This window comes from Hyalella azteca, unplaced genomic scaffold (genome assembly GCF_000764305.2).
Source record: "Hyalella azteca isolate HAZT.00-mixed unplaced genomic scaffold, Hazt_2.0.2 contig5366, whole genome shotgun sequence".
Classification (NCBI taxonomy): Eukaryota; Metazoa; Arthropoda; class Malacostraca; order Amphipoda; family Hyalellidae; genus Hyalella; species Hyalella azteca.
In genome coordinates this window covers 479222-623400 of record NW_025935560.1, presented here as the reverse complement: position 1 = coordinate 623400, position 144179 = coordinate 479222, and the positions used below count along the sequence as shown (strand labels likewise).

The 144179-nt window shown below is 38.2% G+C and overlaps 10 protein-coding genes and 2 non-coding genes across 14 annotated transcripts; 6 read left to right on the top strand and 6 right to left on the bottom strand.

The window, feature by feature from the left end:
• Positions 1-2414: 2414 nt before the first annotated feature.
• LOC125177867 (acanthoscurrin-2-like) lies at positions 2415-4931 on the bottom strand. 2 transcript variants are annotated; one of them, XM_047880397.1, is made up of 5 exons: positions 4867-4931; positions 3611-3671; positions 3016-3345; positions 2853-2916; positions 2415-2528 (listed from the first exon to the last, which is right to left on the bottom strand). In XM_047880397.1, exons 1-4 carry the CDS (start codon positions 4867-4869, stop codon positions 2858-2860), a joined length of 453 nt encoding a protein of 150 aa, XP_047736353.1. In that variant the 5' UTR covers positions 4870-4931; the 3' UTR covers positions 2415-2528; positions 2853-2857. The 2 variants fall into 2 exon arrangements, with proteins under 2 accessions (XP_047736353.1, XP_047736352.1); XM_047880396.1 differs by having other exon boundaries at positions 2853-3345.
• Positions 4932-9222: 4291 nt separating this feature from the next.
• LOC108681172 (glycine-rich cell wall structural protein 1-like) lies at positions 9223-11561 on the bottom strand. The gene is made up of 3 exons (XM_018170176.2): positions 11496-11561; positions 11132-11189; positions 9223-10441 (listed from the first exon to the last, which is right to left on the bottom strand). The coding sequence occupies exons 1-3, from the start codon at positions 11496-11498 to the stop codon at positions 9642-9644; spliced, it is 861 nt and encodes a 286-aa protein (XP_018025665.1). The 5' UTR covers positions 11499-11561; the 3' UTR covers positions 9223-9641.
• A 15543-nt stretch (positions 11562-27104) lies between these two features.
• LOC108681179 (kynurenine 3-monooxygenase) lies at positions 27105-37344 on the bottom strand. Its single transcript, XM_047880389.1, has 11 exons — positions 36281-37344; positions 35897-35966; positions 35446-35636; positions 34840-34976; positions 34295-34466; positions 33678-33836; positions 31502-31594; positions 30794-30883; positions 30170-30310; positions 29318-29479; positions 27105-28935 (listed from the first exon to the last, which is right to left on the bottom strand). The coding sequence occupies exons 1-11, from the start codon at positions 36335-36337 to the stop codon at positions 28774-28776; spliced, it is 1434 nt and encodes a 477-aa protein (XP_047736345.1). The 5' UTR covers positions 36338-37344; the 3' UTR covers positions 27105-28773.
• A 942-nt stretch (positions 37345-38286) lies between these two features.
• Positions 38287-62841, top strand: LOC108681163 (protein ELYS). Its single transcript, XM_018170164.2, has 32 exons — positions 38287-38444; positions 42390-42652; positions 43452-43607; positions 43826-43973; positions 44623-44760; positions 45103-45283; positions 47584-47717; positions 47964-48075; positions 48438-48607; positions 48982-49109; positions 49399-49597; positions 49880-50070; positions 50287-50467; positions 50776-50919; positions 51318-51501; positions 51815-52057; positions 52323-52434; positions 52943-53035; positions 53305-53488; positions 54079-54223; positions 54398-54518; positions 55993-56147; positions 56464-56514; positions 56663-56740; positions 57006-57153; positions 57370-57475; positions 57713-58079; positions 58274-61046; positions 61220-61328; positions 61565-61786; positions 61914-62099; positions 62529-62841. Exons 2-32 carry the CDS (start codon positions 42395-42397, stop codon positions 62600-62602), a joined length of 7491 nt encoding a protein of 2496 aa, XP_018025653.1. The 5' UTR covers positions 38287-38444; positions 42390-42394; the 3' UTR covers positions 62603-62841.
• Positions 62842-63625: 784 nt separating this feature from the next.
• Positions 63626-63697, bottom strand: Trnad-guc. Its single transcript has one exon. It is a non-coding gene; the product is annotated as a tRNA-Asp (tRNA).
• Positions 63698-64164: 467 nt separating this feature from the next.
• On the bottom strand, positions 64165-64235 carry Trnag-gcc. Its single transcript has one exon. It is a non-coding gene; the product is annotated as a tRNA-Gly (tRNA).
• Positions 64236-74354: 10119 nt separating this feature from the next.
• On the top strand, positions 74355-75938 carry LOC108681164. The gene has a single exon (XM_018170165.2). The coding sequence runs from the start codon at positions 74481-74483 to the stop codon at positions 75807-75809; it is 1329 nt and encodes a 442-aa protein (XP_018025654.1). The 5' UTR covers positions 74355-74480; the 3' UTR covers positions 75810-75938.
• An 8064-nt stretch (positions 75939-84002) lies between these two features.
• Positions 84003-87627, top strand: LOC108681149 (isatin hydrolase-like). The gene is made up of 6 exons (XM_018170145.2): positions 84003-84246; positions 84566-84687; positions 84914-85055; positions 85305-85369; positions 86440-86618; positions 87077-87627. The coding sequence occupies exons 1-6, from the start codon at positions 84092-84094 to the stop codon at positions 87248-87250; spliced, it is 837 nt and encodes a 278-aa protein (XP_018025634.1). The 5' UTR covers positions 84003-84091; the 3' UTR covers positions 87251-87627.
• Positions 87628-89895: 2268 nt separating this feature from the next.
• LOC108681170 (isatin hydrolase) lies at positions 89896-95522 on the top strand. The gene is given in 7 exon segments (XM_018170173.2): positions 89896-90113; positions 91485-91606; positions 91928-92069; positions 92241-92305; positions 92523-92596; positions 92599-92706; positions 93149-95522. Coding segments are annotated over 7 exon segments (816 nt in total). The 5' UTR covers positions 89896-89961; the 3' UTR covers positions 93302-95522.
• On the bottom strand, positions 91410-95182 carry LOC108681171 (transcription initiation factor TFIID subunit 13). Its single transcript, XM_018170175.2, has 4 exons — positions 95013-95182; positions 94572-94757; positions 93997-94213; positions 91410-93331 (listed from the first exon to the last, which is right to left on the bottom strand). Exons 1-3 carry the CDS (start codon positions 95040-95042, stop codon positions 94037-94039), a joined length of 393 nt encoding a protein of 130 aa, XP_018025664.1. The 5' UTR covers positions 95043-95182; the 3' UTR covers positions 91410-93331; positions 93997-94036.
• Positions 95523-109607: 14085 nt separating the features above from the next.
• Positions 109608-119358, top strand: LOC108681180 (cyclin-D-binding Myb-like transcription factor 1). Of its 2 annotated transcripts, XM_047880390.1 has the most exons (10): positions 109608-109860; positions 110303-110485; positions 112124-112236; positions 113499-113592; positions 114645-114779; positions 115131-115312; positions 115556-115707; positions 116640-116806; positions 117022-117043; positions 117480-119358. In XM_047880390.1, exons 1-10 carry the CDS (start codon positions 109774-109776, stop codon positions 118196-118198), a joined length of 1854 nt encoding a protein of 617 aa, XP_047736346.1. In that variant the 5' UTR covers positions 109608-109773; the 3' UTR covers positions 118199-119358. The 2 variants fall into 2 exon arrangements, with proteins under 2 accessions (XP_047736346.1, XP_018025673.1); XM_018170184.2 differs by lacking the exon at positions 117022-117043 and having other exon boundaries at positions 116640-116828.
• Positions 119359-121339: 1981 nt separating this feature from the next.
• Positions 121340-134566, top strand: LOC108681140. Its single transcript, XM_047880393.1, has 15 exons — positions 121340-121584; positions 122665-122794; positions 124380-124427; positions 125776-125969; positions 126874-126997; positions 127262-127420; positions 128563-128570; positions 128761-128874; positions 129749-129909; positions 130567-130772; positions 131104-131220; positions 131612-131732; positions 133018-133234; positions 133580-133752; positions 134089-134566. The coding sequence occupies exons 2-15, from the start codon at positions 122670-122672 to the stop codon at positions 134185-134187; spliced, it is 1866 nt and encodes a 621-aa protein (XP_047736349.1). The 5' UTR covers positions 121340-121584; positions 122665-122669; the 3' UTR covers positions 134188-134566.
• Positions 134567-144179: the final 9613 nt, after the last annotated feature.

Genomic DNA, 144179 nt, shown 5'->3' with positions numbered 1-144179 from the left:
TTTTAGAGGTTTTGTTTTGAATATCATATGCTTTGAAGCTTTGGGGTTGAAAGAATTTGTGCGATTTATTGAGAGAAGCTTTTGTCAGACGAAGGTTTTTTGTGGCAATTAATCGTGCACCTCAAAAAAAGGTTAACTATGAAGTGGTTGTGAGGTCGCGTGCGAAGAGAAGCAGGTTATCAAGACCAAACCGTGACACTATATAGGGACTGCCTGCTGTAACGTGGAGTAGCAAATTGACCCCACTTAGTTGCCTGACTTTGATACAAGAACTTTCTTATATTAAATTTGGAGTATCTTTTTCACATTTCCATTATTTCTAGGAACTTTTGAAGCATTTATTAAATTTCTGTGCCACTCAGTTGACTCCGACAGCCAACATTCATGAAAATAAATCCAGACAAAGCACACAGAGACCGCGCTGTGTTACGGAGCTCATGTCCGGCGGTGGGAGAAATGACGTGGTCTTATTTAACAGAATATGTCAAGCTCTTCATCGCCCGCCGTTGGTTTACTTCGCAATCATCTTATTGACATGATGAGTTTGTTATTTTACAAATTCATCTTGTTAACATTGATTTGTTGATGGCTTCGCGATAGACAGAGTTGGATCACAAAGTTCGCTCGAGTTCGTATCATGAATCGATCGGAAGATAATTATAATTTTGGGAGTTAGCAATCCAAGAAAAGAATTTTGATCGGTGTAGTTGTTAACTAAATTGGTAAACGCAATAAAGTTCTTCAAAATTATTATGTCATCAACGCATTTGCAGTATTAACTTATATTCTAAGTAAATATTACTAAAATAGGTACTAATATTAATATTAAGTCTATGATTTGAAATTGTTAAGGTAACACAGGATTCAATTTTTTTAAATTTGTATACTCTGGTATTTTTCGTTTTTACTTTACATATTATTCAGTCCTGCCTTCGAATCAACTATGTCAAGGTGCGTCTTAACTTGGTTTGAGGCTAGAACCTTTATTTATCATTTAGTGATTATTTCATTGTGTTATTTTTTCTCTAATATATTCTGCATGGATACATTAATCAGTTAATGTGAGAGAAGTGTTTGTTCATACTTTGACTTGTGCTCATTAATTTGTTACTTAACGTTATTTATTTTATATTGTCTTCCTGTAAGAGAGTGCAGATTTGAGGACTTGCGGATACAAGTGAGCAGAGAAAACCAAGTCGTATTTTCTTAAGCTATTTTCTTTACTTTTAAATTCCTGGTAAATTTGAGACTTAAGCAGCCAAGTGATTTTAATACTTAAGTCGTCTTTTGTTAAGTAGTTATTGGCCATTTAGCTCTTACCAGTGGGTCAATTTATATTTTCCAAACTGAAAATTTCGTCTAATTCCTACTGTATTTTCAAAATCTTTTTTGGAGCAATTTATGGAATTGAATAGTTTCGTGAAACAGCTGTCCGTTCTTAACTAGCTAAGTTTTATTTCTGCATTCGGAATCACAAATAGACATGCGTCCGTCGTTTTAATTTTAATGAAAAAGTGATTTTTACCTTGAAGAGAAGGAGCCACGTCGGCTTAAACTAAAATGCTTGATGGATTTCGATGAATCTTCCATGACTCGCTTTACACGAAAGCGGTAAAGCAAGCACTCCCACATTTCCGAAATTTTAAGAGTGATAGGCAAAATTCCATTGTAAATCTAATTACTGACAATCGTTGCTATAGGGTCAAATTCTCATCCTGAATGGATTGAAAACAAAATTTGTATTGTAGAGACATCGTATTCATACTTACTTGTTGCTCTAGCGTCATCTCCGCATTGCTTTTACTAACAGTTCTGATATTCAGTTCGTACACTAGTTTCAAAATCTCTTGTTTATAGTACGATTTTTGTTACTTAATTAGTTAATCAGTAAAAGTGAAATTTTCGTTCTGTGTTCTTCATAGAAAAACATTTATTTTAGAAAATTTTATTTTCTTATCTTAGCGAAGAATTAATTAATTAAAATCTTCAGCGTCACGAAATAAATTGCTTGAATCCATAAAAAAACAGTTTTACTGTTTGAAATCATCCTAAAGCATTCTTAAACCAGTTGTTATGTTGTTTGTATACACGAGCAGAGCATCTGCAATTCTACCTGCACTGTTATGTTTAACTGTTCTAGAGTGAGTTTCAATTTCCATGATAACTCTATGAGCCTCAACAGCGCATTGAACCTCAGCTGCTCCATGCATCAGATGGACAAATTAGTTGAAAATTTTCGGAGCTTTACCAACTGCAAGACTTAATTACATTTCCTTCCATTTCATTTATTAGCAGCTATTAATGAACTTTTTCATCCGATGCAAATCTATAAAGAGGCTCTAATATTCAAAAAAAAGTGAATTGGATTTAAACCACACAATCATTTGTTCATTTTATTTTCATATTTATTGTTCTTATAGTTCTTAGATGTTTTTTAATGACTTTTTTCTATTAAGTCGATCATAAATATCTTGCGGTAGCGTCGACGCGGCTGCACGCGATGACTTTAGCAGCCCGTCTCTCCTGCACTGAAAGTGGAAAAATCAAAATGGTCAATAATATGGAAATTATTATATTCTAAAACAAAAATCAAAAGTATTTTTAATGTTTAAGCACAAAAAGTTAAGATATTTTTTATAGCCGTTTCAAAACAGTCTGAACAACATCGTAAAATGTCAGTAAAATTAAGTTAATAACCGATACTGCACGTTCTCAATAGTTAGAGAGTTAAAAAACATCAAATGAGTGAAAAAATGGAAAAATAAATCGATCTTCATAGAAAGTCAAAAATATTCATATTGAGAATAACAGTCGTTTCAGAAAGTTTGCTAAATGCCACAGGATCTACTCACAGTTATTAATGATGGAATCCGCCGCCAAATCCCTTTCCACCACCAAATCCACCTCCAAATCCGCCTCCTCCGAATCCTTTGCCACCGCCGAATCCACCTCCACCGAATCCTTTTCCACCGCCAAACCCACCACCTCCAAATCCTTTGCCACCTCCGAATCCACCTCCTCCGAATCCTTTGCCACCACCGAATCCACCTCCTCCGAATCCTTTGCCACCGCCGAATCCACCTCCACCGAATCCTTTTCCACCGCCAAACCCACCACCTCCAAATCCTTTGCCACCTCCGAATCCACCTCCTCCGAATCCTTTGCCACCACCGAATCCACCTCCTCCGAATCCTTTGCCCCCACCGAATCCACCTCCTCCGAATCCTTTGCCACCAACGAATCCGCCTCCTCCGAATCCTTTGCCACCACCGAATCCACCTCCTCCGAATCCTTTGCCACCAACAAATCCGCCTCCTCCGAATCCTTTTCCGCCTCCAAATCCACCTGTTAAATTAACTTTGGATTAAATCGGGTTGGGGAATTGCACTAGAACTGCATGGATGCCGGACGCTCGTCATCGTGCGCCGTGCACATCTTCTACAGCTCCGTGAGCTCCAAACAAAAATTAACTATCTCGTAAAACGCATATAACACGTCTATCACGCCTTACGCTTATAATTTTAATTATATAATTAAAAGCACTTATAACGTATTCAGCTGCATCCAGATTATTATTCAGTGAATAAGGAGTTTTAATAATGTCGCTCACCCCCAGCGGCGACAGCAGCCACGAAGATGGCCACCAATGCGAAGAAGAAAGTTAGTCGTGTCTGTAAAAAAAAAGTATTAATATTATTAAAAATAATGGAAACCGTGCAACTCTAGTCGCACTGCTGTTTGTCCAGTGATTATCTTTCAGCGTTGGTTCTAGATCGTCTGTTTCGCCTAAATAAATTATTTGAAACATTAGAATTCTCTCGCTTGTTTTTTCTCGTAAAGTTGTCTTTTTTTTTTTTTCATATGGATTTCTCAAATTATTATTAAATCCCGATTACCGACAGTGACGATCGGATTATGGTTTGTTCAGATTATTTCTTGAATTTTCATGCACTAATGTCGAACTGCGAATAAATATCATAACAAAACATGAGCGTGGAACTTTGTGTTAAAAATAGTTTGGAATAACATTAAAATAGTAGTATAAAGAGAACTGGCTCTGTATAACTTCTCAAATTTTGTTTTCATGCACTCGTCACCATTTCTCATATATTACTGGACTCTAAAAGATTCTCATGTCATCATATTAAACGGGACGCTGCGAGATCATAATACACGGGACTCAATTAAAAACCTCGCGAATTTTTGCATTATTTTCAAACAAAAGAAAGTTATTGAAGGAATCTTTTGGGAACTCTAAGTGACCTTTCTATATCAGGGGAGAAAATTTTCCATTTTTATTTGAAGAAAACATCCTGTAAGGGCATTTTGGTTCGCATTTCATTGTAATGTTGCATTTCGTTTTAAGGTAATTCTTTTTAAAGTAAAAGCGAAGTACGCATAATGAATTGTCATTGTTGAAATACAATATGATTGTGCAGAAATTGAAAATATAAATCACTTTTTGTAGGTATGAGTTGACTTTTTCACTACTGATTTTGCAAATATATAGTATAAAAAATGTTTTAATGTAATGAACAACATTGTAATTGTACGCTATGAATATGTATTTTAGTACAAGGCCATTCGAATTTTAGGTAGAAAACTTAAAACAGTTGAATGACTATAAAATTGAATGTTATATAATCCCGTCAATTGATTTAATCAAAGAACTATATTTCCTCGTCAACGCAATGAATTTCCCAAAAATTAAGTTATTGCGGTTATTCTTCGATTATACGACGCTGCATTTTTGGTTCAGGAAGCACACATTAGACAAGTAGAAAACTTTATAATTACCGGAAAATTTAATAACTGCTGATGTAATATTATATATGCAGCTGAATATACAGGACGCGGCCAACTCACCATGATGTGTGGACGAGGTCTGCTCACTGACTTGCCGTGAGCGCCGTGGCTGCTTTAAAGCTCTGCTCACGACCGTGGCCTTCACGATTTATCCGTAATACGGAAGAATATAACGGGTTAATCATGCACCATGCATTTCCTGCTGATCAACATCATGAAAATAAGTGGCTCCAAACGGACCATGAGGCGGGGTCATAGGATACCATGCAGTGCTTGCATATTCCGATACTTGCTTCCGCGAGCTGTAACACTTCACATGTATAGTTCGTTTCACTGAACATATTTGGAATGAAAGTTGGAATGTTCATAATCAGGGATACATTAGGTTTAATTTTCTACCACAAACTGAAATAATTACCAAGCCTGCAAGCATCCGAAATAAACAGCATTTGATCAGTTTAAGGCTGATTACCTAGATTCAAAATATAGCAAAATATATTAATATAAAAACATTATTCCTATTGTCTTTTTGTACCGGGTATTGATCAACTCTATACTAATGAATAGATCTTGTGTTGCTGCATAACTAACACTTCTTTGAGTTGCCGATTTTCAGAAACTTTCCTGCGTCTGTTATAATTGGCCACACAGGCCACATCAGGCCTACACTTCAACGCCGAGATCACTATGTTATAACAGCGTTGAGTTGTGCCTATACAATTATTCTGCCCTTTTCCTTTGACACGGCCCATTTCCTATTCCATTTCCTGTTCTGTGGCTTTTTTCATCTAGTACTATGCTGAAGAAGCGAGCATTTCATAAATAAACAAATTCAAGCTTCGGTGATATTTGAATATTATTTGTTGATGCGAGCCATCTTGCCTAATGTAGTCAGTCAGATCCTTTGTTTTCATTCATATACACTTGGGTTATGAATATTATTTGTATTTTTGTAATGCTTTGATTGGAACTGAAGATTAATTTAAAAAATAAAATCTTTTTATATGCAGCTGCTTCATACGTATGAGTATTAATGTTAACCTATGTCACTATGTGGAAGCTTCTAATTTGGTTCGTTCGTTCCAATCAACTTCACTTCGTGAACCATAATATATTAATCAGTCGAAACCTGTGAAACTTTTTTCACGTAAGTTGAAGCAGTAGCGTATATTTTTTGCCTAATGCTACATTATCGCCCTCCCAATTTCAAAAGTTTGATTTACTTGAATCGTTTTCTACTTTGTTTTAGTGAGCAACGAATTCTCGAGTCCCCCCTCGCGTAAAAAGAAAGTCGGGAATCCCAAAAGACCCAGGTCATACCGAAAAGCAGTGCGCTGTAATTTAAGGAAAGCGTTTTTACGCTAGAACTTCTCTAATTTAAAGCCGGCATGTATACAATAATGATCACAGCTAGCGGCATATTTTTTGTGAAATTTGATCAGGAAGGTTATTTATTTCAACCATCATGTATCTCGTAGTTCGTTTAATATAGTGGCTGGTTGTAGGTTCAAATAATTACCGTACGTTATGCATTTGTGTCAGCTCATCGCTATTTTTATTGGCGGGAACATTGGCTAATATCTAAGTTTGTGTCTAAAGTTTTTTCGTCAGTCGATCTAAAGTCGATCCAATTTACAAGGCTTCTTGAAATCGCGGAACAAAATAAATTAAATATATTTCAAATGACAAACGTAAAAAAACCTATTCTGCAGGGCTCATTTAGATTATGTCGCTTTAAACGTCTTCATTTTGCATGTTATTTTACAATGTATTAAAAAAGACTTGGCTATGAAGTATCGTTGGCACGTTCGAGTTAATTCATTGCTGTCCGCTTCGAAGATTAAAAATAAAACCATAATATTTCATTGCGCCAGTAATTAATTGATCGTTTATTGTTCCTTCTCTACTGATTCGCCTGATTTTCTTATTCATTTACCTTGATTATTAATTCAGGTTTTTCAATGAGTACGATAATGTCTATATTTGAATATATCAAAACACGATTTGAATAAAGTGTGAACTCTCATATGGAGGCAACACCTATTTACAATTGATAATAATTTTGAGACAAGAAAGATTGTGGAAGTTAATATGTTTTAATCTCTGGATTTTCGATTTCGTTGATGAAAATTTCAGTAGAGTGGAGTCTTCAATGTGTGTCGTTGTTCATTCGTATTTACGATTCAGTGTTGCGTATTTCGTATTGTAATGTTGAGGTGAAAGGTTAATTCGCTATCCATTTCATAATTTTCCTGATACAAGAACATAGTTTTGTCCTGTCTGAAATCTTATTGTAACGCGAAATATCTATGGCATTCGATTCACCATCTTTCTAAGCCGTAATATTCCGTTATCTTCGAAAGACATGCGGTTACGTTATCGGTTTAAAACAGACGATTTTGTTATTTGTGTAAGACATATGGTGTCTTGACGAGATATTTCCAAAAATTAAATAATTTTCCATGACTATTTTTCTGTACAACATCGCATTAAGAATGAATCACGAAATATCTGCAACTTATGTATTTTTGCTTTTAATAGTAATGAACGAATGGAACCATCAACGGCAATAACTTCTCTGAATGAACGCGGGAGAAAAGCGCTTAGTGAGCGCTTTAAAACTGAAATTTCTGAATATTTAACCATCGATACCGTGAGCAGTCGTTTAGTTCTGCCGCTCCTAAAACAAAATGATTATTAGTGTCCGATATCGATGAGACTTCCTGGAATCATGTTTTGCATTAAAAAAGGGATAAAATGCGCTATTAAATTCTATTAAATTGATTAAGGGCAAAGAAATGGTCGAGTGATAAAATAAGTTTTATTTACAAAATTTTCCTGCAATTTCGGAATTATGCCGCAAAATGTGTGACTACAACACCGAACAAATTAAATTTCCAAATTCCATTCCAGTAGCGTGATTCCTTATTTTTTAGGATATTTTAGTCACTCTGTTTAGTGTAGGTGGCAAGCAAGTGCATCCTGCATCTGTTGGCTCAAATAAGGTCAGATATACGGTACACGCTCAACATTAACTACGGGACACGGGAGCGGGGAAACCTGCCTAAAAACGTCTTGGAGACGGAGGACGACAAAAGCGGCGCATCAGCGTGACCGTGGACGGCGACGTATTAAACTTGTCATAAGGTGCGCGGTAATGGATCACCAGACGCCTTACGAGCCAAGGAGGACGACAGAAGCGGCACATCAGCGTGACCGTGGACGGCGACGTATTAAACTTGTCACAAGGTGAGTGGCAATGGATCACAGGACGCTTACGAGCCAAGGAGGACGACAGAAGCGGCACATCAGCGTGACCGTGGACGACGACGTCCTTAACTTGTCATAAGGTGAGTGGCAATGGATCACCAGACGCCTTACGAGCAGGCTCGACTCTGCCGTACCTCATACATGACCTCAGCAGCTGATAGCGCCGCGCCTCAATCTGGCCTGTACGGGTCCACTCTCAATGTGATCGTCTGAGCAAAATACCTCAATGTGTCGTTAAATTTTCAACATATGGAATTATAATTTGATATTTCCTTCTTTGCTTTTACTCTACATGGCTACAGGTAATTAGATCACATTTTACATTTGTCATATGTAATCCTTCGTTTCTATTGCACATAGATGGATGGAAGTGTGGAAGATGCCCGGGCGCAGTCTAGACCGGTCTGGAGTCTTGTAAGGCTAATTCAATATACATACTCAGTGTCTGTACTCCAGTTCATTTACCTCAAAAATTATAAGGAAAATTTTGAATTTCTTTTCTAACAACCAGTAAAAGTGTGAATGAAAAATGTAGTTATTTCTTTCATTAACTGCAGCGTATGGTACGATCGATATACTTTCGTCCACATATGTTTTCATAATTTTTCAGCATGTCGTGGTGCAAATTAATATTTTGTACAAGCGTTGATGAGGGCCGCCTGATATGACTTAGGCATTCTGCCTTAATAGTCTTGGACATGCTGCGCTATAGCCAATAGAATAAAAATGTTGTTTAGTATGTTGCAGTATATTTTGTCACATATTCGAAGGATAAGATAGTAATTTAAATTCTTAGTTCTTTCTGGCCGAAAATGTTATGCAAACGTTATAACTAAATGGTCAAGTGGTTAAAATATTCACAACAATGATTGATGTGCAACAAATGCCAAAGATATTTTCAGAAGTAAAAATAAGAAATATAATGACCAAATTTTGAATTCAAACTTTCGCGTAGAAAAATCTTATTTTCGGAGATAATTTTATATTTTTTTAGATAGATAAAATTATTTTCGGAGAAAAATCTATTCTGAGATAATATTATAATCCTAGAAGCAAACAACATTGAAATAACGTCAATTTCAAGCTGATTCCGTTAACACGACTATATCAATCAACGTTATTTAGAGGTCAAATGAAAATAGTTCATTTAAATTAACTGTTACATTTTATTTGATAACATCTTGTCACAATGAATTACAGATGGGCCAATGATAGTCTCTCATTTAAGCTCTCATTCAGGCTTATAAACAACTCTTGATGATGAAGCTATTAAACAAAACTATAAACGTAAACATGAATTTCAGTCATTCAAATTCAGCTATTCAGCGATAAGCACATTCAGCGATTGTGTATTGCATCAATGTAAATGTGACCGAAATTTTATAATTGGAAATTTCTAATTGTACTTTAATGAGCTGTTAACACTCGTTACAAAATCTTAGATTTACAAAATTCTTGAAAGACTTGAAATTTTGCCGCGATTTCAACGACTGGTTATCTGTCAGACGACACAAAGTGCAGCGCAGGGTAAAATGTTGCATTTTTCCTATAAAAACTTGCAATTATTAGTGGTGGATGCCACCGCTAAATCCTTTGCCGCCACCAAATCCACCAGAACTGAATCCGCCACCGTGACCTTTTCCACCTCCGAATCCACCTCCACCGAATCCACCGCTGCTGAATCCACCGCCATGACCCTTTCCGCCTCCGAATCCACCTCCACCGAATCCGCCGCTGCTGAATCCACCGCCATGACCCTTTCCGCCTCCGAATCCACCACCGCCGAATCCTCCGCTGCTGAATCCACCGCCATGACCCTTTCCGCCTCCGAATCCACCGCTGCTGAATCCACCGCCATGACCCTTTCCGCCTCCGAATCCACCGCTGCTGAATCCACCGCCATGACCTTTTCCGCCTCCGAATCCACCGCCGCCGAATCCACCGCTGCTGAATCCACCGCCATGACCTTTTCCGCCTCCAAATCCACCGCTGCTGAATCCACCGCCATGACCTTTTCCGCCTCCGAATCCACCACCGCCGAATCCACCGCTGCTGAATCCACCGCCATGGCCCTTCCCACCTCCGAATCCACCATCATGACCCTTTACTCCTCCGAATCCACCGCTGCTGAATCCACCACCGTGACCCTTTCCACCGCCGAATCCACCAGAGCTTATTACAGCTCCATGGCCCTTTCCACCTCCGAATCCGCCGCCGCCAAATCCACCGCTACTAAATCCACCGCCATGGCCCTTTCCTCCACCGAACCCACCGCCACCAAATCCTCCACTACTAAATCCACCGCCATGGCCCTTTCCACCACCAAATCCACCGCCACCGAATCCTCCACCCCCGTGGTGTCCACCTGCACATGGATTAAAGGATTTGAAGTTTGCGATGTTGTGTTCCGACGTACGTTGCTACGCTCATAAGATTATTTTATTGAGGATTTGCTGTTGACATCAGCTTTAATTTCCATGGGCTTGAATTCCCTTACGCACAAAATGATATTAATGTAAAAAAATGCCTGCAACACAAAATTCCGGCATAATTTACTGGGATTATTAGCTTTTTTATTAGGATTATCATCCTATTTACTAGGATTATCAGTTTATTTACTAGGATTATCATTATTTAATTGGATTATCAGCTTATGTACTAGGATTACCAGCTTATTTACTAGGATTATCAGCTTATGTACTAGGATCACCAGCTTATTTACTAGGATTATCAGCTTATTTACTAGGATCATCAGCTTATTTACTTGTATTATCACTTTATTTACTAGAATTATCATTATGTACTAGGATCATCAGCTTATTTACTAGGATTATTAGCTTATTTACTAGGATCATCAGCTTATTTACTTGTATTATCACTTTATTTACTAGAATTATCATTATGTACTAGGATCATCAGCTTATTTACTAGGATTATTAGCTTATTTACTAGGATCATCAGCTTATTTACTTGTATTATCAGTTTATTTACTAGGATTATCATTATGTACTAGGATTGTCAGCTTATTCACTAGGATTATCAGCTTGACACTCACCGTCCGCTGCAACCGCAGCCACGAACGTCGCCACCAGAGCCAATAAATTCATCCGCGTCTGTAACAAAACACGGTATGTATTATCAGTTATTTTTTAATCGGGTAATTGTTCAATCATCTTTAGAAATTCTATTAATGTTTTTTAGAATTTTTACTGTATTTTTATATTACTGTAATTCAAGTTACTGTATTTTCAACATGCAAAAAGCTATGCTTTCATGACTAAATTTGGATGATGCGGTTTTTAGTTCTATATTTTAATTTGCACTGATATTATTAATTTCGAAGTGAAATTGGAAGTCGCATCGCCATATTAAAATAGTGCACAATATCAGCCAGGAGTGCAAGACTCAGCCAAACTCACCATGTCGTGTGGATGAGTCTCACTCACTGACTTGCCGTGAGCGCCGTGGCTGCTTTAAAGCTCTGCTCACGACCGCGGCCTTCACCAGGTATCCGTGATACGTGAACACTCACCAGGTTTCTCTGGCAACGAAACTTCAGATCAACATGGCAATAAAAGACTGCCTTCTTGCGATGATGCAGGGTCATGGCAGACTGTGAGTGCGCGGTGAAAATACTCAGACTCGCTTTCTGAAGCTGCTTTTCTGTTGAGAATAACATGAAGAAGCAAGAAATGATATCATAAAGAAAATATAGAATTTTTTCTGCGCTAGGATTTTTTTAATATTTAGAAATGGGTGTGTAAAACAGTTTTATACAAAAATTTTTTAACAAATGTATTTTTGCTATATCGAAACTAATTACGTTGGCAAATAGACTTGAATTGTTCAAAAATCTTTAATAAGAAATACTTTTCATCGTTTTATTTATAGCGTTCAATTTCTTTTAAATAATATTTTATCACAAGCATCATTTTTACGCCTAACATTTTAACTTATTATCATTATCGTCTAACCTCGGGAGAACTTCAATGATGATGAGAGAGACGTGAAAGCATAGAGCAAAATAATTGGGACCCACTCGAATTAAGTGCGCTTTCCGCACGAATATCTCGGGAACTTAGCCAGAACTCATTTAGCAATCAAGTTTAAACTCATTTGGAACCCATTTCATTTTGTACAGAATATAAAGAAATTATAAATTTTCAAGTTGAATTACTTTATTTGCACAATTGTGTTATTGAAAACTTTCACTAATAAGTAATATTTTCCATTTATTTCGGTTTCGGATACTTCAGGTAATGAAGTTTATCAATTTTATTGGACCATGTAATATTACTTATAAGTGTTATTAGTAATGATAAGAGAGCTTGATAATTTGTCAATTTTTATTCATTTTGAAAATTTCTAAGAAAAACTTGTTGTTTGACCTTGGCAACACTTCAGTCGACGTTTTCCCAAAGAAAAATGTTTTTTTTTTAATTCCAGGGACCCTATTTTAATTAATAGGATTTTCACTATCAATAAAAATTTGATTTAGTTCTCAAAAGCCCAATTTTACCCAAGAAAGTTTTCAATTTCTCGTTTTATAGCTGACAGTCAACTTAGCCCTCAAAATTGAAGCATCCTTTATTTCAATATCACATCAAGACAACACCATTTTAGTTTTTTAGAGTTGAATCCTGTCAGTCAAGCCATAAAATTATTATGGCTTGACTGATTATGCAACCCTGTTATGATATTTATAAATGGGGTCCATGTTATTAATTGAATATGTTAGGAAACTTTACTAGCTTCTAACTCAACAGTCCTTAACCTCTTCTTTAAACGTTTCCTCACACCTGGCTGAAATACAGGTTAAGTTATTGTTTCCCTTACTGGTTTCCTTTCTAGTGGTATACGAAAAATAGAAGAATTCATAATTTGTTATTTTTAAATTGATAAAAATGCGTAATGCCTTGTATAAGTTAACCTGGCACCTGTCTTCACACGCCACCCGCCTGGTCACAGCAGCCCATTGGTAAATGCAATCAGTCTCTCTACTTAAAGCGCTGATTATTAGCGTGTTAAGGAATATAATTAGCAGCAATACTACACACAGGTTGCTAATTTGAAATGTTAGCGGTGAGCGGCGACCATATATACGCTAACTATATAAGAGTGATATACTCTATATCAAAAATTTTGGGGTTCACGTCTCTATTTATTTTCATTGTTTCGAATTCCACTTCTCATAGTTGATGCTTATTTACTGTATATTATTGATGCTTTACCATGTTATGTTGATGTTTTACCAGATATTTTATTCGCCAAATAATGTATTGATTTTTAATGACTGTATAAAACTACTACCGTGGCGGCGTTAATGTAATTAGTTACGCAACACGATAAAGGCGCTGCTGTCTGCCTCTCTTTTCTCTCTCCCTGAGCCTCACTTGCCTCTCCTCCACCTCCCTGAGCCTCACCTGCCTCTCCTCCTCTCCCTCTCCCTAAACTACGCCTGTCTCTCCTGTTCCTTCCCTCAGCCACACCTGCCTCTCTTCACCCCACCCCAGGGCCCCCCCCTGACATTGACACTGAGAGGCTTTCCCTCAGCGGCTTTCCCTCGCGCGGGCTTGACAGCGGCGAGGTCTCAGTTTCAGCGTCGGTGATGTCACAGGAATAGCTGACCTTCACGTGAGAAAGTTACATTGCGCTACTCATGTCAAGTTTCACTCAGTGAACTTTTAACTGTTGAGGTGTTCAACACAATTAGAATTCGGATTCTTTAGATTGATTAACTTTAATAACCGCGATTAGAATTTTGTTATGAAAACAAATAAATTTAATTAGTGAAAAACGTTTGGCTGGGCTACTTTTTGCTCATTGTTCTCTCGTGTTTTTATGAATTTTAAGAAGGATTCTGCAATACTTTTTTTACTGTAATTTTGCGTATTTGGGAAAATAAAATATCTGAATAGAGCAGCGAAATTTTGTTCGAAGGCAATAAAGACGAAAGAAGTGTCCCTCTCAAATTCTGTTGGGCCTCCTGCCATACAAATAAAATATTGCTCCCGTATGCGTGTCGCAAGTTCTCGTTTCCGTGATGATACGCGTAATTGAATCAGTATATTTATTTCCCTATGTCAATAGATTCGTTTACTTTGCTACCTCATTGGAGTAAATAAAGTCTCGAACGCGGTAAAGCCATTTATTTTGTTATCTTCATAGCCGTTTATTTATCTATCGCCTTCTATCTTATTTGAGTTAGTTCTCGAGCTAAATTTGTAAAGAGAAACAAGCATTAGCAGGTGCTGTTCTAGATTGCATCTGCTTGAGATGCTCGAGATTGCACCTACTTGATATTGCACCTGCTCGAGATTGCATCTGCTCTAAATGGCACCTACGTGATATTGCACCGGGCTCGAGATTGCATCTGCGCTAGATAGCACCTGCTCGAGATTGCACCTGCTCGATATTGCTTCTACTCGATATTGCTTGCACCTGCTCGAGATTGCATCTGCTTGATGTAATGGTATAGACTCCAGTTCTAAAGAATATTTAGTAATCGAAATTGTTAAAATAAAGAAAAAAAAATATATTATTTTTTGTAATACTCAATTATTCAGATTTTTATTCATAGCAAATTAGTTGATTCATAATTAGTAGGTTCCTATTTATGTGTAATCGGTAATTTTATGGTGTTCTGCACCGGTGTGCGATGATTATCGCGTCATTTATAGGTTTGTGAAAGAGGAGGGATACGAGCGGGAGAAGCCAGATAGCACCGGACAAGAGACGAATGAGGCAACCGTTTTTCACGCGAATTTCCACCAATTCCTTGGTCACTTTTCTTCTGGATGACTAGATCATCCGTAAAGGCCTAAGATCAGTTATAACGCCGTGTTACTGAATTGATCAATCATAAGGATTGCCTTGCTACGAACCAAAAATGCAACTCGTGTAAAGACAGACGGTGCTGAAGTGTCCTGTGATGACGTGAATTATTTCTTTGTGAATCCTTCGTGCTGAATTACGAATTGAATCAACTCTATGTAAGATTGCACCTCTTTGAATATTAAGAGAGCTTAATAGACTTAATTGGCCGCGGTGCTGATTCTGTTGAATCCCCATCACCCGTAACGGTCCCGGCTCATCAAATGAAATCATCGCGATTGTTGGCAGAGTGGAATATTTACTTGAAAATTTGTCATTGAAAGAAAACCGCATCTATACCTATTTGTCATTGTATGATTTAGCGGCTAGCATCTGAACCACTCTGGAGACGTCAAGATAACCCCTGTAAGTTAAATAGAGCAGTGAGACAATTGCTGTATTATAAAGACAATTGCTGCAGGGTGTGGATCTTCCTTGTGATTGAATAGAACGATTATTGTTATTTATTATATCGAAATAATTATCTTTAATTGCAATAAATGTTTATTTACTGAGGCTTTACAATAACCTTTGGTTTCAGCGTATTTTATTCATGATTATGATTTCATAACTTGCACCATGATCACCTGCAGCCAGGCTGGTGTTAGATTATCTCGCCAACGCAATGTATAGTAGACTAACGATCATGGTCAGTACATGCTAGTGGTTCCCCGCAACATCGAGATCACACCTGCTCGAGATTGCACCTGCTCGAGATTGCATCTGCTCGAGATCACACCTGCTCGAGATTGCACCTGATCGAGATTGCATCTGCTCGAGATCACACCTGCTCGAGATTGCACCTGCTCGAGGTTGCACCTGCTCGATATTGCACCTGCTCGAGATTGCACCTGCTCGAGATCACACCTGCACGAGATTGCACCTCTGCTCGAGATCACACCTGCTCGAGATTGCACCTGCTCGAGGTTGCACCTGCTCGATATTGCACCTGCTCGAGATTGCACCTGCTCGAGATCACACCTGCACGAGATTGCACCTGCTCGAGGTTGCATCTGCTCGATATTGCACCTGCTCGAGATTGCACCTGCTCGAGATCACACCTGCTCGAGATTGCACCTGCTCGAGATTGCACTTGCTCGATATTGCACTTGCTCGATATTGCACCTGCTCGAGATTGCACCTGCTCGATATTGCACCTGCTCGAGATTCTCCTAAAAGTTTCCTGACCCGAAATGAAGGTCAGCCTTACTTTCGCAAATTTACTCGCTTTACCAAGATAGCCTTGCTTATATAAAAGTGCAACGGGATTTTCAGATATCATTGATCATTTAGCCCCAAGTAAAACCGGGGCTAAATGCCTCTTCGACCATTTTGGGCCTCAACAACCAGTTATAAAAAAATATTTGCAAGTCAGACCTAAATAAATAAGTGAAACGACTCGTGTATGCATAACCTCCGACTAAAATGTTAATATGGGCCTATATAAAGACGCTTACAATAAATCTAATTATTTGTTGGCATTGCAACTCTTATGAAAATGTATTCATCTAGTACGCGAGTACTAGATTAATATATTAAACGACAAATACATAGACAAATATAACATAGAACAACACATACATATTAATTATTTATTGAATTAATACATAGACAAATAAAGGACGTGAAGTGCTGTCTGTTAAGGCAGGAAACAGAATTATGAAAGAATGCTGCAGCGCACGGACCGCGACCTTGTCTGGTGAGGTGAACAGCAGTGCAGTAATACGAAGCAAGACGCTGCACGGTGTGCGGGTCATCGGGAATGTAGTCCTGCCGATTAAGTGCGTGCATAGTCTGAAATAAATTTTTTTTATTACATAATAACGGGAAAAATACTCAATTGTGATCTTTTTGATAAAGGACTCTATAGAAGATTTATCAACATATATACTTCTTTTCGCGCAATTTATTAGTCGAGCAAACATTTCAATATGATTTCGAGGTGAGTAGAGGTCGATTTATTTCGTATTTCGTTTCGACTTCCCAGCAGTTAGTGACCGTTAGATTGGAACGATGTTCGGCCATGCAGCGCATTCATAAGCCAATTCTAAATCATGTAGTAACCTGCATGATAAAGCGAACGATGATCACTTTTATTTAGAGTGGAAAAAACTTATTCAGCAGCAAATCTTCTGAAAGAGAGGCAAAGAGATAATATGACACCCTAGGGACCATCAAATGTTTATACGAGAATTTGATGGAATAGAACTTGGAATAGAATAAAGAATTTATTTTGTCACGTGATCTTCAACTCCACATTTTAAACCAATTTGGTCTTAAACGTGTTTTATGCTCACATGGGTAACTTTTTTGGAAATGCCTGATGCCTTGCAGAAAATCACAGCATAATAACTTATTTCAAGGGCGTTCTTTACTTGGTCAGTTTGCAGACACTCCATGTCGCTCCTGCTGTGTTTGCTTGCGGAAACAACTTAGGGTCGCAAGTAACAATTATGTTCCAGGTAATCGTGCATGAGCGTGACAAGGTGTGCTCGCGCACTTGCATGGACATGTATCTTAAATTATATTCGAACTTTTTGTCTCCGCAAAACGTTGCTCAGCCAGGATTCTCAACATGTTCTCCTTCTAAATGCGGAAATGCTTACTTGGCTTCAATAAATTAATTGAAACATTATATTATACATGTATTTTATATTATTAAAAATGAAAAAAAAAATTCCTTATACAATCGTTAAACAAATTCATTAATATTACTCAAATTAACTGTAGAATAACACCAATGTTTTAATTTTTCATGACCAAAAATACTCCCCAAATTCTCATAAAGATGCAGCTATTATTTTCAGTTACATTATTTTTACATTCGCTTTGACAATTCCTTGCTTTTTTAATGGCAGGGAGCGCGTACGCGTATCACGCCGTGTAAATGTAATAATGTAAGTAACATGTCAGAGCATCAGAACATTACAAGCATCCGGTCGACACAATTGAATAGCTATCATGAATAGACAGCATACATGGGAAATATTCCACGATAGTTGTAAGGAACTTACCCTCGTGTCGTGATGCAGATTGAAGCAACATATTACAATTAAATGCAGTCTCGCTTCCTTGTTACACTGAATGGTAATGAGGATAAAATTTGAATGAGAAATTTGCTGTCTACGAAGATTGCTCATCGTGAGAAAATTTGCGGTAGAGATTTCGCACATTGAATGCTGAAGGAAAACAATGTAAGGTCATGGATTCATTCAGCCATTACAATGCAACGGACCTTGAAATTCATGGTGCAATAAAAGGTGCAGTTCTCTACGTAATCTTGTTTATAAGTGCAATCAATTCACGAACACCACAATTACTCTGCATTAAAGCAGTTTTACACTAAACCGAATGACGGGCGAAATTTGTTGTAATCATGACATTAAAATTATTCCTTTTGTTCGTTACTTCATTTTTAGATTTGAATTGATTTCTACGTATCATTTCGGGAGCTGATCAGCTTCAGTTTAACTGTAGTGAAAATTTTCTCAAAAATTTTCAAGATTGTGAGTTATTGTGGATGACATGCCGAAGCACGAAGAGAATTTCTTCAACATTTTCTAAATTATTAATTATTGGGAATTACCAAATCATGGATTCGCACGAATTTTATTTACATTTCTTTGTCGATACTCTTCCGCAAAAACTTGAGTTGCCAAGATATGGTTTAAAATCTAAATGACGCCGTTACTATACCCTTTATCATTTGATTTAATACTGAACCGAAAATTTTAAATATTATAATTCTCATTTCATCCTATAAACCTGCTTCGACGCGTAATGAGGACTTGTAAGGCTTCCTGGAGTTTTTACGCATCTTGTCACCCAACTACATCTGGGGACTACGTCAAGCTGACCTGATACATAATATATAGAGCCTGAATTCTCTGCTATGAAGAAATTAAACTCTATTTACAACCAATTTGACTGTGATTGTACAAATCCCTCAATGTTTTTCATCTCAGTACTGAGCATTGAGTTTACTTTCTTGATTGCTGTACGAAGAAATATAGCACTCCCTGCTCCGGCAGCTTTCTTTCCCTGGAAACATAGCAAATATATAAAGGCAACTAACGAAGCATATGTTGTTCGAGAAATTTTCAGAAGTTTTAAATTGTTTTCCCAATAGTGCTAGCGTGTGGTTGAGTGCACCAAAACCTTTTACAGTTCCTCGTCTGAATGTGCCCCAAGAAGAATGTCCGGTTTTTGCTCAATTTGCAGGTGCAGTAAGAATATTGTGGCCGAGAAAGCGCAAGAGATTTTACCAGCTTTGCCAAACAAAATAACTTTTACCTCAGAAGTGATGTATTACTCGCTACTCTGCATTAAAATGTTTTCCAAGTATTACCATAAAACTTGTCAATATTTTCTTTTATGATCTCTTTTCAATAAATCTACGGACCTAGCATAACCTCCTGCAAACAATCTTACTCTTTTCTTCCAGCTTGGCTCAGAAATGTTTCATATAAACCTTATGAGTCTGACAGCTATAGATTCTGCCACCTCAGGCTCCGACTGGATGAGCTGCCTATTATGTGGACGCTCGACACAATCACTTTCAAGCAGAAAGGCTCAGATTTCAACGGACCACTTTTTCCTGATGTATGAGCCTACAGCGTAACTAGAAATACAAGTATTGAACGTACCCTTTTCACTTCAACGAAATCGTTAAAAACCTTACTTCTGGTCAATAATTACAGGAGGTAATTATACGACTCAATTAGAAAAGTTTCATGGATTTTTATACTTGATCTGTAATTCATGGAATTTTATGGTTTTTAGGGAATGATTGTTTATAACAAATGTTTGCTTCACCAGGACAGGAGTGATACATTCCAGATATGTTCAGTTTCGTATTCGAAATGGTTTACAAGTACATCCAACAGGCGTAACCAAACGGTGAAGAATTCCGACGAAGGCCAGTTGCATTCTTTAGATTAATTTAGTTTGATTCTACTTACACGATTTCATTTTCGAATTATTTGATCCATGCAGCTATATCGGGCCATTTATTTCCCGCGAGACTCGACGCAAATTTTGTAAGTTTATATGAATTCAAAAGACTGTTGACAACAAATTATTATAAGTCCTCACACGAAATTTAATTAGAATCTTTTGAATTTGACATACTTTTGTTTCAAATTATCTTTCTAAAATTTAGGGCCTTTGCATTAAGGTCGGTCAGGAGCTTGCCTATATTGCAATTTGATCTCACATATAACCGGCTAAAATTTAAATTTTACCACAATCCATTATTTTTTGCCTATATGTTCTAGAGGAGTTTGTATTTCAAGGCTACGTACGCAACTTTTAATGTAGCGCAACCAGACGATGCAACTTGAATAGACGAGACGACCACGCCTTCGTGCGCCGCCGTTCCAACCTCACGCACTCCTCGCATATAAATTGTGAGCTAAAGCTACGTAAATAACATCAAAATTAATATATGAACATAACACTGCAGTGAACATATGCACATAACACTGCAGTGAACATATGCACATAACAACACTTCAGTGAAAATATTAACATAACACTGCAGTGAACATATGAACATAACACTGCAGTGAACATATGCACATAACACTTCAGTGAAAATATTAACATAACACTGCAGTGAACATATGCACATAACACTGCAGTGAACATACGAACATAACACTTCAGTGAACATATGCACATAACACTTCAGTGAACATACGAACATAACACTTCAGTGAACATATGCACATAACACCGTAGTAAAATCTGTTTACAGTATACGGTCCATTTACACGTAACCCGCCGCACACACAAGTCGTCAAGTTTCTCTAAGTTCAAGGATGACTCGAGAAATTTAAACGAGTATTCTGAAAAGATTGCCTAAGATTAAAATAGTTTCGCTGTATGATTAATTACGACCTTAAATCCTTCCAGGACAGCACATATGTTCCAAAATACTTAATCATTCTAAATTATTTAGGATGATGTGACTTTAAAATACTCTTACGCAATAATTTTGTTCGCAATTAAATCTGTTTAATAAATCTTGGAATTTTGTGGCTATATCATGAGTCGAATTTTAAAACTGAATCAATTTAGCGTATGATTCTTGATGAGTATCGGGCAAAGCATTAATTAAAATTCATGATAATTTAGGCCACGATGTTTTATCAATGCCTAAATTCATTGTCTGAATTACTTCAGTTTAACGTATATTCGCTTCAGAATTTTTTTCATAAACGATTTTTCGTTCACGTCGTAATAGAATCAGTGTCGGTCAAAACAGAAGATATAAAATAATGAAAATGTTAATATAAAATTAATATTGCCTTTTCACTAGTTATGACTATATAGTGAATAAAATCATTTATTCGGAACATGTGTCACGATAATAAAGCAGTTGTACGCAATAAAATGAATTAAAGTATTTCCTTCTCTTAACACCAGGGCACCAATAAAGCTAAAGCTAACGATGCTAACAAAACCTAATACATAAAATGTGACTTTGAAAAGAAATAATTCAATAACCACGATCGTCAATAATCCAGCGACTTCGATCACCGCGTTTTCAAGAAGTGATCCCTGCGATTTTTTATTGTTCTCTTCGAAGTGATTTTTAATTTTTTCGCCCGTTATGTTTCACCATTTAATGTTGTTTTTTCTTTGCCTACAACCAGTCCCTATGTTTTGAGAAATGAGATGAGCTTTATTGATCGCTTCATTGTAACGTAGTGGAAGTACCATGGTATAGTCGCGCCAGCTGCGAGTATTCCGGATACACAATGAAATACAGCTGGAGGTGGACGGGTTGAGTGCAAGTCATTTATTTCAATTATCAGTGAGGTAGGATTTACAATCAATCATTTATTTATTGAGTGTGAGCTTCTCATTGTTTGAAGCAACAGGTGAAGCTTATTCACTGCACCTGACGATCCTTATTTTGAGAAAAACATTCGCTCAAAAACTCAGCTTTAGTTTTCTTATCCTCCAAGCACCAAGACTGTGGAACACCAAATGCAATTCGATTAGTAACAATGTTCTACATTATTAATAGTGTTCTACATTATTATTAATATTCAACTTACTGCATTGTAGTTAGCGAAACCCGTGGCGCTCATATAAAGCTTTATTCAACTAGAATGCAACATCCTGGAACAAAATAAAAAGGACAAACGGCAACCTCAAGGGAATATATTCATATGTGAATGTCTTACACATATAGACACTAATTATATATACAGGATATTTTTAAAGAGATTAGTTCTAGATCTTAGTCGTACAATTGAGGCGAGCGGTTTCTAATAAGTACGAAGTAACGTGCTAGCATAACTATATAGTACGGAATGCTATGTATACATGAGCACTACAACAGAAACTTCACGACATAGATTATCGGAAGTTGTGAATCAGCGAAAAATCAAGTCAATTGTATTGTAGTTAATTATTCTTTAAATATATCGATTTCCTGAAAATTCTGTTTCGATTTAGGGCATTCCTAAATTATGAAAAGTCACTTTTTATATAGTGTATGGAGGTCTAACATTAGTATTATTTATGAATGTAATTAAATTTATGAACTGCAATAGATCATAAAACAGCTAATTTTTCCTTTGCATGTGCAAAAATTGACAGGTTGGAGTCGCAAGCTTGATAATATTTCAATAAAATGTTCAATTACAATCTGAACGGTTCAGGATCAACGTCGAGAACAACACCTTCCGAAACATTCCGCGCATAAAAAAAATGAAATGTTTCTACGGTAACACACAAATAAGAAATTTGATTACACAACTTTTCAACGACACGATTTTTGAATTTTTCAAACAATGAAGTCGGGTTGGCAATGTACATCAGCTGGAATAAATGTAAAGTATAGACCACATGCCCTCGACATGCATGCACTGCTTTTTTCAATCATTTAACCTGGTGTAGAAATATCCTGTTTAGGTTCGTCGCGATCGAGGGGCCACTTTCACAAGATTCTTGCGTTACAAAAAGTCATTAGTTGCCTCAACATTTGGAATCCTCGTCTCACCTGATAGTTTTACTCATTTGTTGTTTTCTATAGCGACACTGGTATTTTTCCGTCACGTTTAAACGACTCACTGATTTTTCTACGATACAGTCTAGAAGCATTATCTATGCCTTCAAAAATGGTCATGTTCACGAGCATCCCATTTTGATTTTGTGAATTTGAGTTTTGTAGCCATCGCTCAACTACACTTTCGATTTCAACTTTAATTTTAAAATTTCGAATAATGGAAAATGAGAATGAAAATTATTGTTTTGCTAGTGCAACTTTCCTTTGCTGCATTCTAACATCTAAATGAACCTAATAACTTTAGCAGCTTGAATTGCATAAAAATTCAGCAAGTAAGACGTACTTAGTTAAAGCAACAACTGATCGAGCAACAACTGATCGAGCAAATTCAGTATGAAGAATTGTAGTTATAATGATAATTTTTAAAGAGATCACTGACATATAATTTTTATGACTGTCAATAAATTTATCATTCGCTTGTACAACAAGGCTTCCGGCGGTGCATATTCATGACACAAGTAAATATAAAATTGCACTCCAGAATTTTCCAACACCAATGTTTCCCCCCTCATGGTACTGAGCAGGTAACCTCAGACGGGGTCAGCTTCTTCCCTCCAATAACGGATGTCACCTTCCTCGTGCGATCGGCAGCTCCGAGAAATACGGAGAGCAGCAGCAAGAGGTTAAGGTTGCCAGTAATTATGATGTTAAAAAAGTTTCACGTCTCATAATCGCGCAACCTTCAATGATGCGATTGGCTTCTTTGAATATAAGCGTCTCCATTGTAACTCTTAACAATTTAAAGTAATTTTCACCTTGAACTCAGCTTGATAACTCATGGGAATCACAATCAATTATTGTTGTTATGCCCAGGGCCGTGCGATACCTTTAATAATTATTGATCCAACAACCTCGTAACGAAAGTGAAATTATTCTATTTCTTCATTAATGTTAAGCTAAATAAAATCACCTGCATGGTGATCCTACTACCTTTATTCTTTACAATGACTCGACAGCTTTTAGCGCAAAAACCACAAGTCAGGACCGGTTTGATAGTTGATCTCGACTCGTAGGTCACCAATGAACTGTGGCCGCAACCGTCATCACACGACCTGTGATCCATCCAACTTCGCGCAAAGTTCTTACCAATCTTATACGATTGTGTATCTTGACTACAGTAATTGTTACGCAACATAATGTTATACTTCATTTGTTCAATATCATATCAGGAATGCGACCGCAATCCATGAGCCCTGATAAGAAAAATGTAATAATTACGAATATACGCGAATACTTGTGTTATATTTATTTTGGGCACAAATACTATCTAGACTCATTCGTTTTCTGCTTTCATTCTTACACAAAAATTACAAGATATCTTAAAAGGTCAACGGTTTCCTCTGCTTAATATAGGCTTGCGCAATGACCTTCTTCCATCGTGTGCAGGTGATGTTTTGGAATTCATGTTGCTAGGATGGGATTCATTGTGTTGACGCTCATTGAATGTTGAAAATAATGATTCCATATGAAGGACCGGCTACTCAACATCTCATTACTATTCGCTCAAAAATGTATTCGCAGCGAGCAGATTATGGATGAAGAAAAAACTACCAATCAAATGTAGTCTTTTGTGCCCAGGTTACTGAACCTTGCATGTGCGTTGTTTCTATCGACTTTCTGAAAAGGTCAGAGTCCCAATTGTCCGAAAATGGTTTATTCCATTTTTTTTATGTATTACAACAGAGGTCAGTTACTTTTCTTGCATGAGGTGGAAGTAAAAAAAACCAGTTGTTGACGCAAGTCATGATTTGGAAACGTTGTTTGATCGATAAAAATATCTGAAAATTATTCATTTAAGAGTAAGTAATTCAATCATCAATAATTAAATTAATCAACAATTATAAATTAATTTTCTTAGGATCGATAGGATAACAATTAGTCAAGAACTATTTACGAAAACAGCTTTTAATTTTCTGATGAACACAAAAATCTTCCATTTGTGATAATATAATTAACAAAAAGACATTAAACATTGCTTATTTTCTTACTATGATTTTATTACAGTTCGTCCTTCATAAGTTGCTAACAAATAACAAAGTATCAAGTGAATACATACATATTAACATATCATAGTTCCTGGTAGAATTATTTTGAACGCCGCTTATTAATCCAAGACTGCAAGCTTAAGCTGCCGCAAAACGCCCTCAAGTGCGGCGGAAGCAAGCCAATTTGCCAAGCCCAAGGCGGAACAAGCACATTATTTGACTAGTTTTTGTACGTAACAAAAGCTGGAAAGACCAAAATAATAGTGACGGATTTGCTCAGTCATTCCGGTTACCCGCTAGAGTGCGATCCGGGGAACTTCTTAATGCCGTGATTTGCCACATGTCACACCCAAGAATCAAGCCTTGACCTTTGAAAACTGAAAGTGTATTAAACCACGTGTGTCTGTTAAGAGTGTATTAGTGTTATATTCATAATGTGCTTTAATTACAGTTTGTTATTTATATATATGCATTGTGTTAGATTGTATTATTCCACGTGTATTTGCCCCTAGACCAGTTTCAAGATTGACCTCAAGATTCGATCTCTTAATGTAAAGTTATTCACAAATAAACAAACGATAAGCGATCGCAAACCTAGGCATTGAAGGTTATGTTTTTATTCTCATTGCAGTTCTTTCTCTATAGTTAGAATATTGGACCAGTTTTTATTTCTGCATCGTTTTAAAGATCACCAGACATGCACCGCTGCCCGGGCTTGCCATGAAAGTGCCGAGTCATCGTAGGTCTTGCGGAAGCCGAGCACGGCGCGGGAAAACGAGGCGCCGAATAGGATCGGGTGCAAGCAGGCGCGTTATTTCAGTTAATTACAGGCAGGTGGCTTCAGGTCCCAGCAGTCATGTTACTTTAGGTCCTAGCAGACATGTCATTTCAGGTCCAAGCATGCTATTTCAGGTCCTAGCAGACAACGTTGCTCCAAGTCAGAGCTGGCACGTTATTTCAGCTCCTAGCACGCACTTTGCTTCAAGTCCAATTATTCCAATTATTATTATTATTATTTGCTTCATTATTTATTATTATTATTTGCTTCCAATTATTATTATTTGCTTCAGGTCAGGCCCTTTATTCCAGGTCCCAGGAAGCAGGTCCTAGCAATCACGTTATTCCGGGTAGCAAGCAAGTTTTTCGTGTTGCGCAGCGGACATTACGCACAACTCATTACCGTAAATCATGAAAATTTTTGGATGAAAACTCTTCCATGAGGGCCAGCGTTGCGTCTGACTAACGGTCAAATCCACATTTTTTCATCGGTCTGAGGATAATCGTGACGGCAGACTTGAACTCATGAACCCGAAAGGAAATGTTCGACTTTTGCCATCATTATGTTTGTTTCACGAATGAATAAAACCAAAGATCAAATCTAAAATATACCTATCTGAAGTGTCTTGACTCGCTCTCAATGCTGAAAACATAAAGAAATGTGATAATGATTGGTTTGTTTTCGTAGGTATTAGCTATTATTGAAAATGAACTCTTTGTATGGTAGAAAAATGTCACTCTGGGCCCCCATGACGATACGATGAGGACTTCTTTACTACAATCCTCCGTTCACTAGAACTGGTCCAGTCAAACCACTTTCCCTTCAGCAGTTGCATGGAAGCAAGAATCTACAGAGGCTAATCCTGGAAATTTAGTTATCTCACCTGCTAGCTATAGACGTATGGTATATCTAAATAATTGGGATAATTAGTAGTAAAACTATTGTTTGGTATTACCTACGTGCCGTTGCATCGACCTATAACGAAAGAGGTTATATACGCTATGGTTTTCTACGAGAGATCCTTATTGAGCACAAATTTAAGCCTTCCGATTAATGTAACTTATCACCATTCATTATTTTATATGAGCTAAAAATATTGTGGAAATTATGAATTTACGTAAACAGATATGTGCTCGAGCCTAATATTCAACTTGAGGGCCTTGGTACGGTATTATTTACATACAATCCATTTGTATAATTTTTTTGGTATTCAAGTTCAGGATGAACGACATATATGTGACGCGATTGAGAAGATATAATGTAGGGAAGCTTTGTTGGAATGAAAATGTGTTAAGAACTATTGTCAAGGCATGATTAAAACGAATGTATTATGAATGAACATAGAGTAACAAATGTTGAATATAACCTCATCGAGTGCACCAAGGACAATTCACCATTAAGTCAAATAACTATTTAGAGCAGCAAAAATCTATTAGGTGGTTTTGGATATAGAGGAAGTCCAGATTAAATTCGACATTCAATTAGGTAGTTTTTCATATTGCAACAGTGGTCACAAAAAAGTGTACTCATTCAACCAGGAAGGGTAATTCTTACCATTACCAGCATGACTCGTATAAATGGCAAGAAGTCCTAAATGATATTAAGGAAGTACATAAAAGACTCTAAATGATTAGGAACTCGCACGATCGCTTCCACACCCTGGCGCGAGTTTCACTTCATGTACGGACGACAAAATTGGGATATTGGAATCGGGTAGCAAATTGAAACTCTCAATATCTTTAATTTATATTTAGCGGGTAAATAAGCATAATCTTTCTTGCCAAACTAACTGGATAAGTACTTTAATTTTATCTCTATGTGTCCATTAATCTATTCCAGCAGTGAACAAATAAGTCGCGCAAGAAACAATTGTACGCGGGATTCAATTCAAGCTTCCCCAAGACTTGGGATTCAACAAATTTGATAAAAACGAAGGACCCGGTAAAACCATCCATGTACTTTCTTCATGATTCGGGCCCTTGCTAAAATATTTTAGTCTACAAATTAAATCATAAAATATTTGCAATTAATAAGTAACGGGGCTCAATGCAATATTATTTCCCTTTCTAACTGGAATTGTTCTAACCTTTTATCTCTCAAACAACGGTAGTTGAATTCAACAAAATCATGAATTACTAGATGATTTTATTTACTGAACGCCAGATACGTGAATGATCCACATACACTTTAACAACAGCAATAGAGTACGCATTCAAAATGAGTCAATAAACGACGTTGTCTAGAAATGTTTCACTGCTAAGTGCTCATAATTTGTTATTAGTAAAACTGCACACCAACAACAGCCCACACAAAATAATCCCCATCTACTGACATTAAATACTAAAATTATAGGTAAGACATCGTAATTCAGCTTTCAAATATTAGAGAATATATTTATTAGCATAATAAAATATCATATAGATTGTATAACTGGATTTAATACTTTAATACCGAAACTAAATTTAATTCAATCATGTAATTGCAAGCTAGAATGTATCTATAGGTATCGGTAAAAGCAAAAGGATAGAAATCCTGAAACCCGTTGTACGCTAAGTGAGCTATAGAGTTGCCATTATTACTCAATACATGAGAAATAAATTCAAAATTGAAGCTCGTGTCTCGAATATAATTTTTGCAGGATACTTCTATTAAGTACATCCTGATCGCAGCACTACTTCAGAACGTCATCCTTTCAGTATTTAATTATACGGCGATCGATTTGAAAATTGTTTTTTACTACATGAATTCATCGAGAGAGTTTATCCTGTGATACCATTGGATGAATTAATCGAAAGAATTCATTCAGTTATACCACTGAATGAAGAAATCGACCCCAAGTTAATTCGGTTATTCGAATAGATGAATACAACGAGAATTCACTGACTCATTCTATTGTGGATGAATAAATCGAGTGAGCTAATTAAATTTGCAGACTTTCCTTTTCTTTACCAACGTTCAGTACAACACTAGGAAGTAGTTCACGAAGAAAAATGACCCAAAGTTTTGTTAAGAACTGAGAGCGCTTGAGATGCCGCTGTGAAGAGAGTGTCCAGAGGCTGGCTCGGCTGGTTACGTCGGATGACAACCGCAACTACACCAGCTGTGGTACCAACTGCAGCCACGCTCGCCAAACGTAGCACCTGGCATTGAAATTACAAATCTATGATTTAATTTCTAAATAAAAGTTAGAGAGAGATGGTGCGGATTAATTGACGTTTATTAAATACAAGTATAAGCTTTGACATGTTCGCGACCTTTTAATATTTTAAAGCGCATTACTCAATAGAAAATCCAAATTTTTCAAGCAATATGTCATGGAAAATCACGATTATGTTTCGAAATATTTTTATTAATCAACGAAATTGCAAAAACACTAATACAAAAAATTCAATTAGTCATTTCTTCATAATAATTGAAGAATATTCTTTAAAAAATTAATAACCTTCAGCATAATTGAAAAATATTCTTTAAAAATTAATAACTGCGGATTCGGAAGTTGAAGAGCAATGCTTGGAATGTTACCTTATCCTGCCAACGCTTCTTGAGGATGCAGCTGTGGTAAGGTTCCCTGGAGAAGGTGACCATGGTGTAGAGAGGCACCCATGAGCGAGGGAACACAACATTCAGAGCGTTGTCGATTTTTTTCCGGATCAGGAAGAGTCGTGAATTGACCAAGTCCCGCATCTACAGGAATGCGTAAGGATATAAAACAATTAAACGCGAGGTAAATATAAATTAATCGGAAATTAAATGGAATCCAAACAAATGAAAGACGTGACGCTACAGATCGTATCTGCTACGTATCGAATATAGGTAATAGAACTCAGTGACACCTATTACAATTAACGCCAGTTATTAGTCTCGAAAAAATGAATTTAAAATAATTGAATCTTAAATCGAAAGAATTTTAATTTGTGCGCGTAACTCACCAAAATTTACGCTTAATGCAAAATAAATTTCTCGAAATTTTTTTTAAATTATAAGTGTGACGCGTTGGAGTTTTAAACTTTTAAGACAGTTACACTATAGATGATTTAAGTTACACTAGTCACTAGAGTGACTAGAATTTATTGAGTCACTCATTTTAACAAATTAACAATTTTTTTAGAGAACCAAGCCAATCAGCGGCTCTTTTTTTTTATTTAGTGAGAGACTCGAGAGATGAATAGATGCTTTTGGAAAAGAGCGCGTGTGACTCATTCAAAAAAGCAAATGATCATTTCTAGAAGAGAACAAATGTAATTTCATAAGTACTGTGTGTGAGGAGCTGGTATAAAGAGGACTTAATCGCAGACACAGATGCTAGTGCTGCGTCAAAAAATAAATTAAACAAGTAATTAATTGTTTAAAATGAAATTATTGACAGATCATTACCTCGACATAATTGTACATGGCGAGGTCGACGATGGCTTCAGCGTCAGGGTTGCGCTTGACGCTGTAAGCAGGCAGGGCAGCGTTGAGGTCCTCGCTGTGTTGAGTCAGAATCTCGTCTAGCACCAGGCAGTCCTCCATGCCCTGTGTACCAACCATTCTTTCATTAGGAACTGCAGAGCCAACTTATCCAGCATATACAACAAAACTTAAGAATACAATTATATGTCCAGTTATGCGGAAATGACAGTTTTTCGATGGAAATTTTTTTGATAAAGCTCTCAATACCGTTTGCATATTCGATTAAGACTAACACTATTCCTACGGTGAATTTCATTGACTATTAGGAAAGATTGTTACTTAAATTTGATACTGTTTAAACCACTGAATTACGCTAAGAAGAATAGTGCACATATTTGCTAATGAAATCTATATATTATGTAACATCCGCAATAGAGAGAAAACGTCAACTAGCTATATGTGATAAGCTATGTAACATCATTACTATAGTATAGGAAGCAATATGGGTATGCAATAAGCTATGTAACATCATTACTATAGTATGGGAAGCAGTATGGACATGCAACAATCCTTGCAATATCAGTATAGAGTGCAGGCATCACTCACGCAGTTCATTCCCTGGCCATAGAAAGGCACCATGGCGTGCGCCGCGTCTCCCAAGATGACGCAGGATCCCCCCACGTGGTAAGGAGAGCACTGGTGCCGCAAAGTCAAATATTTTTTAAGTTGCAGAAAATTTTAACGAACAATATTTGAAGTTGTTAAGCATGGTCTGCAAACCGTCGACAAAATTCTGAAATTCTGTAACTAAGATAATATTGTTCCGAGAACATTATGATAGAAATTCAATTAACGAGGCATTTGTCGTATTGAATTATTCAGAATAATATTAGACGAGGATATTATTACACTGAAGGATATCTCAAGTGGCAACGTGACTATCAAGAATGGTTTTAGTTTTTCTCAAGATCGCTCAAAAGTCATTAAAGAGATTTAAAAACAATGACTAAGTTTTAGAAAGATCACATTCTTCATGTCATTAGTACAATATTTTTATCTGAGATACCTGTTTAATTCAAATTTGTGTAACAGTTGCATTTGTGAAGGTAAGCTTGCCGAGTTTAATAATTAGCCATGATTTGAGATGCAATAATATGTCTGTGATTGCTTACTGTCCTTCCCTTGGATATTGCATAGATCGGCATCCATCACAGCACTTCAGTACGGACAAAACAGCAACACTGTTCCTTTTAAATTGGTGCTGAAACAATATAGAATTTCTTGTATAAGGTATACAAAATGAAAGGGGCTCACCTTAACTGTGATCATGGGTAGGGCTTTGTTCGCGAAGAAGTCCTTGATGAGTTTTTCTCTTCCGATCAAGGGGATGGAATCGGGATAGTACCGCTGAAAAATAAAATAACGTTACTAAATAACATAACAAAACATAGTGATGTCGGCGCTGAAAATGTAGGCCTGATGTGGCCTGTCGCCGATTCTTTTCCTTTTCGTGCCTTGTTCATAGATCTAAACTCGTGTCATTTGACCGGATCTTTTCATGACTGGCGATAGTTTGAAGTAGCTACTAGACTTCCACCGGGTTCGATAAGGAGTTAGGCATTTCAAATCTGAGCATATATTTTTCCATAGCTTTATCTAGTCTGTTCTTGAACGCGTTCATACTTGGAGCGCCAACGATGTCATTGGGGAGGCTGTTCCACATGTCGGTGATTCGAAGCGAGAAGAAATTTTGTCGCGTGGAGAAGTTGCAGCGCAGTTTTTTTAGCTTATAGCCGTGGCCTCTGGTGTTGGTTCTCGTTTTGAGTTTAAATATTAAATCTTATGCTAAATTATTTCCAGGTTACGATAGCAAGGACAAATATCTTTCAAGCTGTTTCATCAACTATGAAAACTACCAGTATGGAACCTACTCCAACATAAAATTATATTTTTTGTTTGTTTTTGTTTTTTGGCAATTAATAGCGGTTCCTACAAAACGCTGTCGCCGATTTTTAACGTTCATTTAACATTCACAGCGTTTGCGGTCTCGAATCCGCAACTCACTGCCACAATTCTGCTTTGCTTAACTGCTTGGCCTCCTTGCCGATTCTGACCAGAAACTGGCGCACGGAGCTGGGATCGAACCCGCGCCTCTCTGCTCCAATCCTGGTACTCTGAACTTCATACCACTGGGCCACCCTCCCCTAAAATTGCAAATCAATTAGCTCGAAATTATTATATTTATAACCCCGAGCTAAGACGCAACGGTAGTAACACCTTTCTATCTATCCTCATATACGTCTAAAATGTCAATAAAAATTGGACATACAGTATGACCAATTTTTATTGGAGTAGCTATGTCACACACTCCAATATCAATGCCGGGGCGTCAGTTAAGGAAGAGCTAAGCGCCCAGAAGATATACAGAATGTGAACGAACGTTTAATTCCCCAATCAGCTAACATATTTATATAGTACAGCACATTCAGCTAACAACATCTTTAGTACAGTACAATAGCAACAGACAGACGGTACTGTATGTTTACAATACTAACAATATAGAGGCAACATGATACTTAATTCGTGCCTTTGAATCTTTGTACAAATGAGTAATTTTAATGAATTAACCGGATCTAAGAGCCCCCTAAATAGATCCCCTAAAATAGGCCTATAATGACGCAACTGTTTCAATGTTTTTAACTTAATTATGAATGTTTTCTTTTCATTTGATATAATTTCGGCTATAGAAATTCAAAAGTTGATCATTTTTAAAGGGAATAACAGCAATGATAAAAATTTTTTTTTTTTCACTTTTCGAGGATCCATCTAGGATATTATTACTGCTACATAGTAAGCGAATTGGAGAATTTATTTCTGAATTAAGAAGACTTTTTACTGCTCCTTCGCTATAAAATCCAGATTTGCGCCCCCAACGAAACGTGTGTGTGGAGGTTGATTATGTATAGGCGTTCATTCCTCAGTAGCGATATTATAGGATCCTGTTTCCAGGAGTCCTTCCTGGGGAATTTGTCCCAGAGTTTGACGGCTATCAGACAAGCCTGACTTTAGGCCTGAACTGTGCTCCGCAGAGGATAATTTTCATCTTATCTCAACAACAATCATTACTAAGCACTCCTTCTATAATCGCCAAGCTTTCGACCAGTTTCTGTCACACTACAGCGGATATAAACAATTTGACCTCTTTTGGTAGCCTGACTTTTTTACGGCATTCGTAAGATTTGCGCCAATTATTTTTCAATAGCTGCGAAGAACAATTTTTTCAAATAAATTTTGTGAACAGCATTAGTTAACAAAAAGCATTAAACTAAACTATATATATTCAACTAAACTAACTATTACTAAACTATATCAGGTTTTGATTAGTTACAACCAGTCAAAACAATACGATTATCCAATATATAGTGTTCCCAGTATTTTAGAATAACCCGTAAATTAACAGTGCATAAAACCGGCCAGATTTTGAAATTACCGTAAAAAATTCAATGAGTTTAGCAGGGGAGTTGAGCGAGTCGAAAATAGGGAAGGGCATGAAGAGCGTCACCGTCCAGGACCGGTCTTGATTCGGCAGAGCGATCATCATGAAGTTCCCTCGTGGCCAGATGTGCAGGTAGTTTGCCGGCATGGCGAACTGAAAGATTAGCAGATAAAGCACTTAGAATATTGAAGGCTAGTTTATAGGATAGTCAATATTGTTTAACTTTCACTTGGTGCGCGGAGTTGATGGATAACTCGTAACTGCGATTGTAAGTTTGAGCGCAAAAAGAAGAAAATCAGTCCCAAAATGTATGTTACTATGAACTAAATTTTGGCGTTCCATGACATAGTGATCAGAAAAGTATATTACAATAGTCATTCAGGATAAACTGAGTCTATATTTAGAAACAATTACGGCGTGATGCAAGTTGCATCATTGAAAATGTATATTATCATTGCCAAATGAACCCGAAACTGAAATTCGACACTGGGACTCGGGAATTGAGTTCACATGAATCGTTGAACAAGAATGTTTCATGTAATCATATATCCACTTCTAATATGATCGAACAAAATAATATCACTTGACAGCTGCCTGTCTATTTATTGGACCTCTCCATTAGAGTTTGGTGGAATACAGAGCTCCATGTAGCCGTGCGGTATGTACTGCTGAGAGTAGTTAAATTGCGGCCTCTTGAGCATCTCCTTCCGCACTGCGGAGTACGCGCCATCGCATCCGATGATGAGGTCCGCCGTTACTTCTGTCCTTTCTTTCGAGCTGGGACTACAAAGAATGGTTTATGTAGTAATATTTAAAGTGATTACAACGCTGAATAGGCCAAATCTGCCCTGTCGCCAATTACAAGCATCGCAGAATTCTTACAGGTTGCTGGGATTCGAAACCACAAATCAAAGCTACAATCTTGTTACCCTGAACTTTAACCACTGGGCCAACCTTCCACGTTGTGGGTAGTGCTTGTCTGAGAACCTTCAAACTAAAAATCAAAATACTCTCAGTAAAATTTTGGTGCATTTCATTTCTGTCAATTTTGATTGATATGTCATTTAAGAGACTAAGTGCTGATTCATTTAAGAGACTATACGAGACATTAAAAAACTTGTGCTTGATGAAAGCCCAGAAATAATTTGGATCTTACTTTGTAAAAATCATGCGTCTTTCATCCAAGTTGATGGACGTGAGCTGGTGTTCGAAATGGCACGTGACATTGGGAAAAGATTCCGCTTTCGTCAGCAAGACTTCATTAACGAATCGACGACCCACGGAGTAAATGCACTGTGAAATAAATGGGTGGTTCAAAACGCAATTGATGACACATTTTCACGCTATTTACATTTATTAAGTTGATTTGTTCAAATAATACAATAGTTTGATAGAGTTAAATTATCCCCAGGATCTAGTTATTTAAGGATTTTTCAAGCAAAATTTCGTTTATCCATGATTGATAATTTTTATAGCGCTAAATTCATTCAACTATAATCAGTCTTCTCATTTAATATGATGTATACCCATATTAAAGTCATCCATACAACAGAATAGTTTTATCACAGCCCATTTAGCTCACCCTCACATCACTAACACTACAAGATCACCTGAAACCTTGTCCTCACCTTAAAACGTCAGTTCATTTAATAATAACTTATTGTACTAAATTATTGACAATTTTTTGCTCATGCCGTTTGACTGAAAAAGTGTTCTGTCCATTTGAGGGGATACTTTGTGTATATCCTCCTTGTCGGCTCACCTGACCATCTTTGTTGTAGGGGATGGGGTTCATGGTTCCGTCAGTTCCATGGATCATTCGAGCCTTCATGGGGATGGCGTGCCTTTCGATTATGTCGCCTTCAACTCCGACTTTCCTGAGGGCGGAGCGACCTCGCACGGACATTGCTAGGTTGATACTCCGTCCTGGGACGTGTTCCAGCGTGCGGATATCTAAAGACATGTTCAAAAAAATAATCATGAAAAATGATTGCTCATTTTTTTAATCCTCTTTCGTAAATTTTTTCATTCCAGCGTTTAATTCTTAGATATTAACAACGAATTTGTTTTATAAAAGTTACGACAAAACGACTGTTATAACTTAATTTATCCGTTAGTTTTGACATAAAATTATTTCTGCAATCCAAAAAAAAAAAATTAAAGTAAATCTCGCTAGATTCCAAGCCTCGTTATATCAAGCAACATCTTTCCACCTTTTCTGAATTCGTAGAGGTTGACTTTATAACCGCGTTGAGCCATCACGCAAGCCTCCAATGCACCGACCTGTAAAAAATGCGCTGTTAATACACCCGGAGCTCAATAAATCCAGTGCTTACAGAAGAACACGGAGTAAAATTATTCATTTTCTGGTATCTGAGCTTAGAACGGGAATATATTTTTCACGGATCATGTTCAAAGAATGTTTTATAATAATAATAATAATAATAATAATATTGATAATAATAATAATAATAATAATAATAATAATAGCTGTTTCAGCGTTTAGTACGCCGTAGGCCTGTCGCCGATTCTTAACAGCTGCCCAACCATTGGTTAGTTTTGTTTGTGTTTTAATTTGGCATTCAGCCATCACTCACCAGTCCTGCACCGACGACTGCAACCGTCTTATTCTGCGTTCCGCTTCCCACAACCATCTTGAGGTTGTACTTTCTATCACTTTTCCTACAAAAGAAGAGATAATTTCGAATGCTCTAGCCGAAAAATTTATAAAGTTGTACTAAGCTCTGAATTTACAATTTCCAGTGACCGAACCTACAAAGAGAGTAAAATATCACCCCTCGCCGACAAGCTTTCCCCCGACACTGGTAAGGCCTCTCGTGGCCGTGATCAGCAGCTCCTCGACTCACATTACCTGTTCTAAGGCATCCTTGAACGCAACCTAGACTCGGCATCGTTAAGCCTCGAGCTAAAACATCCGCGCAGTTTTTTCAGTAAACAATATTCTAATTGGGGAGAATTACAACTTTGATTGACATATTCAAAGACGGATCTTGTGAATAGTTACAGAAAAGATTTGTACATTTAGTTTTATTCGGCCCTGGAGCAAGATATATTATATACAGCCATGAGCTTGCCTCAGTCGTACGATGGTATGGAAACTGGTAGCTGGACTACCATAACCTTGCCTTACCCGTAGTAGCCTCAAGGGTCTGCTGGAACTTTTGAAATCTAAGAATATCTGCATTTTATGCAATTTGCAATCACTTTTAGTCGAATTTTCTTATTGTTCTTCAACGGCATGGACTGAAACTTTCCAGTTACGATTGCTCGCAAGGAAAAACTGAATGATTCTTGCTGAAAAGTTTGACTTGATTGCTCTCAAATATGGCATTCACGATACTGTTGTTAAACAAAGCGTTATAGTTGGTCAAATGACACGTTCTAATAACTTTATATTATAATGTGCAAAAAATTTCGCTTTTACTGTCATAATTCGGTTTCCAGCACTTAAATTTGGGACACGACTTGGCTTTGAGGCTGGAGGAAAAACTATATTTCATGTCAAATTCAAGAATAAATCTGATTACAATTGAATTCATTGTTCTGCATGGTATGTACCACGTAAACTTTATAGTTTATCGATGGCAAGAAGAACTGAGAACGCAGTCCGAGACAGCCTTGCCCAAAATCAACTCGACACAACTACAGCAGTGAAGCGACTGGAATGAGCTGGTGCGCATAACCCGAGCTTTGTTCAGTAGTTAGGGAGATATTTTAAGCGCATCGTTGCTGGTGCTAAAGCATAGTGCTTGGCCGAAGAGTTGTCCAAATGATGTCTCCATAGATTCGCAGTCAGGTGAGCCTATTAAGAGGTTTCCTCCTTGAGATAATTGAAGCAAATATGCAGGTTCCCCTCAACCCTCATTATTTATTCTAGACTTGTAGTTTTCTAAAGAAATTTTAGCATCTGGGATCAGTTAAACTGGCATGAACTATCTTCAGTTCAACTGTAAATGATTTGAACTTTAGAAGATTTTCAGTCGCATTTGTTTCATTAGGGATTTTTCAGCCATCAAATTCTACCTTCATCCTACTGAAACAAAATACATGCTCCAACATTCACATCGTTTTTTTTATTATCCTGCCTTGATTAGTACCCGAATTTATGATGAATCTCGCAAAACGACCGTTCATGTCGTTTTGATAAATGAATTTTCAAAACGACATGAACGTTTTCGACATGAAAAATGAATTTTCAAAATGGACCCAAAAGGGTCCATTTCATGGCTAACTAATAATTTAATGACTAGTACATTGACTTTTCTTCCAATTAATTTTTTTAAGAAGAAACCATTTGCATCAAATGAAATATTTGAGACTTTTTAGTACTATCCTATGTATTTTTACGCTTGTAATACATGAAAATCATAAAAGTTTTTATCAAAACTTAACAATTTCATATTCTCATTTAGAATTCTAATTTAAGATTTAATTTTCTGTTTATAAATGTTTGCACATATTACATGTCAAGACAACACAAAAATTAACATCCCCAACATTAAACAGAATTGTTAATCCCAAGTGTGTTTGTAAGTTTTTAATAACTTGCCTTTCAGGTACGCAAATAACATCTTGCCTCAGAACTACGTTAGCGACGTGCCGCTCGGCGGTATATTTCCGCTGGTTGAAATTATGGGTACTAGTCAATTTTGAAAAGTCTGTATTTTACTCAAATTTTATTCGCAAAGTACCCTAAGTTTTCTTTTTTTCTGAAAATACCGGTTACATTCTGGAGTTTGGGTAAGGGTTTAACTAGTTTTAATCAGTATTTGTGTCAACCTAAAACCAGTATTTGTGTCCTAAAAGGCTGAATTATTGTCCTTTACACTTCACTATTTCATATGTGCTTGTATAATTTATTAGCCCACCTTCAAGTTCTGGCATCGTACCTATTTACGAAATTATTCGGTTAGAATATTGAATTTCTCTGAAGTAGGAGAGATGCTGAGAGATAATAATATTCTATTTAGGTACTAGGACTAGAACACTAGACTAGTCACTAGTCACTAGGTACTCCACTGAGTACTGAGTACTGACTAGGCCTACTGTTTGTCTGTCTCTACTGAGTAGTGAGTGACAGAGTGAGTACAGAGCATGGTGGCAGGGAATTATTGTGAGTACTTATTGGTCCGCCGTCGTGCGGCGGTCTTAACCCTTTGCAAGGCCCCATGCTGTTGGCCCTTGGGCCCCTCTTGCAAGTTGTAATGGTCTTAACTCAACAGTTCAACCCCATCCCCATGGTCTCATCACAACTCCCTTTAGAAATATGTGGAGTTTCGAAATTGATAGTAATAAATCAATAAATATTTGAACTAGGAAATTCCTTAGTTACTTACGTTGGTGACGTAAGTAATTAATTACAATGACGTAAAAAATTACAATGACATTGGTTAAGCCCATAGTGGCAAAGCAGAGAGTTTTTTAGACTCTGCCTCAAGTTCATTTTTGAGTCCTATAAGTAGACCAGCAAAGTATCATGGATACAAGCATTATCATACATAAGAAATTGGTTTAAATCTTGAGTAAATGAGGAAATTAAAAATGAACTGATTCTAAAAAATCTCTGGTTTGCCACTATGGTTAAGCCTCAGCCATGATTCTAGCTTTGCTAAGTCCTTACACTCTTACCTTGTAATTCATGATGTTAGAACTTCGATATTCAAATGTTGAATATCTGTCAAGTGTCAATATCACAATCAAAATTATTTCACAATCAGAAATATGTTATAATATCACAATCGAAAATATTATTCACAAATAACCATCCATTTCAATGCCAAACTGGATTCCCATCTTCACGCTAGCCATATGTTTACTGTTTACATACGTCACAAACGGTGACGTATGTCGTCCCACGGTGACGTCACACACAAGAACACGTGGAGACAAAAAAAAAGCAATATTTTGCTGCACCACAAACAAATAAATGTAAATAATTGGTAATAGAAAAGTTTTTCTGGAACATTTTGAGAGACTGTGCCTAAGCAGAATACGATATTAATAAATTATTAGTGAAGATACTAACAATAAAGTAGTTCATTTGATGGCCGCTGCTAGCGCTGGCATCTGAATACGGGCGTGCCACCTTTGTTTAGAATTCGAACAATTCAATAGGGTAAACGCGGTATATTCCGACACTTTAAGGACGCATCGAGAAATGAAAAACTATAAAAAAAAAACCGTATGCGTTACGTAAGTTCTGTTGCCTTAACATGACTCTCAATTGTCTCAAAACACTTCACTACGCGTCAGCAACGATGAAACGTCACAAAATGTTGCCATATTTATTAAAAAGCCTTTAGAATGGAAACCTACCAAATCCCTATATTCCGTCACTTTGTGTGGCAACATCCGATACGTGGTGAGTCGTATTGCGTCAGCGCTTCAAATCCCGCCCACGGCCAGTGTCAGCTCAGCTGACGAACCGCCCCTTTCTTCAGAAGCAAGAAAGCTTTTGCCGGGTAAGGTTGTGTTACATGATCGGTCCTCGGTCCGTAAAGAAGTGTCGATCGGTTCAAAATGACATAAGACCGGGTTCTTTTGAATAACCTATAGAATTGCACCATGGTACAGAGTACTGAGTGCCGAGTGGTGAGTGCTGACCTAAGTCTGTAATGTGTACATTTTACACATCACTCAAGTTCAGTGTTGACTCCTAATTTGTAGTTTTAAAATAAGTTATAACATAAGTGTTTTATGTTTGATTAGCTATGATATTACAATTGCATAAGTTAAAAACTTGAAACTAAATAAAAGTTGAAAGAGACTAGCCTACTACTGGCTACTGCTACCAGCCTACTAGGTACTAGGTAGGCTATAATTCATATGTGATGTGTAGCCTAGAGCTAGACTGCCTAGTGTAGGTTAAGTTGTGACTGGTGAAACTAGAAGTAAGAGTACTACGTATTTCATAAATTTACAAGAAAATTTTTAAGTTGTTGAAAATTTAATATGTTGAAAATTTATCTCTGTTAAAGTTTACTGGGATAAAATTCACAATTCAGAAGCTTATTTGGAATGTTTGGTAGAAGTTTCCTGAAATTGCTGGTACCTAGAAACAATTATGTAATAGCTTATTTTCAAAAATTACAGGCAAAAATAGGCCATAGCCTATTTCTTATGTTTCACTGAAGAAATAGGAGAGATGGGCTGACTCTGATTTATGGGTGGCTTCTGCCCAATTCTTTAGCTAGGTTAAGAAATGATAATATATCAATGCATGCTCTGTGATGGGATGCAAATATCAATTGGCTATAAATATAATCTATAAGTATTACAATAGAATGTCATCATGGCAAAATTGATTCATTTAAACCTATACAATTAATACCAGAAATAGGATCTCAGATTTTCAGGCAGATGGAAAAGTCATTTGAAGTTCAATGGTTGTACATATTAAAATATAGCGAATACTACTATTGAAAATCAAACTATTAATCCAATATAAAAACAAGAAATCCAAAAACTTATTAATTAATAACAATAAGTTGTCCAAAAAATGAAATAAAATATTAATTCTCCATGTCCAGGAAAGCAATTTACTGTAAAAATTTTCCTATAATGAATTAAGAAAGAAAATAGTTGACTTCTTTCTGTTGCAGACTACTACCTACATTAAGTTCAGGAATAGGACATAATGCTGCTGTCTCAGACAAACTGGAAAAATGGATAGAAGCCAAATGTGTAGATGGACCATTTATCCATTCCTATAATCTTTGCATAATTACTTGAAATTTTTTTAATGACATGCATTTTTGTTTGAAAATTTTAGAAATCACTCATGAAGTGATTATTTGTATTGGTCATAGCAGGCATGGAATATGTCTACTTTGCAAGTCACAACTGAATTTTTTGAGATGTGGTTTTATGGATTTGCCAGCCCTGATTCCATTTCTTTGAGCCGTGAATTCCATATTCCGGCCATGAAAAGCCATTAACAAGCCGTGAGCGTATTTGCAAAGTCTTTGCACGTGTTACCCCAAATCTCTAATTTTACCCTTAAACAGACAAATGGCAAAACTAACATTTGGTTTCACTTAAGTGTCAACTGAACACATGATAATGCAGTCTGACCACTCTGACGTGACCTACAGCTATGTGATCTTCAAGCAAATGTTTTGCATTGACTTGTTGTTCTTACAATTTGCAGGATATTCTGTCGGGAACATTGAAGTACTGGTAATGCGGATTGTGCCATCATTGTGGAAGTTGAAAGTTTTATGAACTGACAGTGACAGGTTTGCAACGTCACAAACCGTGATTTTTCAATCTAACAAAAATACATGCATTAGAGCTGCGAGATTTCATATCTACTGAAATACATTATTGTTAACAAAAGTGCTTGATGAAGCCAAAATGATTTTAAGTTAATATCAATCTTCTAACTACTGGATTTGTTACAGCTGTAAGATTGTTTCTGAAATCATTCTTTGGCTCTAATGTGTGTGAATTAAATCTCTTTTTTCTAGTATTCTATTGATGTTATTTTGTACCTATGTTGATCATAATTTCAGTACTTAATTCTTTGATCTTTGATAAATTTACCATTGTCAATGCTATTTGTACCTAGTGGCTTGGATCTGCAAAGTCCCATCAGTCAGGAAAGGGTTAATGCTTTCTTATTCGTTTTTATTTCTACTCCCTAATTATTTTCCTGATGTGTAAAAAAAAATCTAATTTTTTCAGAAATTATGGCTGAGGAACTGAGTCTGGTTTTGTCAGCTGAAGCAAGTCATCATACTTCTTTACCAGCAATCCCAAACATAATATCAGAGGCATGTCCACCCACATACTCCCTGCAGCCCAGTGTCTTGGGAGGCTATTTGAGCAGTGGAAGTCAGCTGGTATGGAGAGCATTTGGCCCTACAGTAGAGGTGCTCAACTCGTCTAATGGGACACGAGTTGCAGCATGGACTTTTGGGGCCATTTTAAGAAGCATGGAAGCTAAGGTGTGTTTATTTTTTCTCAAACAATGATAAAACATATACATAATCCAGCTGAACCATATTTGCCCAGGGATACTACAAATTTTTTTCAAAAGGTATTTGGTGGCTTTATTTTGTGAGTCAAGATTTTGTGTTTCAAGATATGACTCAACTACTATCAATTCTTGGTTTGATCAACAATTTTTGGGCTGTGTTGATCATGCTGATTAATGCTGAATGTTTTTTCTTCCACTAGTCAAAATTGCTTGCAAGCTCTGTGCTGCTTACACCTGTGATAAAATGGGTTATGTAATGTCTCTGGAAATTCCACTTTATTCCTATTCCTTTTGCATTCCCATATTGTCCAGACAACATTATTTTTGCTAAAAATTCATAATTCTGAGCATTTTCCTGTCTTTTTCAACTTTTAAAATTTCTGCTGCACTTGTATTCCTTTCGGTTTGGAATTAAATCCTTACTTTGAAGCATATTTGTATGTATCCTTTTCTTTATTTGCATGTCCAAATTTGATAACTTTTCAGTCATCACTATTGTCTATTACAGGGGTCTCCAAAACTTTTTAATGTGTGGGCCACATTTCCCATATTTATCAACTGAATGCCACCAGTCAGCAGGCCCCAGCTTTGAATAATTCTGCGAAGCCATTCATACAATAATTATGTATTCATTTCACGATTTCATCTAGCAGGCTGGATAAAATTATGTGGCAGGCTGGATGTGGCCCATGGGCCAGAGTTTGGAGACCCCTGGTCTAGGACAAAAGGATCTTATAATTGTTGTAAAGTATTTGCCATGTCAACAGGTCTTGAGTGTTTGTGGGGTTGGTCAGGCACCTGGAGTCATCTCTCACATTGTGTGTGGTGTGGACAGAGGACCAGAAGCATCACCCAGAGGTCTGGCTGCTGTTCTGTCTCTCAATTCCTCAAAAATTGTCCGGGCTTTTTTGTTTCCCAATGCGGTGAGCTATAATTCTAGTTTGAGGTTTGTTCTTGCTCAAATTTTGATCAAGGATTTTTTGTGTCATTTGCATGGTGAAGGTTATGTCTATCTTTAATGACAGTAGAATTACTCTCAATCTTGTGATTTATTCTATTTTGGTGGATTACTATTAATTTTATGTAGTAGTATTTTCTGGAAATAATGTTTGTGTACTAATTAAGCCCATTTATGTTTCAGGTGGTTCAAGTGTGCCCTATCACTGGTGGTACAGCGTGGGTTGATGCATGTACATTGCACCCAAGTTTGCGGCACTGCAGTCCACTTGTAGTCATTGCAACTAATCAGCCATCTTTACATTTACTTGATCTAGCTCTTGATGTATCAGGTTAGTTGCTTAAATTATCATAAGTTATGTACCTATACAAGTACTAATCTCACTTGTTTGCCTGAATCGCAAATTAACAAGAAATTAATAAGCTAAGAAAATTTCACAAAAGTTCATAGTATCTTTATGGAAAACATTTCAGAGTCCAGCTCCATCATCAGTTCATCTCCATCATCAAGATTCTAGAATGCAGATAAAATCACAAGTTGGTATAATTGAAATTCAAGGAACTACAATTAAAACCTAAATTTAGAAACAAAAGACAAAATACAAGAAAAAAGACAAAACCTATTCATTCACACTCTCAAGTGAATGGGAGCTAATTGCTGAATTCTAACTGGCCTCTGTTTAAAAATGCAGAAGGATTCTAAACAGCGAAGATATAAAGTACCGGAAGGGAAAGCTAACATCTTGTCACTATCAGATATAGGGGATATCATGAACACGCACAGTTGAATGAGGAGGGCGCGATAGTAACTGCCCAGTCCTACAATTCCTGTCCTTATGCTCTGCAACCCTAGAATAAAAATTGTGTGACATAAAGTTCTGTATATGTTCACATTTTATTTCATTGTTCTTCTTATAATTTAATTTATTTATTTATTTGTTGCGTCAAATTAACCATAGCTTGGTTTTTTATATTGTTCAGCTGAAATAGGCAAGTCTGATGAAGTGAATCCTGCCAGCCTGGTCAGTCTTCCACTTACTTCCTGCTCATCTACATCGGTGCTCCAGCACCGCCTCTCAGCTCTCAGAGAAAGATTGCACTTTTCCACCACAATATTGGGTCAGGCTTTATGACAGTTTCAGTCAGTTGTCCTTGCATACATTAATATAACTATCGTCAGTGTTATTGTACTTGGAGGCCTGTTATCTAAAAGTTACTGTCAATCTAGGCTCTATGTATATATGCAAAAAAAGTATCTAGTTTTACTATACAGGAAAGAAGGCAGCCTTGTTCTATGATATCTGCTGTTATATTTTGAGTAACTTGGAAAACAAAGTGGGGAAATCTCCATAATTCACATCCCATCTATAATCATTTTTTCTTCTCTCCTTATAATATATTTAGAATTTCTTTTCTGGCAATGGAAATGTCTGATATTTGTTCTGTTTCCCCTCACCACAGAAGGTAGTGTCAGTAGCAGCAGATTCTCGCTCTTGGGTCCAAATGATGCAGTTCTGTGTCAGCTCCCAGTGGAGGCCGTCGCGGTCACCTCATTGCTCTACATCCCGCAGATTGCTTCTCTTGCTGTTGGCTACAATTTTGGTGCCTTCCAGCTCTACAATATTCGCAGCATGGCTATCGAGTGAGACCCCTGTTGCATGTGTTAAGGGTTGTCTGTGACATTTTTAGCAGGGTTGGCGATTTTTTTGATTTTTTTTTTTAAATAAAAAAAATCAAAAATTGATGATTTTTTTTTATTTTTTCGTGATTTTTTTGATTTATTTGATTTTTTTGATTTTTTCAACTTTTTTGTCTTTTTGAAGAATTATTTTTTATGTTGCAATTAGCCTACTAACAATAACAGTATATGGATCATAATGGATGGCTAAAAAGGGCACTTATTGCCTTCAATAATGGCCAACAGGCCAAGGTGGAGTTTACCACTTAGGGATTTTTGGGTAAACAATTATTGGTAAGTCTATTCATTAGCTTTGTAAAGTTTGTATGGAGCAAGGTAATGAGCTAAATATTGACCATTTAACTGGCTTCAATATACAAAAACACTTCAGGAATGCAGATCTCCTAAACATTGAAAAGTCACATAACAGATAGGTAGCTGATAGCACAGTGCACAGCACTATCAATAGATCTACTAGTTTTATGTCCTCTAAATCTACCAGACTCTCCCCTCTATACACACCAAAGAGTAGTGACTGAGTGACTGACTGCACTGTTCCCATTTAATTCAGACCAATAAACCAATACTGAATATAAACTGAACGATAACCAAACAAACCTCATATGACTTGAAACGAGACTTAAGTTGTGAGAAAAGCTAACACTGTTTGAAATAAATATGTGTAGAATTCAAATATTTTATATCCATTCACTGCATTCAATTATTTTATATATAGTGTTGTAATTGTAATTGTTTTGTTTCGAGTTTTAAATTCACATATTTAAAGATTGAAATTAAATATTTTAAATAGAATACTCGTATTAGGGTGAAAAATCTTTCTAATTGCCTAAAAGGTCAATACAATCTCAACCTCTCAATATACAGGGTGGGGCAGAACCGATTGAGCAGTTTTGAGGTAAAATAAAAGAGCAATGGAGGTACATAAAGAAGAAAATTTATTTTCCTAGAGGTTAGCAATTAGCATAACATACCATTTAGAATACTTATGTTTTGAAAACAATATCTTGAAGATGGGGGCTGTTAGCTGCAACACGGAGTTGTTCTCGGAGGAGGGAGTAACCATGACAATGAATTCCGATCGCTATGCTGCAATGTTGCAAAATTTATTGCAGCCCATGATGGAAAACATTGTTGAAAATGAAGCATTGGGAGATGTGTGGTTCCAGCAGGATGGGGCTACAGCTCACACAGCTCGAATGTCACTCAATGTTTTGAAACGCGTGTTTCCCGGAGGTCTGGTGTCTGAGGGGTGATTTACAGTGGCCTGCAAGGTCACCTGATTTGAGCATTTGCGATTTCTTTCTTTGGGGACATCTAAAAGAAAGGGTGTTCAGAAGTCGCCCTCAACTCTACCACAGCTAAGGGAACAGATTATTGCAGCAGAGGTTATGGCCATACCTCGCCATATGTGTGAACGTGCTGTAAGAAACTTTCGAGAACAACTCCAACAGTGTGATGCAGCTAACAAACCCCATCTTCCTGATATTGTTTTCAAAACATGTATTTTAAATGGTATGTTATGCTAATCATGAGGAAAATAAACTTTCTTCTTTATGTACCTCCATTACTCTTATTTCGCCTCAAAACTGTTAAATCAGTTCTGTCCCACCCAGTATAAGCTAGCTAATACATTTAAATTGTATATTGTAATCAATATATAACAAATAGTCAAATAGTTAAACTACTTATAGCCTTATAAGAAATAGCTAAGCGCTAGCTACGTACAATGTATTGCACTCTTGATGCCTCTGTACCAAAAAAAATTCCATTTATTGGAACCTAATACCCACTAAAGGCAACAAGTTTATATACCAATTTGTCATTCATAGTACATTTATACTAAACCATGAATAACAATACCTCAATATAAATTAAAGACTGCCACTCAACATTTTTAAATATGTGAAAAAATCAAATAAATCGAAAAAATAAAAAAAAATCATGATTTTTTTATAAAAAAATCAAGTGATTTAATCACATGATTTAATCACATGATTTAATCATTTTGATTTAATCATTGCCAACCCTGATTTTTAGTATTAAAATTATCATGGTGCATTATTATGAATGTGAGAATATTTTGAAGAAATCTTTGCCGGTCCTCAAGTCGATGTGCTACTGGTCTCTATATTTCTACTTTACTCAATTGTAACTGTAAAAATGTTGGAAAAGCTAGCTGCAGTGGGTGTAATTTTTTCATTTCTATCTCAAAATTGCATCTGATAATTTTTTATTTCTTGCAGTTGCACGAGCCCATATGAAGAAGGTGTTCCTGGTGTAATATCGTTTGCCTACCAAGAACCTGAGAATGACCCACGCAACTGTGTATACTTATGGCTTTGCCGCAGCAATGCCCCTTCAGATTTCCAGTCATCAGGTAAATGCGTTTATCTCACCTTCTTGTTCTCTGGTCACGTATATTGTGGCTCTGTCTTGGCGTTTTTTCATGATGTTATTTAATTTGTACAGTAATTTTCTATCAAAACTATAAAATTAAATAAATACCTATAAATACCTAGTCAGAAGTTACTTTCTTGAAGAAATGATGTGCAAGATATGTATACACGGCTCCTGTAAGAACCGCTTTTTTATTTCTTTTTAAAAACAAGATTACATGTTGCAGAGAGCGGGGATGGCGGTGCCGTGTGCACCCTGTACTCGATGACCTATGAGAAGCGCGAGTGGATCGAAGGGCATGGCCTGAGCTACCAAGGACTGTCTTCTATATCTCCGAGGTAAGACTCCCTTATTTTCCTTGAATGACCCGATTTCTCATTCAGAGACTTTATTTCCTTTCATTTTTTTATGATCAATGCATCAGAAAGCTGACAGTGAATTTGTGTTTTATTCCTTTCAAGTTTTCATATAGATGTGTGCTGTTGTATAGGTATATTTGTGATTATATTAAATCATCTATCAAATCTTGTTTTCTTTGTTTAAATTCTCGTTTATTCATTTACATTCTCTAAGTAATAATAGTTATAGTAAAGAACTTTAATTAACGTTCTATATTTTTTGGAAGTTCGTGCCTTTTTTGGTATACTGGCTTCATCGTACTAAGGGATTTTATAGTGTGATTCAAAGCTTGAATTTGTAGGTTTGAGTTTGAAGCGGACGGCAGCCCCAGCTGTTGGGGCAGTCCGGAGGGCGGCGGGGCCACGGTGCTGTTCACGTGCCACACTATCACTCGACCCACGCCTCCCTCCACACCTCCCCCTCTAGCCAACTGCCCCCCCTCTCTCCTCCTCAGCGCTACTGATGAGGAAGGTAACTGTGCTTAGATGCTTTTAATTTAAGCTTATGAGGTATATATTCCAATGCTTTTAATTTGAGCTTATGAGGTATATATTCCAATGCTTTTAATTTAAGCTTATGAGGTATATATTCCAATGCTTTTAATTTGAGCTTATGAGGTATATATTCCAATGTTTTTAATTTAAGCTTATGAGGTATATATTCTTAACTGTGCAAATTATAAGTACGTTTAATGCAAGAAAAATCTTGTTAGGTGTAGAAGATGGAAAGACATTGATATCTTTCTTTTAGCTATCGTTTTATTAATATTTATTTTGACGAATAGGCTCAGGAACTTAGTTGGTGGAACTGAACAGATTTGCACGCGAAACTCTATTTAATTCCAGGTAGCAGCAGTCTTGTGAGTGACCTGAGCCTGTGCTTGTTTGGCTGGTACAGCCGGACTAGCAACGAGCGCGGTCGCTCATCCATTCAGCATTATGTTGCTCTTTTTGATATTAATCAATGGTACCAAGTAAGTGTTGAGTAATATCAATATATCAATTGGAAAAAAAGCAATTTATATTGAAATGAAATCTAAATTAATTTTGCTCTGGAATTAATACTAATAGGCCGGTTTTTAACTCTATTGTTATAAGTTTTTATTTGTGCTACAACCCCGATTCTTTGGTCATGTTTAATTGGGACACAGTTTTAGCGTAATCAAATTTGTTATAAATATAATGATATAACGATATAATGGTATAAACATGGCTTCAATCTTCTCATTTGCCTTGGAACTAATTGGACTGGTGTTTTTATAGGCCCAAATGCCAGGCTCTGCTCGTCTGACGACCGGCAAGATGTGTCCGTACATGAGCTTCCATCGCCTGGACCGAGTGCCGTGCGGGACAAACGAGCGAGTGCTCGCTGCCGCGCCCCTCACTACGAGCAACATCGTCAGGCACATGGCGCCTTCTGGCTCATCTGAGCGAGATTGGTACCCCGCTTCACTTTCGTATGGTGGGTCAAGTTTTATGTGATTCATAATTGTTTGATTTTGTATTTTGTGTAGGGATCTAAAAGTATTATCAAAGAAGTTCTTCGCGTCGTCACGGTCCCGTTTCTATTACACGAACGCATTTTGTCAGTATTCAAAGAGATATTGTCTTCGGTGGGTTTAAGATACTCAAACGGTAATTTGATGGGTGCTGCATTATTATATACAAAAAAATATTATATTTACTATCGTGTCTAAATATGTACATGCGGATAAATTAGTCTTCAACAATGATATCCTGGCAGGCGTTGGAGTGCTGAGCAGCAGTGGTTGTGCGTGGTATCAGTGCCGCAGTTCCCAGCGAGCTTGTCTGCGCTGGTTGCTGGCTCAGGGCCCCGCTGCTGTGCTTATGTGTCCTCAAGATGCCGTCGCCAGGTGCTCCTTTGCTGGTCTCAGCGGTGAACACGACTTCTTGTCCCCAAGACTGGACTCAAAGGTTCAGAATGGGCTATTTTACACACAAGTGTTTTGACTAATTTTTCTTATTCTTGCAGTGCATCAGAATCTTCGGTTAGTTTTGTAGTAGTATCAGCATTGCAAATAAAATTGTTTCTATTGGCTACTGACGAGTGAGGTTGTTGAGGCCATAAATCGTAACATAATTGTTGATCATTGCATCGATATTTCTTATCTGATATGCTTGCTTCTTCAGAAAAGTGAGAGGGAGATCGTGCTGGACACCTGTCTGTCCCAACACCTGCTGTCTGTGCTGAGCGAGTGTGTGTCGGAGTTCAGTGAGGGAAGGTTTGCTGGCATGGGCTGCACTCTTCCTTCCTTCTTGCACTGGGCCTGGAGCAAAGTTACCGATACAAAAGCTGATACGGATGCCCTATGTGAGTTCTCTGACAAATATTTTTTTGCATATTCAACCAAATAGTGATTTTTTATAAACAGTAAGAGTGTCTGCTTGGAGGAGTCTTTGCTCCTTTTCCATTGCCCTGTTTTTTTATAATTTTGCTCCTTCAAAGCAAATGCATTCAAACATGTTATCATTTTAACTAACTGTTGCACTGCAGGTTTTTACATATCTTTAATACTCACAGTGAAATTTGCATTACTCTGTTGATGTGTGTCATGGTTGATATGTGCCATGGTTATATTGTTGTCTTAGTTTCTGTTCAACATGTAATTTATTTTTCAGTGCTGCGTCTGTTTAGTTGTGGTGATGCTCAGCTAACGCCTGAGCAGCTGCAGCGACTGCACCACAACCTCAACGTGCTGGGCTCACTCCGCACCTTGCTCGCCCTCTGCGCCCAGCACACGCCCATCACCACCAAGCATGCAGGTCTGCAATCCCCATATTACAATTTATTCCTCTTGTTCTATGAATTATGAACTTCTGTATTACAGTTGAAGCTTCTAAATTGTAGTGAGGCTTACATTAGTTAGCTGGCTTCTTCATTTTCAAAAGTTTTATAGAATTATTATCGTGGTAATATTAAATGCTTAATTCCGTTGATTAATAATTCATCACCCCAGATGGAATGGAGTCCAATTTTACATTTTTGATCAAGATAAAATGAATTTTAAACCTGCGTTTTCATTTATTGTAAGAACAATCTAAAATTATATACTTTTATATATATACCAAGCTCCTCAATTTATTTGATCTTCATCACAAGGAAGTATTGAGAATGTTTCACACTTTGAAGTTTATTCAAACATGATTTTGTGTTTTTGCAGGCGGTGGCCGTGGTGAGGTATCAGCATATTCAACTGTGGTGACGCTGCTGCATCAACACCTCACAGTGACTCTATGGTTCCAGCACTGTCAGCTCCTGCCTGAGGTTGACCCTAGTCTGGCCATGGAGGACTCCTCAGCTGTGCCTTATCCTGCTTTAAACCTGGCACAAATTTACCAGAACAGGTTGGTCTATTAGTATTGTAGTTAGATTTCTACGAATGCAAAAGCAAAGAAAACGCCATGTAAGTCTACTTTGCTTTCAAGAAAAACGTTTTGGTTGCGAGCTCCATCATTATTATCATTGAAGATGTGATTTTAGTTGCAATTTTATCTGCTTTTAAATTTTTGGTGAACTTGCGATTTAAAGAGACTAATGGTATGAGAACTTGTTGAGTATTCTTGAAGGAATGAATTTATAGGCACCCTCTTGTTTCCATAGTTGATGATTAATTGCAATTATCATTTCTAAACATTTAAAATTTATATTTGATTTCAGGCGGCAAGAAATTCGTGAGCTCAGCCCCAACCTGGAAGGAACTGACCTCCTCATGATTGATCTTCTCATCGAAGAACTCGGGGTGAAGAACATGAACGAATGGGGGGAAGGATGCCCTGTTTACCCACCCCAGTCACTGCAGGCCCTGCTTGATTTATATCTCCTCGCTGACGTTGATCTCTCACTCAAGCACAGGATTGTCCAGTATCTATTCCTTGACCTCTCCAGCATTCTGTCAGACGGGTGGGTTTGCATACACAGTTGCTTGACTTCTTGAAAATGTACATTTTTAACTCTCTTAAAACGCGTGACCCATTTGGATTGGGAATCCAAGTCCTTGAATCCCTTATTCAAATGTTGAAAGATTTATGTTATCATTAATTTATCATAGATATCACATGCTCTCGATTTAAAAAAATTTGACATCTTTATTGCTGACTAACATTTCGTGCGTGCTGACGTCATAATTTACTTTATTTAATAACAATTGCTGACATGGTGTCTCCAGATTTTCAAGTGCTGTAGAGCAGCTAATCAAATTTCCAGCAAGCGCCAAGTTATCTCCGTCTATCATCAAACTCACGCAGGCATTTTGGCTTCTTGATCAGAAAGACTTCCAGGTGAGGAAAATGCTTGGAATTTAACTATATGTCCTGGTCCCACCGCCGTATCTTTCCGTAGCTGCTAGAGAGCATATGAAACATTTCAGGTTTGTGCATATTTTGCAACACAATAGAATTACTTTAACATCGAAATAACAAAGTCGTAGCATACAAATAAAATGGTTGCTTTTTAGCACATTTTCTCATTTATGGAAAAAAATGCACTATATTGCTCGCCATGTCCGTCCGTCTGTCCGCCCGTGACTTCACGTTTTCTTCGACGAGAAAATGCGCTCTCTGTCACTCACTGCAGTGAGTACTGAGTTATATTTTTTTACATTTGCTCCCGCGTAATCGGTAAGAATCGTTATCTCCAGAATCTCCAGTCGTAAGATCATGCATCATCCGCTATCAATACACGCCATCTGTAAAATTTAAACGTTATTTCGAAAAAGGCTAAATGATAATTCGAGTTGATGCGCGAAAATTTGTTGGTCTTTGTTTAAACACTAAGTGCATATTGCAGAGCGCTGTGGACCTCTTCTTAGACCCTCTGGTGGTGCGCACTGACATCACGACTGCCCAGCACCGACGTATTATACGGGCTCTGCTATGCCAGGTTCTTGTTTGTTACTGCTGCTGGTACCTCAGAACTTATGACACAAAGAACTGCTTTGGTCTAGAGTAAATTGTTATGTGTTAATATATTGATTACTCAATCATTGTAATTACGGATTACAAGTGCTCTACGTTGAATACTGTGAACCAAAGTTGAGGCCATGCTAAATAATTCGAGTTGGTTCCTTATTCCTTAAAGTATAAAATTCTATGGGTGTGTGTAGGATCTTGATGAATCTGAGCATAATTATGTATTACATTGGTATTCAGAATGAAGCCTACCTGGCGCTACGATACTATGAAGGCCGCAAGCCACCACATCAGGAGCTGGAAGACGTACAACTTCAATTGTCCGTGCTGCTCGCCAATGGACGTGTTAGAGAAGCGTTCCACTACCAGCGTAACCACGCTACAGTTGCTAACCATTTGAAGCTACTGCTCCATCTCTTGCAAGGTTACTTAATATCTTATTATTAGTGCTTTATTTCCATTACTTATTTGTTTGTTGTTCTCTTTGATTCCTACTCTACTGTAGTCGGGTATCAATAGCCTAAAAGATAATCTTTCTGTATAAAGAATCTTCGCTTCATTTGCCAGCAGTTGCTTCCAATTTCCTAGCTTATTTGTGAAAATTAGTTGAATCGATTCGCAACTCTAGAAAATCTTACCTTAAAAGTTAGCAGTGAATCGCGCATGTAGAATTTAATGATAGTTGTTTACCAGTAAGCATCCCCTTACACACCCAACCCCCGACCCCACGTCCAATTTCCCATTTGCCTTTTTCCCTCTTTGCGTAAAATCAAGTTCCATAAATATGACATGGTAATGGTAATTTTAGCAGTTGCTGCGAAATACAGAAATCTACGTAATCCCTTACGTAAATCGATTGCTCACAATGCATCGATAGTCTTGCCGATATTCAATACCGTGTCGTGGATACAAAGCAATGACCAGTGCTGAGGAGTGCGCCACTTGGTGCAGTGATCTCTATAGGAAGCGCCGCTTTCTCAGTTTATTATTTTTTTTTCAAAATTTAATCAACAGGTTGCGAATTCTATGGACTCCTGCACGAGTTACTACAGCTGCCTCTTTCGGCTGCCGAGGAAAATGCTTTTTTGGACTTCCTCCGCGACTCAGAGCAGCCCCTGGCCAAGCACATCCTCACAGTAGCCTGCCTAAGAAACTTCAGGTGAGTTATTGCTCTAATTTGACTGAAATATCGAAACTGGTTTAGAACAACGTTGAATAATAATTTCTTTCTACTTTTGACATTTAGTGCCAAAATTTTATTCGATATTTTTTTTACATGTATGAACAGCTAGTATCTCTTTAATTGTCATGGTATGTCTCTAAATGGGTATAGATACAATGATGCTGGCTCAATTGGTCTGGCTGAAGACAAGCAGAAGCAGGCCGCTCGTACAGCGTTGTTACATTGTTACTCGGCTCATCTGCAGCCCAACATAGTCCCAACTGCAATGAAGGTAAATAATTTTAATTTTACGTTACTAGATATATACCTTGAATCTCAGAGTTAAACTTTATTCGCCATCTAGTCCGCATGATTAGGTTATAGAAATTTAAACGCTTCAAGATTTGTTTCATTGTTATAATTTTATTATTGATCGGCAATTGCTTTAATTTAGTCAGGATTGCGTCCGTTGCGTCTTGGGCTTTACTAGGTGTATTTGCTTTTATAAGTTCTCACATGAAATAGGTTACGGCTAAAATCGTACAGAGAGAAGGTTACAATGAAACACTGGTGCGTTGAATATTAAACTAGTAAATTTAAGTTTACATCATGCGCTGACAAAAATCTCTAGTACAGGAAAAGGGGTAATCTCTACCCAATCAAAGTTGAGAATCGATCAGTTTACATATCTAAAATCTCCCTATTTTTGCCAGAAATGTTGACCTGTTGCAGTTTCATTGAATAGGGCACTGTCGTAAACTACCGTATCGCAGACGCGCATTCCCGCTGTCCGCGGTCGTTATCTCTCCATAGCCGTCGTGTCTCGCTGATATTGATGTCTTACGGTCAGTCTGGCCGTAGGTTGTTTTATAACGACCATACTTCTGAATCGTGGCGTAGTCTCCATCGTCGATGATGTTTCTCCAAGCTTATTGTCGTGCTTCTGCTGTTGGAGATCGTGACCGTACAGCTACTGACGACAACTGTGACCGCGTTGTGTTGATAACAGTACCGATGATAATTGTTTGCTCAGTGCTCAAAAATTAAGTCTTGCCGGCGTTATGATCGTTGGACGTCTTGTCTCTCGCGTCGTCTCACGGCTAAGTCACAGCCGTTGCAATGATGACCGTACAAATGTGGTGAAATCATGGCCGTTAGTCATGGATTTTTGACGAGGTCATATCTGAGTCGTAGTGGTATGAGTGACTCGAAGTCTCGCGGGGCCGTTATTTCTCGATCCGTCAGACTACGGACCCGTCACCAACGTCTGCGGAGGTGTTAGTTTAGTGGCCACATGTTTACTAGCGCTTCAGCTATTTAGCTATCTCGCACCGGAAGTCATGTTGAACATCACCAAAGAGGTGGAAGGTCTCAATTGTCCTTATATAGGCAGACATCGCGCACACTTAAGCCCAGTAAGGGACGCCACGACAGTTTCAAGTTCCACAAAGAATAAGCACTTTCGATACCGCCAGGCGTTCCAAAAATGTAAACAAACCCTCTGTTTCACGGTCTTGAGAACAATCGCGTCTTGTACAAGTTTTACAGCGTTTTGACCTACATTCCTGTATCCTTCCATTGCAGATTTGCAGTTCCATTTAATACACATTCCCTCTAACTTCCATAACTCAAGTTGTTAATTAATTCGCCCGCAAACTATGTTCCATACAGTATAACATAACTTGAGTCAGAATTACCGACACTCAAATCATGCGTTTGTGTGCAAATGCATTTGAACTGGTTTCTAAAATAAATTACTCCCTCAGGAGCATCATAATCGGTACGAGTACAGCGCCAAACAGCCCTTGTCAGCTTGCCTACGTCAAGCAGCTCTCAGTCCCGTCACGAAGGCAAAGAGCTTCCGCGACCGTCTCGCTTTTGCCCAGGACAAGTTACCCACTGAGCCTTTCACTCCATTCAGGTTTGCATCATAGCCTGAACATTTCATTATTCTCTTAAGTCTCATTCATTAAGTGTATTTGCTCAAGGTGCCGCATTTTCTGATATTTCCTATAGCTTGGTAACAAAAGTTGTTTTACTCTTTCACATCGAACTTTTTTAACATCCTGATGCAGAAGCGTCTGTATTCGGACTCTTTAGACTCTTCTTTGGGGATTGACACAATATTAATTTTTCTGATTTAAAACACCAATTCGTTGGTTCATCTCCTATTCTGCCTATGGTTTTGATGTATTATTCAACAATCGAGTGTTGAATGTGGTTTCCTGTTTTGACAGATCGCGGCTACAGCGTCAGGAAAAACGCACCGTGAATGATCTCTCGAAAAGGTATGCAGTATTTGTGCTGGATCACATATCTTGTTTTCCTGATAACGACTGAATTAAAAATTTGCATGTGATTCCTCAAAAATGTTACTATAGTGTTTGAATGTTATATATTATTTTTAAAATATAACACTTCCATTCTTCGTCACAGTGAGTGTTCTTTGCTGTTTCCGAGCCGTGTGCTGGAAAAGAGCCGAGCTGCAGACTCGACGGCTTCAGCCTCGACCAGGTATATTGTACGACTATAATGGTTTGGAGTGGTTTTGCTTTCATTTGTTAAATAAATCATATTTTTAAAATTAATTTCACCGCTCCTCCCCATAAGTTTTGTATTGATGAAATCTTTTGCATAATGTTAAAACATTGCAATTTATCTTTGAATTAATAAAAACCATTGACCAGTGTTGAATTTTTGCCTGGGCCGATTTTTATCGGCAAGATTATCAATTTCATCAATTATGTGAAGGAATCTCCATTCTATTCACGTCTCGCAGGGGATCAATTCTTGCGAATGTTTCGGCCCACATCACCGGGCTCTTGAGCACCCCGCCAGCGCCTCGACGGGCACGTCCCTCATTTCTCAGCCGAGCGCCATCAGTAAATGGCAGCACCGCCGCCTCCACCCCGCAGTCTATCCTCAAGGTCTGATTCATGTTCACGTTCTACTATTTTCCAGGATGAACTATTACATTTTCAATAATATTTGCCAAGATGAACTATTGAATTTTCAATAATTCATAGCTGCAAGAACTTTATATACATCTTTTGTTCTTTCGGGGCATTACTACGAATACAATCAAACTCGTGGTCGTTATGTGTTTTTTATACCAAATATTTTATTATAGTAATTTGTTGCAGGTCCGCTCTTTGTTGAAACGCCCTATGAGTCCATGCAGCTCGAGTGGAGACTTGTCTGTACCTCCACCTCCTCGATCCTCTACCCGGCCCGTTGTTCATAGCAAAGGTTTAATGCCTTATTTTTAGTCCAATGAAATGATAATCTCTTCGATAAATTTTTATTTGCTGTAAATTGATTGAAGTTGCCTTTTATAACCTGATTTATTTTTATATTTAGTGCCGCATTCTAATTCTAGAAGCAAAGACTGTTGACGAAATTTATAATTCTTGTTTATCAGTCTCACATCCTTTAATAATAAAAAATGACAACTACCTACTGATGAAGGGGGTTCCAAATGAGCAGTATTGCTAGAAGAAGACGGGGAAGCATCGGACTCGTCGTGCCTCACACCAAAGCAATTAAGGTTTGCGTTGCCTTCGCCACCTCCACAAGAGACCAGCAGTGAGGCACCAACCCGTGACGATGTGACAGGCTTAACCAAAATTGCTTCTGACTTGGAGAAAAATGGTGAAGACTCTGATGACATTAGTGACTTAGATGTTCAGCTGGAGCCTTACATCAACAAACGCGCATCCATGGACAAGACAACAGCTCTTTATGAAGAGCAGGAGTCTTGGGAACTCATTGGAGACCAGTCGCTGCCTACTGAAATGCCGCCCTCGTTTACTGGAGTGCTGCAACGCGTGTCAGCAGACGAAACAGTCAACAGGTTAAGCCCTGTCTTCTTTTGTAAACATTTCATGATTATTGGCATCGATAGAACTTTAGCTGCTAATATTGATCTCCTGAGTCAGCACAGGCTTTGGATAATAAATATTTTCTTTATAATTCTAGTTTTAATTAGTTAAGCAACAGAAATTACAACATATATACCTCGCCTAATCAGGATTTTCTTGCTTTCAGATCTCAGGTAGAATTGGACTCCAAAAGAAAGGAGGAGCTAGACAAATGTCCAGTCGATGAGGACGAAGATTCGGTTTTGAGCGGCATAAATGAACATTTCTTCAGTTTTGAAAGTGAAGAACAAGATGAATCACAAGCTGGCTGTCATGAACAAGAAACCGATGTGTTGAAACATGGAAACGTTGATCAGCACCGAGCAGAATATGAAGTAAAGGATAATACACAGACCGACTTCAATTGCGAACAAAATGACAACGAAAAATTGATAGCGCAAAAAAGTTGTGAACCGTTTGTGACATCAGGCTATCAAGAAGAAGAAACGCGAGGCAATGAACCTGTGGAATTGAGAGCCCCGCGAAAAGAATTAGATGATACCACCATCGGTGACGAAATTGTTGACACATGTGCTGAGGAAGTGAGTAGCGTTAATCAGTGGCTAAACGAACCTTGTGACACCGTTCCCATTTTGTCAAGTGCGACACACAATTCCTGTCGCTTTCTGGTGGAAGAACAAAGTAGCCAAGATGCGACAAGGTTTCAAATTGAAGGTAAAAACACGAATTTTTCTTCATCTTCTCATAAAATTTCTACCTCATCGCATGTGCTCTCACTCAATGAAATTACTGCAGAAGAAGTTGAGTCCTGCCTGCTAGAAAATGCAACCACTTCTACCGGCGCCTTTTCTGTAGTAGAATCAACAACTCGGAGCGTGAATGAAGTTCTCGTAAGCTCCAAGCGTCGCAGAAGATCAAGTTCTTCGGAGTCTGAAGGCCAGGAAGTAGTGGAGAAGCCGCCTTCCAAAACTGCTAAATTTTCTAATGAGACAAGACAGTTTACGTCTGTTGTTGAACGCGAGACGATACAATCATTACATTTTTCTGATGATGAAAATGATTCGAATGATGACGAACCTAACGTGGAAGACAAGGACGCTCACGATGTAATCATGTCTCAAAATAATAATGCAGCCCCAGAACAAATCGTACTTTCTCCTGCATCGATCCATGATTCTGAAGGTCTATCTAGCTCAACAGCAAGTAAGAAAGAAAACTCTACTCGCAGAGGTGTGGCCGACGAGTCGCACTTACATTTTACTGAGATTCCACTAACACGGAGCCAGTCTCCGATCTCCTGCAAAGTAAATCTTCTTCCTGAGACGCAACCGTTTCCCGTTACTAAAGTCCAAGAAGGATCTAAAGAGGTCATAAATGCTCTCCATCTTTCCAGTTCTGATGAAAGTTCAGATGATACTGATTCAGCGGAACCAATCCGAGAAATCTTGAAGAAAAAATCAAATGATACAATTGTCTCGGTTGAACAGCCTTTGCATGACAAGGAATCGAGCTCGGACACGGTAGTTCAGGTCAGTGAAAATAGTAAGGACGAATATGAACATATAAAGGATGCTCATTCTCTTGAATCTTCAGACAACGCATTACTTAAAGAACAAAATCACACATCTGTTCCTCTTTTGACGTCTGATGATCGCGCAGTCGAAAATACATCCGAGTCACTCTCGAAAGTGGAACCATCTGAAGCCTCTATCAGAACGCCTCGTAAAGTCGAAAAGATGCTGGTAGGCATCAATCCTTCGAACATTATCAATACCTCTTATGCAACGCCACTAAGACGAAGGCGTCGTAGTGACGCAGACGCTTCTCTTATTCTGGATCCTCCGAGTGGTTTTACCGACTCGGTTAGTCTTCGCAGCCCCAGTCGTCGGTATGGTGCTGAGTCTCCTCTCATTGCCAAAGATGGGAACCGAATGCAAGGGTTGAAAACAACCGTGCCTCCAATGCTCGACTTGTCATCCTATGATAAGACCGATTTGGAACCTATTTTCAAAAACACAGACGGCGAGGAAAATATTGTTGAAGTCGATTGCTCAATTCCCTGTATAACTACATCTGATGCCTCGGCTCTCCACACAAGTGATGGGTCAGAAGAAAAGAAATCTGACGGTGAAATTAAAAAGGCAGATAGCTCTGCAGTCGACTCAAAAATAATCGATAAAATTGTGGGCTCGTTGGATGAAGACTCGGAGCTTGCAGTTCGCAAGTCTCCGGCACGTCGAGGTAGACGCTCTAGTATCGATGGCGTGACTGATCTACTCTCTCCAGCTACACCTTTGCGCCGAAGTTCACGACGTTCGGTTACTCCCTCCAAGTTTGGAACGCCTGTGCTTGAAAGTGTACCCGAGGTATCAGAGAAAAAGACACCGGTTAAGAGAATTCTTAAGAAATCGCATTCCACCATCTCGGATGACGCAGATAAATCTATAACGAGTATCTTTAGTGACCAACCTTCTTCCGATGTGGATGAAGCAATCAATACTCCACTAAACGGACGCAGAGGACGAAGAAAAAGTATTGATAGTGGAACGCCAATCGCAAGTCCTGCTGCAACGCCATCCACTCCTGTACGTAGGAGCCGCCGAGTCAGCGCTACTATCCCTGATCCTCTTCAAGTTATAGCTGAAGAGATCGCTGAGAATATTCAAGATGAAACAGCAACGGCTACGCCCTCTAAAACTCTGATCAAAAGTCAAAGGAAAAGTAGGCGTTCCATGGCAGTGCCAGATTTGCAGCCTATACCTGAAGATGAGAAACTAGCAACTGTATTTTCACTTGCTGCTAAAACTACACAGTCTACGCAGAAAATGACATCAGACACCGGAGCTTCAGTGTCGAAAAATGTTGATCTTTCTGTGGAGAATTCATCTATGAAACCTATCAAGATGCTGAGTCTGGGAAATGATTATGAAATTGAAACGGTGAGTTTATCTGTGCGAATATTTTGCGCATCAAAAATATTCCAGTCAAGTGTGTTGTTAGCTATTCATATGCCTTATTTTGATTAATAATTGGCAACATTTATTGAGGTTCTACGTTTTAAAATTTCAAGGTAAACCAACGGAAGAGGTAATTTGAAATTGAAATGTCGCAGGGAATTGAGGAGAAAGTTCGAGGGCGACGCCGGAGCAGTTCGAGCCGCAGAACGAGCAGAGAAGCGCCTTTCGGGCGCGGCATCATCGCTATGACACTGCACAGCACGGGTGATTCGGTGTTATCAATAATAGATCACTGTCTTGAATAATTCTTCCAAGTTACTTTATAAAACTAACTGACTTGGGTACTCATTTCTGAAGACAGCCGCTAGTAGCATTTATTCCAGCTCTTGATCTCGGCAAAACTTGAGAGCCGCGTCTACTTAAGTGTCATCCAAATGATGTAAGGACGACTTTAGTGTACCACATTTCTCAACTATTGATATGAAATGTTTTTTTTACAGACACAAGTGAAGACGAGAATCCGATACCTGTTAGACAGCGCAGGCGTTCGAAGTGGTCATCTGAACTGTCTGCAAACAGCAGCATCATCTCCATACCTAAGAAACCTTCGTCTGACTCAGAAGAGGAGGATGAAAGCATCGAGGAGCATCCTGAAGAATTAGGAGTGGACGATATCCCCATCGAAGATATTATTCCTAATGAAGAAGAGCCCTCAGAAGAAGGTAAAACGCTCCTTTTAAATTCCGAACAAAATTCGTTACTCTTTTATTCATTTACTTGCAAGAAACGTGTATCATTCGCTAAATTACTGATATTGATTTTCTGCGCAATATTTTATTTGATGAGCAGTACCGGCAAAGGGTACCAAATTACGGAACCTGCGTCACTGGAGTCCGGTTCAGTCGAGTGCGGACGAACTAAGGAAGCCGTCAACGTCTCGGCGCCGCTCTTCGGCAATGAGCGTCGGCGGCAGCAGCTTGAGGGTCGGGCTCAAGAGGTCGCGGGAGTCCTTCAAACTCGTGTCGTCCGAACCAGGTAACTTAATTAAATTGTGTGAAGACTCTGAACCGAGTACGCAATCAAAGGTGACTGCCTTACATGCATTAGTTTTGTGAAATCCTTTATTTCTTCTACTTCTTTATAAAAGATGGTGGATTCGCGGTAAATGGTTCAATTGAACCTAATTGCCACCTAATTACGTCGCTGATTACAAAAATGAACGATATGTTATGTTGACTGAATTGAACCAAAACTCGTTCGTAACTTTTACAGTATAATCATCTTTGTTATCTAATGAACAAATGGAACACAATACAGTGCATTTTCCACCTCTGTGCACATATCTCTGAGGAACCGCTATTTACTGCAGTGACTACGTAGTGGCAACGTGTGTTCTAAATGTTATATATGTCGGGTTTACTTGCTGGATTGTGACACTACCTTCAAGTTTTTTTTTTTCAACAGAAATTGAAAAGGAAGACCAGGCCCCTGCTGTCATGAACTCCAAGAAGAAGCGCAAAAGCGGTGCCAACAATTAGCTAGCGTCATTGTCCTAAAAATCATCGTGGACGACCAAGTGTAACTAAGTATTTTGCCCAACTTATTGTAAATGGATTTGTTTCCGTTGATCACCATCTAACCTGAAATTAATACGTGGGTCGAGTATCGAACCAAAAAGTAATTTGCTTTCCCAGTCATTTCCATCGATCTTGATTGCGTTATCTAAATGTACACAGCTGTTTTAGGGATAGGGCTTCAATATATTTGACTTTAATAATGTCGTTCAATTCTTATCCTTACAAACTCAGTTTGTTGACTACTCTCCTGTAGGCTGAAGAAATTACGGAACGGGATTGAAGAGTGACACTAAGGAAATTAGACGATTTAGGTTGATTCTTTACTTAGGAATGATCACATAGTAGTCAAATTTGCGCTCCGTAATGCCAGTTTGACCTAGTGAATTGCCAAATGAATGGGAAGTAGAAAAAAAATCATAATGATAGCACAATATTTTTCCGATCTAAAGTCTATAGGTTGGAAAAAAATGCCAAAATTCCAGTTCCAGTTGTTCATGGTACCCACTTGATACATCTATGATCTGCTACCTATCCATTTCTAGAATTTTGGTAGCATTTGAAATTTTGTAGCGCCGGCCGCAAGTTTCATAAGCTTGCATTCTCTGAAACATCGGTCCCAAGAGTCTTTCACAGGTTCCTGACAGCGGTTCTCAGAGGTGCAAATTAGTTTCCAGACACTTCTATTCTCGCTTCGCTCGTGTGGAAGGCTGCGAAGTTTAGGGCAATTGTTTCGCTCCTCTTGCTGATCATTATTTCTGCTTCGTTTCTACAGCACGCTACTTTTTCCGCCCATGGATAAACGCTTGATGCTCGAGGCATTCCCCTTCCTCCTACGATTTGTCATTCACTAGATTGTTTTCAACAATTCAAACTTGAAAAAACTGCATGTTATCGGTGTGAAAGAATAGGATCGAAAGGCTGAATAAGTTTGCGGTGAAAATTACGTTTTAGTCCATCAGTACCCGATTAAACACAAAACAAGTTCTCCCCGGCGGGGAATCGAACCCCGGTCTCCCGCGTGACAGGCGGGGATACTCACCACTATACTACCGAGGAGTACCATCATGAGTTTTCAATTTACAATCCAGTTTTCACGAATTTCTTATCTTTAGTAGTTTAGTAGAAGGACGCGAACAAGCAGTTATGATTAACTTTCGAATGATTCCAGTATAGAACTAAAAATTGATTCTCGGTCATGAAATTACAGTACTAGTTGAACCACATGCATCTCGACTAATTCTCAAAAATTGCATTGCTCGAGAAAGTAACGCAATTTACCTTAAGGAATAGCAGATGGCATTTGTTTTAATTAAATAATGAAGGAATTAACGCAATTGCCTGGAGAAGTACTCAACATTAAAGAAATAAAATGATGACCGAGTGCAAGAAGCTGAACACCAAAAGAAGAATTTGTGCACAGTGTACCAATTATAAGTTACTTTTCTTCCACTTCTCTTTCAGTTTAATTAGCCATTGCCAGCATAGAATTTCTTTATATATGACTGTTGTTCCAATAAAACATTTGCATCGGCCGGGAATTGAACCCGGGCCTCCCGCGTGGCAGGCGAGAATTCTACCACTGAACCACCGATGCTTGCGTTTCTAATAAGACTTTGATTTGAACAGTAATTTAATGCACTAACAATCCAATTAATTCCGCATTGCATGGTTCACAGAACTAGTCTATCAACAAATATATACCTACACGAATGCATAGGAATATATCTTAACACTGCTTATAATAACTGCATTACACAACTGCATAACATGATGAAGTGAATGACTATCCTTAGGAAGGAATTTCGACAGCTAAGTAGCACATAACTTAACACATATAACTTGATTTAAAACTCGGAGATGTAGTCAACGGGTAGAAAGGCAGCGTTGGCGCATGCCTCAGTTGAGTCTCCGGACACAAGAGGAAAAGGGTGGGCGTCGGGAGACGGGCGGGCGAGAATCGAGATGAAGCACAGCAGTGCTTTGCTAGCAGCGGAAGGGGGTGGTTATGTCTCAACTCCCACAGTTGAGGCGGCGCCGAGTACACCGTAAATGAAATAAAATTAATCCTGGGCACCAAATTTTTATCACGTATACTACAAAACAGCTTCTGCAGGATATAATTATGGCCTGAAACGACAGAACATATAATAAAATATTGCGCTGAGCAAGCTCTAATTGAATCCAATTACATTTATTGCCACGATCCTCGAGTTGGAATGCGTAGTAAGCTTTTAAAACATCAAACCTAAGAACTGTAGGGAAAAAAACGAAATACTAATAAATAAACGTGATGCACTATTTGTTAACCCACAAAAAGTTGAGTCGCCCGTGAAGGGAAAGTCCAATTACACCGACAGCCGATAATGCGGATGGCAACGACACATCGGCAAACTATTCCTGGACACCGCGACAGAATTTTCGTCAAACATTACGAACATTTCTGCTTGACAGCCTGCGCTTAATGTGACAAGGGAAAACACCAATCGAGATGATTATAGTCAGTAATATCATAGCCTCATAGGCAATCATAGATGTTATGCAACATGATTGCATGAATATACGAATACGTTTAAAATAATCCAGATAAATACTGCTGGATGTGCACAAAACTTTTTGTAGTAACATTCGCAAGTTGCTTGCATTTCCAGCCAAATTCACAACAAAAGCTCAGACGGCACAACCGAAAGAAATACTTTTAAGTAAGTAAGTACTTATCTTCACTTACTTTTAAGTAAGTGAAGATAAGTAAACTGCCAAATATTATACAGGAATCATATCAAATCGAACGAATAACTTCGCACTAGAGACATGAAAAAGATCGTTAGTACCAGTCAAAAATGTTTTTATTCAAGTTCACATTTTTGCAATCCAATTGACATGTTGGGAACATGGCAAGAATGTTCAAGGTTGCGCAGTGGTAAGGTCGAGCGGGCCGAGCTAAGCAGACGACTGACTGGCTCGGAGGCTCTCAGATAAAAATTCAGCACCACTATCACAAGTTCATTGATGATTCAAATTAGGACCTCACTTCTCCCATTGAAATGAGAAGCCAAATTAAAATAAATTTGCCGCGGAGAATCCTCGTGTATGTTCGATGTCATTGTAAATGACGACCCAGCGAGCAGCGGTAGGGTCAAAATTAATGTGCGAGTCTTAACGAGGCAAAATAATTACTTTGTCCGTTCGATAAATAAGTTTTCGGCTTTAAGCTGCACACGAGCTTGCATGTTAAATTCAACTTTACCTATCTCTAACATGAGAATGGGAACCCCACAGTGAAAACACTGAGAAGTGATAAGTAGCCCACCGAAAAGATAAGCTACCTAAAGCGATAAAATTATATTCTGAAAAGGTGAAAGTAATACTCAATTTATACTATACGGACTAAAACCACGTTAGCACCTAATTACTGACATAGCAAGTAAGTTTAAATTAGTCCAGCAAGCTTCAGCTTAACTGATGACGACGGTGTCTGTGCTTTATACTTGTTAACCTATGATTGATGTAAATGGGTGCAAATTTTCAGTCACACTAGTTTGCATGTCAGCTAACTTTAGGCCGCTTTTTCCGACTTTCCAGTAAATTTAGTACGACCGGTCAATAAAGAAAATAACATTATAACATATCGAATTGAACTGTCAAACGTAAGTATTTAAAATAATTCTAAAATTTCTGGGTATTTATAGAGATTGGACAGCGTTCACAAAATATCATACTATACGGGAGTTATTTGTCAAGTTGAAATTACAACACAATATCGATGACCCTTTTAGAAATGGGATTATATTTCTTTCAATAGTCAAGACTTACAAGAACATTCATATAATCCAGAAACAACTACAAAAATTTGATAGTATAAGTAAATTGACTATGTATTTTTAATTTTGATTTCAATATTTTTAACAGTCAAATTTAGGCAAACGCACATTACTATAGCTGAAAAAATGTCTTTTTGAGTAAATTAGCCATGTATCGTTTTAATTAAGAAACGAAAAAATTTTGCACGATCAGCTTGGCAAAAATAAAACAAATCGGATTGCCAACCTAATCTAATTAAGGAATGCAGAAGTCAGTTGTTATATAGTACACAAATGGCCTTAGCGTAGCAATACAAAATAAATTTATAAACCGAAAAAACAGTTTGTCATTTTATGAGGCTCGGTGGAATTGGAATTCAAGCGACGACATTCCATTTGAAATCCATGGTTGTAGAACTGCAGTAAATTCTAGAAATCGAATGAATCGGAACAATTTCATGACATTCATATCATGTGCAATAAAACATATTGGTAGGGGGCAAACACCGGCTTATCACTGGCAGAGACTAATGCTTATCAGCAATATTTATGTGCGTAAAGTTTCGAAGCAGAGACAGAACAAATAAAGAATCTATAAACGATGTAAAGAGCAAACAAAATGATGTATCAGCGATGACGCAAAGGGGTGTTGAAAGGTAAAATAACGTTCCTGCGTTGGAAGGTAGAATAACGGTGCTGCTTTGGAAGGTAGAATAACGTTCCTGTGTTAGAAAGTAAAAAAACTTTACGGTGTTGGGAGGTAGAATAACGTTCTTGTGTTGGAAGGTAGAATAACCTTCCTGCGTTAAAAGATAGAATAACGTTCCTGCGTTGGAAGGTAGAATTACGTTCCGGTGTTGGAAGGTAGAATAGCGTTCCAGCGTTGGGAAGTAGAATAACGTTCCAGCGTTGGAAGGTAGAATAACGTTCCTGCGTTGGAAGGTAGAATTACGTTTCTGCGTAGGAAGGTAGAATTACGTTCCTGCGTATGGAAGGTAGAATTACGTTCCTGCGTAGGAAGGTAGAATTACGTTCCGGTGTTGGAAGGTAGAATAGGGTTCCAGCGTTGGGAAGTAGAATAACGTTCCAGCGTTGGAAGGTAGAATAACGTTCCTGCGTTGGAAGGTAGAATTACGTTCCGATGTTGGAAGGTAGAATAACGTTCCTGCGTTGGAAGGTAGAATTACGTTCCGGTGTTTGAAGGTAGAATAACGTTCCGGTGTTGGGAGGTAGAATAACGTTCCGGTGTTGGGAGGTAGAACAACGCTCTTGTGTTGGAAGGTAGAATAGCATGTGTTAACGCATGTCACGATCAATGACAACGTTTTATCATCCGTGTCACAAAGTAGCCAGAACGTCTTTCCGTCATAGTACAACGTTGATTATAAAATAAATATAAAAGTACTAAGTCCAGTAACTAAAGCTTCTCCCTTAAACAATGCCATCGGAACGAAAGCATGAGCAACGAGAGCTACGGGGCAGAGGGAGCTCCACTATAGATTGATTTAGCACAGGACCCCCTGACTGCGGCGGGGTCTGCTCTACCGCCACCCACTTCCTCTGCCTGCACTCCTAATCTAATCTCATGCACCTACATAAGCAAAAAGCATCAATATCGTCTCATTACAGTTTAATTCAATTTATTTGCATCAATGATTCATACGAATTAAATTTAATTACTTAAAACCAGGAAGAAGTTATAGGATGTCGCATATTTCCAAGTCACCGGTTTATTTGCGACCTGATTAGTCATGTGTAAAACTTCAACATTCATTTTTCCCTTACATGAGCAAATCAACTTGAGTCGTAACGATTTGTAAGCCAATCAAATCAATGGATTGACCCCTTTGTGTTTGGCTTTTGCAGGCGACAAAAGCAAAAATCCAAGTGTGGCATCAATCAAATAAATGCAAGTTAACGGCAGAACTAAAGACGTTAATTAACAGGCTTACATGACAAACGATTGCAGAAATTCAACTGAATATTTCAGAAGCACTACCTAGTAAAAACCTCAAAATGCAGTTAAAATGAAATTAAAATGAAGTGAAATGAAATAACTTGAAATCTAACACTTTGATACACGACAAACGTCTGTGTGTAATCACTTTGTGATAGAAAAATCAACTCAAATGCAAAACTGACGCTAGATTTGCTGCCTACGTGACAGCAATTCCCTGTTTCAAGCCGCCACCAGAGGCGAGGGAGGAGAGGGAGGCATTGGTGAAAGGACATGGAGCAACTTCCACACAATCGTCGTCTTCATTGTGGATTGTTTCGCTCAATAGCTCTTCTTTGCTAACACGTATCGGACACAAAAAATTGTCGTTACAAATGAAAAAGAGAGAATATTTTGATAGGTACAATGCAGTGGCGGAATACACGCTAATTCAAAGTAATCTGGTGCTTAATAAGTGAAATGCAATGTTTATTTAACATATAATTGCAGAGGATGACTGAATGACTAAACTGAATGGCTAAAAAACATATAATTGCAGAGGATGACTGAATGACTAAACTGAATGGCTGAAATTGCAAGCAAAAAATAAATTACTCGTCATATGTACGAAATAGACACATTAAGACACACCGGCTTTTCAAACATGAGCATTCTAGACACATTAAGACACACCGGCTTTTCAAACATGAACATTCGGTCAAAACTGTTATGTTGACAGGAGTCGATGCCGTGCACCACTCAGGTTGGTTGATTATACGTACATATGTATACCTCGTAACAAATTTCCAGCTCGGAAGTGACTTCCAGTTTGTTTTTTTGCGTTTTTTTTAGGGTTTCCTTGAAAAAATATCATTATAACTTTTCCTACATAATATTCTCATTTATAGCATTGGAATCAAAATTTAGAGATATCCAAAGGTTATATTTTGTACTAAGCCAACTTTTAGAATAATAATTATTCAATCAATCGCAAGTGGAAACTTGCGAACAAATACAAATGAATACATTATTTAGTTGCCACCAATACGGCAACGCTTTGAGCCAAATCTCCCATTATCACGGCAGATAATTGTCATTCATAAACATTCAGTAGTCAGTACATTATCCAAGTTGCCAACATGCTTGAGTTGATAATGCTGAGGTAACAAAACATCTGAGGTAGGTACTAGTGAGATAAGCAGTTTCGAAATTAACAAGTCTTCATCTTGATTATAATAATTGAACTTTATGATCTCATCGTCAAAGAGCTAATCGTGAGATTTGACACACTGCGCTCGTACCACAACGCAGAGGAGGCAGCACGCAACGCAGTTGCAGTTGGCAGTTCCATTTGAGGTTGGTGAGTAGAGCGACCGGTCCACGATATCGTACTCAACCGATGCTTCGTACGGCTGACACAGCACTGCCCGAGAACCAAGGTTATGGAGAAACTTTTCCACAACTATATACGATGTACGGGGCCTTGTCAGTTAAATCTTGGGTGGTAATCGAGAAGTTCCATTGAGCCATTAAAATTTTACAAGGATAACATTATTTTATACGTAAATAATACTTATGCTACATTCGTACCAGACTTGAATTTACATTGAAAAGGAACGTCACCTCACACGAAACGTTCACTTGACACATGAAACTTGCAGTTGAGGACAAATGGCTAGTGTGACAAAATAATAAAAGTATAAAATAGGATCGAGCTTGAAAGCGGGCTCGGTTAAAACGTAACTGCACCCTCTCCAGAGTAGTGCTAACCAACGCCCACCCACAAGAGAAACGGGCTATATTCCTATATACCGTATAAATCATATGCAAAGTTAGCACCTAATTTAGAGAACAGTATTCAAACAATAAAGATTGAATGTCAAGTTTTGCTATCAGAATCTTTGCAATTTATTTCTCTTCAGTCATTTAAAAAATAATAGATTAACTTGTCCCCTACATCTCAGACGAGAAAGCATTCGATTATCAGAAGTTTTCTCAAATGTTGGGAGCATTCCGATAACTAAATAATCTATATAATCGATTGATCAGGTGCGAACAATATGGGAACATTGTCCAGGAGTCCTTCAAATTAAATTTTTGTTTTATGAAACATGGGAAAACTGTAGGATCATATTATAATTTTTTGTCAATAAGCGAAGCGTGCGTCATACAAGACAATGATTATTTGAACAGCCAATTCATAATGAAAATCTCTGAATCCATCTTCAATGTTTTCTCACATACTAGTGATACTAGGGCGCTGATAGTAATACAAATGTACGAAGACGATTACATCTATCACTATATTACTATTATATCGCCATTGTAAAGGATTTTACGGGAATTTTCCTGTCTAGTCTTTTTTCTAACTCGAGTTTCGCTGGGTATGAATAATTTTCAACGATCCCTTACCATGGCGATAATATATTAAGAAGGGATCGTTGAAAATTATTCATACCCAGCGAAACTCGAGTTAGAAAAAAGACTAGACAGGAAAATTCCCGTAAAATTCTTTACAATGGCGATAGAGGTAGAGAATTATGAACATTATAATAACTTCAACATTTCTTATACGTATTTAATCCATGAAAATTGTATTTGCACATCAATGCTCATGAAGGAGTAAAATAATGCATGGCTCAAAGCTTAGACTAAAAATTGCGGAGTAGAGAATCAAGGCGCAAGTTTCGTACACCGGGGGAGCTGATTGCTGAGCTTCACTGAGCAACGGTGTAGCAGTGCAAGCTCGACTACAGGCAGAGAGGTAGGCGCCAGTCGCTCCCCTGGCCGCTTGCAATTGCGCAACGTAGCTGCTGTGTAGGTTGGTCCTACAGTCGTAATGAATCAGTCCATACAAGCGCGTTCACATGAATGCACGAACTATGCCAAGGGTTATGCATTAACTGGGCCCGACTTTAAACTCCACAATATTAGTTTATTCAAGCCATTACAATTATGCAGCTGATTGAAATTTATAAATATAGCAATACATTTTTCCAGGAATGCTTGCAATTGAATTGCTGGACTGCAGATGCAAAGCGACCAACAGTTCCATATAAGCTTGAGCTAAACGAGTCTAATCAAGTTCAATATGTAATAGTAGAATGTCGAAATCAGGCCACAGACGAAAAAATACTGACGCTATTAGCTCAAACGAATGGCTCACATTAATAACGTTAATTGTGAACCGTCTATCAGCTATAATACGATTAGTCTCATCAGTTCGATATTCACAAACCTTGAACGAAAATCACAGATTGTAGTTGTTTGTGATAGCAAGCATATGCGTATTTATGATACATCACAAATACGCATATGAATCACTAGTGACACGAGTGATATTTTTTGATAAAAAAAATAACAAGGAATTTTCCTTCTTAAAAATCTTATTTGAAACGATCACGTACTAGCAATTAATACTAAACGAAAAAAAAAAACACCCAGGAGGCGACGTAGCATTTGTTCAGGCTTAGATGGCACATAAATCAGCGCATGTGATGAAGACATCGCTATCGTCTGTCGTAATCTTCAATTTTATTGTTAAGTAGGTTGACAGTACGTATTCTCGACTAGAAAAAATAACAAAAGTTGATGATGTGATTTTAATATTGTATAATCAGCACATCTTGCTTTTAGTTTTTGCTCCACAGCACGACCCGGTTGATAAGTTCCTGTCACGCGTCGCGAATTTAAAGTCGCTGGGAGAGAGCACGGTCCCGATAGCTCGGCTCACGGTCGTTTCGGTAGCGAAAGCTTTGCTTGTCATCATCAACTCTAGACTCTGGGACAAGACTTGACGAAGTTCTGAATAAAGTTCTTATTAAAATCGATGAGAGAAAATTTGTTGCCGAGATTATATTGCAAACTCGTTGAACGCGCAACTTTCGAATTCACCAATGTCAATGTGGAATAGAGTTACAATACAGCAAAAATTATGTTTTTACTTGTTATTTGCGTACTCATTGAACGGAGTCGTGCTTATTGCTGCACTAAAATCTCACAACGAGATTAAGTCAATTACCTAAAACCAGCATTATAGCATCCATATTTCTGATATAAGCCCATTGCTAACGTTATTTTTTCGATCATACACTTGCTTTAAAACCAGTAAATCAGAAGACTTGTTCTGAATGATGTTGAAGAATTGCGCAGTGATTTTCTTCATATAGCAATAAAAAATAAAAATTTTTAATATTAGTTAGCAATTAAAGTCGTATCAGGCGTCAAGTTGCACTCCATCGACATAAAATATTTTAATAAACGCAGGCATCAGCGCCGTATATATCGTGGTTTCGAAATCCATTGTAGCCTATAGTTTGCGGTCAAAATCAGATCGAATAAGATGTGCCCCAACCTTCAGCCGATCTGAATAGGGCGCACAAATTAAAATCAGAGTATATTTATGGTTTATACTATAGGATTGAAATAAATCTTTTCAATTACCTATGAACGAAATTGATTAAATTTTACCCAAAAAAAGGACACCAATTTATTGGCTCTATGATCGAATTAATTGGTGCCTCTGGCCAGTTTTCGAGCAATGAGGCAATAGGTTCAATCGTTTTCTGCAGTAAGCATGCTAATTATGACGCAAAATTTATAAAAAAAATTAATACGAACATCAGAACAAGGCTCACAAAGTAGTAGAACATTGGCACAAATATACTGGGGAAAACAAGTAGCGTCAAACAATTTAGGCGACAGCGTGAGTACCCAATAACCGATAGGAGCAGCTGGCGGATGCATGAGGCTGAATTGCATTTGGATTCTGGCCAAAAATTCCAACGAACTGAATATGCTTGCCGCTCATGAGACTATAAAAAAAGCAAAGAATCGTGGTCAAACTTAATTGAAGCTCATTCCAATTTCGATGCCAATAGCAATGTAGATAGAAACGTTTCAGGCTTTCAGCGTGCGTTCATTGATTTGTAGGAATAACCAGAAGTGAGCACCTAACTTCCTAAGGATATAGACTATAGTTTTATTAGAGTTTACCAACAAATAAGGAAAAACGCAGCTCGAATTTCAAGGTTTGAATCCACACAAACTTTAGGTGGCTTGAATTAAACGGGTGTATGAAAAATATTAGAAATTTTATATGCACAATCCTTCGGATAGGAAGAATTTAATTTCGCGTTCCCATTGCCCTTAATGTTGACTAGTTGCCACTATAGATATAACCTGGCTGTTAAAAAGTGTAGAGAGAATGATAACTAATTTTCTCGGTTACAACTAGCTCATTTAAATCAACGCTGCTGAAAGCTAGCACCAAAATAAGAATCCATTCTCTGGCTCGTCTGCCAGCAGCCCAGCACCTAATCGAAGTAAAATGTTCGCGAACAAAGGCAACTTGATTTTGACTCTTTTCGCTTAGAATATTTAGAATACAGTAGAAATTCAAATGCATATAACTCGTAAGCCATCAAAATGAATAAGATTTGACACGAAAGGTTTTATTATTAAAATTGTGAAATACAATGTCCTACGCCTAACCTACGGTAGTCCAGCACGCCTTATCAGACCGAATGAAACGTTTCTCAGTTCTCACTACATTAATCAAATTCTATAAGCAGCCATGAAAGTAAAACTTACGAATCTATAATTTTTTTAAAGCCGTTAGCTTTATTGATGGATGCATACATTAGTTAAGGAAACTTGACCGTTATAGACTGAGAAATAAACAGTCAAGTTTCACAAAACAAAGATGGCGTTCAGCCACCACCTCACTCGATAGCGCACTGAGAAGAGATGGGACGTGACGTCATCGTATTCTTACGCGTCCAAATAATTCGACACTTTGAGCTTTCATTCAACTAAATATTCAATAAAATGCCTCATTTTAACTTTTTCCACTATCATTTAATTGAAAAATTGTGATTGTTCGAAGTAAGTCTCCAACTCAGAACTAGTTTTAATAGCGTAAGGAGTAGAGAACGAGCCAGCAGCAGTACACTGCAGAGTTCGGCCCCAGTCATCTGGCTGCTATGATTGCGTTAACTTGTGTTCGCTCAGCTATAGCACGCACCTCCTATCGACTAGACTGTCGCAAGCAAATATCGTTCTTGAAGTGCCGGTACATAGGGTCGGAAATCTTGTGGATTACGTGATGTCTAACGTTCAAGTGCTACTCCCGTCTGGCAATCTGAAGCCACTGGGTGCCTCTCCTGTGTGCGAGATGGAGGCCAGAGCCTCATCCTCCTCTCTAAGTGACCACGCTAGGACCTCAAAATTTAAACAAAATTTTGGTTTTGACAGTGAAAGCGATTCGACGCATCAACCGTGTAAAAAGTTCAAAAAAGCCCCACGCCGTCGCCGAAAAAAGAAGAAAGCTCATAGTGGAGTTGTTCGCGTGTGCAAGCCTTACGCGCCCTTCAACTCAAACCAGTTCCTGATGGAGGAGTACGACCCTCTGCACTTCAGCGACTCGCGTATCTTTCCCCATACGAGTTCTCGCGCACTAGACCCTGAGGGCGCCAGGGCTCTGCCCAGTCGTGCTTCTGCAGCATCTGGACCTCCTGAGCCGACCCAGCTGCCTACCAGTTCTGAAGACCCCCCTGCATGCTCTGCGGAAGCGTCCGCGGTGCCTGAGAATTTGGGGTGTGAGGATCTGTGCCCGGTGTTGCTTATAGACGAGAGCAGCGCCTCTGTACCAGCGACCGTTATGAGTGAGAGAGGTGACGCCGTGCAATGGACCGAATTTTGCATGGAACAATTCATGGGAGACTACCGTGACCTTTCCGAAGTACGGCTTGATAACATGACGAAAACTGAACTAGTCGAGGAGTATCTCTCCCTCGAAGAACAGCTCTCTCAACTACAGAGAAAACTAAAGGAAATCTCGGAAGTTGATCGAGATCGGAAAATGATTATTGAGCGAGAATGTGATGTGTTGGATCTGCAGCCAGGCGAACTTCTTGTGAATCACGAAGCGGCAGAAAAAATCTCAGTATTCAAGTCTGAAATTCATGCTCTACAGCTGGAGAATGAAATGTTGTTGCAGCGCAACGCAGAGCTGCGAGCCCTTCGCCGCCAGCCATCGTCAGGATCCAGTTCTTGTTCGTCTTCGTCATCATCGTCATCTTCGTCCGGCTGGTCTTCCAGTGACGACAGCTCATCGAGCGACTCGGAATGTGAAGACAAGAGAGAAGATGGAGATGCCGTCGACGAAGGCGTTTGTCCTGCTGACGATGTCCCGTCTCGGGTCGAGGGTACTGACGATGCTAGTGCCGTGTTGACGGCAGGGAAGGACGAAGAAGACGTGAGTGAGAGCGCTGTCGAGCAGCCTCAGCAGCTGGATGAGGAAGCCACGGAAGATTTCGACCCGTCTGAGAAAAGGCTCCATATTGATGCAGGTGATTTTATGGATAGCGGTGTGGACAATAATGAGGTGCATAGCGAAGACGAGATAAAAGACTGCGAAACAATAAGAGACTAGATTCCTAATTGACTTTATCAACGAAAGTTAATGATCTCAAAAGTGTTGATACCTAGCGATTCTTTTATTTGCGACTATAGCGGTATTTTATGCATCTCCGCTCATGATGTCATTACTTGAAATGAGGAATGTATTTCATTTGATGTTGAATTTTGTTATATGGAAGAATCTTTGGTAAACGCTTACGTTTTCTGTTTGTTTCAACTCGATTGACTTTGTTTCGTTTGTTTCCTTGGTATTGTGTGACATGATGTGCTGAAGGCGCTGTTCTGTAGCGGCAACACCATTGATATTTTTCAAATTTTTTTGTACGTCATCTTATGTTCCTTTCGCATGACGTTATTGGGTACAAATTTAGCTGAGCCTATTTTTATTTCTTTTTGGTTGTAAGCAGAGTAAATTTAAATTGTCAAGGCAATTGATCTCAATCAAGTTTGCTGCAATCGTCTGAACTTTTAAGTTTAAGTTCCAAATACTATGTTGAACGAGAGTATGGATACGAGTGATTTTTTTTTATCAGATATGCGTCGTTTTCTGAATTGATGGTCTAACGAAAGTTCACTTTTCACCTGGTCTCTTTTTATTCAGATTTATTTAGACAATTTTCAATTGATTCCTTTTACAAATTTGGATGCGTGAATTAAACGAAGATGCTGTTTCTAGACTTGATTTACGCAATTGTGAACAATAATGCATTATTTTTCATCCTTCGGTCGCAACGGTTTTGTCTAGAGCGATCCCTATTAAAAAGTATTGTGTCCTAACATAAAAATACAAAATTTTGTGCCTGGACTAAATTTTGCTTTTTACAACATTTTCGATGTACTTTTTATTAATTCCGGCGGGAATATTGCGTACATTTTATTGTTTAAAAAGTTATACTCAGAATTTCCAAGCAAGTCAAACATGGCGTTGAACTTTTTGAATTGGTCTTCCCTGATCTTTGACAGTGTGTGTAACTTATGTGATCGTCTAGAAAGATTACTCCACAATTATGCACATTTTATTGTGCAATCAGGCTTAATTTACTAGGTAATAGTTTCATTTATCTGACATGATGTTTAGTACTGACCAAACTGACGTAATTTATGGTTAGAAGTGCAACGTTTCGCAGTCAGTCCGCTGTGAGCGGGAGTGCAACGTTTCGATTGCTTGTCAGACTTGCTCAAGAGGCGAGACTACCGTCGCCCAGTCGCCGCATGCGGGTGACCTCTGTTCGTTGCATGCAACCGTCTCATCCCGTCAGTTTGAAACTTCTGTTTTCAGTTTGATGTAATAAAACCCTATTTTGTCGTATCTTCTTACACACTTTTGTGCGATCTGTATTTGAGGAGCTATTATTTTTAATAATCCTACCATTGATGTTACTAAGAGTTTAGAAAAACACGATTTCTTAATTAATGTGGCACCACGTGTTTCTTATGCCGTTGTTCCACATCTTCACATATGCTCCATTGAATTGTAGCCAGAGTTGGTACTACAATATAACTGTTAAACCTCATTTGCCTAACTCCATCATACATGTCAATCTCTTGTCACTGATAAATCAGCATTATACTTGGCGCTCAAGTGGAAAGATTCATTTGAAGAAAACGAGTTTCAATAAGTTCGTCTGAAAGTTGACTGGTGTCTGGTGATACAGCTGTGCTCGTCGCTCGGACTAATCAAGACTTTAGTGCCTAGTTTTAGCGTAGCGTCTGGAGTCACTAGGCTATTGTTGTTTGTTGAAGTTTTTCTTTTCTATTATTATGTTTAGGGTAGGTCTCGATTAATAGATGTTTTTTCTCTTACTTTCTGAGTATTATACGAGTAGTTGAAACATCTTTGTTATTCTGAAGCCTTCTTGTGTAAATAATGTAAATATGTGAGAGAATTTATTTTGCAAGGAAGAGCATTTAAACGAAACGCTTATGTACTTGTGTGTAAATATCTCGTCTAGGTTAGTTAATTATTCTCTCGAGTTGACTTGAAAACTTCAAAGGCAGTGTGCTATTGCGAGTTGCTGTTGATGTCTTTATTATCATCTTTTATTTACCTAGCCAACTGAAGCGCGTGATGTCAGTTAATTACTATATTAATCATTCCTAGTCAGAGGCAAGTCTTACATCACACCGAGCAATCATATGTAAATTGAAGAGTATGTTAACCGTGTGTTTTTCAATAAAGCAATAGCGCATTGTACTCGATGATTTCAGGGCAGCTGTAAATCTGTGATAAGGTCGACTAGTTCGTAGTGAATAAGGAAAGCCTTCTAGGCTATACTGAACTCTACCATGCATAGGTTACTTTTTTCAAATTATTTGGGTCATGAAGCCACTGTTGCATTTGATTTATCAGAATATAATCCCGTTTCTCTTGAACATTTGTCTACCAATGAAAATGGTTATTTTCAACATCGTAGCCCATTACGAAACACTGTAAATTCCTTGCCCTTTAGAAAATTGTACAGTATTTTTTTTACATTGTGTAAATTCAACAACAATTGGCGACATCTTGTAGTTTTTGTCTCGATTGTCCTAGTACAGCATTCATCCAATATGCAAGATCAACTTCCGTGACATGGCCAAAATAACTTGCGTTCGCATATTACTCTCCTTCTTTAACGCACTTGTAAGACTCATGCAATTTAAGAGCTTGTTTTTATTACGACAAGAGAGTTCTGTATTTAATGTTAGCTAATGTTAATGAACGTAACTGTTAGGAGTAATTAAAGACAACGGAAAGTAGTTGAAAGTTCCCGCACCCGCTTGATGGATCATGATCAGTCTCGATAAACTTCGGAGCCAACGATATGGCGTTGAAGCGTTATTTCTTCATTCAAATGGTTCAATTAAAATGAAAACTTTTATTTTTTATGCTCTGATATTATGCGTTTCATTTATGGTTTGTTGAATTGTTCTCGCACTCATTGTGAACCTCAGAACCTAAGGTAATTGAGGAGCAGGTAAAGCTGTTATGGCTTCCACGCTGTGTGTTCCCTGGGTTGAAGAATCGATACCGAACGCCTGCAAAGCCGAGTCTTGCACGCAACCACCGGCCGTTCCTTAAATTTCGTTAGGATCACGTAAACTTTTTTTTTCTGCCGCGTGTTCTAACGGCTTTGCCTGTCATTAGCGTTCGTGAATTGTGCCTGTATTTAGAGTCATCGTCTGGGACGTGCTTTTGCTTGCCACAGCGTGTTAGTTTCATTATCTTTCATTAGGGAGTGGTTCTTCAAGCAATTTGATTGTGGTCAAACACTCAAGTTGATAATGTTTGACAAAATTTAATCTTTTTGTATTAATGCTGCACTGAACGGCGGTTCTGACAAAATTTTCACACCGACGAAATCGTTTTAAAAGTTTACTTTTTTATTGCTAGAACAAGTTACCTGATAGCAGGTATTCAATTTAATGTAGCTATAATAAAATGATTTCTTGTTGATTCAATATTTTCTCCATATTTTTATGGGTATGCCATTATCAAATATATTTGAAAGTCACGTGTGGCAAAATTTTCAGTAGATTATAAGTTTCAAAACTCGTATAAATACTTTGATATTTGCTCATTTTTAATAAAAATTGAGTTGTAAATAGATTTTTCTTAATGCTTGCGTTTTACGTCATGTAAAGGTATGATGCGGATTTGTTTGGTAATCTCTCGTGAATCTATCATATGTAATCTTTAGATTTGAAGTTGTAACTCTTGCGGTGTATTTGAAGCGTTCGTTTGTTACCCTGTTGCCTAAATAAGAGCTGCAGGACACACGCAGTCGGCACACAGCTGCAACACCTGAAACAGCTGTGAAGAGCAGCTCCATAAGAGCTCCCTCTTCTACATGTAGCTCTACTTTGCCTCTTTTTCTTCCGTCACTTTCGTTGAATTTACCTTCATTTTCATTGTTAATCTGCCACCATAAAATTTCAAGAACAATATCGTGCTATTGTAAATTTATCTGTGATGTTTTTAGATGCCGATTGGGCATCTTCTGTGTCGCCAATTGGGCTTCATTATTTACGGCATTGTAATAAATGTTAGCAAAACTACATCCATCGCCCTTCTCCAACGATATATTACTTGTGCCGATTCGAGATCATTTAACTTTATCGCGCTTCTAAATTTGCCTTAAATTTTAGTTTCTCAACGAGTTCGGGATTGTGATTTCCTTAGTTTTTATTTGCTGAACCTCACACGCGATCTGGCCTCGAAGTAATTTTTATACTGGTTCATTTGTAAAAGTAGCTGTTCACATTAATTTTTTCATGATTACAAGGTCATTCAATGGTTAAATGTGACTTGATCTAGGATGAATTTTGCGGTCACGTTTCCATAAACTTCTGTATTTTGTTTTACCATGCTGCATGCACACGTTTTCAGAGCTGAATTCAAGTCAGCAACTCATTTGTTGATTTTTCCACCCTTTCCTGAATGCCATGGACTTCTTTCTGAATATGCCACAGTAATAATAATTACTAACGGCAAATAATGACCTGGGCTTGTACGATTAGAATTAACTTTTAAAAGGCTATTTATTCCAGAAAGCTATATTTGCTGGTTATGTACAAGTTTGAAGTAAATAAATTTCTATCGTTTTGATTCTGTATTATTTTCCTGAATGCATAGGAACGCAATTATTTTTTGTCAGCTTGGCAGGTAAAAATTTATTGTGGATCTTCTTTTCAAACCATTTTTTGCAAATTGATTATGGGCGCAAAAAAAAAAATGATCCGTCATAGGAATGCAGACCCGACTCTTGACATCATTTGTCCATCCTGCCTGCCGACTAGGAAGGCCTGTCCTCAGTTTTACATCTCACTAATGAAATGGCTGGTAGTGGAGAATTTTCATAATAATTACAGAGTTAAAATAATGTAACAACTTTTTGTACTGGTTAGACTCCGGATAAAATGGCAAAATCAATTCGGGTCACAATGACTTATCATCTTCATTGTCATCTTCATGATAAATTATTTTTGCTGCCTATTTGATCACTGTAAGATAGAGTTTATTTATATCGTTAGCGATACGTATCTGAAAAAGTCCTGAACAAATATTCGTGATGGCTTCTGAAAAATATCCATTTACTGACCGCTCACTTGCTCTAGAGTCTAGATCCTTCCATAAAAAATTTTTAATAATTTAATTTCGGAGCGACTAATCCATTATCAATCGTTATACTTGAAAAGTGATCTCGAGTTATTGTTTTAATTACAAAATTTAATTCTCCACCATTGTCATACGTAACTGTCCTGTTGATTCCAGTAGCCAAGCTTCATTACAAACCAGAGACTTGAAAATTCGTGTCAAAATCTGAAGGAAATTGTTCTCGGACTCGAAGCTACACTCCATCTAACAACAACGGTTTATTTGCGATTTCAAGACGGTGTCATTTCGGAGGAGAAAAATCTAACTGCGCCGTTGGACAGTGTACATGAATTATGGTAAGTACTAAGTGGGAGTAGTTGCGCTTTGGCACGTGTTGTTACTCCTGTAAGGCTCTAGATCAGTGGTTCCCAAAGTGGGCGATATCGCCCCCCTATGGGCGGTGGAAAGATTTTGGGGGGCGATAAGGAAGAAGAGGGCGTTTGGGGGGCGATAGGGGGGCGGTAGTCCGAAGTCGAAGTCAGAAGTTCGAACGTTTGTTTGACGATTTGTACACAACACGTGCAGCACATCATGACACCCAGCAATGGTTTTGTCACCCAGATCTGTTTTTTTAATCTCTCCTGGGTTTACGTCTCGGACAAATTAATTGCCGGCCTGGCGGGCGGTCTCTCTGCCGGTTTCTTTTTCATTGTTTGTTTAATATCTCTCTCTCTAATTAATTTACTTCGCTGGATGTTGGTTGGTGTATTTATTCGTTCGTGCCTGTCGTTTTGGTTTCGTTCGTTTTTTTTTATTTCTTTTTTCTTTTTTTTTTTTTGTCGTTGTTTTGTGGTACTGCGGGTCGTTCTTCGTAGTGGGTGGTCATGAAGTTTTTTTTTCCTTATTGTTGAGCTTCTTCGGACGTTTTTTTTTTTTTGTCGTCCTTACTACCGGTTGTTGTTTTTTTGCTCTTGATTTTTTCTTTTGTTGTTTTTTTGTTGGGTTTTTTTTTTTTTTTTTTCCTTTTTTTTCGCTTTTCACAGCGCTATGTGTTTTTATTTTCGGTGTTCTTGAGATTTTTCTCCAACTCTTGTGTTTGTTTTTGCGCGACTTTTTATTTTTATATCTCTCCTCTGCGCCGGTGTTGTTTTTCTTTTTCTACTTTTTTTTTTTTTTGTTTTTTTTTGCGTTTTATGGGTTTATGTGTATGGATGTACGTGGCTGTTTGTTGGTTCGGCCGGTCGGTAGGCCGGTCGTTCGTTCTTTCTCTGTCTGTCTCGCTCGCGAACGCAAATTAGATAGATTGTTTGTCGCGTCCCTGTTGGTTGGTTGGTTATTTATTTATATAGTTTGTTTGGTTTCTGTTTGTTCGTTTGTTTGGAATTTCTTTCTTGCTGTGCGTTCATTCGAGCGATTATTTGTCGGTCGGTGCGGGCTGTATGTAAGTGTGTGTTCAATCATGACTGTGTGTGGAATGAAAAAACTCGCTCGCGAAGGTAGGTTCAATCGTTTTTTTTTGCCCGCCAAAATCAACGTTTTGTCTTTTTGGTTGTGTATTCTGTATTTTGTTCATTTCTTTTCAGTCTTTTGTGTAGTTTTGTTTGATTTCTTTGATTTTTGGGCTTTTTGGCCTTTTTCGTCATGTATGTCGGGGATGTTTGCGAATTTTTACAATTTTTACGTGCTTGTTATCTTCTTTTGATTCTGTTTTCTATGTTTTCTTGGTTTGCTTTCGTTGGTTTGGTTGGTTTTGGTTGTTTTTTTTGTTTGTTGATTTTTGGTGTTGGTGGTGCGGCTTGCGGCGGTTCCTTTGGTGGATTTGTCCTAGGTTTCTTGTGTTTCTAGTGTTGAAACAGTTTAAACAGCTTTTGGTTCTCTTGGTTGGGTCCTTTTTGTGCTATTTGTGTTTTTGTTTTTTGTTTTTCTCTTTTATTTGTTGCGTTTTCAGTTTCCTGAATTTGGCGTATGTTTTTTTTTTTTTTTTTTGTGTGTGTGGGGGGGGCGCTAGAAGTTCACTAGGGAGCCTAAGGGGGCGCCAGCCTGAAAAAGTTTGGGAACCACTGCTCTAGATTCTGATTGCTCCATAGCCATTCTCGCCACGTCGTGTCACATGAAAGGAGAGCTCGACTCGTAAATAAAATAATGTACTCAAGCGTATATTGCCCATTAGAAACTTGAGTACTATACATGAGTCACGCATTACCAATCGCTACATATCAAGTGGAAAGTTATATTTCTTTTGCAACATGGGCATTGCTATGAAGCCATAAATAACGCAATTTTCAATCAGAATTGCTCCAGTAAATAAAACCCAGATCACCGTTTACCAAACTAATCTTACTTATGACAACAATTTCCTAAATTCTCATTTGTATCAGGGCAAAGTTTAAAACGTAGGATATTTTTCTTAGCTGGCGTGACCTTTAGTTCTTTGCACGCCATTAGAGGCAGCCTGTGGCGAGCTCTTCACGCTTAACTGTGAGAGGAGTGAAGGGAGATGGAGTCTCGACGGCCGCAAGAGAGGGAGGGAGTAGTGAGGTAGTAGGCTACTAAGGCAGTATTGGAAGCTGCATGTATCATGAGCGAACATGATTGTGATGAATAGTTCATTCACTAACAAAATAAACGAGACTAAATGTAATTTTAAAGGGAAAAGAATGAATATTGAAGCTGCAAGTTAATCTTATATTGGTAAGTTGCATACGTGACATGGCATCACGTTTTGTTAATTGGATTAACTATTGCTGCATTGAAGAATTTACACGCAATCACTTTCAACGCCTAGTAGAACATAATTTATGAATAAATCGTATTTGTTATTGTGGTCTAGTGTTGACCTTGAAGTTTTGAAATGTATAGTACAAGATTCTTCGCCCTCGGCACGTTCTGTAGGAAGATAAGTACAGTCTCATCGCGATGCGCTGAGTTTTCTTCATTCTTCCAAGCTCAAAATACTTATTTGATTTTTAATTTTAGTACAGAGACTTGAATGTTTGGGCTATTGTGATAATATAATAGGAGTATTGGATATGTTTGTAGACAGAAGTGGACACCTGCCAACTCCGACCCGACTTACCTGATTCTTCCTGACTCCCGCCTTGGCCGCCTGACCGCCTCCCCGGTAGTTGCGGCACTGCCTCCAGAGAAAGTGGTTCTGTTGGTGCGCTTATCCCACTTCATCGCCGGGCATCAGATTTTTCAAGACATTCAAAGCGACTATGTTGTTTATTTTACTATTTTCTGTAGTCAGTGTTCATGGTGAACAATTAGTAGATATGAGTCATCCTGTTGACGAAAACAGCATAACATGGGTGGGGCTCAAGCCTTTCAGTAAATCGCAAAATTTCAAGGGATATACCGATCGTAACTATTGGTGAGTTCTCGGCAGAAGCAGTGATTTGTTTGTTTGTGTCTTATTTTGATATGAAATTATTCACTCGTATGTCTAGGCTTTTTCTATCTCTCACATTTTTTTCTCACATTTTTTTTCTTCAACGCCTATTTCAAGGCCTATTTCTTCAACGCCGACACTTCTATTCAATTCTAAATGATTAGAACCTTTGACAAATTGACAGTCACATCCCTGTGCGTTCAGATTGGGTGCATCAAAATATCCATTTGTCGAATAATACGGATTTTTATTGGAAAAATTTATGAGCAGCATGCCCGTTGGTTTCTTAATTCGCTCGCAGGTACGAAAGCTATAACGTGGCCTTCCCAGAGCACATTTCAACTCACATCGACGCACCCAATCATTTTGCCTACAAAGGCTCGTCAGTTGACGACATCCCAATCAGTGATTTGGTGGCGCCAGGTGGGTGCAGTTATTCATGATAATCAATAAATAAATATTAAGATATAAATTTTTCTGCTGAATTTTTAAGCGTATATCGTTTTTATAAGCCTATTTCATTTTATACAATCTAGAAATCATGGCTTGATTGGTTCATCATGAATAGTTTACTGCTAATTTTCTTTCAGGTCAGACTCAACTCCGTGTCACGTCATAACAATTATAAACTTATATGTTATTTTTACAGCGGTTGTAATTGACATGCGAGAGAAAGCATCTCAGAACGACGTCGCCGAGCTGTCAACAGACGACGTCATGGAATGGCTGGATCAGCATGGACCTCTTCCTGATGGCGTTGTGGTTTTCGTCCTGACGGGATGGGGAGAGCAGTTAGTGAAATAAGTTAGATATATACGTATATATTGCATTATTATGCTAAGTTTTTGTCCGGTAAAGTACCATAATAAAAGAGTCTGGTTACAGATATTGCAAGGAATCAGCAGGTAAAGGTCGTTTGTTTGATAAACATTCCTGTATACGAAGTTCGCTTATGTAGTTGTATTCACTGGTGGCTAACAATGCATTAAAATTAACTCTGATGTATCTCTATTCTTGTGTGAGGATTATATCTTTTTCAGGTATCACAACAAGACGTCTTATTTGGGCACTGACTCTAGTGACGCTTCAAAACTTCGCTTCCCTGGTAAGTCCTCACCTAATTATTATTATTATTGTTATTATTATCATTCTACGAAGCAGTTATCGTGGCGTCTGGTTCAAACGAACTTTGAGGGCACGTTACACTCAATTTTGATAGCAAGCGGAAAATAAATAGACACGATAAAGGAGAAGAATAGATAAAAATTACTAAGCACTTGATTTGAAATTATGAACCTAATGAGCACGGCTTATATTCTTCCTTCGATTCTTGTCTCATCTGCAGCTAGTTTGTTTCATTCCTTGTGTTAATATTAATCAGATATACACAAAAATTTTGTAATTTTTCTATTGATAATCACGAATTTTCGTAATTTTTCTGTTGATCTGCATAAATTTTCTTAATTTTTCTGTTGATATGCACAAGTTTTCGTATTTTTTTTTTGTTCATTATTTCTATTCACATTGAAATGCAGTTTTCTCGTCAATCGTGGACCGTTTTGCAATGCAAAAGTCATTGATGATGACCGTGGGTCATTTTGACCAATTTAATTAGTACGTTTCAAACGAGATGTCGAAACGAACTTGTCGAAAGCTGCCGTTTCAAATCTAAATGAATTCTTCTGATAAGATAAGGCCCATTAGTTTGGATCAAATTTGCGAATGTTCATCTCATTTGTTAGAGTGAAACTATATTTTGATTTCCTGATTTTATCAATAAAGAAATGTATCGTAAACCGAAACCGATTGTTATCTACAGGACAAGATGAGCGCGCACACCCAAAAATATATTGGATGCATTGTTACTGTTGATAATTAGTAAATTGACCATTTCAGATCATTGTATTCAGCAGTTACTGTTTACAATGAAATTTAAGTATTAAAATTTTCTATCGCCCATTATTCGCTTACGACATATTATTCAAAGGCAAATTTAACTAAGTAGCGTAATTCGACCTTGAGTCAGGTGAAATGGATCCGCTAAGTTTTATTCTCCAATGCCCTCATGTGCGTGCGCGCAACCGTTGGTGGGGGTTTTCTTCAATTATGGAGTATCCACCGTATTATTATGAATATGAAAATTGATTTTTTTTATATGTTGACGATGACGCGCAGGTGTCAGTGAGGGAGCAGCACAGCTCATGGCCAGCCACCACGAAGCCTTCGGACGTCGGATTTTGGGTGTGGGCATCGACACGGCGTCCATTGATCACGGTCCTTCGCAAGATTTCAAAGCGCACAGAGCTCTCGCGGCAAAGAATATTTACATGCTCGAGAACGTCGCCAATATTCATGTAAGTGGGTGTATGATTAATGGATATAACTGTATGACATGTACATGCATCATTATCTTGCTTGTGACACACAAACCCGAACATCGGGAAATTTTTGAATTATTTAAGGAATAAACCATGGCTTGCGTCTCAGCGTCTCTTTCAAATATGTAGTGCTTTCTGGCATCAACTGGCAATTTCACATTAAGAGGTCGGAGAAAATTTGCTTTTTAAAGAATATTTGTACAATGAAATTACTGAGTGTTAATATTATTTTATTATAAAACCATAACCGAATTATTTTGATAATAAAAGTTTTATCAAATTCCTTACCTGCTTTGAGATTTTTCACAGTAAAAAATGATCTCTAACATAATAATTCTCAATCAGTTCCCTCGGCAACGGATCTCAGTACGCATCAAAAAATCTTGTGAAAGTAATTTCTTCGATGCTTTTCATTATTAGAATTTATCCGCCAGCTGTTGCCCACCACCGGAGCGGAGGTGACTGTACTGCCCCTCAAGCTGGCCGGAGGCAGCGGCGGTCCGTGCCGGATTCTGGCGCGCATTCCGGACTCCGGAGCAGTTGGTCGATCCAGCTCTGTTCTCGCCAGCCTCGTTATTATGCTTTTTCCAATTCTAATTCTTCGTTAGCTGAGAAAATTATTCATCACCTGATGGCTCATACTGAAAATGTACACATTTTATAAAATTAAATCACGAATATTTTTTTTAACGTAGTCGTCCATCAGTCGTCGTGGTTGATGGATCCCAGAAAAAGCGCCGAAGCATCACGATTATAGAAAACGCAGTCATTCAACAAAAAAATGCTTCAGATCAACAGCGGCAAGCCGGCAACTCCTCGGCAGCGATCAACATGTCTAGTATCAGCAACACATCTAGTCAATTACTGTCTAAAATCTTTTTAATTCGGGATGAATTACTTACCCCGATAATTGTACAGATTTGTTGTTTAAAGATTGATAATAAATTTAAAATTGATCCATGACATCGATATTAGAATAGAATAGAAGTGTCGGCACTGAATGGGTCCATGGCCTGTTGTCGATTCTTGTACTTTTCGTGACTTGATTCACAAGGGATCCGGCCTTTTGCACCCGATCTTTCCATAACTGATTACACGCTTGAAAACTATTTCTTGGATATTAAAAGTAAACTAGGTACAAATACAAAATAGATTTCAAGGTAAGTAAAATGACGTTCTCTGTTTAATCGCAATCTACCTTTTTTCGCATTCTCACGAGTTTATATTCAAATTTTCATGCCAATAAGCTTTACTCTATAACCTTATGATATAGTTTATGATATATTCATAGATGGAGGCAATAGTAATAATGCATGAATGTTGCGTGAAATAGTTTACTTTAATATTGTTTTGTAAGGCTTAACTCCATTGTCTTGAAGATGGAAATGATGTAGTTCGAAATGTCGAGCCAATTTATTAAATTCAGTACTAGGCATATGCAGTATTTTCTCTAATTTTTTTTACGAAGTTTTGGTAATGGTGATAGTTTATACTATCTTGTTCCGCCATATTCTGTACAAAGTTGAATGGAAGTAAGTGTTAACTATAATAAATCGGTCTAAATCACTCGTGCCTTGTTCCATTTAGTTATTGTTATAATTCTTTTTTGTAGGCAGTAACTAGGCTTTAAGTCGCAGATTGTATTACTATGATTTAAGGAGCGCTTGAATAAAGTAAGCGCTGTAATTGGAATGAGAAAATGTGCATTCAAAATTGATAATAATAATGCTTTCGGGAATTTTTCAATTATTTTTGACTGGATGCGAGTTTTTGCGCTAATTGCTTCACCAGTCTTAGTCTCACAAAAAGACGCATTGAGTATTGAGAATCAAAAGACGCATTGAGTATTTAAATATTTAACTTGATAATGAATGTAGATACACTCGAAAGGTTGTAAACCGTATTAAAAATATCTTTATGCATAAACCGGATTTTTGATCTACCAACGCCAATGAAAAATATTATTCGACTCATTGAAAAACCAAGAAGAAAGTTATCAATGAAGCTTATTCTCTGGTGTTCAGTCAAACTTGTTAATTTATTAATTCTGCATATTGGAACACTTGAGTATATACTTCCTTAAAAAATTTCCGCCATCACTATAGGGTTGAAAAAACAGATTAAAAATGTCATGAATTAGCTTCGAGAGGAATTGATTGAACTTGAACTCTTTAATCATGCGATAATAAAATTCAATAATGTTAAATCTAATTACTGATTCATCTCATCAGTATCTTTGCTTAGCCTAATGATTTATGGGGAAGTAATGCTGAGTTGTGTCTTAAGATCAATGATTATCTATCATGAGATTCTCAGCGCACAACATAGCAATCAGGAGGCGACTTGAACATCATGACATATAATTGAGTAGGCCTATCTATTAAACGGCAACACTCATGTATTTACGGTGCCAGGGTTCAAACTAACACACAAAATCTTATACACATACAAAATATGTACATAAGATAATGAGCCTTGTAATCCCATCAATCCATCATTGTGCACGAGGTATTTGTTATAGCCCAGGCTTTTGAACTGTCAAAAAGAGGTCACTGGAAAAAGATCATCAGGCTTCGTCAATAGCTTGCTATATTATTTTCCTCTTTTTCTAGATTTATTATAAATGAGACCATAGAATGTTGCAAGAAAATTGTTCCTATAGTGCAAAGTTGTGTACTAAAAAGCGGATACATGATGTTTAAAAAAATATGATCAGTGTGGGTAATAACGACAATTATAATGTTGTTAGGCAGTTGCTAGTCCATTTTGTAAATGCCTCAAAGGATAAACATTTGCTTACACGATCAATAAGATGCCCAGAGGGAAAATTTTTTATTTAAACAAATTATTGGGAAATAAATCCTATGATTCTTGAAATATTTGAAAAAACTATCTCTTAGCTAGGAATCAATCGACAGCCTTCTTGTAATTGGACATAGAAAATGGCAATAATATCTGACGGTAATATCAATATTAAAATATTTAAGCTCGTAAAACAAAATGTTTGATATCTAAACAAAAAATTTGTTCCTGTAAATGTACGGGGAGCGCAGCCCTACACCACAAATTTAGCTTACATCTTATTATTATTACATCTATTATTTAATATACATCTCACAAATTTAGCTTACATCTTAGCTTATATCTTATTCAATGTACGAGTAGTTTGTCCTTGGCAGACCCCCTGCTACGGTGGCACTAGCTTCAGGTTTATAATCTCTTGCGTCGCACGTTAGAGCAGCAGTCTAGTGCAGCCTATCAAACTTCACGGGTAGTTTTCCAGAACCGGGAGATACTGCAGTGGTTGGACCTCATTACGATGCTGGTTTTATTATACATATTCTTTGGATTAACGTCAGCCAGACTGTTAGATTTGAGCCACAGTGTGGGTGAAGACAGCAGGATTTGGCTCGGTTACAATGGTTTCAACAGGACTGCATTTTTTTACGGGACGCAGGATGCAGGGTTCTGGTGAGCATTTTTTTTAATACAATCCAAAACCCAATGCAATTAGAAAATTGGTCTGTAAGGAATAAACCATGTCACTCTTGCAGGGGCTATCAGAAGCTACAGCAGGGTGATTCATTGAAACTTCCTGTTTGAAAGCCCAATAAAAAAGAATTAGTAATGATATCCCAACAATTCAAATCTTATAGAAAAATATATTAACAGAATTTTTTGCATCATTTAGTTTTAAAGATGACGTCGGATAAATGACGGCCCCCATTGTCAATGAATTCAGTTAGTAAATTTTTGAAGTTTCGTTAAACCCGCTAGAGCACATTGACGGTATGTTGGCGTATGTTGTTCTTCAAATGAGGTAGGGTCCTTGGACAGTCATTGTAAACAATTGATTTAAGATAACTCCATAAAAAAAATCACACCTAGCCAAATCGGGAGATCGAGATAACAAACCCGACCTGAAGGGCGAATACTGAACCGAGCACGGACTGCTCGTTTAGTAGCGATACTGGAACGGCCATTAGAAAAAAGCGTCCAGTAATCGCACCAAAGTCAGTTTCTGTCCATTTGTTCAAGATAATAAACATTCGTATGAAGAGAGCTCGATCACGATCTCGTCTGCCATCTCAACCCTATAGCCGCAAGCCCTGGAATAAACTTAATGTTCCAACAAATTGAGAATCTGTTCGGTGCAACTACCAACGTATACCTATTCAAAAATAATCGAGTAAATTAATAATAAATTTGACTTTTTTTCACAGAGTAATCAATTTTACGATTTCGTAAAATGTATAATGTGCCTTATTCAACTTTTTCCTATTCTATCGAATCTAAGACATCATAGACAAGGTTGCTGAAGTGATTAAAGATCAGAGCAGATTGACTCTATCAGTGAGTTGCGAGTTCATTTCAAGCTTGATGTAAAATTTCTGGTCAATATTTGCAAATTGGAGGAGCTTAAAAAGAGCAAGATAGATGCAGTGAGTTGCAGGTTCAAAGCCCCACTAAGTCGTAAAAAATTTACGATGTCTAGAATCGCTGCTATGTAAAATTTGGCCAAATCACCACTGTTTCTACTTCTCTTAATTGTCTTCCGTTACGAATGCGCTTAAGTTCATCATACCGTAATAAGGTATATAATTTCACCATTAACAAATCGGTGACGGTATTTAACATGAATTACAAAGTAATTTTTTTCGGACAACCTAATTTAAAATTTCGAATTTCTTTTGTCTGCCTCATTGTTCAAGCATGAACTAAAATATCCGATCAGTACTTCAAACAGCAAATTTGCTTGTTCAAGTGAAAAAAAAAAAGGTCGACTGTAGTTAACCGACTTACTCCCTGCACCATTAATTGGTTTTATTATGGAAATTTCAGGTTGACGGCATACGATGTCGCCTTCCCGGAACACATTTCTACTCATTTGGACGCCCCAAGCCATTTCTACGAGCATGGTCTAACAGTGGACAATATCCCAATCGAGGATCTAGTGGGGCCAGGTTAGCCGCTGGCATATTTATCAATACAAGATATTATATCGTGAAGTTATACTACGTAAAACTGTCATAGCAAATCTAGGAGCATTAAAGGTTTAAGGTATTTCAGTTATCTCATGACGTTAAACTTAATGAATAATTCTGTTAAGGAATATTAAGATTTTATCCCGTAAAGAACGTGTTGGTGCGAACGCAGTCTTCTCATGATATGCTTTATTTTGAATAATCTTACGATAGTATAAATACAAGCAGAGCCTGTTAGCGAGCTACATATTTCAACTATATTGTGATAATTGTGATACAATAAATGATGTCTCTGTGCAGCGGTCGTGGTAGACATGAAGGCAAGAGCCAGTCTAAGTGACAACGCCGAACTGTCAACTGAAGACCTCAACAAGTGGCTGGAGAAGCACGGGTCTCTTCCTGACGGCGTTGTTGTTTTCATTCGAACAGGATGGGGGGAGAGGTGAGTTAAGAATAAGTTATTAACAATCGTTAAAAGCACCCATCAAACATGCCAATCGGATATACCTACTTTATACGAACTAAAAATTTCTCAAACTTGAAAAGATCATAAATCTGTAGAACATTGATAACACAAATCTATGCGTTAAATTTTCATTTAATTCTTTCCAAGGTACTTCAACCAAACTGCATACTTCGGCACCGATTCTAAAGATGTGACCAAGATGAAACATCCAGGTGACTCGTATTCACTGTCAATCTTTTTAAAAGTTTCGATTTTCCATTAACACACCCCCTCAAGTGTTTTTCTATCTACAGTCCGTTAATTTCTTCATATAAATGATCATTAAGCAATGCCAAATGGGGTTAAGAAAAATTAACGTTACGCGATCAAGAGGAATCTTATTCCTGCGGAGCCAAGTTCAGCCAGGTTATCAACTTCCGTCGTTCTCAGGTCTGAGCCGAGGGGCAGCCGAGATTCTCGCGAACTACAACGAAACGCACGGACGCCGCGTGCTGGGAGTTGGACTGGACTGGACACCCCGTCTCTTGATCCTGGCAACTCTACCACATTTCCCGCTCACCAAGTCCTCGCTGCGAAAAATATCTACCGAATTGAGCACGTGGCCAATCTACATGTAACTGCACGAATAACTTAATGAGAAATTCAATACAATAAGAAATTATACAAAATTTGAGAAATCCATGACTATAGAAAATAGTTGAATACTATTAAAGCAATTTTTCATGAGAAGGCTATGACTTAATCGATATTTTTATCTATTAATTTTTGTAAACAGCACACCTCGATGTAAATTTAACTATTGAACAGATCAGCTTTAAAAAAATGTCGAAAATAAACATGCACATTTGAAGCAAAAAATAGGTTGCGATAGCCGTCTACTATGAAATTTAGGATGTAAGATATAAAGCTCCCTGCCTCGTTAAGCTTATCCCATCCTTAACTAGTAATGTTATCTTGATTTTTTTTACAAATAGTATTACAAGATTAAGGCGTGAACGAAACAATGTAAGATTTTACATAATATTTCATAAAATTTAACATATCGATTTCATCAGCTGCTGCCTGACATTGGCGCAGAGGTGACAGTTTTGCCCATCAAGTTCACCGGCGGCAGCGGCGGACCTTGCAGGATTCTGGCCAAAATTTCGGACCAGGTAGCCTCTGGCAGGATCGAACATCCATCCACATCGAAGCCCGCCAAGATTTGAAAGAAAACGCCTGTCTCCATTATCTTCATTCTAATCGAAAATTTGAGAATAGGGAGAATCTCGAGACCTTTCCAAATTTTAAGGGATTATGAATGCAGGATGTAAAAAAAAAAATAAACAGAAATCAAAGTTATAAACTAAAAAAAATTTGGCTTGCAATGCAACTTGTATAATTAGTGTTTTACTTACAATTTTCACTGTAGTAAAAGAAAGTTATGAAAACTAAAGGTTATTTTAGAAATTTTTATTCATAATATTCTAATCATCGCATACGATATTTTGAAGCTATTTCATCTAGTTTCTATGGTAACTCACACAGTCACCCGAAAATAAGCTTAAATGGCTCTAATATGTAATATCTAAGTAATACCTACGTAATTCTGCTTCAGCACATATATTGTAAACTGATAGATAATAAATTAAAAATCACAGAGTAGTAGGCAGAGAGTAGCATTATCAAGATCAGATTCTCATAATTGTACAGTTCATACATAACAGCACCTTCAACTTGAAACTGCAGTCAAATAAAGAAATAATGAAGACCAAACAATCGAGGTGTGGATACAATTCCAGACAAAAAAGTGTTATCAGCATTTATACAATATTGTACTAATGTTATGTTAAAATATTTCATGAAAATCTTTGGACAACTTAGTGCCTGAAAATTTGTTGCTTAATCATAATTTTGTCCTCACACTGTGCGAAGTGACTTCAGAACTACTAAGGGGCTTCATGCTAGGATGAACCAGCATATTTGACTTCATCGAAGGCTTTACGGGCTTTCTTGAGTTCTTCATTCATATTCAGCAGCTCATGCACTCTGGCAGCTTTTCTCTTATCTTTTCTGACAAGGTAGAGCACATCCTCCACCTGCACGCGCCCTGAACGACCAACTTCCATTGCTTGCTGCGTCTGAAAGGAAAAATTCATCAAGTCACATTTCAACTCAAATCAAGGCCCATCAAATGAATGAGACTTATCAATTTCAACCCAGATGTTTGATGAATTTCAGTGATTTCAGCCAACAGACAAAATTTTGGAATCATTGCACTTACTATTGCAAATCTTGGTGGTCATTTGTCAACTTTTGGCAAGATTCCAGATCTTACAGTAGCCATTAACAAACAAAATATAGCCAGTCAAAGGTGGTCAGCTTCAAAGCTGACCAGCCATCACAGTGACAAATTATTCATTATTAGAAAAAAGTTCTATCTAAAATGCTTTACAATGATGATACAATATGAGAGGCATTAATATTATGCAAACTCACCATTTGAGTAATGAATTCTACAACAATGTCTTCCAGCATGTCAACACTCTCAGTGTAAGGATTCTGGTCATCACCAAAGCCATACATCATACATCGGAGCTCCTTGGAGAACAGTCTTTTCCTCACACCTGAACTTGGTCCAGCACTTTCTGAGGCAGCCACGTCAGGAGTCTCATCATCTTCAAACTGAAAAATAAATGCAAGGTGAACCATGAATTTTGCCTGCAAAATTTTTAAACAATCATGATGAAATTAAAACAGCATAATTATGGCCACTATCCTGGTAAATAGTCCAATTCAACATTTCAACTCTCTGTCCACAGAATAATTCAAAGTTAAAGACAAAATATACAGTTGAAAGCAATTATACATTAAAAATAAATATTTTTAATTATTGACAACTAAATGCAATTATTTTCAGCACTTATATCCATAACTAACCTGGTCAAAACTTTCATCAGCAGTTGCCATGTTTCAATCTTTTTCAACTATTAATTTCACTATTATTCAATCTTTTTCAACTATTAATTAGTAAAAAGACAGAAACTAAGGTTAAAAGCATGAACTAAACTAATCAGAGACAGTAGAACCTAATTTTAAATATGTTACCACATTAGCAATAGCATATAAATTCAATATAGAAATTTTAATTGATTTTAACAAATATGTTGCAGAATGCACTATTTGCTTGGCATCTTCAGATCAATTAGCCTAATTGGCATCATCAAACTAAGTTGTGCCATACTGCAAGACTAGGTTTACTACCTACTCAACGCCAACGGGTTGAACACAACATACCTAGGATTAGGTTGATGACACTTATTGCCTTGAAGACACTGAAGTAAAATTGAGTCCAGGGTTGGCATTGATTAGGACTGATTATTTGAATCATGTGATTAGGCTAAATCATTTTTTTTTTTTATAAAAATCATGATTTTTTTTATTTCTTTAATTTTTCTGATTTTTTATATATTTAAATATATTGAGTAATGAGTGACAGTCTTTAATTTATTTTGAGGCATAGTGGCAAAGCAGAGAGTTTTTTAGACTCTCCGTCAAGTTCATTTTTGTGTCCTATAAGTAGACCAGTAATAGTAAAGTATCATGGATACCAGCATAATAAGCATTATCATACTTAAGAAATTAGTTTAAATCTTAAGTTATTGAGGAAATTAAAATTGAACTGATTCCAAAAAAGCTCTGGTTTGCCACTATGTTTTGAGGTACATATTGTCATTCATGGTTTAATATAAATGTAGTTAATGTACCTACTATGACAAATTGGAATATAAACTTGTTGCCTATACTAGTGTGTAATAGGTTCAAATGAATTGTGTGTTTTTGATACAGAGGCATCAAGTGTTGCAATACATTGCACATAGCTAGCAGCTTAGCTAATTCTTATAATAAGGCTATAAGTAGTCTTTTAAATATTTCGTAGTTAGCTACGTAGGATTTAGAAAACGCGACTTCTTATTAGCCTACCTACTTTCATAATAAAAGTTTCTGAAACAAAACAGGGTAAAATTATAAACTACTATTGCACATATGATAATTAAGCTGAATAAATTATTTTATTTTGACTATAAACACATAAAGACGTAAAATCACGTAAATAAGAGTCGTCAGTAAAACATATACTATCAATTTTCCCTCGACCCGGTAAATCGAGAGCCAGCATCGAACTGAATCCTATCGGTAAATTAAAATAGACTATGATTCTGCTGCGCACGATACACACGCACCAGGCGGACAGTATTTTAAAGGAACCTAATATTTAACATAGTCTTTAGTGGACCATCATGATTCCTGCCTTCCGGAACGTAGCCTTCAACACTTCAAGCCGTCCGTATCTAGGCCGTGGGTCGAATCAGCTGTCGGTCGAACGGCCACTTGTCGAAGGACGATAAATTTTGAAACAGAACTATGCTATCTGAAACCTAACCTCGGATGCGGTGAACGTAAAATTACGTAATTTAACGATGCCCGGAAGTCATATTCGATCCGCGGCCTGGTGGTGCACGGCAGGTGGTGGTCAAGGCCAGAAGAGGACAAAGCCGAGTGGTGCACGGCTGATTGGTGTAGGTCCGGAGAGATCCAAGGCGTTCGATTTAGGGCTTATTGGTGCACAAAATTGGTGGTGCACGGCTGCGCTCCCCGCGCAGGGGTCTATACGCGTAGAGGGGGCAAGGTTAGAGGTGAACGAAGGTAGGGAGGGTGGACGAAATCGCCGACGCCTCCACGTAACTGCCCAACAAGTTGAGGAGCTGAGAGTCGTCTTGTAGGAAGGGCAAGCGAAGAGATGATGAGTGAACTTAGTAAGGTTTCTGCACTCTAGGCATCTGGCAGTCGGTGTTCGCCCCCACACACATGTACTTGAAAGACCCCAGCAATCTGCGGTGGCCCGACCGACCGACCGAGCGTGTATGTAGGGGTTGGGAGGGTTACAGGACTACCTACTATGTAAGCAATCGCAGGTGATGCAACGATCTCGAACCGTGCAGTGCTATTGTCTTCTTCTTACTCTATCGCTTTGCCTCTTCATGGGAGGCGGCTGGCAGGATTCCAGTCTCCAGATATATGACGTGGTGGTCAGGATTGTCCAGGTGATTGCAAGCAGGATTGATGGATGTCCAGTGAAAAAGCGTGACTGAAGACTTTCCCGGCGCCAGAGCCACCTTCTTGCCGGCGGTCTAAGATGAGCTCTGCTAGGCCTTCCTCCGCTGCGTCCAGCCTCGAGGAGGAGATGAAGATGGCGATGACGTCGGCCTATAAGGCGATGTTAGGGGCCGGGCTTGGGCAATCGGGACTCTGCCTTAGGCTGGGTCTTATCTGCCTATCTTATTTTTCAAGGTTTTTTTCTGATAATTTTCAGTAAAATGTATCCTCTCTCCGCCGGTAAGTCACTTGTTTGTGTGTTCTGGCGAATTATAAGTTTCGCAATTAACCACAATGTTTGCAATTTATTATTTTTTGCTGGCATCGTCCTTGTTATCTATGAATGTGCTAGGTTCTTTAGTTTGCATGTAATGATTGATTTTTTTATTCAGGTGTATTTTAGTTTAACTTGATGCTGAGCTTAGAGTGAGCTGTGAGGATCGATTGGTGTGCTCATGGTTAATGGACACTGCAACTGGAGGTAAATAATTGGAAATCTAATCTCCAAATAAGCAAAAATCTGTCGAAAATTGAGGCTTTATTGAGTATACTGTTTTTATGCATTCCGTTTATTTGTAAATCTCATTTCTTTGGTCCAGTTCGTTACATGTATTCCAAGATGTTTCATATACATTATTGTTTAGCATCGTATCCCAAATACACATGTTTTAACTCTACATATTTTTTCGGGCTGCTCCTAAATTGTGTCACGCGAGAGCTTTTCATTTAAGACTTTTTATAGATCGGTATGCACTTTTGCCTTCATGTGGATCATCATGATAAGTATAGTAGTATAGTATAGTATCTTCGGCATTAAATAAATAGGCCTGGATAGGCCTGTCGCCGATTCTTGTACTTTTCTTGACTAGACTGGCCTTACGGACGGTAGATTTAAAATCGCTTCTAGATATCAGTTGTTCCGTAGGGTACGAGGCATTTTATGCAATACCGTCCCTTGTCTTACACTTCGAACTAGCATACAAGAAGAAGGCTTTCGGGTTCTTTTTCGAGTTTTTGGCAACGTCTTTTTCAAAATTTTTGACTGCGGTGCTACAAGCTTTTTTAGCTTGATTTCGAGCTCTAGCATACAGGTTATACTCAACATCGCTACGAGTTTGTAAATAACGCTTGTAGGCTTCCTTCTTTGCTTTTAGCTTTGCTTTAACCGTATTGTTCATCCACTGTGTTTTTCTGACTCCACCGAGCTTTATCTTAGGTATACACGCATCAACTGCAGACATAACCGTGTTCTTGATGAATGACCAAGACTCCGCCACATTCATGTTCATGATACAGTCCGAAATGTTCGCTACACTCACTGATTCACGAAGTTTAACATAGTCGCCTTTCGCAAAGTTGAAACGTTCACGCTTCCGAGGCGTCTTTTCTGTATAGCACTTAATACTGAAAAACAATGACTGGTGGTGACTTTTGCCCAACGGAGCCTCGTGGCGAAGCTCTTCTACCATTGATTCTTCACTAGTAAACACTAGGTCTAGAGTAAGGCAACAAGGCCAGTATGTGCTGAGTCGGCTCTCAGTTCACACTTTGAGCTAAAAAGCGTGTCACTATATGGGCGATATGACACATTAATTTAATTGAGAGCGGGATAGTGCACGGTTTGGCTTACACAAAAAATTTGGGAACCACTGCTGTAGGCAAAACGCGTGTTTTACCGATTTTTATTTTGGAAAAGAAGATTGATTGAGATGAGCCTAGCGGTTAAAGTTCAGAGTACCAGATTGGAGCAGAGAGGTGCGGGTTCGATCAGTTACTAACTGATCGACTAACTTTGTGCACCAGTTTATGGTCAGAATCGGCAATGAAGCGGGCGGTCAAGCAAAGAAAATTTGAAGCAGTAAGTTGCGAGTTCAATCCCGCAACATGCTGTGGATGTTCTGCAATGTTAAGAATCGGCGACAGGCCTAAGGCCCAATAAATGCTGAAACCGCTATATTATTATTATTTTAATCCTTTTGAGTGTGGAAAGTTTGTGTGTTTCTCATTGCGCAGAGAGATTTTCCCTGATTCGCGTTAACCGTAGAGATTTTCTGACTATTATGGTCTGCTTCGTACTGATTCAAAAACATAGTTATCACAACTTGCCCTAACGTTGTCATCCTTTGTGTAGTATCGACTGTTTACGTAAGCCACGTCTCGGACAAAAACGCGGCCTCTCGCACGGCCGGTCTCGCGGCCGGACTCCAAATTCAGTGAGCGTAGAATATCTCGCAAAATACTGAACGTAGCTCTATGAAACTTGGTACACATAATCATTAGAGCCTAACGGTGATGTTTAGCTCGTGACAATTTTTCAAATTTCGCCTTCATTCGTGAGTTATATGAATATACGTGCTGAAAATTGCAGTGAGCGTGGCATTTCTTCTACTATAGTACTGTACAGATTTGAATGAAATTTTGAATATAAATTTCTCAATACCCGACGGTGATGTTTGAGACGTTCGAAAGCCTTGAAGTAATAAGTTAAATTTTTATTACTCGGCATCTTCACTTGATATAGGGTTCTACAAAAATTTTAGTAAATGATTGTTTAAACCAAATCAATAATCGCGAAATAAATCAAATTTCCTGGAATAATGATAAATTTTCTAATACGGTGCAATCAACGATAGCTAAACAGTAAACATAAAACATTAGCGTCTGCTGCATTCCAGTACATTCACAGAGAAGTGGTTTTCATGACATAACTTCTAAAGACGGTCACAGAATTGGTATTGACTTTATCTGTCCCAAACGTAAATTTGTCTATGTATTGGTGGAACAACTTTAGAATGATATTGAAACAACAAAAAGCTACTGCGTGCCAAATGCACTGTTGAGTTTTTCCATCAATCCGCATCTTCGTAGACTAATTCAATTTGCTTTGCACCAGTGAGCGTTCAAGCTCGCCAAAGGCGGATGACGGATGTCGACTCAGCGTAGCGTACGTACCGTCAAACGGGGTAATAAGGGACGATTTAGAGCGTTTTTCGTAACGTCTTACCATCTATACCATGCAACATTTTTATAAACAACTTTGGGCTCATTGTAAAGCTCTTTGCGAGGGCTATCGCATGGGATTAAAAAAAAATTCTATTCGTAAGGTGCCAGACGTAAAATAAAAGCGTCCCGGAATTCGAATTACCCCTGCCCTGGGCCAGGTGGGCCCTGCCGCCCTGGGAAGTGCAAACGGGGTATTCAAGGACACTTGAATTAAAGCTTAAATTTAAAACGTTTGAAGCATGCAGAGTGTACGCAATACTCATCCATTACTACAGTACTCTGAAGTCTGAAGTCCTCCTCTACCTTTTTAGTTGACCGTTTCCAATCATCCCAAATCCCAATGGCCAATGCAAGCCTCATACCTAGCCCCTAGGTATGCTATGTAGGCTACTATCTGCAGGACTGCAGCTGTAAAGCATTTCTTCTGAATCTGTAGGCTCACAGGACGGCTTGCAATTTCAGCCCATTTTAATTGTTACAAGGGAATTCACTGTAAGAAAAAAAAAACGTGAAACCATACCTGAAACAGAAAGGAATATTTTAGTGATAGGGTAAACGCGGTATATTCCGACATCGTAGGTAATTCCGTCACCTCTCCAGCTTTTCCTTTATATTAAGCTTTGTTTTAGTTCCATGCGTTCATTGATGGTTGAAATGGTGACGTCATACATTAGCGTGTCGAAATACTGCAAAAAACACTAGGTCTTGGCCATCTAGTGGGAAAATATTGAGATCCAAAGAGAGACAATGCATGCCACGTGGTGAGATCATCGAAAAATGTGTCAAATTTGACAGTTGACATGGCTCTACCAAATAGTGAATAACTGTTTTTATAGGAAAAATATTATGGTTTGAGACTTTTAAATACGTCTGTGAATATATTAGGAATCCTTTAAGTATACTNTTTTGATTGTGATATTGACACTTGACAGAAGTGTCAACATTTGAACATCGAAGTTCTAACATCATGGCTTGGCCAATTTTACCGATGTCATTGTCATTTTTCACGTCATTGATATAAATCTGGAAGCAACGTAAGTAAGTAAGGAATTTCCCAGTTCAAATATTTATTTATTTACTTATATCAACTTCGAAACTGTACATATTTTAAAATTGAGTTGTTATGAGACCATAACTGAGAAAATGTTGCTCAATGGGTTAGTCCAGTCGTAAATGAGACTTTCGTTATTCCCTTCCTACCCCCCCACCCCGCTGAGCCGGACCGGGCGATGCTCTTGCAAACCCATAAGTACTCACAATAATTCCCTGCCACCATGTATTAGCCTATTAGGAATATTTTAAGTATACTTGTATTCGCTGATTTTAAGTCGTAAATAAATTAATAGATGATTAAGTTGAGATGATGGATTTCGACACATGAAAACTAATTCCGACACAACTTGAATTGGACACACACAGATTGTTCAAAGCTTTGTACAAAAATTGAAATTTGCTTAATTAAAAGCCTAATAGCTGTTAATTAAAACGTAATTAAGTAGTGTTCAATATTCGTTAGTGTTCTAATTCAAAGCCGTGTTGTATCCCAATACAGCTCACACAGCAAACGGAATTCGAACACGTGGATGTCTGCAATACGTATCAGTTAAATTTGAAGCGCTGCTGCAATACAACTCACCACGTGTCGGATGTTGCCACACAAAGTGACGGAATATAGGGATTTGGTAGGTTTTCATTCTAAAGGCTTTTTAATAAATATGGCAACATTTTGTGACGTTTCATCATTGCTGACGCGTAGTGAAGTGTTTTGAGAGTCATGTGAAGGCAACAGAACTTATGTAACGCATACGTTTTTTTTATAGTTTTTCATTTCTCGATGCGTCCTTAATGTGTCGGAATATACCGCGTTTACCCTAACTGATAACCTTTGATGTTGAGGATTGAGGTTAAGCCATCATATTTTTGGAGAAATAAATCATAGCTTAGGTAGGTTAATTAGCTACATGCATTCTAATTTCTATGTTGCTGGCTGCATAATTCTATTTCTATCTATGACAATGACATTCTAATTTCTATGCACAATTTTTGTCATTTTTGTGATGACAGATAACTGAGATAAGTGATGATGCATTAATTTTTCATTGGGTGAAATTTTTTTCCTTGAGCAAGGCAAATGTACCGTAAACAGAATTATGGAAAAACGGTAAAAGGGGATAGGCTAACTTAGACTACCGGGGTAACCTAGACCACTTTTAGTTTTTTAACAAAAACCCCCAAAACTCAAAAACTAGGGTAAACGCGGTATATTCCGACACATTAAGGACGCATCGAGAAATGAAAAACTATAAAAAAAACCGTAGGTATGCGACTATGCGTTACGTAAGTTCTGTTGCCTTCACACGACTCTCAAAACACTTCACTACGCGTCAGCAACGATGAAACGTCACAAAATGTTGCCATATTTATTAAAAAGCCTTTAGAATGGAAACCTACCAAATCCCTATATTCCGTCACTTTGTGTGGCAACATCCGACACGTGGTGAGTCGTATTGCGTCAGCGCTTCAAATTTAACTGATACGTATTGCCGACATCCACGTGTTCGAATTCCGTTTGCTGTGTGAGCTGTATTGGGATACAACACGGCTTTGAATTAGAACACTAACGAATATTGAACACTACTTAATTACGTTTTAATTAACAGCTATTAGGCTTTTAATTAAGCAAATTTCAATTTTTGTACAAAGCTTTGAACGATCTGTGTGTGTCCAATTCAAGTTGTGTCGGAATTAGTTTTCATGTGTCGAAATCCAACATCTCAACTTAATCATCTATTAATTTATTTACGACTTGAAATCAGCGAATACAAGTATACTTAAAGGATTCCTAATATATTCACAGACGTATTTAAAAGTCTCAAACCATAATATTCTTCCTATAAAAACAGTTATTCACTATTTGGTAGAGCCATGTCAACTGTCAAATTTGACACATTTTTCGATGATCTCACCACGTGGCATGCATTGTCTCTCTTTGGATCTCAATATTTTCCCACTAGATGGCCAAGACCTAGTGTTTTTGCAGTATTTCGACACGCAAATGTATGACGTCACCATTTCAACCATCAATGAATGCATGGAACTAAAACAAAGCTTAATATAAAGGAAAAGCTGGAGAGGTGACGGAATTACCTACGATGTCGGAATATACTGCGTTTACCCTATTTGACATAGAAAAATTTTGTCAATGGGCATTAAAGGCCTAATACTGAAACTGAGGCTACATAGCAGCCAGTCTGTAAAGTAGGACCTTTCAGCTCAAGATATTGGCATCTTTTCAAGCTCTCCATCAGCCACCTTGACCTTAAATCGGAGTCCATGGCCAATCATAAACTATGACTGGCTGTCATGACCAATCATAAACTATAGACTGCTGGATCAGCTCTGCTGTCACCGTGCGCATCTTCTGCTTGTTTGATTGCTTGTATCTGTCACAATGTGCATATAAAATTATACAATCACAATGTGCATATGTCTGGCGTGCCCCATCACAATGTGCATACGTCTGGCGTGCCCAATGCAGCAATGCTACTGCTCAAAAAACTTGTCTCCATTTCATAATGTATTGAAAGCAACCGATGCCTCAAATGCCCTCAATATGTTGCACTCTAGTGTATTAATGCGTTCTAGTGTATTCTAACCATCTAATGCATCTCATGAGTTCTAACGCAATGTATTATGTTCTAACACAATATATTGTGTTCTAATGGGATCTATTGTGTTCTAATGTGATCTATTGCGTTCTAACCCGATCTATTGCGTTCTAACGTGATCTATTGCATTCTAACTCAATCTATTGCATTCTAACATGATCTATTGCATTTTAACCCAATCTATTATGTTCTATTGCGGTCTATTGTGTTCTAACACAATCTATGTCATTCTAATGTGATCTATTGTGTTCTAACGCGATCTATTACATTCTAACGTGATCTATTTAGTTCTAATGCGATCAATTGCGATTTAGCAAGATCAATTGCATTCTAACAAGATCAATTGCGTTCTAACGCAATCTATTGCATTCTAACGTGATCTATTGCGTTCTAACGTGATCTATTGCGTTCTAACGCAATCTATTGCATTCTAATACAATCTATTGCGTTCTAATGCAATCTATTGCATTCTAACGCAATCTATTCCGTTCTAACACGATCTATTCCATTCTAACGCAATCTATTGCATTCCAACGTGATCTATTGCATTTTAAAGCAATTTAATGTAACCCAAGGCAATCTAATGTAGCCTCAAGCAACCAAATGTGACCTAATGCAATCTAATGCATTCTAATTCAAACTGACAATTTCTACTGCAATCTAAAGCATTCTAATGCAATCTTATGTTACCTAATGCAATCTAATGTAACCTAATGAAATCTATTGTACCCTAATTCAATTTAATGCATTATAGTGCATTCTAATGAATTGCAATGAAATCTAGTGCAATCAAATAGAATCTCAATGCATTCTTACACATTCTAATTCAATCTATTTAATTTTACTGAATTAGGTTGGCTTGAATTGGGCTGAAATGATTTGATTAGGGTTTAATTTGGTTGGGTTGAATTTAGTTGGGTGTGGTTGAATTGGATTGAATCAAGTTGTAACCTGTTGAATTGGTTTTGGTGGAATATGGTTTGGGTTGAGTTTAAATGAATTTTGGTTGAATTGAGTTAGGTGGGGTTGAATTTGGTTGGATTGAATTGGGTTGATTTGAATTAGGCTGGGTTGAATTGTTTTTGGTTGAATTTGATTGGGTTGAGTTGGGTTGGGTTTGGTTAGATTGGGTTGGGTTAAATTTGGTTAGAATGAATTCGGTTGGGTTGCATTGAGAAGGATTGGGTTAATTTGAATTGGGATCAATTGGGTAGGGTTGAATTGGTTAGGATTGAGTTGAATTGGCTTGGGTTGAATTGGTTAGGATTGCATTGGGTTGGGTTTGGCTGAATTGGATTGGGTTAGGTTGGGTTTGGTTGCATTGGTTTGGGTTCAGTCAGATTGGGTTGGGTTCAGTTAGATTTGATTGGGTTCAGTTAGATTAGGTTGTTTGAATTTGGTTGGGATGAATTGGGTGAGGTTGAATTGGGTTGGCTTGGTTCAGGTGACTAGATTAATGATGTAGTCTGCTTACTTAAAATGATTTATTGCAAGCTGCTGTGTTATCCATTGTCAGTACCGTGAGGCTCTCTCAACACAAGAACTCAAATATATGCACTTACAACCATCATAACTGCGCACTACATTGCAAAGTTCCAGTAGCTCTGAGCACGAATGCTTGGGTGCTCGAATATACACTCTCAGAGCAATCAGAACTGCATGCTACAGTGCGTAGTTCAGGTGGCTGTGAGCGCGTATGCTTGGGTGCTCAAATGTAGCTCTCACAGCCATCGGAACTGTGCGCTACAGAGAGTAGTAGCCCCCGATCTCTGCCGCGTCTACATCGTGGGGGTAGCCTGGCCTGCGTGTTGGCTGGATGCCCGGCTTGCCTGCACGCCAGGCCAAACGGCAGAGGCCCCTCCGCCCGGATCGCCACCAAACGGAGGCTCCTTTCTTCATTTTTTTTGACCAAGGATTGGGGAACCTCAGCCTCCCCTTCCCCCTACCAACTTCTTTGGCCGCCTATCTTTTCTGAGGCACACTATGCCCTTCTCTCCTCTCACCCTTTCTTCCTATTCGTCTTCCTCCTGACCTAGAGTATCCATCCCAACCCTGGCCCGGGCCCCTGCTCAGTCTGCTCCCTCCCAGTTACAAAGCAATGTTACTCGTTCTGGTGCTCCTCGTGCAATGCCTGGTGCCACAAGCGGTGCTCCGGCCTTTGCTCCATCCACCTATACTCTGCAGACTGGACCTGCCCTATGTGCAGACGGTCTGACCCCATCTCCCTTCCTCTGCTGATTCCCCAACCCCCCGGGCCACCCGCTCCTATGTCAACTTCAAAAAAGCTACTGGCCCGCCTACACGGCAGCCATTGAAGCGGCACTCAAGACGGTCCCTCCCCCCACCTTGTGTGGTGGAGAGTCAACCTTAAAGGAAGTCCTCACAACCGCTGCCAGACAGCATATCCCTCCTGGATTCAGGAAGGACTTCTCCCCATCAGTCAAACCTAGCACCCAGTTGCTCATGGAGCAACAGGATGACATTAGGGCAAGTAACCCAACCAACCCATGGCTCCCAGATCTCAACCTGGAAATAGGCCTCTATATACAGGCCCATACCAGGAACACATGGCAGACACATCTTGCGTCATGCAGCAGATGTACCAACCAATCCAAACATTGGAATCTCCTCCGCTCCCTAGCCGGAAAGAGGAACCGCCCTCCCCCCAATCAGTCAATCCAATTCGGTCGGATTTCCCTCTCCTCCCAATGCAAGATCTCCTCCGCCTTCTGCAAGCTTTTCACTTTGGTCGCTCCTCACTCTCAGAGCCCCTCCACCCGCTGCCTCATTGGTCGAATACGAGCCCACCATCCCCTCAACAGGGACTTCTCCCCTTTTACCCCAGATATGGTGAAGCTTGCCATCGCAGCCGCCAACAACTCATCCACTCAGGGTCCTGATGGCCTCATGAAGCTTCATCTAAAGCACCTCGGCCCGCCTGGCCTCCAGTTCCTCACCCTTATTTTCAACATCTCTGTCTCCACAGCCTCAATTCCATCCATTTGGAAAAATTCTAGAATTATTCCAATTCTCAAACCGGGCGAACCCGAAAACCAGGGCTCCTCATACCGCCCTATCTCCCTCCTCTGCCTGGCTGCCAAGTTTCTTGAGCGCCTGGTTCTACCATACATCTTGGGATCTCTCACCACTGTCCCCTCGCAACATGGTTTCAAGCCGGAACATTCCACTGTCACCGCCCTCCTTTTGCTTGCGCACCAGATTGCGACGGGTTTCAACTCCCGGCGTCCTCCAGCCAGCACAATCGCCGCTACTGTCGACCTCTCAAAGGCCTTCGACAGCGTTGACCACCTTCTCCTTCTGAGCATGATCGTGGCCTTGGACCTACATCATAACCTGGTCTGTTGGCTGTGCTGCTACCTTAGAAGCAGGCTGGCGTCCTGCCTCTATCTCAGAACGCAGTTGCCTTTCAGGGCTGTTCACTTCGGAGTGCCCCAGGGCTCGGTCATCTCACTGGCCGTCTTTAACCAGTTCATCTCCAATATCCCAGTTCCGACCCCCAGCATTGCCTCATATGCGGACGATCTGATAATTTTTGTGTCATCCCTGAGGCTCGATGCTGCTGAGGCTGAGCTTGCTGTGCTCCTTTGGAATGTATCGGATTAGTCGGCGGCCAAGAAACTGAGCGTGGCCCCTGTCAAATCCTCCGCCACGCTATTCACACCAGATACCCACCAATCTTGATCCCACCCTGCAGCCACTATCTGCAATGGCGTCATCCTCCTGGATAAAATCCTGGGCGTCACCTGCGATACCGTAAAATGGGGTAACTTAAGACTCCCGGGGTAACTTAGACCACTTTTAATTTTTTAACAAAAACCCCCAAAACTCAAAAACTATTTGACATAGAAAAATTTTGTCAATGCGCCTAATACTGAGGTTTTGTCAATACAAGGCCTAATACTGAGGCTACATAACACAATAGAAAGATTTAAAAAGTTTGCATGTATAATAGGTTAAAAAATTTAAAATGTTACCCATGAAAAAACGCTATTATATAAAGCCTGTCAGGGTACCCCCTCCAATTTTTTTGATTTTTGGTAAAATAACTCCAGGTTTTGATGCATTGTAGTAGAACTCTTCTAGTTACATATGCAAATGACAAATTTTAGGAAAGTGTCATAGTTTACAAATGGAGGGCGCCGCCCTCAAATGGGGGAACTTGTTAGCCCTGAACCTAATGTTAATACATAGACCGGCTTGGAAGTTAATATAAAATTACCATATATAACATATTTTATTTTTGACAACCTATTAATGTTTTTTCTTTATGTTTCAGACTCTACAGAGTCTTATATATGGTAATTTTAACTTAATTTCCAAGCCAGTCAATATTACCCCATCAGGGCTGCCATTAGATAGTCACATTTCCCCCATTGTGGGGCAGCACCCCCATTTGCAAACTATGACACTTTCCTCAAGTTTGTCATTCGCATATGCAACTAGAAGAGTTCTACTACAATGCACCAAAACCTGGAGTTATTTTACCAAAAAATATAATTGAATTTACCACCCAGTCTAAGATACCCCAAGAGCTGGGGTAACAAAGACCATCACTTTTTTTTAAATTACATAAAAACTATGAGAGGCAGGAGCCAGCAATTTATGGCAAGGGAACCTAGAGTATAGACTTGTATTTTACATGTTTCAATTCAAGTTTGATTTAGCTAGTAAAAAAATGTCATAATTTTTTTAAAAAAGTGGTCTAAGTTACCCCCTTTGACGGTACTAATCAAAATTTTTTGTTGTAAATAGATTTTCTTGTTAACTGGAGCTTTTGCTAATCAAGGTTCCACTGTTAGTACTGTAAATATGTTTTTAGGAGTATCACTAATATTATTACACTGTCTTATGGAAATGGCCACCATTTTTTTGGGATAAGATACGCAAATTAGGTAAATCACGTTTAAAAGCCAGCACCTGTGTATGTGTTTAACTTTTATGTAAGAAAAATTGTTTAATATGGTAAATATTTTTTTGTGAAGGCTATTGTATCATTCTTATCAGCAATACCTTTCCAAAATTGCACTTTTCACACTTTTTTTCAGGGATTTTTAGAGGGAGTAAATGTATGATTACCTAACTTGCTTTATGCTACATAGAATGATAGATATTGAAAATGTTGAGCTTTACACCACTGTTTTTAGTTTGCGATATTTGATTAGTTATAGGTACTGCTACAACATCAACATTTCTATGAAATGTGGGACAACTGTCCCAATTTACCCCGCACATCCCTTTTTACCCCATTTGATGGTAGTGCGTATGCTGTCACAAGGAAATTAGAAGTTTCATGGTTTGGTATTATTTTTTTTATCAAAATTTTCATGATCAAAATAATTTCATCAACAGTTTTTTAGTGGTATTCATATCAGACTGCTTGCCTACTGCAATAAAATCATGTCTGGTTAACCACACATAAGGCTCATAAGCAAATGTTTCTCATGCAGAAAAAAAAACATTTCTCTTAAATAACATCTCTAATTGAAATATACCCAATTTTTAATATTGCTACTTAACAGCCTCTACTCTTGCCAAGTTGCCATCACTTCTAAAATTTCACGTGAATGCAAACAGTGAAGTAAATACTTCACATAAAAACCTACTTACTACACAATAACCAACTCCATTCTCTCACCCACCAACCCCAAATATTCATTAAAAACATACTTGTGATTCCTCAGAAGGCCTGGAATTTGAAAGAATTAATGAAATAGCATCAAATGGTTATCTTAATAGATCAGAAAGGGTGAAATTGGATCTTCGTTTTATAGGTTAGCTGTTATTTTCAGATCTGATTCAAAATCTAAAGCAGGCCTATTGTGTAGAATATCTGGTATTGGAGAAGGCATCTAATGCAAACCCTATGCAATGTTGTCAAAAGTAGTAACCTCTCTGTAAAAATGGTGATGAAAGCAAGTTCAAATATCCATCAAGATCAGGTAAGTTGGATTCATTTAATGTTTTCTTTTCACATGTGACTAAGCCACCTATTGTATTTACAGTCCAAACTCAAAGTTTTTTTTAAAATGAAGTAGATTGTTAAAAAATTTATGCATGAAGACATTCATTCCATTTATAGTCTTTCAAAACTGCATAGGAAAAAGTGAAATTTTTCATAATTTTTAGAGTGCGACATGCTAAATATATTGTCATTTGGATAATTTAAGGCTTCAAGCCAAAAACTATTCTTTCCAACATTCACTAAATTACCTAATGATAAAAATTTTTATAATTATAACTTATTTGTACCTTGTGCCACACAAATGACACCACACTGGTAAAAAGTCAGCTTAAATGAAAATCTAAGCTAAAAAGTTACATAAATTCATTATCTGTTTAGTTTCAGATGTTCTTATTTATTTACACATTACATTTTTGCAGATTAAATCTACTGTGCAAACTGTGAATAACGGCAGTTCAGAGAGAAGTTGGCTGTGTGCCCGTCCACTCAAGTCAAAAAAGAGGCCACTACCTGAAACCTGGATAACTGGCACCTGGAGTGAAGAAGAGATCCAGCAACTGAAGGAAAATGTTTCCAACTACTGCAAGTTGCATCAACTTGTGGTACATATACCTAAACAAGCTCCAAGATTATTGTATTCTTTTCTAGAGTATTTATTCCCAAAACCATAAAATAGGATGACTTGGACCAGTTTTGAATTTTGAAGGCGCATCATTATTAAACTAGCTGTTTGACTTAAATTGAAACATGCATATGTTAGGCCTGTACCTAAGGTTTACTCACCAATGTGTGCAGATTTCTCCTCTTCTTGAATTAATGTAGTGTTAGGAAAAGTGGGTGGTCCAAGTCACCCCTTGGGGAGTGACTTGGACCACCCATAGCTAAAATATGGGACATAGTTTGAAATAGGAGCTGGAGGACTGTCTTTTATCTCCTCTGCCTCCCTCAGAGTTCCCTCACAAATGCTCATGATCATCTATTACCGGTATAATTTGCTAGTCTTTTGTTTAAATTTATATGCAGCTTGATGAAGTCAGAAGTTCAGTCAGGCTGCAGGAAGGCTCATTGAAAACTCAGAGACAGTTTGCCATTGCTCATCCAGGTAGTTTTTTACAAAAATCCTTATCCATAGGGGCCATAATCACTGCACCGTATGTGTCTTTTGAAAACAATGCTCCTCTTCTGCGCACTTGAAACAATTTGGCTCCTAGGCTCTGTAATACCTACCTGTATTTTCTATGCACTCTGTTAAACAAAACAGACTTGACTATGTCCTACTGTTTGGCAGCTTTGGTTATACTCATTTTCTTTTTTCTTATTAAATCTACAACTATATCTACTTCATCATCTGTGTAGTTCCTGTAGGTGTAATACAAGCCCATACGGCGCTTGAAGGTCCTAGGCATACTGTAGGAAAGTAAGGATGTAGCTGGTTCATTCACTGGTTTGTAGGCACAATATGAATATAGAACAATAAGTAACCTGACAAAATAAGTAGAAAGCATTAGTAACACTTGAAAAAACATAAGTAGAGTATGATAAAATGCTGTTTTTAATTACAATATGATTTGGGGGCGTTTAGACTGGTCCAAGTCACCTTATTTTGTAACTATTACAATTGGCTTAGGTTGGCTTCAATGCACGAAACTGGAAAGCTTGTAGTATAATGTATCAAAATTATGAGACATTCTGTATAGTAGTTGAGTAATGAGAAGGGGTATATTAATAGGGTACACAATTTATAGTTTTTAGTGCTCAACATGATACAAAAAATCACACAGTAAATGTGTACTAAATTATCTCTTTATTGCATTGGTACCGGTAGGTTATTTCATGGGGACTACTTCAAGAGCGATCAACACAATTTTTTAAGGCATGAGCTGTTTTGAGTTATAGGGTCTTCTTTTCTTAAATGTCAGAACGGTCCAAGTCACCCCATTTAACAGTAGGTACTTCTCACTATGTTGCCCATGCATGTGTATTATATACAGAGATATATATATGGCTAAACTGAAATACTTCTCCATCAACTCCTAAGAATTGGGTTTTAATTTACCTCAGCATGAGAGCCTATCTTTCAAATGTTCTACAATTCTATTTGTCTTAGTATTAATGCTTGTGGTTCAGATATTCTTCTGGTTTCATATGCAGGTATTTTAATTGTTTCATTTAATGTTTTTTTCTTCACCATTATGATAATTTTATTCTCTATATATTCCCAAAACAAAAATTTCCAACAGGATCCATCTGAGATTATTTTTACCATGACCAAGACACAACGCAGTGGCTTCTACAAAGAAATATCCAAGAATATTAATAGACCGCTGTTCTCAGTCTACAGAAAGGTTATCAGGTATGACTGAACCTATTTTTAACACGTTTTTCTTAGCTTAGCTTCGCGTTTGTTTTTCTTAGCTTAGCTTCGCGTTTGTTTGTTTGTTTGTTTGTTGTTAACATTGACAACGAAAATTAGCCCACTTCTGATTGTTCTAGAGATCTGAAATTCGGCATGCAGGCTATTTTCGCCTAACAATTTCAGATACAATCATAAAAACTAGTAATTAGAGACCGCAATTAGTTTAATTGAGTAAAGTATATATACTATATATATAGTATGACGTGCGGGCGCTCACGTTAATAGACGAGCAGGCGCTAACGCTGCGTATCATCGATACGTACGTCAAGTCATACTTAATCAAGTCTTAATCGTTTTTCTTGTGGACTAAAAAGTAGAAAATAAAATACTTAAAAAAACTTTAAAAAAACACGTTTTTCTTGTGGACTAAAAAGTAGTGTTTGTTTGTTGTTAACATTGACAACGAAAATTAGCCCACTTCTGATTGCTCTAGAGATCTGAAATTTGGCATGCAGGCTATTTTCGCCTAACAATTTCAGATACAATCATAAAAACTAGTAATTAGAGACCTAAATTAGTTCAATTGAGTAAAGTATATATAGTATATATATAGTATGACGTGCGGGCGCTCACGTTATAGACGAGCAGGCGCTGACGCTGCGTATCATCGATACGTACGTCAAGTCACGCTTTTTAGTCCGTGCAGCAACGGACTAAAAAGGAGAAAATAAAATACTTAAAAATACTTTTAAAAAAAACACGTTTTTCTTGTGGACTAAAAAGTAGAAAATAAATTATGGCTCACCCCAATAACGTGGCTCGGGCTGTACGTTCACTATTAAATTTCCAAAATTCGTGTGTTGTGTGCTTTTCGCTTTAATCAGAAATCTGCCCGACACACGTTTTTTGAGGCGAGCCATAATTTATTTTCTACTTTTTAGTCCACAAGAAAAACGTGTTTTTTTAAAAAGTATTTTTAAGTATTTTATTTATGATTTTTGTCAGGTTTTACCATCTGATTGGAAAAATCAACTACGGTATAGCTCTTTTCTCTCCAATATTTTGTATGTATGTTTCTTGCGTGTATATGGTAATAATCATTGCAATTAGGTTAACTTTGTGATATTTTCGTCTCTTAATAATTATTGAAGGAATTATAAAATAATAATTTAATATTAATTTAATATCTGTAAGTATGTTTTAGAACATTTTATCTATAGAAGCCCATTAACCTATTAGCTAATTGTATTTATGTGCAGAATATATGATGGAAGCAACTATTTGGGCCGGTACAGCACGGAAGAGCTGGAGCGTCTCAAGGTCTTGCATTCGAAGCATGGCAACGACTGGCGGGTGATTTTTTTATCAATTTTGTGTAACTAAATTTTTTTACAGGATTTTTCAATATTTTGGCTTTTTGAATTAAATACTTTTCCAGTAATATACGTAATCCTTATATCACATGATTGTGTCTTCCAATATTCCAATGTTATTAAACTTCCAATAATAATATTCCAATATAATTAAACTAGAAGTTAATTCCATGAATTCAATTTTAGTGTCACAGAAGCATAGGGATTTGAAAATGCCATCACATGATATACATTCCATAGTTAATTTAAAATTATTCAATGAAATGAAAATATAGCAATCATTAAGTGTATCCAGTGATTTCATTTCTAGTTGAGTAAAAGAACAGTGAGCTGTACCATGTTCTCTATGCATTAATATGGTTATCAGTGTTACATTAATACAGTGTTACATTAATATGAATGTAACACTGATAACCATATTAATGCATAGAGAACATGGTACAGCTCATTACGGTATATGGTATACTGTATATTACGGTATATGGTTATTAGTGTTATATTAATAGGTATATACAGTGGGGGGAAATAAATATTCGTACACTTGAAAAATCGTATTTTAATGTATGTAAGTACACAAACTTAACAGGAAAAGTGATTTAAATTATGTATAGAGACGCATAGTATTCAAAAATACTATCAAAAGAAATTTGCATTGAGATTTAATTTCTTTTGATAGTATTTTTGAATACTATGCGTCTCTATACATAATTTAAATCACTTTTCCTGTTAAGTTTGTGTACTTACATACATTAAAATACGATTTTTCAAGTGTACGAATATTTATTTCCCCCCACTGTATAGTACGATATATGGTTCTTAGTGTTACATAAGTAGTGATATATATTACGATATATGGTTATCAGTGTTATATTAATTTAATACCTATATATTACGGTATTTGGTTGTCAGTGTCATACGATATATATATTACGGTATATGGTTGTCAGTGTCATATAATAAATAGGTATATTACCTACGTTATAAGGTTGATTGTCACGGTAAGTACGGTAAGTCAGTGATTGTCTATTTCAGGCCATTGCCGCAAAGCTTGGCAGATCATCATCAAGTGTGAAGGATCGCTGCCGCCTCCTCAGGAACAAGACTGGCAACAGAGGCTCCTGGACTGAACAAGAGGAGGACAGGCTGGCCGATGCTGTTGAACAGCAGGTCTTGTTATGCTCAATGATATTTCATGTGCTGGTGTAGACATGAAATTGATGTCTTGTATTCAAAATTTTGTGCGAAATTTAGGGCAATATCTATGAAATTAATGGCATGTTTTCTATTGCTGGCATGAACCTTATGGCAGAATTGAGAGATATCAAAATATAACCCTATGTGATTACGGCAAGATAGCGCACTGTCCTAGGTTTTCAAGAAAGTTTCATGAGAGTTAATGCATAGAGCATGAGTATATTTTCACGCATTGCTAAAATTCGTCTCATTTTTCTTACATTCATAAAACTTCTATCGTCAATTAATGCAGGTAAATAACTTGACTAAATATATCCTATTTAGGTTGGCAGGATTGGGAGCGCAGCGGCGGACTACAGCGCCGGCATCGCGTGGTCGGCCGTGGCTGTGAGCGTTGGCACGCGCACCGAGAAGCAGTGCCGGACCAAGTGGCTCCACTACCTCAACTGGAAGCGCAACTCTGGCGTGACATGGAGCAAAACTGATGATCTGCAGCTCATCTGCAGGTGCTGACATGAGTGCAAGTGCAGTACAATGTACATGTTGCATAGTAAGCTTATTCGATTGTTATGTTGAAGTATTTGTTGTGTAATGTACAAATGTAATCGTCATTAAATTTGCCTACTTTTAAATTGGTGCTTATTTTAGGCAGTAACATTGAAGAACCTTTGTTTGTGTACCGTAGAAATTAGTTAACTGCAAAACTTAGTCCTATACCGAAAATCTGATGTTTATGGGTGTCGTGTCAGGCTGAGCGTGTGCGGCGTGTTGGAGGAGAAAAACGTAGACTGGGCGGCCCTGGCCCGCGGGTGGCCCGCGGTGCGGTCACCTCATTGGCTGCGCTGCAAGTGGTGGACCCTCAAACACAAGCTTCAGTCCCGACACTGCTCTGGCTTTAAAGGTGATTCTTCACTGCAGACAAGCTGCGATTATTTTCAATTGAGATCACAAATCAATGAGTGAATAGCTGTTATGCGTGAATACTTTGCAATGTTACCAACTGCGTGGATCGCATACTAGATGCAGTTTTAAATCTATGAACCAAGGGATCATTTGAAGTTTTGAAACGTTGTACCACCAAGTATGGAAACAATAAACAATTGGTGCGTTACAGTAATAAGTTGAAATTTTCGCTTTTCTTGTATTAGTACTGGTAGTACTCTGGGGACCTGTGCAATTTTGTCCTGACGGCATAAGTTTTTCATTGTAGTGAAGCTTTGAAGGCCTTTATACGTTATGTTATATTGCTTTTACGATGCCTGAAAAAGTCTCTTGACTTGCTTACACTGGAGAGAACTTCAAAAATGTATTAGTATAAATTGCATTTTGAAGGAGGATCTCGTTTCGAAGGAGGATATATAATTTATGTCGTTGCTCTTTTCATCATTATTGATTCAGCAGTCGGAAAAATAGGGCAATCAAAGCTAAATCCTTGCGGAAAAATTTCAACTCAGTTGAGATCTTTGGTGATGGTGGAAACAAACCCCAGAGTTATTAATTTATTGTATGACATGGTTAGAAAAACGTTTGTCTTGATTATCAATTATCAATTTACTAGTGACGGTATCGGATATGACTAACTCGAGAAATCGTCAAAACAGTTTGTTTGTAAACCCATTATGCGCCATTACTGTTATTTGTATAATTGCTTGATGAATATATTCAGTTACCCTCAATAAGGGAAGGGTTGTAATAGAAACTTTATTATAAAATTCTATTATTATTACCTCGAAAAAAGCACCACTCATGTAGCTATCTGATAACTTGTTAACTTCTCATGGAAGAAACTCCACTTGTCAACTTTCATGTTAATTAATATTTCCCGTTGAGCAGAGAAGTGCCGTGAGCTGTACAACAGCACCCCCCGCCCCGTCCTCCTGGACACCATGATAACCGTACCAACAACCACGACTTGTTCTCCTGGCGCGGCAGATGACAGAGACGTGACGCCTGCCTTGCCTGCTGGTGTCAACATCAGGATCTGCATCGCTGCACACAACTTCGCTGACATCATAAACTTCGGTGAGATGCCAGGCGTCAACCTGTTGCTTATGTGCTGACATCATTAACTTCGGTGAGATGCCAGGCGTCAACCTGTTGCTTGTTTGCTGACATCATTAACTTCGGTGAGATGCCAGGCGTCAACCTGTAACCTGTTGCTTGTTTGCTGACATCATTAACTTCGGTGAGATGCCAGGCATCAACCTGTTGCTTGTTTGCTGACATCATTAACTTCGGTGAGATGTCAGGCATCAACCTGTTGCTTATGTGCTGACATCATTAACTTCGGTGAGCTGTCAGGCATCAACCTGTTGCTTATTTGCTGACATTATGAACTTCGTGTGATACCAGGTGTTGAGATTTTGCCTGGATAACTTATGAATTGGTAGCAATGGTTAACTTCCTAAGTTCCTAGCTAGGTTCATTGAAATGAATAGTGAGACCAGAGCCATAAATGATGCAGTGAATTTTTACAACGTTTGATGGACTCTCTTTTCTTTTGAAGTTGTGTCCACATCATGAATCATAAGGAAGAACGAAAATTTATGTTTATCTAGAAGATGTTATTATGCATGTTGTTAGAAGTTATTTCTTGCCACATGAGTTTCTTTACTACAGAATTCTGGAACTGAGTTGCTTTGAACTGTAATCCTATGGTCTTTTACTTTTCAGATGGCCCTGAGGAAGAGAGACAGCGGATGTTACAGCGGTTGTTGCAGTCAGCTGTTGTGGTAACCGAAACTCCGTCGGGTAACGATGTGTCCGAGCTGAGCAATCTCTCCACTGTTGACTTTACTTCTGGTGAAGCGGATAAGATCTGTGGTACTTCAAATTATGAGGTCTTTAGTGAAGAGGAAGCCTCGACAGATGCCGGCGTTTCTTTAGTGACAATGGACTCGGTGGCGTCTTTTCTTGAACATTCTGGGAAGAAATTCACCGTAGCCAACACTCAGGCCCAGAACATAAAGGTGACAAGCATTGGGTCGTCGCTGAAGGCCTCGAATTCTGCTGTCGACATCACCCCGTCGTCATCAGTGGCTGGTCTGCTCAGTAGTAACACGTCACTGTGTATTGATGATGCAACTTACTGCATTAGTGCCGGTGACCTATGTGGTCTCACCGGCTCTGATGTGCTAGTCATAGGCAGTGAGGTTTGTGCTGAAACTGACAATTGTTCACGTCACGACGGAGATGACGACGAATTCGCTTTAATGACTCGTCATGACGTTGATACAAGATCGGTAGTACGCACTGGCACGCCGATTTTAGAAGTTTCAAATGATGCCTTCAGTGGTCACGTTTCTCTGAATGTTTGTAGCGACGACGCGCTCGACCGCATCGATGTAAGGGATGACGCCAGGGAGGCGCTGGGGGGCACAGCGAATACTTGAGATGGAGGGCGGTTCGACCATCATTTTCACGGCTGATTAACTCCACGCAAGGGAGGCAGTGGCGTCAAATACTGCTAATTTTCATCTGATACGATAAGTGCGAGCTCTGATGTCTGCATCAAGTTAACTTTGTGAAGAAAAGGAAGTATTGATGGAGGAACAGGGCCTTAAGGAACCTAGCAATGGATGGCAAGATACCGACCTACGAATACTGGTGCATCGATTGAGGGCGCGTAACTCGTAGAATAACGTTCATGTGAATTGAAGGTTTTCATCGAGCACGACAGCGATTTTGCTCTACTTCAATAACTTGAGTAATCAATTAACACAGAATCGTGCTGATAATTGTAGAGTCTGATGACTTTTGCCTTGGCCGGAAGTTCCTGCTTGCGACTGGAAATGAAAGTGAACAAAAATGGCCTTGATTCTTATTTCTAATTTAACGACCCACAACGTCAAGGACCTCAATTGTGCAGTAATCCCACGATGCAGTAATCGCAATAAATAATATTCCCGTCCCCAACATTTGAACAAAAACAAACTTAGCATCTGGTAAGATTCAGGATAGGATTCCTGAATCCTATCATCATTTTTGGGGGGATTAGAGGCGGATGTCAAAGGATTGGCTCGCTGGTAGATCAATGGTCAGTGAAACTACCCTACGGGTCGGAGAATATTTTGGTAGGTGCTTTTCTATTTCATCTTATTACCATTTATTGTGCACGCTTATGGTTGATAAGAAGTACAGGTTCTAATTGAAGGGTAAAAGATTTTGTTTTCTTCGTGAACGGTGTTATTGGGCTGGTTGTTCTGATCCGGTGCCAGGCCAACATGACCTGATTACAGCCACCGCTTCAATGTATATTATATTTTATAGTTAGGATCTTTTATTGAGTCGTTTTCTAATATGTTCCTGGCTGTCGAAAAAGTAATTTATTTCTCGAGCCTTCAAGTCTTAATCTTCATTGTGATAGTGTTGATTGTTTGCACAGTTGAATTAAGTAGTCATTAAGTATTATCATTTCCTTGAATTTCTGTTTATTTATGTTGATTTTATCTATTTATTTACATACTCGAGTATTTACCAGTTGCGTTTTTAGTGTATTTGCCCTCACTGTGATATCTTAATTCTGGAAATAAATTTAAACCATTGATACAATTTATTGTGCTTTATTTTTCGTCATTATTAATGAAATCAAACAACATATGCACGGCATAGGAACTCATCTTGCATTAGCGCAAAGGGTGCGTTTAATAATATAGTGCTTATTATTTTGTTGTGTTTGTGCTTCATTCGCCTCCGTTTTCTGCTTCATTTACTTGCATTTTCTGCTACATTCACCCGCATTTTCTGCTTCATTTACTTCCGTTTTCTGCTTCATTTACTTGCGTTTTCTGCTACATTCATCCGCATTTTCTGCTTCATTTACTTCCGTTTTCTGCTTCATTTACTTGCGTTTTCTGCTTCATTTACTTGCGTTTTCTGCTTCATTTACCTGCGTTTTCTGCTTCATTTACTTGCGTTTTCTGCTTCATTTACTTGCGTTTTCTGCTTCATTTACCTGCCTTTTCTGCTACATTCACCCGCATTTTCTGCTTCATTTACTTGCGTTTTCTGCTTCATTCATTCGCGTTTTTTGCGTCATCCACTTGCTTTTTCTGCCACATTCACTTACGTTATCTGCTTCATTCACTCGCGCTTTCTGCTACATTTACATTTTATGCTACATCCTCTTCCGTTTTCTGCTACATTTCTCTGCATTTTCTCCTTCACCCGCGCTCACGAGTTTCCCTCTGACGGCATTTATGCGCAAAGTTTGGAATTCATTTGCATGCCTTCAATTTTTCGGCTCTTATAGCCGGAGTTCGCTCATTTTTCGATGCGTTAACCTAGAGCTACTTATTCCTAATCCTCTTAATCCTTACATCTATTCTTGTTCCATTAATGCATGGTTAAATGAACTTTTTGACTGAACCGAAATTACTGCTTCATTGCATTCAGTTTGGCTTAAATTTATAGATTCGCCAAAGTTAGTTGTTGCTCATCTAAATGGAGTGCCTACTATCTAAGACTGTATAGATAGTGAAATAACTGCTAGACCAACTTAAGATTAAGAGTAATAGACTCTATGTAGTAGACTTGTTTTCTTTGAGGAGCAACTTGAGCAAGAAATACGTTGAAGGAAAAGGACAACCCTTCTTAAAAGTCGAATTAGCTAGCTGATTACGGTAGCATGAAGTAGTTCTTTGTTTTGCTGCGATGGGCGGCAGTGCGGATTGTGACACGAATTTTCAGAACTCGAGCTAGTTTATCATGACGCCTCCAGGTGGCGGCAGTGCCCCGGCACCTCCAGGTGGCGGCAGTGCCCCGGCACCTCCAGGGGGCGGCAGTGCCCCGGCACCTCCAGGTGGCGGCAGTGCCCCGGCACCTCCAGGAGGCGGCAGAGCCCCGGCACCTCCAGGGGGCGGCAGTGCCCCGGCACCTCCAGGGGGCGGCAGTGCCTTGGCGCCTCCAGGGGGCGGCAGTGCCCCGGCACCTCACGGCACTGCTGCTGGGGTTGAGAGCGCACCTCGGGGTTTCCCTCAGCTCGCTACTCGCAACACAAACTTAATTTCGGTCGTAAAATTCGTTCACACGTCAGCTGAACTTCATCAGTACAACTGCGCCTACACTATATAGGTTCGATTGAAACGTTGAAAAATTATGCAGAGTGACGAGGGTTCAACGCTACCGACTATGCCGGCGAATGTGGCATTGGGTTATCTAATCGATCCTTATCAGCCTGCTGCGCGGTGAAGTGCCAAGCTGTAGTTATCGTCAATGTTCTGCACAGCTCACGTAGCTCCTGTTGCTTTGCAAAATATCGGGACTCGGCGGCAACTTGCATTTTTCCATTCATGTTACAGTGATTTGTTCTAAATTAAAAATCTTGAGCGAAACATTTTTTTAGTAACTAAAATCATTCAAAAAAGAAAAGAAAAAATGATACTCAGATAACCCAAGCCGTATTTAGCGGCTACTTCTCAAATATAGTACAAAAAGAAATCATTTGTGGATGGCTGAAAAATAAGTGTTTTTGAAAATAAAATAACGTATTTGGCTATGCAACGAAGAAAATATTTTTGCGACGTTTTTAGCTGCGAATGCAAAATAATTTTTAAATTTGAATTTTTTTGGCCCTTGCAGATATTACGGCAACGAAATGTAACATTGAAATAAAATGTAACTTTTCTAAAACTTTGCGTCAACTCGATGAAACAAATTTATATTTCACTCCAAGCATTTTGCACAATCTTGCGTTGATTTAGATTAGCAGTGGTATAACCGTGTCGGCTAGACCGAACCTACCTAGCTGCTCAATCCGCAGTTAATGCTGACATAGCAGGTGAGTGCTTCATTGTAATACTACACACTTCGGTAGTTGTCGAATTCTATACTATTTCTTACCTACTAAAGACCGTAATTTCGGCGGAAAATAAATGATAATTTACTTGAGCTCTAGAAAACATACGACTACTGCTACTTATTGTTTTCACCTGACAGTATTTCTCGATGCTAATTTTTGCTTGGGATAGGAAAATTTTATTTGTAATTAACTTTAAATCGCAAAGGAATCGCTTCGCAGATATGAATTATTTTTTTTTCATCCCCTCATAATTTATTTTTGAATTTTATGTTATTTGCCCCTACGACGTTAAAGCAGATCGTTATTTATTTAAAACTTCCCGCGATATGTTCTTATTTTGTTGTCATGAAATTAATACAGGGCACCTTCTTATTTGTAGTTTTCAAGTATATCGCCGCTGAGGTCGTAATCGTGAATTATCTTGCAACATATAAATACAAACAGAAATAGAATTATATTCGCATGTATTACCTACATCACCTCTGTTTGTATTTAATATTATCTTTTGGGATATCAACTAGACAAACAAATTTAGTATAATATTCTTAAACCTTTGTGTTTAGCTAGCTCTCTTATCGTTAAGCACGAGTATCTTGACGATTTATACCATGAGTTATAAAAACTACATCATAATGAGTTATTGTGTGAGTGAAAGTTGTTATTCCTATGAGTTTTAGGTACATTACCTCAATTAATCATTTTATTGTGTTAGGTTCCTATTAGCTTCAAAGACAAATTATTAATTATTTATCGTGGCAGCGCAACAGATGTTATTCCTATTAGTTTAACGTACGATATCTTGAATACTTATCGTGGTAGCGCAAGAGATGTTATTCCTATTAGTTTAACGTACGATATCTTGAATACTTATCGTGGTAGCGCAAGAGATGTTATTCCTATTAGTTTCACGTACGATACCTTGATCAATTATCGTGGCAGCGCAAGAGATGTTATTCCTATTACTTACTAGTTAATAGTATTGCTTATTATTATTAGTTTCGCGTACGGTAATGTGATTAATTATCGTGGCAGCGTAGATATTATCCCTATGAGGTGCAGGGACGATGGCGCTGATAAGACTCCGTGGAGGGCGGTTGGCGTGGCTCGCCCTGACGTGCGTGTGTGTCGTGGTCGTCTACATCGTGTCTTCTAACAGACTCTTGGACGTGCGAGACAGAGTGCTGCTCAGGTACGTGGTATCTTTGTTAACTTGGGTCACGTCTTATTAAAAGGTTCAGGTGGGTGCGTAGTTTTGTTTCTCGTTGTTGGACGGACTAGAGTAGTGAGTTATGCCATTCTCTACTATACGTATTAAGTTATTCTTTGATTTTAACACTTGAGTTATGAGTAGATATTTCTTTATTTAGCAGCCAGAATACTTCTTTCTATTTGTGTATAGTTCTAATCTGCTGTTTTAGACCTGCTTTTTTCGTAACAAGAAGTGTTCAGTTGCAAGTGCATATAACTTGAATATAAATGCACTGACAAGATCTGGTAATCTCACACATTGCAGACGATTCAAAGTTCACATCTTCTATTACAGCGTAATAGGTAGATATTTCAGTTACATAACTGGCCGATTTTGTCATTGCACAATGTAAAGATATCCAATGCAATATCCAAAATTGCAGATGTTTAAGATCTTGCAGTATCCATTAAAAGACCTTGCTATGACACATATTGCACATCTTACGCTCGCACAATGATTAGCGCATCGTTGAAAATTTGCAAGAACACAAATTACAAGTCTTGCATTAGCACAATGTTAATGTATTTTAATAGCACAAATTGCAGGCATTGCAATAGCATGAATTGCATGCCGTTCAAGAGCACAAATTGCTGGTCTTGCCTGCAAGTTGTGCAATACCTCGTCTTAAGACATTACATATTAAGTTAAGATTTGGCTGTAGCACAAGTTGCAAATCTCTGGAGTACTATTTACCTTTCGATATTGAATGAAATGTTATGAAATGAAATGTTACGAAATGAAAATGCATAAATGAAATGAAATGTTATTGAATGAAATGCTATTTTATTGCCTGATTCGTGCTTTAAATAGTGAATAATTTTACCTTGTCCACTCAGCGTGTTTACTCCACTCATTGAACGGAATGAATTTCGTGTAGGAATAGTCCAGCTTTATAGTTAATGACGATGCACCATAGAATATATTAGTTATTATCATTGTGACATTTGAATTCCTCGGCATGTTGCACGAATTATTAAGAATGCAATGAAATACCGACTGGCAATCGCATGTGGTGTTTGATGGCTGGTGTATAGATTTGGTGAAGGTTTTCTTCGCGTTTTGGGTTTTGGTGTTTGTTCAAGCCTTAAAATATAACTGTAAATCATTTAATCGTAATCGATTCGCTGATATCTTTCGAAAAATTATTAATTTGCTCAGTCCTTTTAGTAAACGTTAAAATATTGCTGTAAATCTCATGATCGAATGATGCCTCTGATCGATGCCTCTGAAAAACTGTTTTTTATTTTAGTTTATTAATTTCGAAACTTGAGTTCTTTGAAACACGAGTATTATTCAGTTTTTTTTTTCAATTATTCGGTGTCTTTCAATGTTATTTAATCTTTTAATGTTATCTAATTTTTTTAACAAATGCATGAGAGTAATTTTGCTGTCAACATCACACTCAAGGGCACGCCATGAAACTCACACGACGCACGGAAGACCTTCTCTCAAACAGTCTCCGATATTTTACTGGTTTCATAGTTATTTTTTATTTGGTTTGTATGATATTTTATTTGCTTTGTAGGCAACTCGTCGATGATGCTGTGGAGAGCGGCAAGTCCCTGAGATCAGCGTGAGTGAAGGGGTATCTTTACATCTACGGCGATTCAGATTCTTTATTGTTGCGATTCCATTTTATCAGGCCTTCTAAAATTTGAATTTATAATTTTTTCGATTTGAAACAATGCTCAATTAAGGAAAGCATTAATTCGTCAAAAAATCTATAAATATTTTTTGCCATAGTGACACCAACCGAACATCGGACACTGTTCGGCCACTTGGAAAGAGAAGGTGATTACTGATTAGTAAGAGTATGATAAACAACTGAAATTCGACCGCTCCATATGCAGCCCTATATTTGCTAGTCTTTCTGTACGGTCGGGGCACCTGAAATCGGCTAGTATTTTACGACTACGACCATTTAAAACGGACATTAAACCATTTCTTTTCCGATACTTTAGCCTTGTTTGATGTCTCTCGCATCTTTGGGTTCGTTATATAAGTAGAGTTGTCATCGGTTAACGAAGGTTTAATGTGTTCCCAGTTTCCTGATATCATCAATCAGCATCGACCGTCGTGCTAAATCTTTGAACACGGATATCCCAAAAATATTTATTAAACGATTGAAGTTCAGGATTGTCATGAAAAGACTCATTTATTCAGCGCGAGCCATAACTCTTGCCATGTAGTGGTAGAAATTTTGAATACCTACACAAACCAAAGAATTGTAGGTTCATATTTAGAAGTGCTAACTAGTAGGATGAAGTACGAATCTAAGCACCTTTGATTTCAAAGGTCTTTTATAAATTATGAATTAGCAAGTATGATGTCCATGGTGAGTCACATCTCTCAAAATCATAACAGAACGGCCTCGCCTATACATAGAGGCTGGCCAGGATTTGACAGGTAATCGAGAGGATTTTTGTCGATCGAAAGTATTAATGAAGCATGTTTATAGTTGGATCGAATTCTTATTGAGGTTGTTTTCTTCAATTCACAACACCTTGTGGTGAGAAATACGCAAAACTCCTGGCATACATATGCTGGTTATAGTAATTTTATCTCATTTATCTGCTTCGAGTATAAGCAAAACAAGTGTGATGGCAACAGATGGTAATATTCATCTCTCCCTAGTCTGAAGCATACTAGTGTGATGACAACAGATAGTAATATCTCTCCCTAGTTTGAAGCATACTAGTGTGATGACAACAGATAGTAATATCTCTCCCTAGTTTGAAGCATACTAGTGTGCTGACAACAGATAGTAATATCTCTCCCTAGTTTGAAGCATACTAGTGTGCTGACAACAGAAAGTAATATTTATTTCCTTCGAGTATAAAGCAAACAAGTGTGATGACAACAGATAGTAATATCTCTCCCTAGTCTGAAGCATACTAGTGTGATGACAACGAGTGTTCCAGCAGTCCTGGCCACATCGCATGTCAGCGCCCCAGTCTGCCCGTGCTGAGCGATGACGTGATGCGGTTCTTCCACGCGGTTGACGCGCTGCAGTGCGACGCTGAGCCTGACTGGGTGACCGTCAGGGGCAGCGTCGCTACCATCTCCACGCAGGCCAAGCTCAGACACGCTGGTGACATCAAGTGCGTTTTTACTGGTATGTATTTGCGGCTTTTAAAGCTTATTTGTTTACATTAACGTATTACAACACAAGCACTCAAATATATACTCTCACAGCCCTCAGAACTGCGCTCTACAGCGTGTAGTTCCGGTGGCTTTGAGCGCGTATGCTTGTGATTCACTGGTACGTATGTATTTACGGTTTTTTCAGCTTATTTGTTTACATTAACGTATGACTGATTCACTGGTATGTATATGCAGTTTTACAGCTTATTTTAACGTATGACTGATTCACAGGTAATTTTTTCGGTTTTGACAGCTTATTGGTTTACATAAACGTATGAGTGATGCGGTGAAGGTGTTATGGGAGAAACCAGGTCAAATTCAGTAAGTCGACTTTTATCTTCTATAAGAAACGTTTAATTCAAGTGTTTCCTAATTATTTCGATTCCTATTCCTACACTTTGATGTTTAACCATGACTTGAAAAAACTCCGCATGAATTTGTTCAAATATTTGTCAAGCTTTTTTGCTACTGAAGCTTTTATCAATTGAATTACATATTTTAGTATATATTTTCATTTAAAAATCATGTTTCTTCGTTGTTAAATGTCAATTAGACACGAATGAAAGTGCGTGTAAACTTCAAAGCGCTCTTCAAATTTTCAATGCTAACCCTTGACTTATTTACAGCTTATTTGTTCAGTCGTACTATGTTCAGTCTTAAAATGCCTAGCAAATTACAGACCAGGCAATAAGTCCAGCAGCTATCTCAATCAATCGTCAGCTATAGAAAGATCGGGATCCAAAGGCCGGATCCCTTGTGAATCAAGTCACGAAAAATTTAAGAATCGGCAACAGGCCATGGGCCTATTTCTTCAGTGCCGACACTTCTATTCTATTTATTCTATTCTATTTTATTCTATTCTATTCTATTTGTAGACGTGATACGCCTGCCTGACGACGACAGCGTCGAGGACGGCGCATCGGTCACCACATCCACAAATTTCACCTTCACCGCTTCCGACTTCGCTAAGGTCTCGTGCACTGCTGCGGACGGCCAAAAGTACGTCTGGAAAACGAGTCTAATTTTTGTCTGATTCTCTATTTTCCTGCAACCATGAAATTCATCTTTTCAGTTTTTTATTCGTGGATTAAGAAATTTAATCCGTTTATATCCAAGATAGAACATAGTATATCGATAGTTTAACATGGCAATTCGTTTGCTCGTAGGGTAGAATTGTAAACTAAATGAATTGAAGATTTGTAAAATATTAAAATTCGAGAACAAGATGATCCTGCGTTGGTATGACAGTGTCTGATGCCGCAGGTGGCACTCGGTGGCAGCTGGCATCCGCACCAGAGCCGTCCAGCCCGCCAGGAGCTGGGCTGACATTCCTAAAGACAGCCTGGGCGTGAGTGTGCTGGCGCTGGGCCTGGACTCTCTGTCGCACAACACCTTCATCAGGACGCTGCCCAAGACATATGAGTGAGTGCAAGACTGCTTGTCTCGTACCCTAACAAAATTTAGAGTCGCCCCAGCTTCTGGTCTCCTACCCTAACAAAATTTAGAGTCGCCCCAGCTTCTGGTAATCCAAATCAGAAGCTGCCGCGTCTGTAAATTTTCACTGGGTAGCGATTCCGGCAATAACCTGATTTAAATAATTTTTGCTTTTTAATTCTTGATTTAAAAAACGTCTCAAGTTTAACAGAGATTCTTAAACTTTATCTAGATTCGTAGCAGTTTTAGAGTTCAATTCGTTGATAGTGCTTGTATAAAGCCAAAATATCTATTGCGTTTACCATAAAGTTGAAATTTATGTTCAAACCGCATGCTGATATAAATAAATTGTGAGAACTATAAATTTTCACGAAAATCATTCCATTGTTACCTTTACTGTAAGAACTGTACGTGTTGAGCTACTGTTATTAGTTAGTACCTATATATAACTTGAGGGACTCTAATATGCTCATTGAATTTCATTTCGCTATGAGAATTGATCGATAAAAATATGATTACTTTATTAATTTTAACTTATTTTGTCTACTGGCATGTCTGCGTTGAACGAACGACTTTATTTCTTTCTAACTGCAACAATAGCAGCACACGTTGTTTACTTGCTCGAATAGTAGATGACAAGGAAGAGTAGATAACTTTTCTGATCTAACCGTGTGTAGATAACTTTTGTGATCTCCTCGTGTGTGGTTAACGCTTGTTAACTCTTCGTGTGAAGATAAAGTTTGTTATCTACTCACGTGTAGGCAACATTTCTGATCTACTCGTGTGTAGAGAACGTTTGTTATATACTCATGTATAGAGAACGCTCATTATCCACCGACGTGTAGAAAACATTCATTACCTACTCATGTGTAGATAACGTTTATTATCTACTCATGTGTGGACGTTTCTGATCTACTCGTGTGTAGATAACGTTGATTATCTACTTTATTGTGCTCAAAATATTGTGGGCAAAATATTGTGCATAAAATATTGTTTTGTAAAATATCGTGTTCAAAATGTTACAAGTAAAATATTGCGCTCGGAATATTGTAGGCAATCCGTTCTGAATACATTGGGAGCAGGCGCACTGAATTAAGGCAGGCATACGTCTCTGAATATTGAGTGGGCAGTCGCCGTGGTGCTTGAGGTTTTACGAAACTTTGTTACGACCGTACGCTAAGAATGAGGCTTTAAATATTTCCGTATCAATTATAAAAATTTAATAGTAGCCAGTAGTATTCTTCACCTAGAAATATTTTGATCTGGAAAGTTTAAATTGAAAATTTTCAGCCACATAAAAGAAATTATTATTGCTTGTACGCGAGCAGGACGCACGGAGCTGGAGCTGCCGGAGACGCGACGTCGCGTGGGCAGCTCCGCCCAGCGCGTCGACGTCTACCCCTTCATCTGGAACAACTTCAGGGAAGCTGGATACGTTACGAGTGAGTTAAGCTGGATACGTTACGAGTGAGTTAAGCTGGATACGTTACGAGTGAGTTAAGCTGGATACGTTACGAGTGAGTTAAGCTGGATACGTTACGAGTGAGTTAAGCTGGATACGTCACAAGTGAGTTAAGCTGGATACGTTACGAGTGAGTTAAGCTGGATACGTTACGAGTGAGTTAAGCTGGATATGTTACGAGTGAGTTAAGCTGGATACGTCACACGTGAGTTAAGCTGGATATGTTACGAGTGAGTTAAGCTGGATACGTCACACGTGATTTAAGTGGATACGTCACACGTGAGTTAAGCTGGATACGTTACGAGTGAGTTAGGCTGGATACGTTACGAGTGAGTTAGGCTGGATACGTTACGAGTGAGTTCGCTTTTTCACATACCATCTAGTTCGTCGGACGCACTCTTTACACGTTTCAATAATATTGTTATTTGTTGACCAATTGCATAGCAGGATTGCATTAAATCTCCTCACTCTTACTGAAACTGTAGGACCAGTTCGAGCTTTTGATTTTTAACTGACCAATATTTTTTTTCTATCTCATGAAGGTACTAATGAAAGAGTTTGATTGTGTATCGTTGAATTCATAACGTAAATATCGTAATGAAATGCTACGTAATATCTAGGAAGGAGCCCTTCTTTCAATCGTGTTTCATTAAGAATAACGAAGTTTAAAATAATGAAGATTAAATTTAGCGAAGTTAAATTATGAAGAAATTATAAGCAAAACTGGCATTATTTTTAATGTAACACACGTAATATCTGTAATATGTTAATGCAGGATTTAAGAATAGAAATATCGTTATAGCTAATACTATTCACTCATTACGTACATAATCGTCCTCTGCACCTGCCATCAGTGTACGCTGAAGACCAGCCCCTAGCTAGCACCTTCAACTACCGCCTACGAGGCTTCGAGACGCCCCCGACGCACCACTACATGAGGCCCTACTACCTCGCCCTCCAGCAGCAGATCAGCCGCCATGCCAACCTCTGCGTCAGGGCCAAGCCAAGACATCAGGTCTCTTGTTGCGCTCAAAACCTTGAACTATTTTCCTGCTGATGTTTACTTTAGCCAGCTTTTTGGTATTGATTACTAACAATGTTATATTATTACTCTAGCAACTTGATAAACTATGTAATTATGTACAACTAACGTTCATGTTTGCACTATTTGAAACATCACTCTGGAAGTATCCACTGACCTAAAAGTTTCCACTGACCTAAAAGTTTACACTGACCTGAAAGTTTCCACTGACCTGAAAGTTTCCACTGACCTGAAAGTTTCCACTGACCTGAAAGTTTCCACTGACCTGAAAGTACGAGGACTTACCTCAGTCGAGTTATGGTGCCGTGCTATCAATACTCTTTCTGGTACACGAAGCGGCTTCAGTAGAAGTAAGCGGCCTGAGTAGACATAGCTGCCAATTTCTCGTCTTTGGTTTTTGAATTAAGCTTGAAAAGTCGTCAGTTATTGTCTGCTGATGCTGCGAACTCGTAAGTGTTGTTGACAGCACGGCCCCTGGTTCCAGGGCCTATACTTTCAAAAAAGTTAATAGATCGTAAGTTCATCAGTCAATCATTGACGTCCTTTCAAGCAAAATCCACCAATCATAGACAAGAAAATAGAACGTAAGTACTTACGTTCACTTAGCGAATTTTGAAAGTATGGCTCCAGGTGTTCTTGGACTACGTGCACAACTTCATGCTGTCGTACCGCTCGTCCCCGGTGTTCGGCTTCACGCTGCACGGCGAGCTGAGCCACGACGACGTCAACCTCGTCAGCGTCGCCGACGACGACCTGATGGCGCTGCTGGCGCGGCTACACGGCGACGGGCTGCTTGACAGGACCTTGCTCATGGTCTACGCTGACCACGGCCACAGGTCTACGATGAATTCAATCTTTGTATTCATTTGTCTACGTATTCAACAAACTTTTTGATGTCATTTGTATCGATTGGCCTGAGATCGAGAGTTACCTTTAGCAGGCAAATGTACAAGTTTGAAGTTCAGAAATTTTTTCGTTTGTATGAGTATTTCATGCATGTTGCTTTACCTATGATGGTTCACATTGATATGCATACTTGTTCAAGATATTTCAATTTTATGAATCAAGTGATGAATTTTTCCTAGAACATGGTTTTTATTTGCGAAGTTAATTAATTGGAGCGTTCATTATGAATATAATTTGTGCATGGTCGCTAATTATGTGCAGGTTTGCGTCCATACGCAGCACGCAGCAAGGCAAGCAAGAGGAGCGACTTCCTTTCGTAAGCTTCGTCGTCCCTCAAACGATCAAGAAAAATTTTCCAGCAGCCTACCAGAACCTAGTGTCAGTTTTTACGCTTTGATTTGCTTTTTTTTCATACAATTGCGTTTGCTTATGCTTTGTATGAAAAGCAATGAGTTTTTGTGTGTGGGGTTAAGCGTTGTTATCTGGTGAGAACAACCGACAATTATAACAATAATATGTAATAATAATAATGTATAATATATAATAGACAATTAGTGATATGATTCTACGAGTTAAACTGCATGAGTATATTTGACACCTTTTCAAGACTTCTGAAACAGATTACTTCGACGTTCATTTTATCTTGAATTCTTTAAACGGAAATAGATTTTTCCTGCATAGCGGAGGTATATTTTTAAAAATTTTCTCCGCTATGTATGCGATATTTTACTATATTCCGCAATGCTAATTAGACTTAACATTTGATAAGAGCGAACACGGAGCGGCTGGTGACGCCTTTCGACGTACACGCGACGTTGGCCGACGTCCTGCACTACACGGGCGCCAGGCTGGGCCAGACGTCGAGTCGTGCCATATCTCTCTTTAGCCAGGTTATTGACTTAATATAATGAGCATTTCTATTTAATTGTATTAACTTAATATAATGACGATTTCTATTTAATTATGTTAACATGATTTAATGATAATATCTATTCAATTAAATTAACTTAATATAATGATTACTTATATTTAATCAAATTGACTTGATATAATGATAATTTCTATTTGTCCTTAATAATCAAATGCTTGACATCAGTACCAACCATGCCCTGATTAAGCGTAATAAATGAATAAACTATAAACTTTAGCACTAAATATTTCCTTTTGATAATTTTGCATCACTAATAACATAATACATAACATGAACACCAAAATCGGAGCTTATATATATTTCTTTCGAATCTTTAGTTGAATAGCTCCAAAGATTCCGAAAAAAACACAATCAAATTAAGTTCAGGAGAATTTACTGCAACATAGGTGTGAGACTCGCCTGTATTTCTACATTTTTTATTCTGACGATCATTAATGAACAAACTATACAAACTATATTCTATATAGGAAATGCGATGAAGCGATCAATTCACTTACATTTCTCCCCTTTACCAATTAATGTTTTTCTTGTGGTTGGATGTCTATTCAGACGTTCCTATAAAGAAATTTAATTCATATGCAGTTTGTTCATTAAAAGTATTAATATATTCAGTGTATTCCTAATATTTTGCTGCAACGCATTCGGTAAATAATATAGGCACATGTGCTAAAATTCTTTTGGATTAACAATGACGTTGTATGCCAATAGTCACTATTCAAACTCTGTTAAACAGTTAGCATAGTAACTATTTTTAAAATAAATGGAAAAAATGAATTATAAAATAGAATAAAAATTAGAATCATTATTCTCGAGAATTATGAGCATAATACGGCAGAAATAACCATAATTATATTTTCCTAACCGCACAATGCTAATGTACGGTGGACATAGCATTAGTATACGACATAATTTATCACTTTTGTTAACATTGCATTTAGTTAACGTGGTCACCCCAAAAACATTTTATTATTATAATATTAAGCCATTAAAGTTTTATGCTGATGCCACACCATTACGTTGACAACATCACATCTGTGTTTTGTGCCACGCCATCACGTAGACATCACATCTGTGTTTTGTGCCACAACATTACGTAGTTAATATCACATGTGTGTTTTGTGCCACACCATCACGTAGACATCACATGTGTTTTGTGCCACACATCACGTAGACATCACATCTGTGTTTTGTGCCACACCATCACGTAGACATCACATCTGTGTTTTGTGCCACACATGACGCAGATCCCCGCGACGCGCACGTGTAGCGACGCGTTCATAGAGCCTCACTGGTGCGCGTGTCTGACGTGGGCGCCGGTGGCCGTGACAGAGCCGCGCGTGGGGGAGGCCGCCGCGGCGCTCGTGCATTACATCAACTCCTTCACTGCCCCCCATCGCGGCCTGTGTCGCGAGCTCCAGCTCCAGTACATACAACTCGCCGCTATATTATTGCCTAACTATGGTGAGGTCTTACATATAATGCTCCCTGTTTATGGTATATTATTGCCTAACTATGGTGAGGTCTTACCTATAATGCTCCCTGTTTATGGTAAGCCGTGTTGACTGCTCCTTAATAAATATGGCGAGTGTTCTGGACTGCTCCCGAATTACGGTCCCGAATTATGGTGAAGCGTCGCCTATATTGCTCCCTAGTTATATAATTATAATGAAGTTCTTGAACTTCTCCCTAACTAAGGTGAGTCTACGTCAGGAGTGATCCCTAATTCTGATCTTTCGTCGGTCGAATTGTCGCTTGAAAAAATCCAGTGCGTCTTACAGTGTTTAATCGCTGCCTTCTGTCGAGCAGGTGTGATGTCGTTCAAGCAGAACGCGGACATGGACGGCTTCGTGCCAAACCTCGAAGCTCGGACGCCCGTCACGGAGGAAGTTTATGAAGTTCACATCGTGACGACGCCTGGGGGGGCGCAGTACGACGCCTCGCTCACTTATTCTATACGACAGGACACTTTCTCCGTCAGGGTGAGCATTGCGTTCTAAAGTAGCTCCTGGAAGCCCTTATGTTCACACTCGATCTACGTTACAAATTTAATGGTAATATTAATTATTAAAACGCAAAATATTTATCAGATACTTCCTGGTACAAGACACCTTTCTTGTTGCTGTTTTCCATTGTTGTTCCAAGTGTTTCCAGTTACGGTGAGGTTGGCTGGTGCATGCTACAGCTATACAATTGTATTGTTATGTCTATGCTAAAAGCATGTGCTCGCCTTTTGTTCATCTACGACATTTTTGCACTTGGTAAACGGTTTAGTCAAGATCTTACTAGTGATGATAATAAAATTATTTCGTCAACAGATGGACGACATCAGCCGCACTAACAAGTATGGAGATACGTCTAAGTGTATCATCAACATTGACAGTTCACTGAGTAACTACTGCGTGTGTACTGAGTAACTGTCACTACTGGCCTGGCATGACTGCTCGGTAATTATCTGCAGCTACTTTATGGAAGGTTTCTCATCGGTCGTTGTATCAACGATTATGGGTGATAGGAATTTGATTTTTTAGTCAAATTAGTGAGAATTGCTGCACGATCTCATTTCAAAGTGACGGATCCAGTTATAAAATCGGCCAGGGCTTTTTATCGTCATTACATGAATTCAGAACTACATTCTGGATGAGACGCGTTTATGTGCTTTAATTTCTAGGAGGAAGGAGTTTGTTCTCTATCTTCAATATATTTCCTCTAGATAGTAATACGCACAATAATCTACAAATATTCAAGTGCAGTCTTTCAGAATGGTAGCGTAATTTTTCGCTTTCACTTCACTTCTTTGTTTTTTTTTTTTAATTTACTGTACGAAAATCTTAAATTTCTTTAAAATTTCTTATATCCTATAAAATATAAGGATATACATATACTTTTATCCTATAAAAATTAGTCATTAATATCAGCATTGAATTTCTTTGAATTTTATCCACTCTTGAAATTTATAGTTCTAGTTCACAGCGTGTAAATAATTTTGAGACGCACATTTCGACTTTATGAAGTTTTAAATGCATTTAATATGTGCTTCCATCGCGGGACACCTACTCAGGTTTGCCTTACTTTAGAACTCCCTCGTGAAATTCCATCAAACTTACATAAAACTAGTCACCTTTTCTGGTCAAAAAAGATGTCACAACAACCAAGCAGCTTTAGTTGTGTATATGCAAAAATCCTAATCCTTTTCGCTTAAGTTTTTGCCTTAACTAATCTTTTCCACGAAAAGGTAGAAGATGAATTAAACTGCCTTATTATGCTAGTATGTAGTACGATGCTAGCGTGCTTTTTGTCTTGGGTAATATTTATCATTTGGGGTCAAAACCTCATGTTCTCCGAATGCGCGAATTTTACTTAAGGGTTCAATGAACGTAAATTATTATTTATTAAAATATGTTCAAAATTTTTTCCTTATGCTAGAGCACAATTGATAGACTGTTGAGAAACATCTTACTTCAAGTTGAGTGCGATCGATTTAGATCTTTTTATTCACAAATTTCGTTCTTCTGAGGTCAATACCACGATATAATCTAAGTTACAATGCTCTTCCTTGGACTGGAATTTCCGATCACTTCCACAGTCATTTCATCCGTTCCGCTTTCTGTGATATTGGGCCTGGCAGCACTATTTCCTTTAGTTGGCTGTGGTGGTCCTGAATATTTACTAAGTTCTTTGTGTTAGTAATTGCACCGATTTAGGAGTTATTTAACGATTCTAGATAACCATTTCGTTTGTGTAATGCATTTCTGCTGTATTAGATTTGTGTATATTTCTGACATAAGCTTATAGTCTAGACTTTATAAATGACGAGTGCCAGATCAGCCACGGCGCCAGTTGATATTTATGGCTTAGGCGGCGCTCCAGCGTGGCCTGGGACTGCTGCTACCTAAACATTTACCTTAAGCCGAGAATTTAATCGAGTGTAAAGTTACTCTGATGGTAGCTACGAGGTTTAAGTCTGACGAGCGTTACAGTTATAATATAGCGTGACAGCTATAATATACGAGCGTGACAAGTATTCTTATTATAATGACTAGAATTTAAAAATATGCCTTGCGTTTCCATCATTGTTAGATACCAAGAATTTGAAAGCAAGCAAAAAGCAAAAGAATTTGCTTGGATTTCTTTGTGCTAATAAATTGTTGTTTAATTTGCCATTAAAGCAAACTAGTGAGACAATACAGGTTAGGATACCCCATACCTTTTTTGAAGTTAACCAGTATTGAATGCTTATCAAAGACTATGTTTTTTTTTAAGTTAGCATTCAGTCATGAAAAATTGTTTGTACTAAAAAGAAGCATTAAATTGGTATGGATAACTGTAATTTCAAAGCCGGTTTAATTGTTTTCTAGATCCAATTGACTATCTTGAATGTAATCTCCCTTGGCTTCGTTCTGAATACAATAGTGGATTGAAAATTGTACAAGCTATACATGTTTTATAAGCGAAGAATTTGAAAGCAAAGAAAATTTTCTTAATTTCCACTTAACTTAACATTTCCTGTCATGGTTTTTGCTTTTAGAATTTGGGTAATTTTACGATTTAAGTGAACTTATGATGTAAATACGTTTTAAACGCGGCATGATTTTCGCTTCTTTAAGAATAGAATAGAATAGAATAGAATAGAAGTGTCGGCGTTGAAGACATAGGCCCATGGCCTGTTGCCGATTCTTGAACTTTTCGTGACTTGATTCACAAGGGATCCGGCCTTTGGAACCCGATCTTTCCATAACTGACGATTGATTGAGATAGCTGTGTAGCTTTGTGGGTTAGAACCTCTTATGGGGCCCAGCAAGTCAAGTTATCTGCAGAACATCAATCAGCTAGAGAATCAGTGTGGTGCGGACTTAATCTAAAAGGCAAAGATAGCCTCCTCATAGGCGTCGTGTATAGATCACCAAACAGTTCTTCTGATAACGATAAAATACTAAACAGTCTTTTACCGAGCATGACTTTCCGTAAGTCATGCTCGGAAGTCATGCATATCTAACGCCGTAATTCTTGACCAGGTAATGTTCATAAATTTAACTGTTACCTTCTGATAAATACAATGGTTAATTAAAAAAACTTGTTGTGTCATCCTCCTTCCATTTATTTTAGAATTCGAAGGCAATCTGACTGTACAGCTAAGTGCTTGGTTTCACCATTTTGCTCGAGCAACTGTTTCAATATTTATAGCATTGACGAGATCATCATTTCCACATTAATGTATCAAAATTATTCTTGCATAATTGAATTTTATTAAATGGTTTCCTACTAAATAAAAGTTGCTTTTTGGACCGTGAAATTCCTTGAACACTTTCAGATACTTCCTCGTATATACAAGACGCCTTCCTTGTCGCGGTGAGTTTTCCGGTGATGTGGGCTGATGCATGCAACAGTTATTCAATTGTTTTGATATGCTTATGCGTGTGTTTGCTTTACGTTCATCTTCAATATTTGTGCGCTGAGTTTCGATGCTTTGAATATCCTAATGTTAATATAACACTAACGGCAGCAAATACTCTTAACCTCACAATTTCTAAGCTCTTTATTTTCATTATAGGTTAATGTTAAAGATTCGGTAAACCTGCAGTCAATTTCGATACAAATTCTAATTCAGATGGACGACATCAGCCGCACCAACAAGTATGGAGATACGTCTAAGTGCATCATCAACATTGACAGTTCGCTGAGTAACTACTGCGTGTGTACTGAATAACTGTAACTACACACTGTGTTCCAACTGTGGAAGTTGGAACTTTTCGCGCACTGCAGCTACGAGCCCGTGCACAGCTAGCCTGAAATGCCCTAATTTCAGCCATGGAGGAAGCTGCTTTGAAATAAAATGATATGCTCTATTAAGGTTGATATTTCCATTCTTAAGCTGTTGAGGGTAACGCAATTAATATTAAACGTGTAGGATGAAATAGTTCAGTTACCATTTTCTGTTGTCTGGGATGAATCAAGGACTGTCACATACTCTTTTTTACTCGCTGCGAAGATACGTTATGCTAACATTATTATCGAGCTCTTATTGGTCACCATATTTGAGGCAATTTTAACCTTTGGATCGCCATACATAAATTCTTTGTATTGCGGATTAGAGTATGAACGACAGATTCCAATGACATGTAAAGCGATGTTTCATTAAACTTGATACTGCCGAGTATTATTACATACCCTCGTTGGATGCAAAATAAATACTCATATAATTAGCTCTAGTGTACACTGCTAAATTCGACACAGATAAAAATGTATTACTCTGGCATGTGTTGCTGACTGTACCTGGGCAAATAATATATTATTATCAGAAAATCTGGCAGTATTAGAAGGCAATAAGAGAAGATATAAACGACATACGTTTAGTTCAGTGATGGCCGGTCATCTGGAGGCGTGCTCGTGGCGCTCTTCAAATGTTACCGCCATTACAAGGGATCGTTGCAAGCCGTCCGCATTGCAGCAACGCTTCTCTGGCCAATGGCTTGGCAGTATTGCCCTCGATTTGCTCTATAAGTAACGCAATCTTTCTCGAGAGGCTCGAGTTGGGCCGTTTTGTGTAGGCTCCAGCAGCCCTATCGAGGTTGCCTCTATAAATATTGAGGCAAATCATTGTTTACTGGTACCACCATCGGTCGGTTCGCCGACTAAGGAGCTTAGCTGCTCCTGGTCTAACTGTATCTTGTATACAGGGTGTCCCAAAAAAACGATACTCAACTTTGAATGGCTGTAACTCGAAAAGTAATAGAGTTAAAAAATTTTGGAAGGTCAGGATTTGTTTCCTATGTATTTCTGCATCTCTCCACCAAAAAGCAGACAGATCGATGTAGCCATAAGCGTTTGATAGAAATTTCAGTGACATGTGCTAAAATCGCGCTTGCGCAAAGTTTTAGTAAGATCATTTTGCATAATCATTACGTTGTCTTGACATGCTTTCTTTTTGCTGTTTTATTGTTTGTATTTTTGGTGAGACAAAAACATGGCATTCTTTGGTGAGAGACAATCATGACAATCTTTGGTGAGACACAATCATGGCAATCTTTGGTGAGAGACCATCATGACAATCTTTGGTGAGACACAATCATGGCACCGAAGACAATCATGGCACCCTCTCACCGAAGATTGCCATGATTGTCTCTCACCAAGGATTGCCAAGATTGTCTCTCACCAAAGATTGCCATGATTGTCTCTCACCAAAGATTGCCATGTAAACAGCGAAAAGAAAACATGTCAAGACAACGTAATGATTATGCAAAATGATCTTACTAAAACTTTGCGCAAGCTCGATTTTAGCACATGTCACTGAAATTTTTATCAAAGGCTTATGGCTACATCGATCTGTCTGATTTTTGGTGGAGAGATGCAGAAAAACATAGGGAACAAATCCTGACCTTCCAATTTTTTTAACTCTATTACTTTTCGAGTTACAGCCATTCAAAGTTGAGTATCTTTTTTTTGGGACACCCTGTATATCAGCACGTGGCAGTGAAACTAAATTGAAAGTCAAATTTCTATCTGAACAGAAATTTTGACGGCAACTTCTTTGCAATTGACAATAATTTTACACAATTACAAACACGACTTTCATTCTGATTAATAAAAATCACAAGAACTGCCCTACCAAAGGCTATTTATAAATTTTCTATAAAATGTTTTCCTATTTAGTCCCAACACCAACAGCAGAGCCTGTGCTGCGCTAGCTGTGTTATTGATGGATTATGACTGCAACATCATCCGATGGTGACTACAACAAAGTTGAATAATTAGTTAAACGACTTATGAATGCAAGTAACATACCGAGTCCGATTCCAAAGTGAAACTATCCTCTTTTGCATGGTTAAAAAAAAAAGCCGTGTTTCGTGCATTTAATACAAGCCGACGACATTTATTGTCTGTGTGCCGTTATGTTAGATGGTTGAATTTGTGTGGGAAAAACACACAACTTTTCACCCGAACGATGACATCAAACTAAAGATTTTTCTATGACATTTGTATGACGTGGTCAAGATAATGATGACGCTATTGTCACTCGTCACTGATATCGGTGGTGAAATTATTATTGGATGCTCCTCTTATGTAGACAGTAGACGAATATGACTAACTCGTAACTATGACGTGAGACAGCAACGGTGTTTCGTCGTGAATGTTGTCATACAGTTGGTTCGACACTTAATGCAAAATCCGGTATATTGATTTATTTCACTATTAAATGAAGGAGTTGCAACTTGCATCACTTTACTAAAATAATACAGCACTTTAAAAATATCAATAAACCCAATGATACTCACATACGTTGTGGTATAATGTTTCGAAAATGTTTCTCAATGTGAATAAGAATGTTTGCGTGAAAATTTTAAGGTACTTGATTGTACATGAAGGTTGCTAATGCTGAGTATACATTTTATATATTTTCTGGAGCTGAGGGAACTCATTTAAACGATAAGGTAAAAATATTTCCACGTGCTATGCGTTCTCGTTCTAAACTCTATTGCTCCTTGTTTTACTGTCAGGCCTAAAAGTGGGAAAAAAATGGTTTTGATGCCTTGAACTAGGTTATTTTGAGAAGGTTGTTGAGAGCAATAGATAATTGAACAAATGTTATTAGTAAGAGGATTGAGTTACAGAATTGTTAGAATTTATTCTTCACATGCTTTCAAATTCCAATACCAATCGAAATCGAATTTCAAACGATTAAATTTCAACTAATTATAAATTATATTAACACATTCCATATGAAATGAAACGTGTTGTGCAGCAGCAGACTGTAACATGAAACTCGGGTTCATTTTCGTTTCGGTTTCTCCTGAACATCAAAGCTATCCTCGTCGCCTCCGGTAATGTAGTTTGCAAGCTGCTCCGGTGAGCGAGGAAAACCTTCTTCAATTGTTTCTGCCACTTTTTTCTTTCTGGTATCAAATTTTGTATTGTGTAGCTGTCATTAGTAATACATTCGAGGATTTATGTCGGTTCGTACGTGAGTATTCCTGAATCGTTCTTGTATCGCCTTATCTATCAAGTGAGTTGTAGCTTCAATCATGACCGCGCACGACAGCTATGCTTGATGTGCCGTCTATTGTTATTGCAGTCTAACACGCCCGTTATTGCAGTCTAACACACCCGTTATTGCAGTCTAACACACCCGTTATTGCAGTCTAACATACCCGTTATTGCAGTCTAACATACCCGTTATAGCAGTCTAACATACCCGTTATAGCAGTCTAACATACCCGTTATAGCAGTCTAACATACCCGTTATAGCAGTCTAACATACCCCTGTCTCTTATACACATCTAGATGTGTATAAGAGACAGGTCTAACATACCCGTTATAGCAGTCTAACATACCCGTTATACCCTGTCTCTTATACACATCTAGATGTGTATAAGAGACAGGTCTAACATACCCGTTATTGCAGTCTAACATACCCGTTATTGCAGTCTAACATACCCGTTACTGCAGTCTAACATGCCCTAAAGATGACTCGTATCGAGTTGGGATTGAGTGCGATATAGAAAGTCTCATTTTTCAACCTCTTCTCATGCAGGACCTTAATTGCTACTAGTTAAAATTTCAAAAATATTTTCGTGCGATTGGTAGGCGCAATTGATTATAAAATATGTAATTATTTACGAGGCACTCTGAACCCGATAAATATTCTAGAGTTTCTATTTTTATCTTTAAAATATTCCTAGGAAGTGTCCTTTTAGAAGCTTACCTATAATGATATATTAATTGTCAATTGTCCGTTCTTTATATTGGCCGTCATGTTTGCTATAAAATTTCATGCAAATTTGATTGATAGTTAGAGCTCCGTTAAATTACCATCTGTACACTATGCGACACTAAATTTAGCGGCGAATCGGACTTATTTGTTCAAATTCCTGCGACTTCCGTGAAATTTATTATTCGCTCATCTTCCTCACCTCAGCTTCTACCTCAAAGTCGTTGACCTTTTTTGGCAATCTGGATATTACAACACCACCCAAATAATTCTAGCATTAGATGTCTGCAATTAGACCTAAGCTCATTTTTTGAAGGGTGAGAGATTGAAGCTGCGCTAATGCCGCAGAAAATTGCTGCAGAAACTTGTGACTTGACGCTCGAGCCGCGACAATAAAATTTCAACTATGCACCAGAAAAGAGCAACTTTAACAGAATTTTCCAGAAAATCCTAAAGAACAATTTCCTTCACACGCGAGAAGGTGACGAATTTTCGATCTTATTGCTGACTTCACGGATTATTCAACCTTAACTTCGTTTTGGCATCAGGCTTCCAGTTACCATTGTTATTGGCATCGGAAACTTTAAAGTGGATCCTCGAGAAGTGAGGAATGATGAATTATCTGGTACCGCGTACTTGGGGCACGTGGTCATAGTCCTGACTCATAGTGCTCCTGAGGTACGCTGTCCCTGTCCTGACTCATGGTGCTCCTGAGGTACGCTGTCACTGTCCTGACTCATGGTGCTCTTGAGGTACTTGGTCCCTGTCCTGACTCATGGTGCTCCTGAGGTACGCGGTCCCTGTCCTGACTCATGGTGCTCCTGAGGTACGCTGTCCCTGTCCTGACTCATGGTGCTCCTGAGGTACGCCGTCACTGTCCTGACTCATGGTGCTCCTGAGGTACGCCGTCTCTGTCCTGACTCATGGTGCTCCTGAGGTACGCCGTCACTGTCCTGACTCATGGTGCTCCTGAGGTACGCTGTCACTGTCCTGACTCATGGTGCTCCTGAGGTACGCCGTCCCTGTCCTGACTCATGGTGCATGGATCTTTCGTCAGAGCTTCATACTTCTATTTTAATCGCTGGAGTTGAGGGTTCAGTTTCAAATATAATTTTCACCACAAATTTATGGAAGCACTTATATTTTCCATAAATGTAAATTTTTCTCTTGTTTTGCCGTGCACGATTATACAGAGAAAATATCAGCCCAAATGTGTTGTTTATAAGTTTAATATTGCCTGCGCAAACATTGATTGGAACCTGGCCCATCAGAATGGTACGTGAGTCTGTCGTGTCCCCTCGATAAGAGGAAGTTCATCACGAGCGATGCTGTCCCGAGCTGGCGTCTGCTCCGGCCGTGCTAAAAATTGTCGCAAATAGCTTATCTTGTATCATCTATTCAAAGCGCGTTGCATTCACCAGTAAAGATATATAAATATCAATAGAAATAGATATATAAGTATAAATAGAAATAGATTTATAAATATTAAAATAAATCGAAATTTAAATATAATATATGACAGAATTATACCGTTGCCCCTAGTACGTAAAAAATAATACATATGACAAGAAAACTAAATCAAAAGAGAGAAAAACAACTCAATATTTCATCTCTGTATGGATCTTTTTTTATACCTTCAGTTTCATATGTGTTTGTTCTATTCATTTCAAGCGGAAATGTTCATTGGTAAGTTTTCATCATTCCACAAAGGACGCTTATTTGCTTCGTACAGTCCGTTATCTTGAAATATTCATCTCTCACCAGATGGACCGAATGCTCCGCCATGATGGGCCCCTGTTTATATGTATACCAGTCCCCAAATATCAGCGCTCGGCCGAGGCCGTGTACAGTTCGCTAATCTGCTGCCGTGCGCAGAGCTTTAGATCCGGACGACCTAATTTGTGAAGCAATAAGCGACCATCAAAAGGAAGCATGACGATGATGCTGAAAACAGAGCCTTTATGAGCAGCATTTGCCAGGCTGTGAGGGTCATACCCTGCTATTTCCCATGCAACGAGAATGGCGGCTACTTCGGCAATGTGCAGCAGGCGACCCTTGCTTGATGCAAACAGTCTCTGCATTGAGCTCTCTACGGCGACCATATCCATGCACAAAATTCGTTATTAAATTTCACTCTAATTCCTCCGGGCCTCCGCATGTCTGCATATTCAACGCAGTAGACAAATATTTCGGCTAAATGAAAAACGTTTTTATGGTAGAAGCAAATTAAGAGAGGCATGAAGATTCAAAGACGTTGTAAGAAGATTGTCCGGGGTTGAGACGTAGCTAATTTTGTAATTAATGGTTTCCCTAATAATAATAATAATAATAAATGGTTTCCCTAATAATAATTGTGCGCGTCGGTATTAGCTTGCTTGCCTTAAATATGCCTGCTAAATTCTAGAAAAGCTTTATTCCATCTTTTTAAACGAGGTAAAACTGAGGTACAAGCTAGCTCAGGCCCTGCAGAGAATGTAGGCTTTTTAATGCGCGTATAAATTTAGTGAGCGAGTGGGTTAGCGATACGAGAGAGCGTCGTGAAAGTCTTAAGCGACTTCGAGCTATTTAAGAGGAAGCTTAAAAGCAGTTAGTGGCTACGGCGCCCCGCGGCCTACAACGGCGCCAACACCTTAGCTGTAAAATTGTACGACTCCTTCCTCCTCAGGCACCATAACGATTGTTGTTTACTACGTAGGGTGATGT

Coding starts and splice junctions, on each gene's coding strand:
- LOC125177867 (XM_047880396.1), bottom strand. Junction 3,346..3,610: donor GGCTGCTGTCGCCGCTGGGG/GTGAGCGACATT, acceptor TTAATTTAACAG/GTGGATTTGGAGGCGGAAAA.
- LOC108681172 (XM_018170176.2), bottom strand. Junction 10,442..11,131: donor GGCTGCGGTTGCAGCGGACG/GTGAGTGTCAAG, acceptor ATCCATGTGCAG/GTGGACACCACGGGGGTGGA.
- LOC108681179 (XM_047880389.1), bottom strand. CDS start 36,337: ATGGTTGTGGGAAGCGGAACGCAGAATAAGACGGTTGCAGTCGTCGGT. Junction 31,595..33,677: donor AACTCATTGAATTTTTTACG/GTAATTTCAAAA, acceptor TTTATTTTTCAG/CGGTACTATCCCGATTCCAT. Junction 30,884..31,501: donor TACCCATGATCACAGTTAAG/GTGAGCCCCTTT, acceptor TTGCGGCACCAG/TGCTCTCCTTACCACGTGGG.
- LOC108681163 (XM_018170164.2), top strand. CDS start 42,395: ATGGCTGAGGAACTGAGTCTGGTTTTGTCAGCTGAAGCAAGTCATCAT. Junction 54,224..54,397: donor GCCTGCCTAAGAAACTTCAG/GTGAGTTATTGC, acceptor AAATGGGTATAG/ATACAATGATGCTGGCTCAA. Junction 56,515..56,662: donor GTGAATGATCTCTCGAAAAG/GTATGCAGTATT, acceptor TCTTCGTCACAG/TGAGTGTTCTTTGCTGTTTC.
- LOC108681164 (XM_018170165.2), top strand. CDS start 74,481: ATGTCTAACGTTCAAGTGCTACTCCCGTCTGGCAATCTGAAGCCACTG.
- LOC108681149 (XM_018170145.2), top strand. CDS start 84,092: ATGTTGTTTATTTTACTATTTTCTGTAGTCAGTGTTCATGGTGAACAA. Junction 84,688..84,913: donor CAGTGATTTGGTGGCGCCAG/GTGGGTGCAGTT, acceptor TTATTTTTACAG/CGGTTGTAATTGACATGCGA. Junction 85,370..86,439: donor TTCAAAACTTCGCTTCCCTG/GTAAGTCCTCAC, acceptor GATGACGCGCAG/GTGTCAGTGAGGGAGCAGCA.
- LOC108681171 (XM_018170175.2), bottom strand. CDS start 95,042: ATGGCAACTGCTGATGAAAGTTTTGACCAG. Junction 94,758..95,012: donor CTGATGAAAGTTTTGACCAG/GTTAGTTATGGA, acceptor TTTATTTTTCAG/TTTGAAGATGATGAGACTCC. Junction 94,214..94,571: donor TAGAATTCATTACTCAAATG/GTGAGTTTGCAT, acceptor TTTTCCTTTCAG/ACGCAGCAAGCAATGGAAGT.
- LOC108681180 (XM_047880390.1), top strand. CDS start 109,774: ATGCAAACCCTATGCAATGTTGTCAAAAGTAGTAACCTCTCTGTAAAA. Junction 110,486..112,123: donor GCAAGTTGCATCAACTTGTG/GTACATATACCT, acceptor AATTTCCAACAG/GATCCATCTGAGATTATTTT. Junction 115,708..116,639: donor ACACTGCTCTGGCTTTAAAG/GTGATTCTTCAC, acceptor CCCGTTGAGCAG/AGAAGTGCCGTGAGCTGTAC.
- LOC108681140 (XM_047880393.1), top strand. CDS start 122,670: ATGGCGCTGATAAGACTCCGTGGAGGGCGGTTGGCGTGGCTCGCCCTG. Junction 125,970..126,873: donor CATCAAGTGCGTTTTTACTG/GTATGTATTTGC, acceptor TTCTATTTGTAG/ACGTGATACGCCTGCCTGAC. Junction 126,998..127,261: donor ACTGCTGCGGACGGCCAAAA/GTACGTCTGGAA, acceptor CTGATGCCGCAG/GTGGCACTCGGTGGCAGCTG.